Below are 121,896 nucleotides of genomic sequence, written 5' to 3'. Positions count from 1 at the left end.
CCATGCTGAGTTGCTATTTACTGACCTAGTGCTAGGATAACAAACAAGCCTTTTAATGGAAATGAGGACCAGAATATTAAGGCGAGACAAATCCTTGCTGAATTGTGCAAATTCGTTTATCCTCGCAGATTTCTGTTTCATTTAAATTCCTCTCCTTCACGAGCCGTGCCTCTGCATCTAGAGGCAGCCCGTGCTCTAGTCACGCTTTGCCCCATCAGCAGGCAGCCAGCTGATTCCCCGAGTAATCAATTTCGGCGAAGACCTCTCCGGATCCTGGGCGGCACCAGAGCAGCGCCACACCATCCTGACCCAGCTCGACACGTCCGTGCGCGGGGGAGGCGGCCGCCCCCCCGGGCGCTGGGTGGGTGGGCGGGCGGTGGCCCCCAGGGCTGGGGGGCGCGGCGGGGCGGGGGCTGCGCGGGGCGGCGGCGGCGGGAGCCGCTCTCCCGCCTCCTCGCACACGCTCGTCCTTCCCATCACCGGCGGCGGCATTCGGAGTTGCTCCCGCGGCGGCGAGGCGGAGGCACCTGCGTGGCGGTGGAGAGCAGCAGGGCGCAGGCTGCCCGCGATGCCGGCTTAGCGGCCAAGCATGGCGCGGCGGCTGCGGGCCGGCAGGTGCCGGGGCGGGCAGGGCGCCGCTCCCCCGACGGGACGGGCGCTGGCGCTGCTGCTGCCGCTGTGGCTGTGCGCGGCGGGCGGCGACTCGGCGCCGGTGTATAACCTCAGCCTGGCAGTGGACGAGGGGCTGCCGGCCGAGACGCTGGTGGGCGACATCCGCGCGGGACTGCCACCGGGCGCGGACCCGCCCGGGGGCTTCCTGCTGTCGGAGGGGAGCGGCGAGTCGGCGGTGCTGGCGGACTTCCACGTCCAGCCAGAGACGGGCATCATCCGCACGGCGCGGCGGCTGGACCGGGAGCGGCGGGCGCGCTACAGCTTCGCGGCGGCCACGCTGCGCGGCGAGGTGGTGCAGGTGGAGATCGCTGTCACTGACGTGAATGACCACCCGCCACGCTTCCCGAAGGACAGTCTGCAGCTCAACATCTCCGAGCTCAGCCCGCCCGGCACCGCTTTCCGCCTGCCGGCTGCCCGCGACCCCGACGCCGGCGGCTTCGGCACGCAGGGCTACGCGCTGCTGGAGGAGGGCGGCGCGGCGGGGGAGCCGCCGCTCTTCCAGCTGCGCTATGTGCGGCCGGAGCCGCTGGAGCTGGTTCTGCTGCGGAGGCTGGACCGCGAACGGGCGGACGTCCACCGACTGGTGGTAGAGGCGTGGGACGGCGGCAGCCCGCGGCGACGCGGCCGCCTGCGGGTGTCGGTGCGGGTGCTGGACGAGAACGACAACGCGCCCGCGTTCAGCCGCGGCGAGTACCGGGCGCGGCTCCGAGAGGACGCGCCGCCGGGCACCGCCGTCTGCCGCCTGCGGGCCACCGACCCCGACCTGGGCGCCAACGGCGAGGTGCGGTACGCCATCAATCGCCGGCAGAGCGACCCCGACGGCTACTTCGCGGTGGAGGAGCGCAGCGGCGTCCTGCGTCTCCGCCGCCCGCTGGACCGCGAGGCGCGGGCCCTGCACCGCCTGGTCGTGGAGGCGCGGGACGGCGGCGCCCAGCCCGAGGTCTCCAGCGTTCTCGTCTCTGTGGCCGTGCTGGACGTGAACGACAACCGGCCCTCCATCCGTTTGCTCTACCTCACCGAGACCGGCGGCCCGCGGATCTCCGAAGGGGCGCGGCCCGGCGACTACGTGGCCCGAGTCTCCGTCTCGGACGCCGACGAGAGCGGCGACGAGGAGGGCGCGGGAGGCGACGGCGGCGGCATCGGGCTGGCCCTGCTGGGCGGCGACGGCGCCTTCGCTTTGCGGGCGGCCGGGGCCGGCGTCTTCTTCCTCTGCGTGGCGGGGCCGCTGGACCGCGAGAGTCACGACCTGTACGAGCTGCGGCTGGTGGCCACGGACGGCGGCACGCCGCCGCTCTCCGCCGAGGAGCCGCTGCTGCTGCGCGTCGCCGACCTCAACGACGAGACGCCCGCGTTCCCGAAGGCACACTACCGCGCCGCCGTCTCGGAGGCCGCCTCCCCCGGCACCGCCGTGGTCCGCCTCAGCGCCTCCGACGCCGACGAGCCGGGCTCGCCCAACGCCGAGGTGCGGTACGCGCTGGAGGGCGACGCGGCCGCGCTGGCCCTGCTGCGCATCGACGCGCGGAGCGGCGCCGTCAGCACCCGAGCGCGCTTGGACCGGGAGCGGCAGGCGGCGCTGGAGCTGCGCGTGGTGGCGCGGGACGGCGGCGTCCCGCCGCGCGCCGCCGCGTGCCGCCTCAGCGTGCGCGTGGAGGACGCCAACGACAACGAGCCGCGCTTCGAGCGCGCCGTGTACCGCGCGCGCATGCCCGAGCACGCCGCGCGCGGCCGCCGCCTCCTCCAGGTGAGCTCCACACGGCCCCGCTCGGTCCGGCCCCGCTCGGTCCGGCACGGTCCGGCCCTGCACGGCTCGGCCTCCGGAGCCGCTACCCTGGAACGCTTGCGCTCTATGGCACCGGCGCTGCGCTCCAGCCCTGCCGGGAAGCAGGGAGCGCGGCAGGTGGAGCGCAGTTAGTCAGCGCGGCCGCCATGCTCACAAGCGCCCTGAGAAATGCGTCCCTTGTCCCGTAACACTTGCCGCGTGGGCAATGAGCACAGGAGCTCAGGTCTTCAAAGGGAGTCAAGTATCAGCTCTGGTTAAACCTCAGAGGGAGTTAAACCAGCTGTGATACTTCTGAGGACTTGAGATGGTCTTCAGAGAGCCGCTAGGACCCGTCCCCGAAGGCAGCCTGACCCAAACTGAGCCAGAGAGAAGGGCAAACAGTGTAGCACACAATTAAAATGCACTTCAGGGTCTTTGTGATGGTTCCCGAGCCTTCTGGTAACGTTGTAAATCAACTTACCCTACCTTTGCAGAAACTGATTAGTCCTAATAGAGAAAAAAGTTCTACTTGTTTGTAAAAACCCCATTTTATTCTTTGCAGGTGAGGTTGAATGGAGGCTTTGGAGGGTCAGAAGTCGACAGAGAGCCCTTTTGCTTTTAGCTTGGAAAAGCATTGTACAAAGGTATACAAAGAATGTATACCTTTGAGCTGAACAAAGCCTTTTCCATCAGAAGAAAATTCACAGCAGTTGGGCCTGTGAATGCTTCTGAGTTTGCACAGAACTTACATGAATTTGGGAAAAACCATTACTTAAAGAGGAGACCTAGGGAGAACTGCAATGTGTTTCCTCAATACATTGGATGAAAAATCAATCTGACTTTATCTTCAGGTGGCCTACTAAATTATTTTTCTTCTTTTCAAATCAGGAATCATTGGTGATATTTTGGGTCTGACAATAGCTGATTGGAACAAAAGGCATTTCCTTCTCTATATAATTTTTTTTTCTTTTTTCCAATTGTCCTCTGAGCTCAGAAAGTACACAATTTTTACAGCCCTAATACAATTTAATCTATAAAACCTTGGGCAGGTTGAGCTCATGGAGCTTTTCATTTGGTATCCCAAGCCATCACTGCCCTTTCTTTTTCTTTCAACACCATGAGGGGGGGAAAAAAAAAACCACAACCAAAAAACCCCCCCAGAACATCGTGCACCGGTGGCTCCAGGAAAGCCCAGAAGAAGAATAATAACGAAATTTTAGGAGGTGGCGATGTCCCGGGGAGGAGCGAGGGGCGGTGCGGCAGCCCCGGCCCGGGCGCTGGGCGCGGGCGTCCGTGGTGCTGAAAGGCAGCGGGGCCGGCGCCGTCGGGGAGCGCTGCCGCAGCCGGACACCGCGGCCGGGCTGGCGGATAGCGACTGTTTGCTTCTGAGTGAAGCGGGTAGAAGTCTCCCGAAGGGTTCCTGACTGTTTCAAAGAGAATAACCTGTAATCGTGGTTTTACAATTTTTTTTTTCCTTGAATATTTTGGTGCATTAATAGCACAGATTTTCTAGGGCCGCACATGGCATGCACTGTGATGTGATGGGTGTGGATATCACTTACGGTGCACTGAATTTTGGAAGTGTCACCATGCTGCCATAATCCTGTTTAGATAGTAGAAAGAAATAGTCGTGTCCTATGATGATTGAATCAGGGGTAATACAGCCAAACATGAATGAGAAGGAGGCATGAGAGACATGCACAGGAAGAGTAGCAGGTCTGCATCCTATGGCCTGCCAGGAAAGGAAGCTGGTTCTACTTGCAGCTTAATCCAGGATCATTGTAGTGATGTCCATTGTAGTGATGCTTAAACATGTCCACCTTTTACAATTATCCTTGTATCTTTTCCCCCAGGAAAGGAAACCTTCTGCTCAAAGACTGTGAGCAGGAGTCATGAAGCGGGCAGCTTTGTTTAACATTTGTTTTATATTTGAGTCCCAATCATGATACCTGGAAGTCTTCTAAGCCCTCTAGTCTTTTCCCTCTGCAAGCAGAGGGCATTACTGTAGTAGTTCATCAGTAACCTTTGCTTGGGGACCAGCTGGTGACAAACCATTGCCTTGTACACTGTTTGTCTAGAGCCTTCTACCTTAGTGCTTTGCTGTGCCTCTGCCCAGCCACTAAATACCTGCACAACTTATTCCCATATGTTCTTGACTACATGTGGATAACGGGGGATTTCTTTCCTTCTGGGAAATCTTGAACTTCTACTGTGATCATTCAAGTTATCTCCATTTCTCCCCTACTTTCCAGAGATGTAGCCCATAATAGAGGCTAGTCTTGTGAAATCGATCAACTTGCACGTAAGTCTGTATTAGTGTTTCCTCCTAGTCTGTAGGATTAACCATGTACTTAAAAGAAATGGTTTTCAACCACTTCTGAAAGTACTGCTTTGTTCCAGGCATATGTCTGGGCTTTTCCTTGTGAACAAAAGACTGTCTCTTCCAGTGCAAATTGACCAGTAAGGGAGAATCTGAATCCTGAAAAATAAATGGAATTTGTTTGCATTAATTAATATAAGAAAGAAATGTGGCAATGCAATTGTTGCATCCTCAGGCTAGATAACACAGGTGGAGATCAGAAATCTGAGCAGATAAATGGGAGAAAGTTAAATGAAGAAAAGGGAAAATCAGTGGAAAAGTAGTGGGTTATCAGACTTAAAATGTAGAGCAGATGTATGCAGTGAAAGACATAAGTAGAATTTTGAAGTCATTAACAGCATTTGTTTAACTTTGGCCTGTTTTTGGATACTGAACTTCTGGTTTGTTACCAGTTGTTATAGACACACCTTTGTTAAAATGTAAGCATTAGTGGCGGCATGCCTAAAAAAACGGTACAGGAAGGTAAAAGTGAACACAACCAGAAATAAATTGCAGATCAAGGCAATTTGCAGTAGCTAAAAGGGAAGCAGCAGAAGCACTCTTGGTGTCTTGTTATGTCTGCAGACATTTTAGTAATGCTTTGATTTTTGCAAATGGATCAACATCCTGGTTTCTTCTTATAGAGGTACTGCATGTTAATTTTGAGTGGCCACTGGCCTTAATCAGTTATTATAATGATCTTTCAGCACACGGATCTATTTTCCTGAAGATCTTCAGCATGGCCAAGAAATGGAATAAGATGGAGGAATGAGTGAGAACTTCTTGGGTGCTCTCCTGCCTTTCTTACTATACTTTCTCAAAGACCAATATGATTACAAATGTCCATTGACTGTTGAGTGATGGTGGTGATTATGTCCTATTTCTGCACTCTTTGGTGTGAGCTTGACATTTTTAGGTAGATTTAGCATCTGACGATGTGTAACTCTTTGATAACTGCACCTCTGTGGCCTAAGGGTAACGGAGTGTGACAAAGTGTCTCTCTTCTGAGCCATTCACTTATCCTTTGAATAAATTAAGAATTAAAGCTTTGTCATAGACCTGCCTTGATAACAGAGATTTAATTCTGATTACAAATTTTATTTTCAAACTTTTTTTGGTGATTGTAATGCTTCTCAATACTCATTGCTATGGTTCTCTTTAGCACAATATATCTCTGAATTATAATAATGTATTGCCAGATTTGTCAGGATTTCCTGTTTTCTAGCTGAAGTAAAGTATTGAAAGGCAATATTCTTTCTCTCTCTTTCTGTCTCCGAGCAGGCTGCAACTTTATCTGAATTAAGAGAAATCAGCACATCATGTTGGCAACAGTTTGCCTGTTTTTTACCTAGATGAGGTGGAAGCACCACATTGCCTTTCTTATCCTCCATGGACTCCTACATAAAAGAGTATTTCCCGTAAGGGCTTCTGCAAAGCTTAACGATTTGGTGATGGTGACAGCTGTCAGTTCAACTCAAATTTTGAACTTAATGAAGGTGTTTGTTTTGTGTTATACAGGATAGTACATTCTGTATATGTTTGGGGCTTGTAGGTTAAACTTGCTTCCACTGACAGAGTGCGCTGTGGCTTGTAGTGTGTAAAGGTGTGATGGTCATTCTCTAACAGTGCACATCCTTTTTATGAAAAGTCTAACAAGTTATGTACCTGTAATTGCATATTGAAGAGAACATTGTCATGAATTAGAAACAACCATGTCAGTAGCTTTTTAGTAAATTTATTTTCATTTATGGTGTATTAGAAAACTCATGTTTATTGGCTTTAGAGTCATCTCTGAAAGAGCAGAGGAAGAGAAAAAACATATGTTATCTGGCAAATGGTAGAGACTCACACACGTTCCAGTGTTATGACAACTTGCACTTTTCTGGTCCATTAAGGAGGCTGCTTCAACTTACTGGGGAGAGTTTCTCTATTCCTTTTATTTAAAAATAACAGACTTTCTGATGCTGAGATTGTGGGAGGTTTGTAAATACAATGAAATCAAAGAAAGATTTTGTTTAAGATCTTAAAACTAATCTAGGTATGCCAGGAATTATGGAATAATAAATCAGTGAGACTTTAGCAAATACTGTTTAAAGGTATAATATATGTAAGAAGGATGCACGCGGTTTGAGGATTTTTAAATGCTTAGTATATTTGAGAGTTGTTATTTGTACTTTCTTGAAATACACATTTCCAAGAGCTACTTGCAGAAAGAGAGGATTCTAAAAGGACATAATAACATGCACCTTCTCTAATTTTTCTCTGCCTTCTGCAAAATTAAAAAGAAAACTAAGAGGACAAAGAGGAAGGGAGGATACGTGAGAGATGGAGACTTAGAGACTGTAATCTGTCATTGAGACACTAAGCAGGTAGCACCAGCATTGGCTGCAGACCATATTTTCTTCCGTTTCTTTCCCTGAATGTTGAAACAAGGAGCTAAAAGAACAGTCCTTTCCCTCTTGGTTTTGGATCATTTAAGCCACACTGCAATTATGAAAGCAGAAATGAAGCCAGCAAAGAAGGTTCATGCAAATTCTAAAGAGTTATGAAATCCAACTCATCCCTGTTAGAAGTAAACCAGAAAGAAGCTAAAGACATCATGCTATGAATTCCGCTGCTTCTTGAGTTCTCCAGGTCTTATTTTCACTGTATTCAATTTAAAGTCAGTTGTAGAAAAGACAGATTTTGTTTGTTGACTTGAAATGCTACTGTGTTTTAAAACTAATACAGCTGACAACCGAGAGACCAAACCCCAGACTAAAATACGGTAACAGCAAAGAAATTTATCATCTAATCCAAAACTATAATGCAAAACTATTTATTTGTTCATCTAATTTTCTATTCTTATACTGAGTCTGAAAGCAGTTAACATGTCATCATTTATCTGTTAGATATGTAATTTTGTAGCAATTATTTCTTTCTAAATTCACAAGTATCCCTTCACTCTCCAGAAACTGTTCAGTAGATTCTCAGTATATTATCATAGCTTTGTGGATATAAGATTGGTTTTTGTGGCTATGCACAGCTTTTTGTGATCTATTAATATGTGGCTTTAGGAAGTGTGGGTGGTCTGGGCTCAAAGATAAATAGATGTTTCTTTGAATCTGTGCAGCAGTAGTAGATGGCCATGCTGAGTTAATTGCAGGAAGGAAGAAAAAAAAATCAGCCCCCAAAATATATTGTTTTAATCATTAGGTAACTTCAGGTGAGGTGGAATTCCCCAGATACTTGTGCTTAAGAATTCTCTTATGGTGGCCTTTTAGCATTTTAAAAAGAGAAAAACTGTTCCATTTAATAATTAAAGTGTTTGTAAGAATGAGACTGTTCCTTGATGCAAACCTTATCTGGCTCCGAATGGGTGCTTTGTAGATATAAGAAGTTCTGATCCTGGGAAATTGGAATTGGAAGCCTTTCACTTTGCTTCTCTTAGTTTGTGGTTACTTTTAAATGTGGCAAATGTTAAATTTTCAGTGTCTAACACCTGCAAAAAAACAGTTCTCCAAAAGTAATTGCCCCCCATCTGTGTAATAAATCTACAGCTGTTTGCTACCTTAATCCATGATTTTGAGAACATATGAAATATTGAAACATCAAAAACACATTGACATGGAAACATTTGGCTTTTATTTGGGAATTAAAAATTATGTTAAAATTTAAAAACATAAACATTTTAAAAGTTTTTGCAGTAAATTGCCTTTTTTTCCCAGTTCTCAGGAAAATCTTTGAATTGATGTCAGCAAACTGGGTCTGGAAAAAGGGAAGTTTTGAAAGCTAATGTGTGGCCAAGTCCAAAATTTTCTGCATACTCCAGTCTATAGCTGTGATAGTAAAACAAGCATATGTGATAAAGATATTCTTGTTGGAGAAATTAGATGTGTCCCTAACTATGGAAGAAGAGTAATGATATTAAAAAGTCTTAATCATAGACTTTATATTGCAAAGAGCTGTGTATTAAAATATTAGCTAATAGCCTACTCAGAGCACCAGTGGCAAAGACAGAGTTCTTGAATACCTTTGGCTGCTAAATTTTTAGATTTTTATGCAGCATAATGAATTACATTTCTGTTAAGTGTCCAGCAAGAGTTCATTTATAGCCATTGACATTCTGGAGTAATGGCCATGAAATACTTTTTTAGATGGAAGTCATCCCAGTTCAGAAACAGATGGATTTTGCTGGTGTTCACTTTTATACAAAGAATTGGCATCAGCAGTTGTCTTATAGTACACTAGAGCAAATTATTAAAAAGCTCTAAATGGATGGGTATGGTTGGTTCTGTCAGTTTATCAAATATTAATGGCATTTCATCTTCCTTACAGATTTTCATGAATTGCTGGATAAGCAGAATGCTTAGTCTTTCCTGGAAGGTTTTAAAGCATTGGGAAACAGATGAGTTAGGAAACCCTTAAATTCCTCCTTACTATGCAAGCAGATTGACACACAGCAGGATGAGCCTTTTAATTTTACTTCATGGCTCAGTTCATTCCTGAAAACAAACTTCTAGTTGCACGCTGAAAAAAAAAATTCAATGATTTCCAGAGCCTGCATGTTTATTTTAAATTTGTCTGAGCAATCTGTACTCCACATTGAGTGTCAAACTATTGTGAACACTTCTGTAGTGGGGAATGGGGCTCTCTGTCCAACTGATTGTTCAAATCCTGCTGCAGGTGTGAACAGCATGGAAGTGGAGATATCAGCTAACAAAACTCTTGGGGTAAAATATCACACAGTTCATTTGGGACAGGTGTTATATGCAGCAGTCATTATATGTATTTTACCAGACCAATAAATATCCCATCTAGCCCCATATCCTTCTTCCTAGAGAAACTAAAAGCATACACCCTGGATGAGTGCAAGAGCAGGACAACCGTGACATTTTTCCTCATGGATTCTTGGTGTTTGACCATTTTCAGCTTGAGGACATCCCAGGCAAGGTAGTTTCTGCACATTTGCAACCCCGAATGGATTTTTTTTTCTGTGAAAATTACCTAGCCCTCACCTCAGCATTTCCCAAGTATCATTGGCCCTAATATGCTGTGGTGATGGGTGTGTCAATCAGCTGCCTACTCCATAAGAAAGCAGCTTTTGTCTCAGCCTAGGGACAAAGAGAATGTTGGTCCAACTCCTTTTGATTTCACACATCTGCTGTATCACCTCTCCATTCATTTCCAGTACTCATTCATGTTAACTGCAAAAAGAAAAACAAAAAAAAAAGGCGTTTGGCCAACAGCTACTCTTTAACACCAAATGGTGAAACGTGCCACTGATGAAAATATAAAATTAAGCCTTGTTTACAAAGGAAATGTAGCAGAAGAAAGTTCACATGTTATAGAATTAATAGAAGATAGTGCTTTGCTCAGTCTATGAGAAAAGCATACTAATCTGAATAAAAAGGCACTTCTTTCAGGAGGAGTAATGGATTTTTTAAATGATGCTCATAAATCAAAGTTCATTCAATCAGTTCTAAGCTCTTGGAGACAAGAAGCTGTGCAAAATCGTTAATTTCATTGGCACTTAGGTGAAATAATTCTTCTCAGAATATTGAATTGCAAGGAATTTCTGTCATGCCTGAAGAGTGGTGGTGTATTTAGCATTGCAACAGAAGATGTGCAGCTACTACTCACCTCTTTGTACTGAACTACTCTCCTATATAAACTTGTGTATATAATTTTTATTAAATATAAATAATGTGCAGGTGATTATATAGCTGTATCCTTTCCAACACACACTTGACCAAATGTAGTAACTGTAAGGATTTATAGTAACTACTAGTGCACTCTAATGCAGAAGGGATGTTTGTAAGGACCTGTGTGCTGGCTGGATGTGCTCGGATATACAATCTCTGCTGACTCCTCTGGATAACTACCTGTTAAGTGTTTTTAGGATAGAGGCAGGAAATATGTACCGAAGTAGGTGGTTACTTGTTAAGTTGTGTTGTGTATGGAGTAAAATCATATTCCTCAGTTTATCCCATGAAATAGGATAAAGAAATTTTTAACTGGGCTTTCTTTAAGTGGGTGAACTTGGCAGTACAACCAAGTTCATACTACTTCATTGTAGCATCTGACAGGGAAAGTTGGCAGAACATTGTTTTAAAGGACAGACAATGCTTACGTGGCAATCCTTTTTTGTGCCTATTTCCTCACTTCCACAAGCTTCCCATTGATAACTTGGGTTACTCTAGATGGGTCAAATCTATGGGCTTTGAAATGCTTTGAAGTGCTTTGTTTAGAAGTGGGTTTTCATTCTATAACTGAAAGTACATTAGAGACGCAGCTCTAGGTTCTCTCTCTTCCTGTTCTCTGTAGTAAATGAAAACAAGCATTACATTTATGCCAGACTTTACTAGTTCAATTTCCTGTGGGATATGACTTAAAATAAAAATCAGGATAGTTGTGCCTATTTAGTTGTGCTCACAGGCTGCACTGCTTTCAGCATAAACTGTTGCAGTACTAACATTATTTGCTGTAATAAAAGCAAATGTACTAACTTCCAGCCCTGACAGATGTCTCAATCTCCTGCACTGACCTTGTGTAAAGTGCTTATGTCTCCCCTTCCCCCTCCTCGTCCCCAGCTACTTCCTTCATGCAGGGAATTAGTATGTCATGCCTATGTCTGCTCCACTTCCACTGACTTGTGCCTACATCTGGTACTGGGAAAGGGGCAACAGGAAGGGCAGTTTTTAGCTAATGTCTGGCTAAACATATGTGAGACAAACAACTTGTGTATCCTCTTTTTTTAACAGTTAAAAACAAACACATTTGGTTTAATGCAGTGTCCAAGGAACTGGATGTATCTTACCAATCAAAGAAACTGCTGGAGATGACTGCACTCTGCTTCTGGTGCATTACCTTCTACATGACCTTTTGTTTTCAGTTGCATAAACCTCCAATGAATAGAATTTTATTCTACATATTCAGTTTTTCCTGCTTTGAATTTTGAGCTCATGTCCAGACATATCAGAGTAATGATTTACCAAAGCCTTTTTTTCCATGTGTCCATCTCTATTGTGGCATTAATATTAAACCTATTATTTGCATGAAACTATTTTTTCATAAGCTGTCACAGATATATTGATATCTTCATCTTTGCTTCTTTACACCAGTAAGGTCACATATTAAACACTCTGCAGAGGAACGTAGTCACCTAATTATTTTTACTTAAGGTTATTTCATTAATCATTGGATAGGCTATTGCATTTTTATTAATTAGGTAATTTTATAGATACATTTCAGTTTGGTACTTTGATCACTATGATGCTTAATTGACATTTCTGTAGGATTAATGTGTGTTTACATGGACATGGACTCAATAAAGCATGTTTGTTATTCTCTTCTGAAGAGATTGTCAAGATGCTCCCAAATGGAAGAGAATAATCTCTTGGAGAAAGGGATTATCCCTCTGTTAATATTTAAGCCATCCATGGAACCATAAGTGCATGTGGTATAGATAGGGTTTTTGGTGTACTACTAGAAAATGCATTCATCTAATATACATGTATCAACTCAGAGTTTAAACTTTAGAATTTGCAGTTATATTCAGGGGAAGGGAAACAATAACCTTAAAGCACCAACTCAGTGCTTGCTCAGTACAGTACACAAAACTTAAAACCTGTTTTGTGTACTGTACTGCTGCTCATGAAGACATGCAGCAGAACCTGATTTACAGCATTTTGAGAAAATAAATCACTTTGGATGTTGTGGAGCATGCTGTGCTTACACTTGTAGTTTTTCTAGTGAGGCTCTAGTGAGGGGTAGCTGTTCAGCACCAGTAGTACCAAGGGTCACTTGGTGTTTGGAGCCCCATCAGGATCTAGTCTCCAGCTCATGGTGCAAAAGTAGGATGGGGCAAAAATTGCTCAAAATGAACACTGTCTATTGAATCAGACCACAAGATTTGATAATTATGGGTTTTAAAATAGACAAAACCTGGTGTTTCGTTCCTCTGCCATGGGCTTGTGTAGGTGCATAGTAATACTATACAACAACATCTCTCCAGTTGGTGGCTGGACAAGTTGAGAGAGACTGGGGAGAACTGGGAGCATCTTTTCAAAAAACTTTTCTTTTTCAAACGTACAAGGAGCTCAGGAACATATTCTGCAACGAAATCAGCCACAGCTTGTCCTTTGGGGGGATTTTCAAGTTCTCTGCATTTTTAAAATCCCAGTTAATTTAATGTGTGTCTTTGGCTTTCTAAGGGGAAGAGAGTGCTGTATGCATGCTCTGTAGAAGCAAGGGGATGAAACAGACTAATACTAAACAAATTAAATGTGACCTGCTTTCCCAGAGCCCAGAACCCCTTCTTAATGTAACACATTTCAAAACAATGTGTTGCTGTCTCTAGTAATAATAGAATAATTATTTTCCCCAAAAGAGTAATTTGAAAATTAAGTCACAAGTTAGAAAATTCTATCTCTTTTAGTTTTAGATTTGTATAACTTTAAAAGGATCTAAGAGAGAGCATTTCATTCTGGTTTTCAAAAGAAAGAAGAATGGCAATCTCCCATGTAATTGGTCCTTGTTTGTTTGTTTGCTCCCTTTTGTTACTATGAAAGTAAAATTCCATATCCTGGAATTTGTTTCTTTTCCTTTTTTAGCTGTCTTTGAAGTCGGTGTCTTTAGAAATAATTTTGGCAGGGGTACAGCTTTATAATGGTTTTGCTATGATACCAGACTTCTTTTGTGTTGTCTTTCCATTGATAAAAAACAAACCCTAGGTCTCTTATGTTTGTAATATTCAATTAAAGAAGTAATGTTTACATTTTCTCAAAACTAATCAAAATTTTGGGTTGGGTTTTTAAAATTCTATTTTAATATCCACTTGTGCCTGTATCTCAGGATGGGGGGAAAGACCTGACAGCTGAAACAGCCTTTTGGAAAGGCTAACTGCTTTTAATTTTCAGAAATGTTTGTCTGAAAGGAAGACCCTAGACTAGACCATATGTTACATTTCCAGTACCCTGTGATTGTGGGACACAAGTTATCCTTCAATTTCTAAACGTTCTTGAAATGCCATGTTCAGAAATCTCCAGGAAGCACAAATGTTTTCCATGTCTATTACCTCTTATTGGAGGCCATTTATAATGCACTTTTTGAGATTTTGATTTTATGCTATGCCATCATTCTTGCTAATTGCTTCTAATGGAAACCATGTTTTAGGCTTATGAGCGTGCACTAATCATGGTGATTTTTCTTAGAAAGTATGAATGAAAATTAGGAACATTGGTAGGGATTATCAGGTGCAAATCTCAGTACCCACCATCCCCAGAGGCTCCCAGTGACTACACCTCCCCTTGCCTACCCCACGTATCTGGGAAACATATCAGAACTGCTGTGCCTTTTGAAATGCATGGTCAGCAGGCGTTTTCATCAAGTCACTGGCTCTAGCCAGACCACTGGACCTTGTGGATATTCTCAGTTCAGTCAAAGAAAGAACAGAGATAATTTCTCCCAGGCTGAGCTGGGGAATCCTAGAGGAAAAGAAATTAAAAAATTATTATCTCTCTCTCTCTCTGTAACCATTGTTTATAGTTATGGCTCTCCACAGTGTGCTATTCACAGTTCACCAACAGTGTGAGATGCTTCTACTTTGGGACCAATCAAGTATCACCTGAGTGAGTCACTTTATAAAAGACCTGCTACTTTCATTAAAGAGAGCCTTCTGATCCACCTGAAGACTGGAGTCTTTCTTTCCATCCCTGGCTTAACAGCGTCAGGACCTTTCTGCTACATCATCTATATTCAGTGTTTTCCAAGTGGACAAGTTATTTGCAGAGGAATGTTATTACTTAAGTGGTAACATCTCACCTAATCAGTTTGCACTTATCCTTTTTTTAGGCTGGATCTCTTTAACTTATAGTCATCCATGTTTGTGGTTTTTTTCTTCAGTTTCCAATGAATAAATTCCCAGGTCACAGCAAGAGATATTAGCTTTTTGGTATGTAATTTCATATTTTGTCATTCTATATTTATTACTTCAGTCTTCTTGTTCTTCTGTACAAAGATCCTCTTGGTCTCCTACACTGATAGTGCTTTCTAGTTTCAGGAATTAATGAATGTTACTGAGTTGCTTATGTTCTGGTTTTTTTCTGGTTAATTAATAGATTTAACAAGCTGGTTATCAATACAACCAACATATTTGTTAATTCCCTTTTTTGAGACAACTTGTTTTGATTCCTTCTTTACCTAGTTTTATAAAACATAATTTTTTGACTAAAAGTTATGCTGTCTCTACTAAGTAGTATGTAAAGAAATGTGATTTCTGTTGGTGGCTTTATTAAATACAGATCAGCTTTCTTCCGTGCCTAGAAAAAATCTGTTATTGGAAAAATACTGAAGTACTTGACAAATGTTTTGTGTTCCTTTCTGTATTTATTCCTTGAAAGTTGTTCTAATAGTCTATTTAAGTCAGGCTGATAGGATTGTAGTTGCCACATTCAGTTTTTCTCCTTTTCTAGTAGTCCCTCCATTTGATATTTTTTAGAGAGATTGTTTTGTTAAGATCTAGAATAATTACAGCTGCAAGCTTGCAGTTTGATTTGTCTGTTTTATAATAATTCTATATTGGGTCCTCCTTCTTGGAATGCTGTTTGAATTTTACTTGTGAGGACCTGCTGTGTCCTCACTGTAGTTATGCTGGCCACAGTCACTGCTGATAGCAGAAGTGGAGAAGGTACTCCTTCCCCAATGGCCAATTAAAACGGCCAATTTTAACAGCATGCTCTCATTTCATCTCAGTACACACATTTCTCTTCATTTTCTTCTGTCCAGAAATACCTATATTTTTTAATATAAAAAAATATCACTTCAGTGTTTAACTGAAGTCCTAGGCTTTTCTCATATCCAGCCCTCTGGGGTTTTTTTGTCTCTTTTAACTGCTCATTTGAGCATTATGTATTTATCCCATAAACCTTGAGATACAGGGTAACTGTTGTTCATTCTTCCATTTAAATTAAACTTAAGTGATAATTAAGTGATGGTCTGAAACATTCAGGTGCAATGGCTTTGCTATTTTCATTGGCTTATGAGTCTCTGAGAAGTCAAAGCTTCTTATAAAGAAATGATTCATTCCTGTTGATATTCTTTCTCCAAGAGTATGGTAATTCTCTCTGTATATCTTCAAGTCTAACCCTAGGGCCAAGGAGACCTAGAGCAGATACTCAGCTTTACTCCATGGGATGCTGGGGGAAAGAATCCACCAAACAGCAGAATATCCTCTGTAGCATTAGCTCAACACTTTGCAGCTGTTAAAATCTCATCTTCTTGCTCGGAGGACTAACCATCTATGTTTCTCTTGGCTCATGGACTTGCACATGAATTCATTCTGGTTTCTTTCCTTTTTAATAACATACAGGTTAACTGGGGTTGCTGGTAGAGTTCCTCCTCTGGTGGGACATTTCCCTGGCTTATGTGTTAGGGATTTATTTCATTAGGCCATTCATTCTTTAAGGCCCTGGAATCTGAACCTCTGTGGGGTCTCTAAGCACCTTCTGGAGATACCATAAATCTTTCAAGTGACTGTTGGGATTCAGCCCAGCTCCTCTTGGCTTCTGCACTTTCCGGCTTTTCTTCATAACAAAGCTTTTCTGACATTTTGTTCTCACGTGAATTTATGTGTCTCCAACTAAGTAAGACCACCTTTTTGTGCTCTCTGAAAATGTCTGAGATTGCCTCCTATGTAGGCTTTTCTTTCAAAGCTTTTTAGGCTTATGTTTTATCTGCTCAGTGAATATTTCTTGCTTGGGTGTTCTCTGCTGTCTCCACTTCCTCCTTGTGGACAAGCAGGAGAAAACTCTTAACTAACTTTAATCCATCTCTCTCAACGAAGCAGTTGTTATTCCTAATGGCCAGTCATTCGGTCTGGTTCGAGTGGTATGGTTGGAAATAGTGTGTATGAGAGTCAATTAAAAAAAAACAATATTGGTAAAAAATTTTCCAAATGTCAGACAAAGTTAATGAGCTTTTTACAGGGAAGATTCCTGGACTGTCACAGTGAGTATGGATATTCTCATCATGCAGTACTAAAACTGCTTTTCTTAAGTGGAATTGTTAATGAAGCCGCCACAGAGCCTCAAGAGACAGACAGTCATCTGTCATATTCCTCACCCTGCTTTTAAAAATCCTCTAGAAAATTCAGGACCTCTGAATACTTAGAATATCTGTAATCCCTCTTCAAATTAATAGTCATTGAATTAAATAAAATACATCGGTGTAAGCAAGAGATAGGATCTCTGACTTGGAAGAATAAAAATCTCAGTTGTATTCCTCTTGAATCTGTGAAGTTCTTAAGCATGATGTAATTGTGGCTTTAATTCAGCCTACTTTTGTTTATAGCTTTGCTGTTTCACGTATGAAATGGGAGAAAAGATTACACAGGTAACTAAAGGTCTGATGGAAGATTTTAAAAACAGTTTTAAGATAATAGGAAGGAGGCAGACTAACAAATACTGAGATGATACTGGAATATTAAGCTGCCATCCATAGCAGCTGCAAAAAAAGAGGCATTGTGTCATTATCATGGTGGATAGCACCCTTTAATACCATATAAATCTAGAATAATTTTTTCTCTTTAGACATCTGAATGCTTTTTACCAAGTATACAGTACTAGGACCATTCAATAATCTTGCTACATTCTTTTTCAGCAATAAAGTTGTAGTGTTAATTCTTATCCTTTAAATTATAATAAAAATGGGATTCAATATAATACAGAACCGTAAGTTCATTTGGCTATTCTCATTTAAAATGTGAACTTTCAGAACACTTTTTTTGCATAGAACTCCTCTAGAATCATTCATCTCACTGGTTTAGTTCACATTCTCTTCATATGTACAGGCATTTCAGGCCTTGGAAACCATAATGTAGTACACAGATTTAGATTCTAGGAACATTGTGTGTATTTGTGACAATTGCAGGGGGATTTTATATCTTCAGGGGGTTACTAAGCTGCAAGTATATTGATCACATCTAGCTGCAGCATCAATGAATATGTATGATCTTTGTGTGATATATTATTCAAAACCTTAAAATACTAACATTGATTTGGTAGAACCATCTTTAATTTGCTCTTTCAGTCTGTGTTTTGGAGTAATTTGTCAATTTCCAGTAACTCCAGTACCATTAGTCAGAAGTTCTTTTAGGTGGATTTTTTTGATCGTCAATATGGCTTTGACATTTAGACCAGCAGCACAAAATAAGTAGTAGCAGGATTAGGCTGTTGTTATCTTCTCTGGTTCAAATCCCCAGAGATATGACTTCTCTTTGCTCTTTTATCACACTTACTCTGGTTCAGTGCTTTAGATCTTATCCTGCCTTTTCTGAGCTGAAAAATTAATACAGGCATTCACTTAGAATGATCCTGAAATTTGTTTCACTGCTTTTTTTCTATTTCCTATTAAATATGAAAATATGAATTTAACAAGGTGCTGCAGGCTGAACAAAACGTTGACATCCTTTGGAAATAAAGCATATTTTTGATCCTTAGGGAAGCAAAGAAGTTAATGTAAATTTTCTATCTCTCTTTTTTTTTCCTTTTTTTTCCCCCCTGATAGCTCAGTTGTTAATTCAGTCATAAAGTGACAGAGGCAGAAATCAAGCTCCCATTTTCCTTTATCTAAAAAGGGGTGTGTGATATGTGTAGGTGAAGGCTTTGCTTGTACATAAAAACCAGAGAAAACTCCATATATGTTTTCCACAATCACAGCTGCAGACCTGTGCTTGCAAAGGATTTCTAGTCTTGAAGGTGTTCTTAATCATTGTGATATTAATCTGGTGAGATGCTGTAGCATGCCAGGACGTTTCCCAGGAAACTGATTATAATAAATCCCAGATATGAAATTCATCTTGTGGAAATAAGACTTAAGAGAGGAAAACTTAAAGAGAAAGAAAAGTCCTGGACAGTAAAGCAAGGTCCTCTCTCATAAAGGAGAACTTACTGTGACATTTCAGTTCTTTTTGTGCTCTTGCTCTACCATGCTGTTAGTTTATTTCCCCCAGAGGTCTCTTTAATACTGAAAGCCTGACTTCATTATCTTGAATTAATTAGTTCAATGTAACATGGAAAACACTGAATATCAGTGATTGACTTTTGAGGGACCTGCAGGGAAGTTGTAGAAATGGGTATAAAAACACGAAAGTTTTCAGGAATGCTTCTGCAGCATCAGCTGCGAGGAAAGGCAATGATTTACTTCCAAGCCTAATGGCTTTGTCCAGGTGTTAACAATCTGAGGGGGGCAGTTTCAGCTGTGATCCCTGTAGTGGGGATATAACACTTCAGGCAGTTAATTTTCTAATAGGTTTAATTTCTGCAGGAGAGATTACTCATGTAGTCATTCCCATTCCCTAGAAATTTCACCTGTTCAGCATTTAATGAGCCCCTTGCCTTCACTCGCCACTTAGCAGACTATTCTATCGCTGACCTGTTTACTGTGTGTTAGTCTGTCCCTGGTTATGTGTTGTGAACAGGAAAAATGCATTACTGGACACAGTAAATGCAATACACTAAACCTGTGTTTTGCAATTTAAACCTCTGTAAGTGTAGATGGCATCCTGAATGTCCACTGATCACAAAGTTTTCCATTTTGGTAGTTGTATGTTAGGTGTTCGAAAGTCTCACTTGACTGTGTTTTCCTTTGAAAAATAGAGCCTTTCTGTGCACTCTGCTTAACTAGAGTTTATGCTCTTGTTTCCTGCAATAAGAAATTTATGGGTTTAAGAAGTTACAGTAGATGTCTTTGTTATCTTGTCTTTATTAATTTTGCTAGTATCTGAAAGGTGTTGTTAAGATACTGAGATGTGGTAAGGGCATGCCCAACTTAAAATTCCCCGCCTGAAGATCGTTAGAACAAGGTGTTACAGTTATCCTGCTACCAGATGAAAGTCATCAACTATTCTGCCACCAGCAAGCTTTGTTATTTGATTGGAAAGGCCCCTTTACATAGATATATACCAGGTTGTAAGCCTCCACAGTAAAAATTAGGGGTTTTTTAACATCTTAATGAAGGTAGTACATATATTGCCTTTTAAAAGTCTAGCGGATACTTTAAAAAATATCCTTAGTGAATTTTAGATATCAGGATTTTCTATGGGAGTTGTGCAAAACAGTGTACTGAATTTTCTTGGTGATGCTGATGCTTGTAATAAGGGGAGTTAAAAGTAATTAGCTGCCTTTCCTCTCTCTGGTTCAGCCGTAAACCATGTTCAGTCTTGTCTAAAGCTTTTGTCCTCTAAAGCCTCAGGTTCCTGAGGCTCTTCTGCAGTTGTGCTTTCAGGGAAGACTACATTAATGAGCAGCCTGAATGATAGTCGTTAAATCAGAATGGGAGGGAGGGTACTTTTCTCCCAGTCCTCTGCATTAACTACAGATCTCAGTTTGTTTCTTCTGTATTTTTAATTTTTTTTATCAGGGTGTCTAGTATGTCTACCCTAGATCTTGTGACTAGTTTGTTTTTCTGATTTGTAAATGAAGCTGTTTCATCTTCTTATATATGTCTTGTGTGGTATGTCTGGACAGGTACTTTCCTCCCAAATAAGTCACTTGTATAAAACAAATGAGTTTCCTGCACTGTGCTTTATCCTGTGAAACTCTTCATGTTGTGATCTGTAGCATAGTAAAGTGAGACATAACAGACCGTGAACACTGTATGTGATAGAAAATATTTTCCAAGTCTCCAAATAGACTTTATTTATTACACGGGGTTTCCAATTCCTCATGTAAAGCTTTTGTGTTATAATATTCATCAGTGCAATAGAGCATTACAAACTTTCATAGCATGAATGAGGATGGTGACTTCTTCTGTGCGCCAAAAAATTTCTCCTATAAAAAACATGCTTTTAATAATACAGCTGGCTTTTATGTTTGTCAGCAGTATTTGCATTTCCATGTTTTAGCAGTCAGGAACACTTTAGTAACATCAATGTGACAAATGCAGAACACTTAGTCCTCTCATGCTTTTTTTTGTGTTTGGCAGGGTTTCTCTTTTTCTAATTAAGTCAACAAAAGATGCAGTTTTGGTTTCTTTCTTGACTTTCTGTGTTGTGGTTGATAAATCTCAAATAGACTGACCATTATCCAAGATAGTGGTCAGTCTGTTTCATTCCTGTAGAGAACTGCTGACATGTTAGGAAACTTTTCCAAGCTTCAGAGATTAGATTATTAACTGCCAAGCTTCTCTGGTTCTGTCAATGTTGCTATTTTTTTCTATCAAGAGGTAAATTTTTCTCCTGTGTTTTTGGATGTGATGGGGAAAAAAAATAATTCTGTTTTCCAGCCTATTCCTGTCTTCAGCCCTTGAACATATCTAGTAGCTAGGACTTTACTGAGATGTTTAAGTACCTGTATTATGTGGTCGCCTGGCTTGTAAATATAATGAGGAAGACAAGATTTAACTTTATCTCTGAGTTTTGTCTGGGGTTTTCTACATAATAATTTTCTGTATTGTGAATTTTTTCTCTGTGTCTCTGTGATACTGTGAAGAGTATCACAACTTTGAACAAATTTTCTGATTCTCTGCAGTCCATCTTTAGATGCATCTATAAATGAGGAGCTGTCTGATTTCATTGTCTGAGTCCAGAGATGCTTAAGATAAGAATCAAGGCTTGAATTCTTTGATAGCTGTGTATTAGCAGGAATTAAAAACTTTAAGATTGTTTAGTTGAGAGTAGTTGTCAAATTTCCAGGTGTCTTTATTGCAGAAAAATTCCACTCTAGCTGTGTAGATAGCCTATGTATCTTTCAGATACAGTTCATTAAAAACAATCCTAAAACCAATTTAAAGCCATACATTTTATACCTTCAGGATGACTGTGGGCAGTATTTTATTACAGAATGAAATTTGCTTTTTTCCGGAGCACAGCAGCTGTAGTGTGTCCAAGTGCCTTCATCTGAGGAGTTCCAAAACCAACAGGTCAGCTCCTATTGTGAAAAAGAAACCAGCTGCCCACTTTCCTTTGTAAAACAGGATACTGACTCCTAACGGTGAAATCAGGGCTTAAAGGAGAGTGAGAAATTTAACAGCTGCTTTTAATTTCTCTTGAGAAGGCTCACATGCCTCCATGACTTGTGGTCATTGTCTTTAGGCAGCAAGAATCCCGACTGCTTGAAAATACTCTCATTCCTTCCGTTGCCTGGGTATGATTCTTTGTGCTGGGGTGATAACTCTTTCCATGGCTGTTTATCCTCAGCTTTGACTGTGGATGAGTAGGTGTGAGTAGACTTGTTCTCACAAGTAACTTTGTTCTGATGGCTGCATAACAAACACACAAAGGAAAGTCCACTGGGCAGAACTTGAAATAACCAGTAAAAAGTACATTTTTTTTCATGCTGGCACTATAAGCATGGCAGATGCAGTTACAGTAAAGGAGTTGTATGCATTACGTTCTGGGACAAAAGCAGGGAGTGTAGCTGCTGCTTCTTGGGAGTTGAGAGTTTTGGAACAGAGCTCTGGTGTTACCTCCTTATTCAGACTCTTGGATGGGAAGCTTGGCACTGCCAGATGATATATGCAAAGAAGTCATTAAAGTGCAAAACGAGGCACTACTGTGTGATATAAATGACTGGAAAAGGAGCCCATTAAGTCTAATTTATAAAACTTGTTAATGCATTGGGATTTGTTAGTGTGAGAAAAAAATTCTATTTTTCTTAAGCACATTGGATGTTACTGTAAAAATACTGTTTTCATAAACCCTCCTTGGGTGTTTTTCATTTAATACTTACATAACTGCCTAGCCTGTTGAAATGGCCATGTTGAAAAGGTGTGGTGAAGTATTTCCTTAATAAGTTTTAAGGTTTCCTCTTCAACTATGTTTGTATGGTTTTTAAAGTGAAAGGGTTTTTATGTTTGTCAACAAGAATATTTGAACTGAACAGATAGATTTGTATAAATAGGGTTGAAAATGTGAGAATGCTCTTCCACCTACCTATCATTTTGTCAGATCTCTTTCCTGTAATGGATGTCAGCAACATATTTTCTTTCAGCCCCAAATGATAGTAATTCTTTTGCTGTAGTTTCCCTCCAGTGATTGTGTTCTTTTCTTTCCCTCTCCTTGTTTATCTATCTGTGTTATCACCAAGTGGCCTTCTAACTCTCCAGAATTGGCAGAATTGTGCTTCTTAAAACCTTCATTCTTGCACTGTGGGACCTGACTGAACCACAGCTGAATATTCTTCCCACTGAACAGCTGCTTCAGTGTTCATTGCCTTGTTGAGAAGGGAAGTTCTGTAATCATCTGGAATAATTTCATTTTGTTCAAGGGAAGGATTTTGTTCAAGGACACATCTTACTCATTCAGAATCTAGCTGTGCTTTTAGCCGTGGTACTTGCAGGCCTAGTATTTGATCTCCTATTTAATGGGAGGGGAGTTAGTCAAAGGAAAATAAACTGGGAGATGTGCTGAGCAATTGTGACTGCTGAGCAACTGCTGTGCTGCTTTTCAGTCTGGTAGGAGCCCTTCCAGGATTTGAGGCCGTGGTGTGTTCAGTTATCTGCTCTGTTGCTGTCAAACTTGTGAGGCCTAAAGGTGGAAGAACTTGTGATCATTGTGGTGAAATCCAGCTGTGGAAGGAATGGACCAACCCACCCCCCAATTACCCCCCATCTCCTCACCCGCAGGTGTTCTGGCTTTCTGAGAGTTTGGGAAGGATGTTAAATTCAGATGAATACTAAATCAGTTAGCCTAATATTCTGTAGGGAGATTACATTTGACACAAAGGACACCTGAAAGGTGTTAGTGTTTTACAACAACTCTCCTTTTCCACTAGGACGATCTTAGGATTGCTAGGATTCAATCAGCGTCCACTACATATCCTACATCTTGGATACCTGTGTAATCATGGTCTTGTATGTCATAGTGGAGAGGGATGTTGGCAGTACATCAGCCATTATATTTCATTTTCCCCCAGTGGTTTTGGGGAGAGGAAGAGCAGGAACATTTGGATTATCTGAAAAGAGCTCTAAAACCAGCTCACCACAAGCCCAGTGACCCCTGCGAGGTGTTTTATGACAGTAACATCCTCAACTGGGCAGAGTCCCACTTTTTGGCAGCTCCTGAATAGACTTGGAGGCAATTCTTGTCAAAGAATTGTTAAAGACTTGTCAAATGTTTCACGTGGCTTCCTCAGGAACTGGGAGTTTGCAGACAGTAAGTAAATAAGGGAGTCAAATAAATTGATAGCCAAATATGGTGAGCTTCAAAGGAGATCCTTCTCAAAAGATTTTTGACAGGGAGTATGACATAACTGGAAAACAAGGGGGAAAAGTTAAATTTACCCTGATCTTAAAAATCCAGATTCTTAGGAAGAGCTTTGTAGCATGTAACAAATGAACAGTCTTACTTTTACACCGTCTTATTCTTCATGAATGGGACTGGGTATCTTGGACTTGTTACTGCTGCTTCATTTGTCACAGAACACACTGTGAAAGAAACTGTCCTTTTGGCAGCCAAGTGAAAAACAAAACAGCCCAAAACTGTACAGATAGTGAAACCTCTGTACTAAAAGTGGGTTCCTTTGTGGTTGGTGCCGATACACTCCAACAGGAACTTGTTGTCAGAGAGAGAAGAGGTTTCATTTTGCCAGGCCTGGCTGTTTGGGGCTTTTATGGGAACCAAATGTATGTTAAGGAAATATGTGAGAGTTTCCCACAAAATTAATAAAGTTTCATTAGACTTGTTGACATTAAGATGTCCAAATGCGGTTGTTCACATGACATTATCTGGTTGCACACAAAAGGACTGCTATGTGACCTTTCACATTTGATAAAAGTAGTATGTGATTGTGGACAGGTTAACCCAATAGACAAAATAATAATAGTTACTTTACTGAGTGTGTAAAGCTCAAAGAGGGAGAGTAGCTATGTTTAGCTATAACCCAGCCAAAGAAAATAAGGACCAAGACCTCAACAGTAGCTCAGATTTATGGGATTCTGATGCTCACTGAAAAAGGGGCTAGTATCAACTATATACCTAAAATTAAATTAAAACTATGTAGCTTAAAATTAATGCAACATTTGTAATTTTGCATCTATATTGTAAGTGTATTTGTGTTGTTAAGCATGTTAATGTGAGACAGCTGCTACAGCTTCATACAGAGACTATGTCCACATAATGATCTGCTTTTGCATGCACCAGAGAGAATCTAATATTATTCATGCTTTAAAGTGGTGTAGAAAAATCCTGTTTCACCTCAGAACTTTGTCTTGGCACTAAACAAGCAGGTTTTTCTGATTTCCACTGATTCAGATTTCAAAACTGTAAATCCTTGTTATCTGCAAAGCAGCAGAAACAGCTTACTTTCCCAACTGCTGTTGGTAACAGATGTGAAGATGAGAAGCTTTTAAAAATTGTCAGTGTGTCTGTTAGTGGCCCATAGATGAAGCCAGATGATCTTTGGAGTTAGCATTCCTCAAAGAATGCAGAGGAGCTGCATATAAAGTAAAACAGACAGTCATGGTACGTGCATGCTCACCACAGCATTTGTTAACTAAAGGCTGTGGCTTTCTACATTTGATCTTTTGAGTTATGTCATTTTCTGCTGTGTAGTTATTGATTTTTGCATTAATGAGTTTGATTTCATGGTGAGATCTCTCTGGCAGACCTGCTTATATTATAAGCAGGTATTAATTAAGGATTTAAATGTATTGTTAAGGTCTGCTGTAATATTACTTGCTTGGAGAGACTTTTTTTCACTGTATTTTGCAGCAAGAGACATTTCTCACTTCTGTCATGGAATTATCCCATTCACTGTTGACACACTGTCTTTGCTTTTGATTTCAGTTTCACAGTGGGAGACTTTATACTTAATGCATGAACAGTACAGTCTGTTTGATTCCAGAAATGTATCTCTTATTCCTTGTGGCATTCAATATTTTGGCGCTGGCAGCCTGACCTGTGGGCAGGGCTCTTTGTAGTGTTATCATTGATAGGAGCCGTCATGCTGGAAGCTCTGGGCTGTCATGAAGCTGCAGTCCACAAAACCTGATCAATCATTCAGTGCTTCCTATAATATGTCTTTATCCAGTTATTTCTTTTGCAAAATATTGCCAATATTTATTAGTAATTTATTTTTATTGTATTTGGGTACATTATCTCACTGTGCAAGTGTGAGATAAACACATGCCAGCATGACTTTGCTCATGGTTTATCACTGGCACTACTTGCCACAGAGTGTAACTATTTTCTATACTAGGTGTAAAATGAGCCCTAATAAAGGCCCAAAGTCTGCATTCATTTGCCTTTGATTGCCAAAGAGATGATGTTATAAGGCTAAAGGTAATATTTCTGAAATTTCCCAGTCCATGGCTATCATGTTAAAAAATAGTGTAGTTCTTTGCAAGGGGAAAGATTATTAAAGGAGGGCAAATATGCCATGACACAATTTGGTTTGAATTTTGTATTAAATCTATTTTTATTGATTTCATAATGAAGAAGAAAGAAGAAATTGTGTAAGGTTTTCTTTGTGAAAATTCTTAGTTTAAGAATTTTAAATCAAACACTGAAGATGTATTTCTGTAACTAAAGGAGTAATTTAGACTGGAGAGAAGTAGAGCAAATAGTTATTTTTCATCAGATTGTAGATTAGATGGCAGTACAGAAAGGAGATACTTGCAGGGTAGAAAGTAATGCTGAGAAAGATCTTTTTCTGCTTGCTGGCCTGCAAATAGGGGTTTTCTTTTGTCTGGAACCCACAGGTGATGACAGTGGGATTGGTTTCAAAATGTGTTGAGTGCCGTCATGGTCAGTTCAAACCAGTCCCTCAGGATTTCATGCAGTAATAGAGAATACTGCCTGTGCTGGGAAATTGATTTTGACATACATTTTGCAAATGCCTTTGCATGCTAATGTGGTGGTGTTATTAAAATCCTGACTTCCTTGTGCTACAGAACAGTTGGAATTCACAGCAATGTTGCCAGTTTTTAAAAATCTTTGTTGTAGAACCTGTAATTTTGGTTTGCCTATTTTACTTGCCTAGTATAACTTCATATTAATTTCATAGTGGAATTTCAGAAATGCTTTCCTGCCTTTTCTTAAAATTAGGGAAAAAAGCCCCTATCTGTAACTGCATTTTTTTCTCCTATTCTGTCTCATGGTTTTAGAAAGGATTTTATTATTTTTTTTTTCTTCAGATAGCTTCTACAGGTTTTTATCTGTTCTTTAGTTGGTCTCATCCTATCCTTCCTTTACCTTCTTTTATGTTATATACTTTAGGAGATATTGGCCGTATATTTACCAAACAAATATGAACTTGAATTTGCTCTTAGGATTTTAAGTTTGTGCGAAGCTGCACATCATCCTGGAAAAACTGTGACAAGAAAGAGCAATGCATAATGCTGGTATCACTGTCTTTACATGAAAGCTTATTCTTCTTCCCTTTAGTTGTTTTATTTCTTTACACATCAACAAAATTTGAATGGAATTTGTCCTTTTATTTGTTTAATTTACTCTGATATTTAAAGTTATCTTTCTAATGTAATTAGATTAGGTTCCTAAACTTACTTTTTCTCTTGAACTTTTTTTTTACTGATGGTGGGTTGATGTGGAGAAACCACAGTGACTTCAGAGAAAGTGATTTTTGGCTCTGAAATTATCTTGGAAATTGATGTTCTTTGCTATGAATGAGTGAGTTACTCTAGTTTGCTGGAAGTGGATCTTCAAGGAATCAGAAAGTAGACTATTCGCATTGTGGGCTCTGAAAAGCCAGATGCTGTAGCCAGTAGGGTGTTATTGTTGAGGGCAGCTTTAGCACAAAGGACTGTACCACCTGGTACTCATGATGTGTACCTGCTTCTTTCTCTTAAAGCTGGAGACCTGGATTTCTGTCATTGTCTCATTTTCCTGGAGTTTTGTGCTGAGTTTGCCCTCTGCTCCATTCCTACTTCTGTAATTGAATTTCTCAGCACTGTTTCACAGTACTCAGCCCATGAGTTGATATTGCCATAGCTTGTATTTATTATCACTAATTGTAGTAATCCAAATCTTGGTCTGTCTTGCAAAGTATGACTAAGCAGCTCCTGGTTTTGAAGCAGTCTGTAGCTTTTTAAATTGTGCCTATGGAAGATGCCTATAGAACCAAGTGGAAATTAAGTACTTCTTCACAGAAAAAAAATGGTGAATGATTTAGTAGAGGATCAGTTTGTGGTTCCAGCTTTTTGAACTTACAGCAGAAGTAGGCCAAATCCTGCAGTGGAGAAGGCTGCAGGAAATGACACCATGATTTTGGCATTGGACAAGTGATAGAATCAGAGGATGATGAGAAGGGTCTTTTAAGGGTTAAAATATGCATTACTCATGAATCTATCTCCTTTGACTTCACTGAAATACGTATATAATCAACTCCCATTCACTGTAATTGTGTGTTCCTAGCACAGTAACATAATAACATGCAAAAGGCACTTCCTTGCCTTAATGGCTTGGATTTCATATAATAGAGAAGTAGTAGTAGTGCATGTCGGAAGCAGTGCTTTATTTGCCTGAGATTTTCCCCTGATAATGACAATCTTTTGTGAGTAAAGAATACTATGCTACTTCTGGACAGTTTTCAGAGACAGAAAAGCCATTTTCAATTGCCATTATTGAGAGGAAAATAAATGTAAATCTCACTGTTCCATCTTATGGTGCCTTTGGAAATTGCCTCTGGCAGACGGAGAATGTATTGTAACTTGAAAGAAAGTTTTGCCCCACAGTGAGAATACAAAGTATCATTTCTGTTGTTTATTTTTTCTATAAATTTCTTTCCCTTGCTTACTTTTACTTGCTTTTTTTTGAGCATATTGCACAGCCTAGCATATAATTATTTTAATCAAGTAGTTGGTGAGAATCCGCCACTTTATAGTTCTGTTTAGTTCTGTTGCTGTCAAGAAGAAACAGTTTGTTTCTTCATTGTAGGCTGTTTACCTGTGTGTTAATGGTGAAATAGGTCTACCAAGAATTATTTAAGACAGCTCACTGTTCATGAGCTTTGGTTGCTACTGTTATGGTCACAGTATTCAATTATTTCTAGATGTACTTCCAATCCATTCTGCATTTGCTTCAAAACACACTCATTTTATGTCAGCCCACCTGTGCTCCCAGTGCATGCTACATGCATGACATTGCCAGATGTGTGTCCAGGCTGAGGCATTGGGTTACAGGTGTGAAAACAGCTCAAATGACAAAGTTGTGAATTGTGAGCATGGTGGCTATGTGGAGATCATATTTCTGTTTCCTGTCCCAAAAAACTGCATCTGCATTTTCAGTACCTGACTATTAAAGTGCTCTCCAAGTGTGCATGTGTAGAACTGGTGGGCCAGATGGAGTATGCTTACTTTGTGATAGAGCAGTTGCTTTCCCACCAAGCCCCATCACTCTTGTCAAAATTAATTCTTTCATAAACTTCTGAATTGTATTTTGTAACATCTTGTACAAAGAATCACATTGAAAAATATTACTCTCTTGCATTTAATTTTCCTGTGAAGACTACTTTTTTTCACATTTAGGTTTCACCACTTTGGAAAGTAGTTCTTTGATGGTAGCGCATGTGTATATTCATGATGATTTGTATTGATTGTTGTTTTTCCCCCCTTTGTGGAACTGCCTTTTTTGAAATGTCAAGTTTTGGTTTTTTTCAACTTTTTCATTTAAGACAGTGGATGTCCTCCACCTGTATGACCCTTTCCCTGCCATCACTTTTCTGCTGGAGTTTATTTGGGCTGCTCACTTTAGACTGCATGAGTTGTTCTGTAATTCCATAATGTCAGTTTTTATTCTTTAGCCTTTCTATGAGTTGATTTGCATCCTGCTCCATGCACCATTATTGCATCCTACCTTTCACTTAGCACACCAGAGGCTTCAAGTGCTACAGTAAATGGTGTATTTTCAAATTTGAAACAGCTGCCAATTAAGCAAGATCTATACTTTGTGGTGAAGTGAATCTAAATGTCAGAAGTTGTTGTGGAGGTGTGCCACAGTGGTGCCTGTTGATACCAGATCCAACAGTGATAAAGGCAGACCAACCAATTCCATCCTCCTTCTTGATGGAGGACTCTGGTACATTATTCAGGGTCAACTGAAAGTATCTCGGTTAGTCAGAGCATGGTGCTGATGACACCAAGGCCATGGCTATAATCCCATTCATTTAAGAGTTGGACTTGATTCTTGTGGGTTCTTCCCAACTCAGAATATTCTGTGATGGGTTAAGGTCACTCCTTTAAGAGATCACTTTGTGACTTTTCAACTTTCATGTCTAAGTGATCATTAGCAGCAATTAATTTTGAGTTGTTACCAATATTCCCACAGGCAAAAGGGACCTTACTGCGATCTGTAGTAGATCCTTATCTGTGGAAAAGGGTCTTTACTGGTACTGCTCCATCATTTTTCTAGAACAATGCTGGCTCCATACTTGTTAAGGAAATGGAATTTTTAGTGCTTTTTGATGGGACTCTGCAGATACATTAGCCAAGCATCCCAATACAAGCTGTGACTGATGTCAAGTGTTTCCTATTTCAGAAATGGGAAAGAGAAGAGAGAGACTGGTATTGTTTGTCTTGGCCAGAAAATGGGTAAAGGGACGCTAAGTAATGGAATTATGAAATAATTGAATATTTCAGTGTAGATATTAGGAGATTTTCACTCCTTGTCTAACAATAGAAAATACTTCATTACATTGAAAAGGCATAAATTAAAAAATTATGAGAACATTCTTCCTGGGAAGAAGATTTGTAGCCATGACTTGTCTTGGCAAGGGTTTGTGGGGTTTTTTTTGTTGTTGTTGTTTTTTTTTTTTTTTTTTGGAGAAAAGTTGTATATTTATGGATTTAACACAAGACAGTTCATTTTGAAGAGTTTAAAGAAATAATAAACCCCTGACCTTTGGTTATTAGCCTGTTTAACTATTATACTTACATTGAGCACTTCATGGTAGAGGGGAAGAGAGTAGTTTAGTTGACTGTGCAATTCTTGCATCTTGCTCTTCAGATCTTCAGACTCTGGCACTGACCATTGTCCAGTAACCAGGTCCTGCACTAAGGGCTCAGTTGCTCTGCTCCAGTCTGGAAGTTTTATATCTTTATAATGTTCCTTCAAAAGCTACAGCTTCACTTGGGAAGGAAGGGGAAAAAATGAGTTTGCAATATGGTGAGACGAACTAGGAAACAAGCTCTGATTCTGTGTAGTGGAATGAGATCTTGAAAATAAAACATGCTGGTGTATTTACAAGCAAAGTGGAAACCAGTGGTGCAAAGTGGAAAGAGCACACAGAAAGAGCCCAGATATTCCCATCTCTGTTCTGTGTTCTCTCCAGGGTCCCTTGTGTGGATGAAATACAATATTTCTGTTGTGAAACTTTAGTTGCTGTGATTCCCATTTCTGTTGTTTAGCCCGAGCCAGGTCTCAGCAAGAGACTGTTTAAAAAGTTACATTAAGAGACTGTTGCTATGTGTCTGCTGTATAGCTGCTGTTGAGGGAGAGCTGCCACTCTCTGAGGAGGTACGGGAAAGGACAGGACCAGGGCTAGGGATGAAATGACATGACAGTGGTCAGGGAAAACCAGTCACTTTTTTCTCCATATGGTGAAAAGTTCCAATGAAAGCAGCTGAGAATAACTAACATCATGGACAGGTACCAATAATATGCATGAAAGATGGAAACAATTGAAAGCAGAGTCTCATTATTCAGTAGTTTGCTATACTAATGTGTCTTTTTAGCTTCTTCAGAAAATGGGGTAACATTATACTGCAATGGAAATTAAAGGGCTACAAATTTAGCACATAGATGTGACAAAAACTGCAGGGATCCTTCTGGTTTAATCGGAATATCTGGTCTGTTTATAGTTTAAATACCATGGTTCAAATAGTCTCACCCATTAGTTTGAGAAGAAAGTAATGAGGAAATAGGGAATGGGTTGTCTAAAAGCAGCACATGTGATAAAGTGATTTAGTATTAGAGATATGCTGTCTGACTATTCAGGGAGGCCTCAATCCTCCCCAAAATTATGGATGTATTAATTCTGTATATACTAAGTTGGACATAAACTTCTTTTTGGAGTTGCTATGTTTCTAATTTTTGTTTCCGAAGAGAAAATACTGAATTTCTCTAGTTGCCAGGACGATCTCATGCTTCTGATTGCCGAAGTTGAAATTCATTCCAGTTAACCGTTTTGATAACTGAAGGGGCTGAAACAAAAATTTTCAGAACCAGTTTCCAGAACAGAGTATTTCCTTTCCTAGGAGAAAATAAAAGACTTTGGAGAATTCCGGAGCTGAGCAAATGGACCTAACCATCTGATTTTCATAATCTCCCACTTCAAAACAGCTGACTTCTGTGCAAGTATAGGAACAGTATAGGACTTCATTGTCCTGTTTGGAGGAGAATTCCTGGTCAAATGAAAGGGCTTGTGTCTGTATCACTGATGGGGCCAATTTATACCATCAGCTCCTCTCATTTCCTTCCCAGAACTTAATGCATTGGTTATTTTTATGAGTTAATAATTGCTGCTAGTACACAGTGTGCTTTCCTTAAATGTTACACTATGAAACTTAGTCACTTTCTGGGCTTGTGTATTTGCTTGAACTATTCCCTCATATGATGTTCCTGTACTTATGGGGTGTATTTTTGTAAAGGTCTTAAGGTTTGTCAGGTAGTGGACCATGCTATTTAAATGCTCTGAACTCGTGAACAAAGGATAACTGTAGAAATTGGAAATCTGTTATAATGGGGAAGTGGGGGCTGTCCACTTGTGCTGCAGGTTCATGACCCTTTCTCTTTAGCCCTGTTAGTTGGCTCAGGACTGTTCTGGCCTGGAAGCTTTAATAACTTTGCATTTCTGTGTAGTGTGTGCAGCTCAGTGGGACAGTCTGCTCCTGGGTTCCCATCTGATGGACATGCATTCCTCACTGTGGCAAATGAAATATTTGTTACTCAGTGCACAGTCTGGATGTGTATCCTGATTTGTGCACATATAACATACTGGTCTTGTGGCCACCATGTGGTTGGGTTTGTGTGTGGAGGCTGTATGAGCAGGCACTGATTGCAGATGGAAAAGTGCATCTCATGGTTTCATTCAGACATGTAGTCTGGTCTGAAAAAGGCATAGAGTACTTCTGGCTCCATAATTATTTTCATTATTGATGTGTATGACTCTAGTTTGCATGATAATGTGTTTCAGGTAAATTTTACTTCACCCAACAGAATTTCTGTTGTATGAGTAAGTGTAATTCTCGTAATACTTATCAGGACTTCTAGTTTGGGATTGGGAACTATTTTATGGTAAACTCAGTTTTAAATATTGAGAGTGTTTGAAAGCTCTGTCTTATGTTACATTTAGAGTGGTGGTGAGTTTGTCATGCTTCTGCATATCATTGTTCAAACATCATGGATCATAGGTGATACCCTTTAACTCTTTGGGAGTGGCTCTGCCACCTCCACATATTCAAAGCTGGGCCATCTGAATCATGTTTGTAAAATATACAGCTAACTTAAATTGAAGAAGTTTAGTTACATTTATTGGGCACTCAGTGGGTTTTGTATTTCAAACCAAATAAATTCCTAAAGGATTTTTTTTATTAGACATTATCCCAGATTTTGCTTCATGCAATTGAGATTAACATTTGCATGTTCTTTGACTTTTGTTTTTTCTGAGGATTGTTTCTTGTTACACATTGTCCTCTGATATCTTCTAAATTCTGTGAGTGTGAGGCTTGTTTAGAGCAAAAATAGCTAGAAATGTAGACAGGCAGTATTGGAAAGAGAGAAAACAACATTGGCATGTATATGAAATAATTGATCTAGAAGGAAGGAGAAGGGAAACCTCTCAATACTTTGTGTCAGGCTGCATTTTCCCACCAATTATTAGGTGATATATAAGATCCCTTGCTAATTTTTAGTCCACAATGAAGAAAATATGAAAATATTTTTTCTCAAGTGCTGTGAATACAATATTCAAGCTGTGAGTTTGGCCATGTCTTAAATTTTCCATAAAAGCAGAAATGAACTAAAAGAGCCCTCATCTGCTTACTTCCAAATATAAATTGGACATGATTTGTAAGACTAAAGTTACACAAAATGTGTGCTTTTATTAGAAGAGCATTTATTCTTCTTTTAACACTTAGGAACACAACATTTTGCAGGCCATATTTCTGAAAGCCAAGCTAGAAGATGTTTTAATACTGTGATTTTGGACATAAGCACATTAACAGATATTCAGAAGGAGTCAGGACAGAAGAGGCCAGCTTTCTGAAGGGATTCTGGAAGGCATTTCATTTTTGTTAATGTTTGGCAATCTGTTTAAATGAGCATTCAGATTCTAAGCATTAGACATGCAAAGTGATAGAAACCTTTGCCTTCATTTACTTATGTGTTCTGCAAAGCCTGTCTTGAAGTGATGTTTTTGAACCTCCCCGCAGTGATCAAAATAAAATGGGACAGATGATGATGATGATAATAATATTGCTGTTTATCTTACATTAGTACATTTGCTGTAGTCATTAAAAGCCTGATTTTTCATGGATGAAATAGAAATATCTGCTTTTCAATAATGTGTTGATGACTAGGTAAGTTAAACAAGTCCATTGTCATTTAACTCATTGACCTGGGTAGCAGTCTGAAAGGTAATTATCTGTAAAAATAGATTATGGGTAGTAGGAAGCCTATTGCTATTTGAAGAAACTAATGAACTGAAACAGCTGATGCCATGAGGAAAGAAAAATAATCTAACTTTGATCAACTTGCTTGTTCTGTGGGGTTTTTTTAAATGAGGACTCCTTCCTGATTTATGGAAAGGTGGTGACCAGTCAGCTTGCTGCTCTGGCAAACACCCATGTAAATTGCATGGAATACCCACAGCTGTAATACAGATGTGAGAGGGACTGGGTCTAGGTTGACCCTCTCTGACGTCTTCTCTGGACTTGAGCAAAACTGTACATTTTCTGTGGTAACCCAGCTAGGGGTTTTTGGACAGCTTTCTTCTCCAGTGACAGCAGGCCTCCAGCTGGCCTGCCATAGTACCCTTTCCCTGGTGTTAAAACACCACATCTACCCAAGAAGTGCAGCAACTTACATATGTATTTGTAAGGGGCAATTTAGGCAGCCCACACATAGTCTTTGCTTACTGTAAAGGTGCAATAACAAATCCTTTCAGGCTGACAGCAAAGTAAATTTGAGGTTTTAATCTTGGCTGCTCACTGATACTTGCTAATGTGACTCGGAAAAGAAAAAGGAAAAAAAAAATTCAGTAATCTGGCTGTATACCAATAAAAGTTTTTGGATTTCATTCTGTCTTCTTTTTCTTTAAATGGACCACTACTCTTAGTGATCTTGTTCACAACAAAGCTCCATAAATAGTTGTAGCAGTCCAGTCAGGAACATGGGTTGGAGCATTGTGGTTTGCAGGAAGGAATTAGCAGCTCAGACTGGTTTTGGGGCTTGGAAAATATTTGCACAAATGTGTGTAAGTGTTCAGATTTAGCCTCTCTTAAGACTGTGCCACGGCTTAAAGAGGTTTTAGGCTTTACCTGGACTGAACTTTTCCTACCACCTTCTTACCATTTGCCTCAGGTCAGTTGAATCAGGAACTGACTTAGCTGAAATCAGATGTTGCACCAATAACAAAGTTTTTATTATGAGCTTTTATTGGATTGGATTATTATTCTTGATCTGTCTCAAAAGCCATTTGCACAAAACTGTGCCAGAAGGAATGCAGCTGGGTGCAAGGTTGCCTTTCTGCTTACAAAGTTCTTTCTCTCCTTTGTAGCATCCTCCTGCAATTTTTCTATCACAGATATGAGTATAATCAAAAGATTCTGTCATTAGTGTTCTAAGATCACACGCATATTCTAAATTCAGGATACATACTTCAATTATTGAGTTAAATAATATATCATATTCCAGCTGTATAAGTATATACTTGTAACTATAAGTATAGTAATGATGTTAATTGATCTAAGCAAAAAAAAATGGAATTATTCTAACAATTTTTTATTACTCCTATAATACATACTACTAGTCATAAGTTACATTATTTATTTGCTTTTTTTACTAAGTTGCAGTAAATAAGATAGGGCAACTTAGTAAAAAAAGCAAATCAATAGAATTTGAGAACCTTGAGTTTTGCTTTCTAAAACAACTTACTTAATGTAATTCTAAAATCATCCCACCACTAAAAGACATGCTCCACTGTACAATTATTAAAATAGCATATTCAGTATGAATAGTTATTTGTGAGATAGGTACTCTCAATTATAAAGCCCATCGCTCCTTGTTTTATGCAATTAGCACAGAATAGGGAAATTTTTGTACTCTGTTGTTCCTTGGCAGAGGTATTCAGTCTTGGTGCTCTATAGCTTACTAATGAATAAAAATGGATTTGTACTTAGACCCTGCATAGCAAGGTTTTAGCATGTTATAAAATCTAAAATTATACCAGAGTATGTGAACGGAATTAACAAGTGGATGGAGCCGCTTTCACTGAAAAGAAGGGGGTTTGATTTTGGATGATTTAAATAAGTCATGCAAATATTTGCTTATTCCTTTAGTCATGCAAATATTTGCTTGTTCCTGTTAATTCCTTTTTCTTTCCTCAGAAATACATTATCTTTTAATTTCTGTTCTTTCAGTTTTTATAGATGGTAAAATAAATTATTTTCTTTTTTGATTATATTTGCACAATAAGAAGGAAGGCAGTGTAGACCAAACAGGCTGATGGAGTCGATAGTCCTTTTAGCAGACATTTTCAGTACTGAAACTCAAGCTTTCTACTCCCAAAATGACATTTTAACCCCATATGATAAGTAGGCATTTAGCAGTACAGCTGCTTGCTATGAATTCAGACATTGACAATTGTATTTTGTAGTGGTCCAATCCAATCAGTGTAATAAGAGTGATAAGGTCAGCCATTCCAGGTTGGACCTGCCTCCCATACCTCTGGATTGTGGCTCACCTCAATGGGATCTAGCTGCTTGTAGCTAGAAGGCTTGGTAGCAAAACTTAAGGCGTGTCAGGAACTTAAGGCATTAAACTGGAGTGAATCAGGCTGTGGCTAGCATCAGAGCAGGATTTGCAGATTACAATACAGACTGAAATGCCTAGTTCTTCCTGGATCTGGACTTCACTTGCTGAATAGTGTCTGCTGTTCAGAATGAAAGAGTGATGCTGTGATGTACTTAGGCTGTTTTCTCCTCCAGTGATTTTAATTTTTCTTGCTTCCTGTAGACTAACTGAAAGAAGTAAATCAAAGATCTGTCAATATTTTTTATTGGCAGGTTTGTTCACAGTCATCAGTTAGATACACAGAAAAGCAGAGGAAGCAAAAAACTAAGATCTCATAATTGTTCATCATGTAAATTAAGTTTCTTTTCATTTGTTTGTTGTGGGGAAGATAGAGAATGTTGTAAAAAATGGTGTATTACAAAGAAGGTAAAATTAGTGTGATCTTTTATGAGAGATTCATATGTGAAGCCGGGTTAGTTTTACTTTATTTTAAAACCATGTAGTTAATTGGAATTCCTGTACAACTCATGGGGGCACAAACAGTAAAAAAGAAAAAAGAACCAAACAGATGTAGTTGTTTGAAAAGCCAAAACAAAAGCCTTATCAAAATTAAGAAATGTTATGTTCAGTTGAGGTTACAGTGAATACCCCATTTTACATGCTGTCCTTGAGCAGAGAGGATGCCTGGCCTCTGTCTCTGCTTGCATTTAGGTTTTTCTCTTTTCACTTGAAAGGCTGTTGAGAATTATTGAATGTTTTGATGGGACTTGCTTCTTATTAGCGCCTTCATAAAACTGATGGCAATTTCTGGAGTGAATCAGAAATTGGCTGGAGGAATCAGCATCAGCTTCAGTACAGGTTAGCAAGGTTGTGTCTGTGCAGTGCTTATTGTCAGTTGTGGTAGTCTCCATCCTAGAGCAGACCAAAAGAATGCAGAAAAACTAACGTTAGTTAAGTGCATTGACCTGACCATCACAGTGAAGCTTTCTTTGTATCAGAGCAAGGATGAGGACTAAGGATTTTCTTATTTCTTGGGGATTTTTTGAGTATCTGGTACCTGTGGTTGTTAACAGAGTAAGCATCAATGCCACTTAAATTAGCAGCTTAGATTTCAGTTGTTATTTTGATTTGTGGCTTTCCAGATGCAGCCCAGTTTGAGAATGAAGAATGGGGCTTTTTCTGCTGTCAGTGCAATTGTCAAGGACCAGCTGTTTAGGCCTCAGGCAAATAATTCCTTTTCTTGAAGTCAAGGCTCATGCTTTTAGGACTTCAAGTGGATCTGCAGCTTTATTCCCATTTCCATATGTTAAACCTGCTGCACTAGGGAGCAGGCTAATCGTGGGTGCTGAGGCAGATAAATAAAATTCCAAAGTAATGTATTTATTACACTCTTTAGGTTTGGTGTCAGCATTATTGTCTGTGCTGCCTCAGGCAGCTGTGAGGTAGAGATCATTGCTTTGTATTTGATATGCTATTTTCTCACTAACCAGGGTTGTAAGTCAGAGCACTGGCTTGGAGACATTTGATGATGTGTGATTGTGACAGCACGCATGCTAATCTATCGTACAGATACACGCAAGTAACTTGAAAAATGTCTTCTACCATAACTTCACTGCTAATATTTCTATGGTCACATGTTGCTGACAGCATGCCACCAACTCAGACTGCTCCTCTCCTTCCCTGTGGTCATGGACCTGGCATGAAGGTCTGGTAGAGCAGTTGCTTCCGCAGTAGTTAACCATTCTGATGGTGCTTGTACTGCCTATGTGAGGAACTAAAACACTTCTCTGGTGAGGGTTTGCCATCAGGTATTGCTGTACTGCCTGGAACAGGCCTGCTGTCCTTCAGTATGTCAAGTGTAAGGAGGCCAGATTTTGTGCTGTTGATGACTGCAGGATAGAGCCATCCTTGCACCATTCATTGGCAACTGAACTCTATCACTGAACCTTTCTTTTCAGCTCCCTGGTAGTTTCCACTTTCTTTTTTTTTTTTTTTCTTTTTCTAGTTTAGGAGTAGTTTTCACCATTTTTTTAGTCTTGTCTTACAGTTGGATGATGAATATTGTGGAGTACACAGTCATAGAATCACTGAGTCTAAAATCATGTTCAACTTTTGACCAAACACTACCATATCAAATAAACCATAGCACTAAGTGCCACATCCAGTCATCTCTCAAACACTTCCAGGGATGGTGACTCCAATGCTTCCCTGGGCAGCCTGTTTCATTCCTTAACTACCCCTTCAGTAAAGAAATTGATTTCCAACCTGAACCTCCCCTGGTGCAACTTGAGGCTATGTCCCTTGTTCTGTCACTTGTTACCTGAGAGAAGAGGCCAACCCTCACCTGGCTACAGTCTCCTTTCAGGCAGTTGTAGAGAACAGTAAGGTCGCCCCTGAACCTCCTTTTCTCCAGGCTAAACCCCCCCAGATCCCTCAGTTGTACATCATATAATTTATTTACTTCTAGACCCTTCACCAGCTCTCTTTCCCCTCTCTGGACATTCTCCAGCACCTCAATGTCCTTCCTGTAGTGAGGGGCCCAGAAATGGACACAGTACTTGAGGTGTGGCCTCACCAGTGCTAAGTACAGGAGACAGTCACTGCCCTGGTCCTGCTGGCCATGCACTTCCTGATACAGGCCAGGACACCACTGGCCCCTTTGGCCATAAAGAGAGATCAGGTTAGTCAAGCAGAAGCTGTCTTTCTTAAACCTATGCTGGCTGAGCTGGATCCCCTGGTTGTCCTCAGTAGTGTAATATGCTTTTATTTACCCTTTATTCTGGTTTTCTGTAAAACTGGCTGCTGGCAATTAGCTTGCTTTTTATTATATAAGTAGAACTAAGACAATTAAACATACTTTTTGTGCAAAAAATAAATGCACAAAATCTGTCTTATGCTCTGACATTGAGTCCACCAAACAGATTTTAACAGCTAAGAAATCTGTATCGTGTTTAACTGAAATCAAGTGAAGTAAACTTGACAGAATATGTGGTATGGGAAAATTCTTATGCTGTGAAGAATTGATTTAATATTTATTAGTCTCATTTAATTGCTATCACAGATGACCATGGTGATGGCTTATTTGACTGAATGGCCTGGTCTTTCCAGTGGTCTGGTCTATCTGAAAGATGTAAAATTAATCCTGGCCACTCACATGTGAAATTCAACATTGCCAATCAGTCATCTTTAAGGCTGCATACTCTGAGTCCTAAAAATTATTTTTTATATAGGTTCTGAATCTTTGATCTGCAGGTAATAGGTTTATCTTTTCTGTTGTGGTTTTGTGTGCAGGAGACACTTCCCCCCCTTTGCATAAAATGTAAAATATTTGCTCTGCTTTTCAAAATATGTTCATTTGTTAGGAAATAATATCTAGGCATCAAAATAAAGAAAGGTAACTATAACCACAGGACTTTAATTTGTTGAGGATAAAAATGATTGGAAATTTTAAAAAACAAAAATAACTGGAGTTTTCTCTTAAAATGACTTTGTGTTTAAAGCAATGTAGAATTTAGTAGCAGATCTATTTCTTGTTTATCTATAATCTTGTTTACTATTAGTTTATTGGTAACACAATTCAATGCCTGTTAAATATGGGGACATTGCCCATTGCTATGAGTTGTCATCATTCCACTGAAGTGAATGAAAGCAGCTGAAGATCTGCCAAATATTTGCTTTCTCTAAGCTCTGAAGTCTCTACTTTCTCAGCATAGTGGTAAAAATAGTTTTGTTCCCTCTTATTTAAGTGAACTGCCAGCAATTGTTTTTTCTGTTTAAACCTAGACATGTGTTACAGGGTTGAAGTGCACATATGGATGAGGAAATTAGGGTAGTTACCCCTAAAATCACAGATTCTTTGAGATCATCCCCTCTTTTCATATGCAAATATAAGATTATTTCTGCCCTTCCAGCACTGATGAATTTTATTTGTTTGTCTTTTTACACCCTTTAGTATCTACCACTTGACACCATTTATTTTCCTCTTGCACTGGTCTGTCTGAACATCATACCGGTGGGTCAGATTTTTTACTTGATCTGCACAACATTTCTTTAGGTCCCCCTCTTTTCTCCTCCTGAGACGATATCTGAAGTCTAACCCCTTTATTGGTAGTGTCAACAGGACAAAACAAACTGTTTTTTTCTCTGACAGATTTTTAGTCTAGATATTGTACAAGCTGACCAAAGGATGTAGGCTACAGGAAGCATGACTGATGGGAGAAGTCCAGCCAGGAGCTATCCATACAATGACTCGTGTTGGCTTTAAAAAATGTTTCTTGGGGAAATACTTTGTTCTGAAGTTACTCGAAAGTTTACACTCCTTAAAAACTTGGATGTTCAACTTACTGCATTGAAAACAAATTTAGTGAAAGGAGAAAGACCTTGGGAGCATAACCCTTCCTTTTCTTCCCCTTTATTTTTTTCCAAGATTCCAATCTTGTATTAGGCTTGTCAGAGGTATTACATATTTGGTACTCTCTTGCCTCCCACTTCTTCAGGGCACATAAATCCATTCAACTCTATCACCTTTGGGATATTGATAACATACAACTCTCTTGATCAGTCCACTGTGAAAATTCCTTCTGCTGCCTTCATTTCCTCCTGTTTGGGCTGCTGTAATTCACAGCTTTTGGGCAGTTAACTGCTGCAATACTCTGTAGGATTGGTACTCACAGTAGGCTATCACAAGCCAACATGTTTCAGACAGTGACTACTGTGTGCTTTAATTCCTAAAATCTTCAACAACGTGGTCACTTAATTGTGTCAAAAAACTTGAATTTGTCAGCATGTTTTCATTGAATTCCTCCTTCTAAATCAGCTTGCATTTTGTTGATGCAAAATAAAGACCCATTAAAGGGTCTTTTTTCAGCCTCAATGATTCTATGATCCTGGTTAATAGCTTCCCTGACCTCAAGTGTAGTGCCATTCAGTGTCAGATCTCTCTGCTGCAGGAAATTTTTCATTTGCTTTTAATTCCAGATCTTCCCTCTTCAGATCAAAGGTTCCATGGTGAATGATTAAAAAAAGGACTACTAAGTGGGTAGAAATTGATTGGATGTGAGGTACTTGAACAGGGAGAAAGATTATATTTTTCTCAGAAAATGGATGCCACTGAGTTCAGCTGCCTGAAAGATGATTATAGTAATTTAAGTTGATCACAATTAGACCTTTAAATTTGCATAGCCTTGAACTGAAGCATTTTTATTTAAATTCATCACTCATTATGCCTTTACATGTACTGTTCAAAGTCTGAGGACTGCATAATTTACAACAAAGAAAACAAGTCACTGAACGTAATGAGCTAAACTTCTAACAATCCCCTCAAATTTCACCTGCAATTAATCACTCATGCTCAGTTGCAGGCAAAAATGTTAGCATTTACACATGTAACTGCATGTAGGCACAGTCAGACAGAACCTTTCAGTACTGTCACTCCTGTTGGATTTCAGGCAAAAGAAATAAATTGAAATATTTTTCTTATAAGGGCCAAGTGACTTATAGTTCCATAACATTAGGGTAGTAGATTAATAAGAGTGCACTAGATGTATGTTCTGTTCTTCTTTTTATGACAGGAATAACAAAGTATAAGGCTGGAGAAATGTGCATGTTGTAGGCTTGATTTACATACAGCTGTAAAGCATTTTTAGGACTGGATATTTGTTTAGCTATGCATGATTGTGAGTTTTGCCTTTAAATTGCCTAGAACGAGTGGTTGGACCCAGGTCAGGAGTGGCCATGGGTTGCAGACTGCTGCAGCTGTGGGATGCAAACTTGCAAGGGTGTGAAAAGGGCATGAAGAGGGCTCTGTGAGCACAGGGCTCCCCAGAAGGAGATTTTTTTTGGTGTCAACTCTGGTATGATGGCCTTTGGTATTGTGAAAAACCTTCCTATGGGATGAAGAATGTTATGGAGCATGTGGTGCAGTCACAGTGATACTTCTGAAATACAAAAAATTTCGAGTTTCCATAGAGAAGTGGAAATGCAAGCAAAAACCAAACCACAACAAGCAAAAAATAATAATTGAAATAACACATGTATCTTTTCGGCTGTCACTTTAAAATTCTGATTACTTGTCTAGAGTAAGTTTTAACTTTATGATTTGAATTGGCACTTTTTATGTGGTTTCCCTTTCCCCACTTCCATGCTTTCCAGGCTTCCCAAGACATGTTTTGTTCATTTGGTTTTAATTCAGTCCCAGCTAAGTATCTTAGTGCCAAAACAATTCCTATGTGGGCAAAGAAGGGAGTTTCTGATGCAGTCACTGACTGGTCTTTATGGCCACATTTGTTCTGGTAGGAGCAGCAGCCAAAGACTGTTCTGGATCCCATGGCCAAATGACCTGGCACAGCTTGTGTCCATGCAACTAAATTAATTTATATCACCCAAACAGGGTGATCTAATCCAAACTTACTTCTAGGACTACTCCCTGGCCTGGACTGTTTCTTTTGAAACTCTACCTGAAACTGTGCCAGATGGTTTTCTGTACAGGCAGGCACGTGCAGACCTTCGCCTCTGCCCTGGCTGTGGTTGATGACTGTGAGTCTCACATTATCAGCATGCGTCAGGTGCAGACACTGACTGGCACAGGTCTCTGTGGCCTTCCACCAATTCTTACTCTTGGGCTTTGTGATACTAAAGTTTCCAAAGCTCTCTTAAGGTCTTCTCTGTTAATGCCTCTGTTAAGGCATTGTGCTTGTACAGACAGGCTGATGGAAAACCATGGAAATTACCATTTTTAAAGAAAAAGTAGAAAATTAATCCAATTGTGAAGGAGAAATTATTTGTGTCTGCAATAATGGCAAATTAGAGAACTGAAAATACTGGCTTTATTAATGCATGCATATTTTCGTCAATTATTTTCTACCAAAATGTTTCTAAATTTAAGTGAAAACTATCACAATGCAATGTGCCAGAGAAGAGCCAAACTCAGCACAAAACACCTGTTATCAAAGATCTTAAGGGAATAAAATTGAAGGAGCAATGTACAAAACTTTTGTGTTTATCAAATACATTTTAAATCAACCCACCTGTGGGTCAAAAAACATGAGTGCCACCAAGCCCTCTTTCAAGTGAAAACTAAATTAAGATCGGAGAAGTTGTTTATAGAATACATTAGGTAAGGATGTCCTGCAGCACTTTTCTGATCCACATGTGACATAAGAGCTTTCTGATTTTTCGTAAGAGCTACCTCAACTGGTAAAAATAACATACCAAAGTTATAAAAATAACATAATAAATGGAAGATAGTTTAAGGTATAGCCTCTGGACATGGCTGAAGAGCATGGCTTTTCCATTCACGGGAAAGGAAGAGGATTGATATTTACACTGTCAGGGACAGAGATGTTTCCAAACTGCTGGCAGCCAGCTTATGTAGCAGAACATGTTTGTATTTATTCTCTGTACACACATTTGCTTTTACAACACAAACAGGTTCAAAAATCACAGACACTTTGTTTTAATGAGTAATAGTTTCACTGGCTTCATTTTTATCTCTGTTGTCTCCTTGCAGGTCAAAGCAACAGATGCAGATGCTGACCAGTTTGGAGAAATTGAGTATTCTCTTTACGATGGATTTAATTTTTATGAAAAATCCAAAGCTTTCCAGATTGACCCACATACTGGTCAGATCTTTGTGTCTCAAGACATTGACAGAGAAGGAGATCCAACCACTTATGATCTCTTAGTAAAAGCTACAGATGGGGTAAGTTTCACCTTTCTACACTGCCAGATTCATGAATGCATTTGCAAATCTGGATGTCTGGTATACTTTTAAATGAGAATGTAGCAACTGTGTAAAATTTGCATGAATTTGAACAAAATGTCTTGTCCTTAAAGAGAGCAGAAAATTATATTCATGAACTGTGAATTTCTACACAAACTGATACAATTGGCTGGGAGATACCCAGTGACTCCCAAATAAAGTTTGGAAAAATGTTTCTAGGATGTTAGTCCTTGCTAATTTTCTTCTTATTGGAACCAATGGACTCCAAGTTACTTCTGCTCCCTGCTTTCAAGACCACTGCAGCAGTAATAAGACAGTACCATGGCCTAGAACTGCATGGCTACTGTGGGTGACAGTGACTTTCCTGGGTAAGTTCCTTGTCCTTTCTAGCTGGCTGATGCCATTGCTGCAGCTGTGGCTGGGTGCAGCCTCCCTGCACCTGCATGTCTGGAAGTTTTCCCACTTTTCAAGATCTGGTGCTTGGAAGTGATCATTCATGGTACAGCAAGGGCAGGGTAGTTGTGTGTGCCTGAAATGGTCCATAGCAGATCCTGGCAAGGAGGGTGAGGAGACATTTGCTGCAGTGTGAACATATTGAGATGTCTGGGGATGGACACCTTGCCCACCTGATGCCATGTAACAAAACATTTTGCTAGTAAGCTCCAAAAAATAATGGAAGAAAACTATTAATCATATTTTCATTACAAAATATTCTTTTTGTGATTTGCAGTCTGAGGTTGTTTTCTTTGTAAGGCCCAGTTCGTACTTGTCTTTACCTTCTTCAGCTTAATAGTGAATTGTGAAGAAGCTGAAGAAAGGTTATTAGTTGCCTTCAAATGCTAAAATTACATAAGGACACTTTTTGAAATGTTATTCAGGTCACATATTGCAGAATAATTTGTCCTGAAAAACATTCAAATGAAATTATTTCAGGCTATGCAGTTTTTATTTCTTACTTTGAATATTAAAATTGCATTTAAGATAATGTCCTAAGTGTATCTAATATAACTTTTTAAAAATGCAGTTGTGTTAGAGGTGTTGTATTTTTCATTCAAAATGCCTGTAGGTTTTTTTTAATTGTACTCTGAAGAAACTTAGTGAACTAGGATTTCTGTACCCATGAGTAGATTAACTTAAATAGCTGCAGTTGATGGTTGTATTAATTATTTGATTTTGAGAATGTAGCCATCTGTTTTGTTGAATTCAGATATTTGTGTAATAGTTAAACAATGCTTTTTCTTTAGCTGTCACAATTCAGGGCTCATTTCAGAGGCTACAGAAATATTCTTTATTAATAGTGCCTTTAGCAGTGTGCTTTTTCTTCCTCATAGATTTCTTTAGAGCAGAAAAAAATTACATAAATATATTGGTATGTTTGTTTCCACTCATCTGATTTGAATATCTAATAACTTGACCCTGCTAATTGCAAGGGGTTTGGACTAGAAAACCTTTGAAAGGTCTCTTCCTACTCAAACCATTCTATGATTTTAATATAAGGATATAAGAGTGGGTTTTTCCAGGACATTGTCTGTAATGTCTATAGCAGAGGTAGTTCTATCTGACCATTTTGGAATTTCGCTTGTGTGTGATTTCTGCCTTCAATATTTATACTTGAATATATCCAAAAAAAACTTTGAAGAGTAAAGCAGTCTGTATTGAAATGCATAACAACAGAAAATTAGGCATTCTGCTATACATCATAATTTTATTTTTTCCTATCATTCATGTGTTTTGAAGCTGTATAAATGTTCAGGACACATACACATGTCTGGAATATCAAGATAAATCATTGATAAAGGGTATGTGAGAGCTGAACAATGGTAGTGAAATTCTGTAAATTTCTAAGATATTCAGTCAGGTACAGAAAATGATTTTGAAAATCTTAAAGAAAATATGTTTGCATGAAGAAAAACTTGATGCCTTAATTTTTTTAGTTAAATTACTGCTCTATTGATAAATCTTACCTTAAATTAAAGGAATATAGGCAATGCTTTGAAACTTAGGGTATTTAATTTTTAATTGCTCTGTAATTTATCTTTATTTATGGACCTTCTGTTTTCAGAACTTCAGTAATGGGGAGAAAGGTTCAGTTTTATATTGCCTTGTTTTTGACAGGTAAGGCTTGATCTTTTTACTTGAAGTCAGCACTTTGTAGAAGTTTGCCTACCTGACACTTAAATACTAAAGCACGTAAACTCAACATCAGCTTTTCAAAGTTTTAGTGCACCTGAACTTGTGTTGACCAACTCTCTACCTTTAAAGCAGAATTGTAGTAGGATATTTGTCTTATTTCCTGACATTCTGCTGCTGATTTTGATGGATTAAAGATGTTAGGTATGGGGCTCATGTAGAGGCTGTGATCAGGGGAGAAATGTGCACAGAAAAGAGAGGAAGGATGAAAGGTCACCTGTGACAAAGAAGGGTAGAGAGATGAAAAGGAAAGAAAATAACACAGTTAATTAGAAATGAGAAGAAAAATAAAGTATTTTCCAGGTGGTGTGCAGTTTATCTTACAGCAAAACTATCAGTTTCCTCCACCTGTTCCTGGCTACTCCATTACATGGCTTTAGAACTTGTCAGTCATGTCTCTAATGCATTGTGTAGAAAATGTAAGGAGTGAACTTGAATTGCACACAAGAGCCCATGGAGAGGCAGGTGGAAAACAGCTTCTGTTCAACTGGTTTTAAATAAACATCCTGTGAGAGCTTGTGGGAGTACTCTCATTGATTAAGCCAAGATGAAAGGAAGTATCCTTGTCTCTCCTGTATGGAATGGTAGGTGTCTTCAGTGTTTCAGCTGCTTCATCATCACTGCAAAGGGTTCAGTACACCATCAGCAGGGTATTAGTGACTCTCTTACTGCCTTTCTGCATAGAGAAACTTTGTCTCTTGCTTTTTGGTAATCCCCCCTGCCTATCCAATATTATTTTGCTTTTACATTGGCTTTTGAAATAATTGGAGACATTTCTCCACTTGAACAGCATTACTTCAAGATGACATATCCCTTAGGTTTACCAAAAAACAAAGCCTTTATGTCAGAGATTCTGTATCTAACAGTTCAGTTTGGAACAAAAATTTGATAGCATGCTTCACTGGCAAAAACTTTGGAGGCTGTGATGAAAGTCTTGATAGAGTTTTAAGCATTTTACAGCACCAAAATAAAGAAATACAGCTGCTCAAAACAGCATCATTTCTACTTATTAAGACAAAAAGTTTCCCCTGCCCAAGGCAGGATATTTCATTTTTTTTAAGACATGATAAAGAGGTCTACTAGCTTTAGCTATTCACACACATTTGATCCTTCTGAAGTAAGGAAAACATTAATTGTTGTTATTTTCACTTGATGGTAGTTGATGTCCCCTTTTTCTTCCACGAGAGACACAACCCTCAGGGCTCTGACAGAGAAGTCATTGTAATTGTGACTTTGTTGCACCAGAGAGTACAACAATAGTGAAAAACACTCAAACATTTGAGATAAGGGATTTTAAAATCAGCTGTGGCTTTCTGCTGCTTGTTAACATGTTTTGGCAAGTGTAATTTTCTGTCAGTAATAGATCTTGTATAAGTCAGTCTTCATGTTTTGGAAGATACATGTTTTGCTTGCTTCTGAGCAGATGAAGTATATCCACATCATTAGAAATAGGAGTTTTAGTTCCTTCTCTATTGGAATGATACTTTTTTTCAGATGTCAGAGCAAGAATTGGGCCATAATCAGTTAATATCATTAAGTTATTAAGTAAATGTCATGCTTAGCATGTGAAAGTATACACTGCTTCTTCAGGAAAAGAAGATCCTGTCTCCATCATAAATATTGGTCAATTTTCTTAGAGAATAGAAATTTCCCTGTATACTTAAAGTTAATAAATTTCAAAAGACTTTTCAGTCTTTACATAACTCTGTTGCACAAATACAAATTGGCTGAAAAATGGGGTTTGGGGATTTTTCATGTCTGTTTAGCAATAATGAAGCTTGAAAGAAACAGCTTAACACAAGCTCTTGTAAGTTTGGTTTCATGCTGTTCCAACCATCTTTTTTAGATGCTTTTTATTCTTGACCTCCTTTCTTCCCTGGTCCTCTTCCCTTAAAAATACTTCTGATTTGTCTTCTAAAGTACCTGAAAGCTGTGGACACGGGGAGCATATTCTGACAGTGAGCAGAGCACATTCCCTCCCCTTCCCCTTCCTTCCCTTTTTAGCTTCCTGTGCATCCCTTCCATCATGGAAATCAAGGTACTGGGGAAGGGGCTTGCCCTGAAGTGGGGGTGTTGGCACTGGGGTCCCTGCCATCTCCATTTCTCCATATTGGCATGGGGTTTCATGGCAGTCCCAGTAATTTGCAGGCTGATTACTGTCCTTCAGAGTTCTGGTTTCCCAGCAAGAGTCCTGGTTGCTGGCTGCCTGTGCAGCAGCATGAGCTCTGGAAGCACACCATGCCTTATTTTCTTCAGAAGCACACTAGGAGGATGTGGGATAGATCTCCTTGTTTGTGGGTGAAACACAGACACATGATGCATAATTTATCATCTTAATCATCTTAATTTTTCACTTACTTGAGCCTTTATGGGAATATCACTTCACCCAATAGAGGTAACATTTACAACACAGAAGAAAAAAAACCACATCAGGATAAAGCAAAAAATCACTATGAAAATATGAAAGTAAATGCTGATAGTATTTTTTTTTTCAAAAATTAGTCAGAACCTATGGACACACTAAGCAAACACTCCAAAAATAGTTTTGTGGGAGATTGTTATATGGCAGGGTAAATCTAAAGGAGTCATATCCAGTCTGAATCCTTGGGTAGTTTAATGAAGGTCAGGTTTAAAACTAATTGATGTGAACAATTTGATTGCAGAATTAGGCAACACAGTTAGTTTTGGGTTGGTGTGGTTTTCTCTGTATCACAGCTACTGTGACTGCAAAATGAAGTTTGCCCTAGCTCAGCATTTTTTATGTGCATGCATGAACATCTGATCTGTGCCAGCAGTTTCTCAAAGTGACTGCTACAAGCACAGCATGCTCAGTGGACTTTGAAGAGCTCAGGATTCTTCCTCCATCTGTATTTTAATGTACCACATAAAGCACGTGCAGGCTGTACATGCCTGTGCTGCTTTGTGCTTCTGAGCATGCCAGCGCCCCAGAATTCACTGTTATCTCTGCCTCGGTGGACCTGCTTTCTTTTAGAAATGCTTATTCTTCCTGTGGCTACAAAATAGTCTTGGAAACATGAGCCCCTCCAAACTCACGGAGGGAGTCCTCTGAGAAGTAAATTACCACTAGTTTCACTCAGGTGCCTGTAGGGTCTACACTTCGATACTCAGAGAACTGTCAGATTGTCACAAAATTCAGTGCTTTTTCATAGTAAATCAGTATTTTTTTGAAGCATAGTGTGATAAGCCAGCTTGTAGTTGTTCCTTTCTTCTCTAGTTTTACACCAGAGCAAGGCTAAATGTGGTCCCATGTGGTATTTTAGTGGGCTTTTGCAGGACAACTGTCAGTAAATTGAGCATAGGCATTGTAGACAGCAGCCTGACAGGTCAGCTTTTGGCTGTCCTGCACTGCTTTTAGTTTGTATCCCTGGTTGAAAAAGCCTCATATTCACCATTATGATGGTCATGCTTTTACATCTGAAAGTTTCATAGAGAGAAGTTATTCCTGCTTTACTGGAGCACCACAGTCATCTGAGGGCATGTCTTCCTGGAGCATAAAGCCCTGACTTTTATCTGTGAAGGAATAAGTGGAGTGTTGGAGATGTAAGCAGAAGCATGTGAGGTTAGACTAGCAAAGTTTTTGATGTGTGGCGCTCATTAGCGTTAACAAAACTGACTTTGTGTTCAGGCCTCGCCATTGTAGAGAAGCTGAATTTCTTTATGCACTCCATCAGCCCTCGGTGTTGTGCTGAGCACATAGCTTACTTCTGTGCAGTGTTTTGGGTATTGCAGATACTGTAATTTACTTTTAATGGACATTTTCATTGATCAATATTGTTGCAGCATGCTCCATTTCGTAATGATGGACTGAAGCCAGCTGTGTACCATCCTATTTTTAAAATGATCTTGTTTTTTGGGTTTTTTTTTCTTATTTATCCAACAGGGTGGTCTGAGTGCCCAAGCTTTTGTTCGCATCGAGATAGAAGATATTAATGACCATCAGCCTGTTTTTGAACAAGACGCCTATGTGACAAGTATCAGCAGTCACACACAGCCAGGAACAGAAATCATCAATGTTGCTGCCACAGACAGAGATTCAGGAATATTTGGCATTGTCACATATCAACTGGTCCCAGGAGAATTTTCTTCTTTTTTCACAGTGGATACATCCACAGGTACTGTATGTGTCTGTGATTCAGAAAGGTTAAAATTATACGGAATATGTATTCTCCTTGATTATGCTTTTTGTATTTGGAGTCATGTCAAACAAGTGGAACTTAGATTCTGATGGAAAATAATTCTAGAAGTAGATGGAAGATTTAGGTTTAATGTGAAACCTTTGCATTCAGTGGAATAAGCAGAAAAATGGAAAACATAGTACATGCCAGCACAATGAAGGACGAGCAGCATGCCACTTATCCACTATTTTCAGCCCTAAATCTATTGATCATTGTATGAAATAATAAAATATTACATTTTTACAAAAATATCTGCATATCTGAAATTCTTAGGGCTTACTCTTGAAAAGCAATAAAACACCCTTTAGGATGTTCCTCCTTTCATTTCTTTTCTGTTCTAATCTTCCTCTGTACTGTGCTAAGGTCTCATTCTGCTCAGTCTTACAAGGCATATTTGCCTCCCTGTTTGACTCATTGTTTAGCTTTCTAACTGTGCTTTTCAATAAGTGATTGACTAAACTGAAATTGCCATTTTTCTTGAGGGCCAGCCCTTGCATGTGAATGTATCCTGATCAACAGATGGCCATGGCACAGATTATTTTATAAGTTTAAGATCTTTTTAGGCTGTGATACATGTGTATATATATTAGGTCTTTGGCATTCAAAATCTCTCAAGGTTCTATTCTTTCTAAATGGTGTCTGTTTTTACACAGTTCCCAAAACATTCTGATGAACAGAAGAAACTAATCTTCTTAGGAAGTTAGGCTGCTTGTCTTGGCTATTTCAGAATTTATTTAACTGTGGACTTTTAACTACCTGTCAAGTCAGGTTCTCAGGAGCATAACTGATGTCAAAAATACGTAGGTCAGTCAATAATTAGGGAGCTGGATCTCCACAGGCATTTAACTGGTCATTTTAAAACTGTCCCATCAGGCTTGTTGAAGAGAGCCCCTGTGGATCACATTAGCAGCACCGGCTTTGCAGCATCCCTCTGTTGAAAGAAAGCCTTTTGAAAGGTTTCTTCCTTGGATTGTGACCTTTTGGCCTCCCTTTCCAGTTTGGCACTTTGTATAGGAAAAATGTCATGCTTAATGATGAAGACTCTATAAGCTTGTAAGTTACTATTACCTCATGGATCTATCATGGTATTTTATCAAAGGCAGACCAAATTCAGGGTGAAGTTGCTTGAGGTCATTATTGCTGACATTTCATGATGAGAAAAGCTCTTAGGTCAGACACTATTCCCAGCATTATAGTGCTTGGAATCTGATTGCACTTAATCAGATCTCCTGGGTAATTCCCAAGGTCAGACTGTGTCTAATTTTAACCTATTAATATTAATGCTGTGGGCTTTTTTTCTGAATACATTTTTTCCATTTATATTCTTCCACATCTATTGAAAATAGGGCTTATTCTCAGTCACTGGTGAGGTGAATAATTTTTAAACTATAGGAAAAAATAAGCATTTTAAACAAAAAAAGCCCAACCTCCCCCTTCTCCCCCGCCCCCCAAATGCGCAAAAAAACCCCAAAACATTAAAATTTCCAATATGTCACACAGAAGTTTTGCCATCTTTGAGCTTGAAAACCTGTTCAGTATTCAGAGAGAGATGAAACAAGTGTCTCACTGTTAGGGCACAGAGATTTTGAGCTCTTCCTTCTTATTTCTTGTTACAACAGAGACGTTTTCCAGTGCTCATTGTGCTAAAGCTGTCTTCATATGCTCTGATTTATGGGCTAGTTTAGCTGTGCCTCTCTGAAGGTTATGTGAGGGACTTCATCTAGTTAGCTGGGCAGCATTTTGTGGACAGAGGGCAACAGACAAATATGTGAAAGAATAGGTATTCTCCAGGAGATGGATGCTCAAACCAGAAAGCCAAAGGAGATGTTATTACAGTTTGGTCTCTGATTTTCTGATCTTATGGATGTGCTGTTTCTCTTGTGTTCTGCATTTTTTCCAATTTACAGTATGGCATATTCTGTTTTATCTGCTCTTCTCATTATTAGAGGACCTAAACAAAAGGACAATGATGGTGTTGGAGAATCCTGTGGATTTGGCTGCCCGATAAGTTTTATTTTTTAATTTTTTTTTTTCTTGCTGATAGAGAATTTAGGAAGGAGAAATGTAAGTCAGTGCATTAGTAATTTTGTCTTATTACTTTGTCTTACTGACTGCTTTATTATAGCCCTTAATATTTTATGTGGACAGAGGTATTTTCAGTATTATGAAAATAGTGGCAAATGGTGTGTCACATTACACTATGATACATTAAAATAATATGCAAGATGATGCTGTTGTTCATGACATATGTAATTTTTCTTTTTTTTTTTTTGCAATTTCTCTTTTTCTTGCCATGAAAATTTCTCACTGTAATTTTCTTCAGGGGTGTTTGTTGAGTGCTGCACTTAGAATACACTCACTAAAAATGGCCTTTTCAATTTTTAGAAGATAAATGGATAAAACAGTAAAATAACAATTGAAACCCAAATTCTTCATTGCTATGTCTTGCTTCTGGCTCTTGTTTGTTAAATCTCTTAGTTTTTCTTCAAGCTGTGTTCAGAATGTCCTACCAGCTGGTTAACTCCTCACTATATAGAATATAACAATACTGTTTGTGATACATAGTTATTATGAGGTTGAGGCACATCCAGGCTCTTTGAAGGGGCTCCATCTTTTGTTTCAAGCACTGGGACATGTGGATGTTGTAAATAGATAAATTCAGCGGGAGTGGGAAGGAACATCCTTTCATTGACCAGACATTCCACTGCATTCTTTTTCAATTCTAAACAAGATTTTATTAGTTATATTTGTTTGCTATTTTAGCTTTTAGACACTGCATTTATTGTTTGTGATATGCTCTTGTCCTCATAAATAACATTTATTGTGTTTCCATTTTTGAAAAAGTTGAAGTGTTTTTCATTTGATTGATGATAGACTTTCCACAAGAAAAACCACTTTAAGAACTGTGTAACTAGAAAAATGTATGGATACGAAACTGTAAACCAGCTCCTCTGCTGGTTCGTGACTCTTGCTATCGTTTGTTTCTAGTGTTGGTATAAACAACATCTTGGTTTCATTATGTTGTCTTTTGTAGATATCTGATCCATGCATGATCCATGAACAGTACTCGTGAATTGATTAGAACAGGGCAAGTTGAAGAGCTCTTCTGGCTGAGGAACTGTTTGAGCTATGTTTGTTTATTTTCCCATTGTTACCTAACAAGCTATCTGAAAGAGAGTGTATTTATAGTTATGGCTGAGCTGGTAATTAAAAATGTAAGTCACAGGATGCAATCATAAATGTGGCAGAAAACCTATGCAGTGCTTGACTTTAGGATTAACAACAGAATTAGTTAACTTCCTTTACAATGACAGCATTAATACTTACCTTCACCTAAGGGCATGTAATGCATTTTTCCATTGATCTTAGTGATGTCCTTTTCGAGAGATGGGTAAAAAGATGGTTATCATCATCATCATTGTTCTGGTTCAGAGAACTTGTTTCAAACTGACAAAATTGTAGTCCTTGAATATTATTCTGGACCAGTGTGACTTCATGTGTCAGTCTTCAGGTAAACAGTCTGTTCATAGTCATAAAACAAATTCCTTAGCTAGTCCTTGTGTGCAGAGAAAACTTCCATGGAAGCTAAGCAAAAGGCAGCAGCCATGGTTTGTCTTCATATGAATGTATTTGGTATTTAAAACGAGCATGAAAACCATGTAGAGAAAGTATAATTCACTCATTGTATGTTACAGCAGTATAAGCATATAATTTAGCTTCTGTTTCTTTCAATTCTATAAGATATTTAGGCTTGTGTTTCTGTGATTCCTACATAAATTAGATGCCTACAACAAAAGCTATGACCTTCCTTTTGTGTATTTTATTGAGAATGTGTCTGTAAATATGGCTGATAGATGGGCTGGATCCATCCATCCATCCTGGGCTGAATGCCAGGTGCCCACCAAAGTCACTGTATTACTCCCCTTCTCTAAGTTGTGCAGGGGGAGAAAATTATGACAAAAGACTTGTGGGTCAAGAAAAGTGCAGGGAGAAATCTCTCAGCAATTACTGTCACTGGCAAAAGAGACTCAATTTGAGGAAATGACTTTTATTGCCAATCAAATCGGAGGAGGGTAATGAGAAATAGAAACTACATTGTAAAAGACATTCCCCCCCACCCCTCCCTTCTCCTGCACTTAACTTCAGTCCCAATTTTCTCTATGTCCTCTGGCCCTGGCAGTACAGGAGGATGGGGAGTGGCAGCTGTGTAGTTCATCACATCAGGTTGTCTCTGCTGTTCCTTCCTCCTCACACTCTTCCGTTCCAGCACAGGTCATTTCAGCAGGGTCCAGTCCTTCAGGAGGAGAATGATTCAGTGTGGGTTTCCTGTGGGGTCACAAGTCCTGCCAGCAAACCTGCACCAGTATGAGCTTCCCATGGGGCCACAGTCTTCTTTGGGCATCCATCTGCTCCAGTGAGGATGGGCTGAGGGTGGATCTCTGCTCCCCTGTGGACCTCCATAGGCTGCAGGGGGACAGCTGCCTCACCATGCTCTGCACCACAGAAACCACTCCTGTAGCCCCCACATGGCTAAATTCTTGCCACATAAACACAGGGCACTGAGATACTTGGAGATGTCTCCATTTTTGTTATAATACTTTCTGTTACTTATTTATATCAAAAAACACATTTTGAGGAGAGCAGACAAGCCTTGTTGTGAGAGCTGGTTAGTAGTTGAACATTCAAAAAACATTAAAACATAACATTAAAAAGATTCAGCACAGAAGTACAGCTCCTGCAAAAGGAACATTCTTCTGTGGAAATTTTGACTTTAAGACGCTCCCTTTAAGATGCACTCTGATTTCTTTTTAGCAAAGGGCATCATGTGACTAAAATGTCCTGTAAAAGATTTAGAGCAGTCCAGGAGCTTAGTCTGTTGTCAAAGAATAAAAGGATGGATACACCTAAAGATCATGCAATTTTAAGAATATAAGAAGTACCTTATCCAGAAGCCAAATTCAATTCTAGCATCTTGTCACTTTAACATTGCCGAGTAATGGATACAAGAGGAGCAGTGTAGAGCTAGTACAGAGCAGTGCCTCACTGGTATATATTTCTTGTGGCAGTGTGTATTTTAGTGCTGTACTACTTTAATTACTACACTATGGAACCATATGTAAATGCAATTTAATGGCAAACTAACTTACAATAAGCTTTGATTTGGTTCAGAGTAGATTCATTCCAGTTAAGGATGCTGAAAAATTTAGTTTATTTTTAAAATAGAACTGTTTTTTAACAGCTGCATCTTCAGAAATTTTCATTGCTTTATTTCTATTGCAATACAGGTTGAAAAGTAATGTTGAAATACCAACATTTATTTTTATGGGGGAAAAAACCCCAAAACTTTGCTTAACTCCATGTATTATACAGTGTTTAATATATAGCAGATTATACTAGGCATCAAAGTAAAATGGGGATGCACCCTTTCTAAAGAAAACAAGGCACATATTTATGATGATTGATGATGTTTTTGTATAGTATTGTAGGAAAAAAACCCTTTATTTTTAAACTACTTTTGGCATTTTCCTACAGCATGTAGTACATTTGCTAAACATATGAAGAGCTTTGCATAAATAACATTTAAAATTAGGAGTGCTTTATTTTGGAACATTTTGAGGCCACTTCTTTTTTTAAACTGAAGTTTCTTCAATTACTGTCTTTCTGATCTGTCATATGATATTGACAGTGTATTTGGAATGCTGCAACTCAGTGGAATATGTCTGAGACATTGGTTTAGCATAGTAAGTTTTCACCTTTGAAGAACTTTGTTTGGTTTAAATCAAACAGGAAAAATTAGTGGTCTCAGCTAAGTTATTTGTGGGCATTTACTTTCACTTGGGTCTCACCTAATGAGAAATTTAACATAAAGAATGGAAAAATAGTATGTTGTCATAAAAGCACATGCTGTAGTAAGTGTAAGGGTGCAGATTTTGGCCCTGAAAGAAAGTTGTGTAGCAGAACAGCATGGAAAAATATCCATACTGTTAACTCCTAATGTATCTCTTTTTTTTTCTTTTATGTATAAAATCCAATAGAATGGGATTTTATACATAATATATATATAAAATTTATGTTTCCAAACCATCTACAAAGAGAAATATTCCTACAACCTTTGTGCCAAAAACTCAACCGTGCCATAGTGGCGTGTACGTGAGATGATTGTGCATGAAGGAATGCAAAGTATTAACAAAAATACTCTAGCCCACCCTCCTATGTCCTAGTTAAGCCAATGTCAGACCTCAGAACATAAGAATCCACCAAAAGAGGCAAAGAGTAAACTTCCTTGGCATTGCACAGATGATGTAGGTTGATTAAAAAAAAAAGCTGAAAAGGAAAAAGTTTTGCCCAAACCTCCCATTTTAGAGAAGGTGAATAGTGTGATATTTATACAGTGAAATTCAGACAAGCAACCCTTTTCTTTGCTAGAGACTGCATGGGTCTTAGAGTACAGAATATGTTTGTGTTCTCAGTTAACTTAAAGAAAAGAAGAAAGTGTCAGGTCAAAACAAGGGAGCAGACAGCTGTGGTACCATGTTAGAATAAATGTAGCAGGGAAGTGTGTGCAGCAGAAAATCAGTCCATATAAATGAAGGGCAGGATCTGGAGTGTTTTGTAGTGCTCTTAATATAAGAATAGAGTAAATACATCTTCTTTAGCTTATAGCAGGCTTCATTCTGTGTCTGTCCTGATATCTTTTTCTACAGTACCTTCAAAGAAATACCATCCCTGGTTACCATGGCAGTCGAGTTACCAGGTTGTGCACTGAGCTATTTTTGGATCTAGGGGCTGGCAGCTTGATTGAAAAAGTCCTTTACTGACAAGGTCCTTGATTAAATAAAGGTTTTTGAAAAACTTTGATAAGCTAAGCAAGGAAAGGTGACCTGTTGCGAAGGTGTGGCAGGGCTGGAGCTGTGCAGATTGTGGGGGGAGGTTTCTGCCTTTGTCTTTGAAAATACTGCAATTCACCAGGCCAAAGTCCTGCCTTCTTTCTGGTGTAACCTTTGATTTCTGGATGGATTTGTGTTTGTGTGAGAGTGTTTGCTTTGTACACAGTCAGACAGCAAACACACTCTGAGTTACTATTAGGTCAGATTGAAGGAAATAAACCAGGGCAGAACAAAGGAAATCTCCTTCTAACACTGTATTGTATCTCTTCACTTGTATGTTCTACTGAAAAAGTAGAATTTCCAGAAGGTGTTGTTTGTTTGTGGTTTTTTAAAGGAATAATCATTTAAACATGTAATAAAAAAAAAATGGAGTTAGGAGGCACCTGATCTTCTAAGCTGGCTAACTGTAGTCTCTAGGGACATAAAATTTTGCATCCCAAGACTTTGTTTAAAAAGCCCTTTTGTAAAAGAAAACAGCCTAGATGATACAAAACCATTCTAGTACTAAACTCATGCCTTCTTTTCCTCGATATTAGAGGCTGATGCTCAGATGGGTATTCTGTTTGTGACTAATGGAACTGCTGTAATTAGAAATTCATGTTTTTTCTGTTGTTGAATATTTCTTTGCTCACTAAAACTCTCTGTAACCTATAGTATTTGAAATAGTAGTGTCATGCTTCTGGTGGAGCTGTAGTGTTAAAACTGCTCTTGTTAGTTTGTAAGTATTGGTTTGTCATGTGCAGACTCCATGACCAGACCTTCATGTGCTAAGCAAACTCTTGCAATTAAACACAGTATGTTTGTAAAGTATTGGTTGTAAACACTAAGTTCTTTTATATCTATTTCCCTTTCTAAGAGGAAAACTATGAATTGAGCACAAGAATTTGCTGCAATGGGGCCAGTGTTGAAAGCATCTGCAGTGCTGTAAAATACAAATGCAGCTAGAATATTGGTATGGGTTCAATCAGTCATTTACTACAAAAACATTCAAACACTGAATATTTTCAAACTGAAGAAGTTCTCCTCTTTGCTGAAATGCAAACCAGCATTTGTGCCATTAAAAGTAAGCTTTTTAAAGACTTTTCATGTGAGGTGAAGCTACATGTATTACAGTAGGTAGATTGTAAATAACAATTTAATTCCTTCCTTCCCCTGGCCGTTATTAAACCAGCTGTTTAATGTATTTGGCAGAGTGTTGCTATGGTTACCATCAAGAATGCAGCTTCACTAAAAAAGGTGCATTTTAAGTACAGGTGAGATGCTAAAGCTGGAACCAGTATGCAGTGCCAAGATGACAGCATAGGCAATGAGTTGGACAAATTTAAATAGAAATGTCAAGCAGAAACACAATCATTCTTCCTTTAAAAAAATGCTAATTTTAATGTTAATGCAAAAGGCACACCTCCTAACTGCATTGATCTTCTGGAGGATCACCCTCTCTGTGCTCATATTGAAGTTTTTTCTGACACGTAAAAAGCAAAGTTGTGCAGGCACCCCTGCACTGGGAAGCTGCTGAGTTAGGGTGGCTGCTCTGGGCAGATCAGTGGGTCAGCTCTGACCTGCACAGTAGTGGACAGCAGGTCCACTGGCCAGCTTTGAAGGTGAACTGGGGTGAGGAACCATGTGGACCTTTTGACCATCTGCTTGTTGTCTGAGCTCTGTCAGGTGATGCCAGCTGCCTCATCCTAGGTTATTTGTTGAAAAAATAGTGCCATCATTTAAAGTTTGTTGGGGTGTTTGGTTTCAAGGGCCTAGGTAACACCACTGGTAACTGTTGATTTGATCCCTCTTGCCATGTTCTAAAGTTGTGGATTTTTTTATTTCATGAACACTGAATATAATATATTATAATAGAATAGAATATTATATTAGAAGCCATTTATGCATACCTATGCAATCCAGACTTTGTTACTGATGTTAGTGCATCCTGATTTTTGTCTTTGCAGCACTTGACCAAATGTGGAAAACATTTGGTTTACCTACAAATGCCTATGAATGTAGGGCTGATTTTTGTTTTGCTTATGAGAGAACCCTGTGCAAAGCCTATTTTCAAAGTGCTCTGATGGAGATGTGTGTGGAAATCCTATTGGATTTACCAGTATGATTTTTTCCCATACAAAAAGTTCTTTTGGTGAGTGAGCCTACTTTGGTTCTGGATGCTATTGTAAGATTAGGACTGATCACAGGATCATGAATATGATAAAAAAATGTATTTTAAAGAATCATTACATGTGGATTCCTGTCTCGGGCCTTCAACTGTTGAGAAACAGCAGTTAACCCCCTCATGGAATAGGGTGCAACTCCACAAAAGTAAGAACAACAAAATCCCATGAGAAATTTTGCCATTGCTAGAGGATGGTGGGTGGCAGAGAGTCCTGTCCTTCATTAGTGCATTTGCACTTTCTGGGCAAATAGGCACAAAGTGAAGAGCAAGACTTCTTGGAAGTTCCTGCCCTACCATGTACAGTGAGTGAGGAAGTACGAAGCAGGTGAAAGAGCTGGCAGTCATTCCATGATTTTGCCTTCAATAGTACTAGTTTTCCCCATACATTGAGTGCTCCAAACCATGGTAAGGATTTCTGCTAGCCCCTGAGCACAGATTGTTCTGCAGAAAAACATCTGTGAATTCCAGCATGGCTGTGCTGACCTGCCTTGGAGCAGAGCTGTTCCCAGACCACAACCTGCAGTGGCAGTTGCTAGCATGCATCCAGCATTGCAGGTTCTGCCTGCAATCTGTATCCAGGTCACATCCAGGCAGCAGGCAGTCTGTATGTCATACTTTTGATTTATAAGGGCTGGGATCTGCAATCAGTTACGCCCATGTGGATCTAGTAAAAAAAAATGAGATTGCCAAGGTGTGAATGAGGCTGGGTGTTAATGCTTCTTGCAGTGTGTAATTATAGGATTGTTCACCTGTGAAGCAGAATTGATTCTAGCTCTCTCTCATGCAGAATAAGGAATTAACCAGGGATAAAATCTTCAAAGCACTGAAGTGATATAAATATTAATTTGAAAAATGGATATTTAATGTTATTAAAGGCAGCAGATAGGACTATTCATTTATATGGTGAGCCAAGCTGTAAGAAACATGTCACTTTTCTTGAAGTTGACCCACTCTTTGTGGTCTTTTTGTTTTATCAAAGCTCCCAATAGGGAGCTTTGGTAAAACATTCCTTGCAGAGGAGCTGTCTCATTATTCCCTGTTCATTGTCAATGTTTATAGAAACTGTTTTTCATAATGGAAGAACATATTCTGTACTAAAGCAACCTGATTGTCTTTTAAGTTATGTGAAGCCTTGAATTACAGGCTGCAAATGATTGTGGCAATAACAATAATAAACTCTAATCTTAATTACAAAATGGGGAAGAAAGGAAAACCACAGTTCATGTTCAGCCAGTCACTTAGTGAGACATGCCTCTGAGTTTGACACACTGAACCTGTGACTTTGACAGTTCCTGCTCCTTGAAATTTCCTCTGTGTTTCTGCCTTTGCAGTGTAGTACTCGGACACCTCCTGCACTGTGCTGCAGCAGATGGAATGCCCTCAGCCAGCCTGCTCTCAGGTGTGCTGGCAGCTGCTTTTGGCCCAAGTGGTCTTGACTGTCCATTTCAGTCACAGTCTGCTGTTTTACCTAATCATAGAGAAAGTGAAATCCCAGATGCTGCTTCCTTCTTTCCTGTTATGTGGTGCCATAATAGAGCCTAATGAGGCATGTTCTCCAACATATGGCTGAACTATCTCAAATGTCTCTATAGATTATGTATCACCAGATGCAAAGCTAATGCCCCATCCTACAAATGCTGAAAGAAACAGAATGTACACAGTTAAAAGTCAAAATGAGTTATTAAATTTCTGCATACTGCAGTTTTTGAGGTTGGAGGAAACCATATGGAAAACACATCCTTTTTACTTGGATTCTGCCCTTGTTCTTGTGATATCCCTGGTTGTGCAAGAGAGAGCTGAGTTGGTGAGATGTACTTGACTATTCCCCTTTTTCCCTATGACACAGCAAAAGAATGAAGAAAGAAAACGAAATCTTTTATTAATTTACTTTTTGCTTTCTGTAAGTTAACTGGCATGGAGTGTACTGCAATGTGTCTAGGTCAGCAGAGAAGGAGCTTTGGTTCTGAAATATTTCTGTTCAACAGGCCTTCAGAGCTCCTGCAGTGGAGCTCTGTTTGCTCCACCCTTTGCTAAAGGATGTTTTGAAGTCTTTAGTTACTACTCTGAGAGTAAGACTTGCAGTTTGATGCTTTTCTGTAGAAGTTTTCCAGTTCCCACATATCTCTTGAGGTATCTAAAATGAGACTGACATATTTATATCCTTGTCAATAGAAAAATATCCAGTTGGAAAATTAGTAACATACAGTCCATTTGATTGGTTTAAATTAATTGGGCAGAAATTATGTTAAAAATCTATGTGTATATGTTTATCCTCTGGAGAAAAATATTTAAACCTCTTTTTCCTTCAAGCTATAATTGCTCAGGTTACCTCAAGAAATACCAGAAGTCTATGTCCTTGAAGGACTACTTTGTTGAGCTGCTGAAGTAATCATAAAACTCAACCATCAGAAGAAAAAATATTTTGAAAAGCCAAAATAAGGTTGTTTATTAGAATTGCATTAGGTGTTAGCAAAAGAGCTGGATCAGTACTGAACCCTGAATCTATCTGTATGTATCACTGTTGAGTTTTTAGTGTGGTTTGACACACTGGAATAAGCTTCCCTTTTTGTTAGTGAAAAGCATTTTCCCTTGATCCTGAAGACCCTTTTGCTGCATTTTAAGCATGTCAAGACACAGCTTATTATAATGTCCTAGCAATATATTTGGAAAGTATACTGCATGCACATTTGAATATTTTTAAGAATTTTGTGTCTTTTCCATTATTCTGCTTAAAAATGGATTGTAGAAAATTCACCCTAAATTCTGAGGAGATCTATTCTTATTGAATCACCCGTGGATTCTTCTAAGGCACTTTGAGATAAACTCTAGTTTTAGTCTGTCTAACCACTAAATGTCCAACTTGAATGGCAGACATCATCCCTACTAAACTTGTCTTGACAGCCAGGAAATTATAAAGGTAGCCCAAAGTTTAAAGGTTTGGTTTCACTGAACTGCCAGAGGTTCTGTGTCTTCACCAGCTTCTATAAAAAAAATAGGTGATTTCTTAAAAATATCTGTAGGTATGTAAAAGGATGTCCCTTTTACATACCTACAGATGTAAGAGGGACATCCAACAATGTTCATTGAATTACTTGAGTTTACTGCATTTTTACTACTTACCACACTGTGATTCTAGGATTTAGTCTATATTTAGTTAAACACACTCATTGCTAGGAAAAATCTTCCTGCATTTGGTCATTCTTTCATTTCATTTTCATGTTGAAAAATTTACTTCACAAATAGATTATCCTGAGAAATGTACTTCCAAAGTGCTATATTTTGGGACTGAACATGGTATTTTCTTTTCAAATAATTATTTCAAAAAGTTTATATAAAATGTAATTGTTAGCAGCTTGCAAATTCAATGGACCTTAGAAGTCACTGTTAATGGGTATTTTGACAGAAACTTGTGATCAGACTGCAGGTGATTGCTTTCCAGATACTTTCCACAGAGCCCCTGGCTCCTAAAATTTATATTTTGGGGTTTTGACTCCATTTGTGTGTATGTTTTATTTCATGAGTTACTTAAGCAGAATGTCTCTACAGCCTGTTTGAAATAACATTAACTTTACCATATGCAGAGATAAATTAATCTTCTGAAACAATACTTGTTTTCCACCCTGATGCATTTCCAAATTGGTATAGACTAGTAGTAGCAGCAGTAAAATTTAGCACTGTTAAAGATTTAACTGAATCTAAAATTTGATTTTCTAAAATGTTTCTAAATTAGAATTATGGACACTGTGTTTTGAAACAGAACTTGCTGTCTTTCAGTGGCTCGGTGAATGATAAAGATCACATTTCAGTTTGAAAAGAACTTGGCTCTCAAAAATTGAATTGGGAGTGCTGATTTTTTTTCCACATGGTCTGACCTTCTCTTAGAGTAGCAATTTTGACCACCTGCTGAATTTTATCTTACATCTCTCTTAAGTGCTATTTTATTTTTGCGTACTTTCAGGAATTATTTACCTGACTTCAGCTCTTGGCCACCTGGCACATTCTGCATTCTTCCTGACTGTTTCTGCACGGGATGGGGGTGGCCTTCCCTCTGCCAGCAATGCAGCTGTCACAGTAAACATCCTTCAGACTGTTTTGGTCCCTGCCATATTTGAGAGATCCCGGTATAGCTTTTCTGTTCCAGAAGATGCACCTGAAGACAGCGTGATTGGCACTGTAAAGGCCAGGGAGCCTCCAAGTGAGTCATTCTCAGTCAGAGATTGTTGTATTTTTGTTGTGACCATTAACTGGAAATAGCTGTAGATTTTTTTTTCTCATAAACCTCTGTGTTATTCATTCAGTCTATCAAGCATTAAATAGACTTTACCTTTGGTATTTACGGCTGCAGTTGTAATGGCTGGTTTATCAGGATGTTCTTTAGAACACTTGGAGATTTATGGTACTCTCCTTGGTGGTCCATAGAGATTGGCAATGGCCTCCATTTTCTTTGTGATGGATTTCTATAATTGTAAATGAGGAGATAGGAAGCATGTTGTGAAAGTTTAAGCAAGTGTGACAGTCTGGCTCATGTTAAAGCATTAGCAATGCAGGGCAAATCTCAGAGCAATACTTAAAATCAGGGAGTATTCAGAAGTTTCAGAGGATCTGTAAGAAGCGCTCCTGGCCACCCCTCAAAAAACCAAACCAAAACCAACCGACCAAACAAAACCCCACATTGTCTCAAATTAAGTGGAGAAGTCCAGATGAATGTTTGCAGGACCTCTGGAAAATATATTTAATCCATCTGGTTTTGATAGCATTTGTAAATGGAAATGGATTAGCTCCTGACAGTCCTTGGTCATAAAGAGTCCTGTCCTGAGCACTGCACATATTTGGTTCCTATGCAGAGCAGTGGGATCTGTGAATCCACATAATAGCCTGATGATGCATCTGTAAATGTAAGGTGGTAGATGGCAAGGTTTCATGCAAGCTTGATTAGTCAGATCCTCCCATTTCCTTCTTTTGGGAAGAACTGTCCTCAGGGTGGAGATAGCACCTGCTGCATGGCCTTGGTAGAAAGCCTGAATCTTTATACAGCTTGTGCTTTAGGTAGCATCTGATGTAGAAATGTTACAGCAATGGTCACCCATGAACAGTAAGTTTATTAAAATACATTTTTTTTCAGGGAATTGCCACCTGTTTCATTCCTTGCTATAATGAATGCCTGTGTGTAGTGAAATTGCTCCCACAAGACTAATTTATAGGCATGTTTTTTCTGTATTTTAGATCAGGGAGAAACAAGAGGCTATTATGTGATTTTCTCTATAGAGTTTTATAATACCAGTGTGATGAAAATCAAAGAGTGCAAAGTGGACAAACTGTATAGATTCATATTTTACTGAATGGCTCCGGGGATGGGAAGAAGGAAGCATAAAAAGCGCAAGAATGTCAAACATCTGTGTAGCTTACATTTATTCCATTGAATTTAACAGCATGCATTCTCCCCAGATGTTCTTGCCAATGTTTATGTTATCACTTACATTATTTTTTTGTTACACTTTTTGCTGTTTTTTCCATTTCTAGATTCACTAGAAGCAGTTTCTTACAGAATTTGCTCCGGTGATCCTCATGGGAAGTTCTCTATCGACCCCCAGTTTGGCATTATCCGCACCAAGAAACAGCTTGACCATGAAGCTCAGTCTGTTGTGGTGCTCACTGTTCAGTCACAGCTGGGTGACTCCCCCATCTACAGCAGCGCTCAAGTCAACATATCTGTGACAGACATCAATGACAACCCTCCAGTGTTTCTTACCAAATCAGATAGGGTAACCATCTCACATACCCAGCCTCCTGGCACTGCTGTCTACATTGCTCATGCAGTTGACAAAGACAGTGGCCTAAATGGGGCAGTCAAATACAGTATTGCAAGCAAGCAGTCAGATGCATTTAGCATTGATCCAAGTCTCGGGGTGATAAACCTTACCAGGACAGTGGTGGCGGAAAAGCAGCAGGAATATACTCTACACATAGCAGCTGAAGACTGTGGAAGTCCTCCTCTGACTTCTTTGCTGATGTTGACAGTGGTTATTGAAGAGCAGAAGATGGGCCCTATTTTGGTCTTCCAAAGCTTGGTGTATCAAGTAGAAGTCAGTGAAGCTACCTCTCCAGGTGCCCAAATTCTTCAGGTTCAAGCCCACTCACTTGATCCACACAGTGTTATCTCCAATCTGACGTATTCCTTAGCGCCTAGCACTGATTCTGTTGCATTTGGAATCAGCTCTGATACTGGCTGGATTTATCTTCGGAAACATTTGAACTATGAATGCACACAGATGCTGAGTTTTAGAGCCTTGGTCAGCACATCTGAGGATGAAAACCTTAGGCAAAATGCAAGTACATCTATAATAGTTAATGTCCTGGATGAAAATGATCATTCTCCCATGTTTATGCATGAGAACTACTTCTTTGAAATTGAGGAAAATCCAATTCCCAGTGGTGTGGTTGGCACCATTACAGCTGTTGACAAAGACTCAGGAAGAAATGGACAGCTTTCCTATTTCCTCTTGTCTGATGGAAAGTATTTCAAGATGAATTCCAACACAGGTAGCATTTTATGATTTGTAATCTGCTTAATATTGCTTTTGGAAAGCAGCCTTCCCTAAGGGTATGGAAGTAAAGTATTAAGCTTCCAGGAACTGCTGTGAATCTTTTGGGTTGATATATGAATATTTTAACTCAGAGTGTCACAATTTGGGGAATGAAATAAACCCAATATATTTTCATGAAGAATGGACTGGCCCTTAGTATTTTTATTTTTTTTCATGACTTTGTTCAGATCACTTGGTCATAAGTTTTGGTGTTTGGCTGAAACAAATTAAAAGGGAAAGTTTTAAGTTATAGCTTCAATAGTTCATATGAGAAAAATTTTGCCTGAGATCAAGTAGAGTTGAAAAGTACAAATCAGCCATAAGTAACTATAAAAGTACTTATGAAGTTAGCAAAGTGATTTAAAATACTTTTGAATGCTTCTGTAACTGACATCAAAACAGAGTTCATGTTGTACATGGCATCAAAGAAGTTAAATCGGCTGTGAGAAATTTTTCACAGCATAGGGTGTACTCTGCAGTGAATCTCAAATGCCTCAAATAATAAGGGTTATGTCTACACAGTTAAACACCAGAGACCAGAGCATGGGGAGCCTAAAGGAAGGGAATCCTTCAAGGGATACAGGCACCGTAAATAATCCAGTTTAGCAAAATGCTACGTAGGAAGTGATGATCTGCGGTTTAAAATTCCTATTTCCAGATGTCCAGTCCCCATGGGGAGTAAAAAGGCTTTCTCAGAATTTCTCTGTATGAATCTCAAAATAAAAGCAGCTTTTGAGTACACTTATGGAACTTTACAAGCAAACAGAATACTACGAGTTAACCAAGAAGGTTTTAAAAACCAGGTGGTTACCTGTGTGATAAGCTTTGGTCAACCACAAATCTCCAGCTATATTGGGTATGGCTAAGCAGACAGGGAGAATCTTGGTAGGATTTATTTGCTGGGTTTACCAGAATGTATGGGAGATATAAGGGTTTATGATTGATGTACATAATTAATAAAGGCCCCTTGTCAGCAGTTAAACCCCTGTGCTCATGTGCTATCTGTCCTGGAGTGTGGTGAAGGCCAGATGGATTTCTTGGAAAGTCAGCACTTTGGTTCATACTGTTTTATACATTTGCTCTGGGGCACCCAGTGTACAGTTCAGCATGTCAATAGGGCACTAAAGTACGTATGCAAAACTGTGATTGACAGAATGTTTCTGCAGCATGGGATTTGGAAAGCTGTGGTTTTCATGTCAGTGATCAGGTGTATCAGTGGGCACGTATCACTATTTCACATTAAATGAAATGCATAATTGCACACACTAAGATGAGTGCTAGCACACAGTAAACACCTAACTCCATTTCTCCCCCCTTTTCCTTGGCCATTAGGTGAAATCATAAACTGGGCGGCGCTGGACCGCGAGGAGCAGGCGCACCACGAGCTGCGGGTGCTGGTGACGGACGCGGGGCGGCCCCGGCGCAGTGCCACGGCTGCCGTGCGCATCGCCGTGCGCGACCGCAACGACCACGCGCCGCGCTTCCCGCAGGGGGCGCTGCGCCGACAGGTGGGGCGGGGCACCGTGCAGCGCCGCCCTGTGGCTGCACCGCGCACTGCAGGCCCTTCCAAACCGGGGCGCTGCATACGGCCAGATCTAAAGGATTGCACGAGAGTAACTCTGTTCATGTCTGCAGTGGAATCCCTTTTGGTTTCCGACCTCCGAGCTTGCCATAGTAAAGATGCTCGAGTTAGTGCTCTATGCAGACTGCGATAGAGGGTTGCTAGAACTCTGTTGTTTATCTATCCTCTGAAACACTCATTGCACACTCTGAATGTTACTGAAATGGAAAATAATAGCAGCTAAACTTTGGTTTTATGGCAAGGGATTTGTTTTTAGACTGGCTTTATCCATGTATAATTGCAAATCATTTATGAACTGCTTGGTGACAGGTTTTGGAAGGGCAGCCGTCAGGGACACTTGTTGCCACCATCTTTGCAAAAGACTTCGATTCTGGAAACAACGGTGTTGTATTATATTCAATAGAATCAGGTAAGAATTTCAAGGGTTAATTAATACAAAAAGGTACATGAAAATAACTAGCATTTTAGAAAAGCCATGTATCATACAAGATGTTATGTTTATTTTGTGTCAGGTAGAATAAAGCTGCCATTGTAAATAGGACCATGCCTTTGTACTAGGACCAGCACCACCATGTGTCTTACAAAGTATTTAAGGAAGTGCAAGCAGCTGCCTTTCCTCCTGTTGCTCTCTGCCCCATCTTTCATGTGGTTTGGTTGCTTCTGTGGCTGGCCAGAGAGTGTTCAAACATCTCTTAGGAAGGACTAGGACCATGATCTTTTACTGTACAGTTTAGTATTTCAGTCAGTTTAACATCTTAAAGGAAAAATTATCTCCCTTTTCCCACGACCAGTTGAAAATTTTCCTGCTAAAATAACAGTTTGTGACAGTCTGAGACCGGGATCAGAGGGATGAGCAGATAATCTGGGCAAACAATGAGGTTTGTGGGTTTTAGTTCAGGTTTCACCCTTTGTTTAGCAGTGTGTTAACCTGACGTAGCGTGGCCCCTTAAAAGCACTTCTCTTTTGTTTCCCCCATAATTCCTACATCTAATAGTTCATTTCTGGGGTAAGTGGTAGGATTTGGTTTTGTTTGCAATAAAATTAATAACAGAGCAGTCCCAAGTTAGAACATGAGTGGGACTGGGGCATTAATACTAGTAGGAGACATAGATGTGATGTCTGGATTTGCTGCATACCACTTGCTATGCTGAACTCCATCTATAACCAGGGAGGAAAACAGGTCTGTTCCTCCTGCTTTTCTTCACTATTGCTTCAAAACAGTAAGAGTTCCCAGGAACAGGATTATATCTTTTTTGTTTGGTTTCTATTCCATTCTACCAGTTCTGTTCTATTCTACCAGTAATCAATACTTTTTAAGCTTGGGATTTGTAATCTATGGTAATTAGCATGTAAATCTTACAGTTTCAACAGAGCAAGAAAGCATGATTCCCTTAATTTGGCTATAAATGACTGCCTATTCCAGAGGGAATTGGATAGTGTCTTAGACTTGTGCATTGTGAGTAAAAATATTTTGTGCAAAAAAGTTTCTCTTTGTGAAAAAGGGAATGAGTAGTGTGCAACCCTTCGTTTGAAGAGTGATGGCCAGGCAATACAGTAAGTGTTTTTCAGGGGTCTCTACCTGTTCATGTATCTAACTATATCCCCTTCCTTCAAACAGCACATTGGATTTTCTTACTGGCTTCACTGTAGAGCCCCCAGAGGGGAGTAAATAAGAGTTCAAATTATGAAAATGACTAGCAACACAAAATATGACTGGTCTTGCAAAAGCCGTCTCTGGAAAGAACAAAAACATAAAAACAGCGGCAAACTCACCCCTATCTCCCCCCATTTTAAATGCAAAAAAACCACTAAAAATCCCTCCCAGCCTTGGAGCGAGATATTTTCCTGATAAACAAATCCAGAAACAGCTGAGCTTCTCTGATACTAATTTTTGTTTTTTGTTGGCTCACAGCCTTTAACATCTGGTCTTCTGTTTCATGGTGAAGTTTTTGCCTGGTTTATATTTAAAATAGTATTTTCTTGTTCTGGGACACTGTTCAGTACTTAAATATGAAGAAGAAACATGATCTGATTTACAGCCATATTTGTTAAACAGAGAGACAGCAGGTTAATTGGAGAACTCCATGCAGACCAGTGCTCTATTCTTCAGTGGTGGGGCTGCCACAAGATGGAGAGCTGCAGTTGTCAGTGTCAGCTGTTAAGCTTTTAAATGTTGCTGGGTAATTTTTAATATTTTTGAGATATTAAAGAAATTTCAAAATAGGGGCAATATATTAAGCTATGTAGGAATGTTAATGACAGATGCCAACAAAATACAGAGGGCAAATCTGTAAAAGAATTATGAGGTTTACACACCACATGAATTTTAGGTTGCAGGGAAGTGTTTCCTTCAAAATGCCCCTTCCTCTTCCTAGAAAATCAGAGCAAACCATCCTTTAAAAATGTATATGCATGGAAGTGGGTGGTCACATGACCCTACTTAAATGTCTATGCTATCACTAATTCAGAGGGAGTTGATCCCAGCTGTGCTTATTCCTTAGTGATGCTGGCAGTAGGAAAATGATTTGCCTGGTCTTCTTTATGACTGTCAATGGGATATAGTATAGCATTTATAACAGAAATTAGTATTTATAGGGCATCTGGAACTACTGCTTTGTGTGTTAAGTCTAGCATTGACAGAGGCTTCTACAGTTATATTTGGAGCAATTATGTGAATGCAACATTAGCCCTTGACTACATGAGTGCCAAGAGAAGCCTAATTACACTGCTAACATGCACAAATTGGCAAGTGCTGTCCATGTGTCTGTGAAGAAGTCCTTGTTCTCCAGAATGACTTACAAGCAGTGTGCAGGGAGTATTTATAGACTTGCAGAGGGCTACATTTCTGCACAAGCCCTCACCATGTTCAGGTTCTTTGGGAGCTATGGCCTTGCCTTCCTCTTTTCTGTTAAAGGAAACACATTTCCATCATCTCAGAGGAGAAGGACATGGTCAGGGCACTAAGTATTTTAACACCTAGGAAAGAAATAGTTGTTTAGGAAATTAGGTAAAAATACATAGCTGACTATCACTGTGTGCTGAGGTCACTAATCTCTGAGAAATCTCTAGTGCTATTTTCTGTCTGCTTTCTGGGCCATTTTGCCTAAATGCCAGTTTCTGTAAGGCCTGAATGTTCAGCCAGCCAAAGTGCACAGTAACACGTTACTTGGTGTTTCTCAGGGCACCATTGTTTTTTTCTTTTTGGTTCTAAGCTACAATTTCTCAGATCATCTTTGAGAGCACAGAGCTGAAAGAGTGTCTGAGTTTTGGAGAACCTCATGTAAATGAAAGTCTGGCCAACAGTTGGACAAGACAGAGGTGAAAAATTTAATTGTAAAAACATATGTATTTATTGGCAGGTTACTTTTTAAGCTCAAGAAGAGACTGGGGCCATTGGAGTCTAGTTTTTGAGAGATTCAATTTTTTCCTGTTCCATGCTTCATCTGCTCTTTCCAGATTCCTTATTTCTTATCCATTTCTCCTATATTTTCTTCCTTTTCTCCTCAAATACAAATGGATATATTTAGGGTGTTTGATTTGAGCAGCAGTTGTCTAGTTTAGGTGACTTATGGAGATGAGAGCTAAGGAAATATTTCTGGAAGTGCAGTGAGCATGAGCTTTTAGACCAATGACTGACATGCTGTGTAGGTGTTAAACTTTTTTCTCAGTGTAATAGTTTTTTTCTGAATTTCAATCAAATGGCTACACTTGGAATACATGTAAAAAATAAATTTTGGTATTTTTATCAATCAATTGATAAAAATACTAAAAAAAAAAAAGACATGGGGCATTTCAGTTTTGACTGTCTTTAGTGTGTGGCATCAGATGAAAAATGAAAACGTGAAGCACTTACAGAATGGAAGTCCCAAGGGGTTTTTCTTTTATACAATGTCTCTTTCCAATATTTTCAGACTTTTTTGCCACCAAAATATGCACATAATTATTTCATGCAATATTTGAATTTTAGTGTAACTGTGTGTGTAGATTTTGGCAAAATACTGAAAATATATGCATGCAATTCCCATTGTGTTCTGTTTCTCGTATTTCCTGTGACTTTTGCTTATCTGGGATTTTGTGTCATTAAACATTATATAGAACAAAATAGCAGATCTGTGACTGTAGACATATTGTTGGGACCTACACGAGGAAAGTAAACCAAAAGCTATTTATGAAAAGAGTAGTATAGCATTAATATTTTGAAACTACCATGAAAAATGAAAAATGCAAGACTGTCTCATTCAATATAATTGTCTTTATATATTGTTTCCTTTTGTTGGCAATTTCCTTGTTAATATTCCAGACAGCAAGACTCAACTCAGAAAGGGCTGATGGAGAATTAGAAAGCTATATTCATGCAAAAACCAGCAGAACAATATTGAAAAAAAACTCCTATTTGTTGGTTGTGAAAACCCAGTTTTCGAATTAGCTTGCTAAATGTTTTTTTCTTCAAATGTTACAGGTGCAAATATTTTACAGTTGCAGATTATATAATTGGATACAAAAGTGAACATCTCTATGTGCAGTTAACTAATTTGAGTGTGCAGATTTGGAGAACGTAAACAGCTTCATGCTCATTGAGGTGCCTATGGAAATATAGTTGTTTATGCGTGTTTTGTGCGCTCCATCTGCACTGAATTTATTTTTACCACAGTCGCTCACTGTAATAGTGGCTGTTATGCTGCATGACTTTATTTAACCCACTAGCCCACCTTATTAACAATTCACATAAAAGAAAGCTGTTTGGATAGTATTCTAAGAGAGAAGCACTTATAATAATAGTGATTTTCTCAGTTTCTGGTGATGTATACAGAGTAGTAGATACTTTCCCATTTTACTACAATTTAAAAGTAATTTGTATTCTATTTCTTAAACATGGGGGAGCTATGTATCAGTCTCTTTATCCAGGGGAGGTTTAGATTGGGTATTAGGAAAAATTTCCTAATGGGTGGCAAGCATTGGAACTGGCTGCCCAGGGAGGTGGTGGAGTCATCATCCCCAGAGGTATTTAAAATACATGTAGACATGGTACTTAGGGACAGGGTTTTGGGAATTTGGCAGCTGGGTTAAAGGTTCCACTTGATGATCTTAAGGATCTTTTCTTCAACTTAAACAATTCTCTAATTTTAAGTCATGAAGAACTATTTATTAATCTGTGATAAAATTATTCTTTGCAGCTCTCAAATAAATGATGTGGCTGCTTTAATTAAAAGCCACTTATTATTAGAGTGCCACCAGTCCTTGATGAAAATATGAGCATAATTTCCAATATTCACACGTTGCTCTGCAACAGCTGACTGTAAGATTGGAGCTACCCCCAACTGGCTGCTGGTACAGAGCACAGGGAGGGCAGGTGGCATGGCTGCAGTCACAGTGTATCGTAGGGGTCAACAGTGCCCTTTGCTGGCCCCGTAATCTGTGACTCACAGGACATACTTGACCCATGCCACTTTGGAGACTAAGACTTAATTCTTTCTCTGGCTCTGTCTGCCAAGGTTAGAAATAGGAGGACCTGCCAAGGTTAGAAATAGGAGTCCTGGGCTATCTGTCACCCTCCCGATGCACACACCATTGGTGTGAGTAAAGCTGGTACAAAACTGGGCTGTTGCTTTAGTACTCTATTGGGGTTTCTCTCCATATTTTTCTAAATCCACACTAAGTGGTTTATAATAACTACGTACTTAATGAATGAAGAGGAGGTCAACCAAACAAGCCAGAGAGATCCAAATAAATACAGCAGGTTCCTTTCCTCTGGGTCCTGTTCTTTTTCACTGTTCATTCAGTACTATGGAGGCAAGCTGTTACTGATTTGCAATAACACATATCCATTTTTACCCCACAGGAGATGATATAGGATACTTCCAGATTGATGCTGTCAGTGGAGAGTTAAGAACAACCCAGCCTCTGTCACATGCTGAGAGATCTGACTACAGAATGATGGTGATAGCCAAGGACCAGGGGATGCCTTCACTTCAAGGACGTGCCGCTGTTTACATCCAGGTACTTATTTATGTTGTACAGATAGAACAATTATGTTGAATTCTTAGTTTCTTTGAAGGATAAAACCAACTTTGGAAGAAGGTTGGGAAATAAACTGAAAAAAGGAAGTTGTTCAAAATTGTAAGCACCTTGTCTCGTGGCAATTTTCCTTAGCATTTTTTCTGTTGAGGGAGGAAATGAGAGGGTAGACTCATTTTGATTTGTTAAGAATGCACAACAGCATTCTGGATCATATTGCAAATAGATGATGCTTGTGCTTTAGGAGATCATTGGAAACACTGGGAAAGAGGAGGAAAATATCCAGGTAAGCAGAAAAATATCAAGTAGGACTGAAAGTGGGGAAGAGAGTAGACTTATTTGTTTTCTCCACCAAATTGCTCTCTTTTCTAAATTTGGTCTCTATAACCTAGTATAAGGATATCTTATTTATTTTTGCTGATTTATAAAGGGCTGCTCTTCATGGGAGTGTGAAATGCAGCATGTGCTCATTCCATAGCCAGCCACCTACTGTTCATCGAGCTACAGTGGGGCTGCTTTGTTCAGGCCGCCTGTGCACTCCTCTGTCAGAGGCTGAATGTTATTGAGGCTACTATTTTCAAGTCACCCTAAAGATGGTTAATTTTGGATATCTTGTAGCGTCAGTCGGGGCAAGGCAAATGCTGTTCCCACAGTTGGAGTTAAAGGACTCCCCTCCCTGAGCAAGGGGAGAAACTTCGGGTGATGAACTGACTGTAACCCCCCATTCCCTGTCTCCCTGCACCCCTGGAGGAGGAGGGAGGGGTGGGGGGAAGGTGTGTTTTTAAGCTCTTATTGTACTTCTCATCCTGCTCTGATGTTGTTTGCAATAAGTTCGGTTAATATCTCTGTTGCTAGTCTGTTTTGGCCGTGATGGTATTTGCTGAGTGATCTCTCCTGATCCTTATCTCAGCTCATGAACTTTCATTATGTTTCCTGTCCCCTGTCCAGGGGCAGAGAGGAGTGAGAAAGCAGCTTTGCTGGTACCTGGCATCCAGCCAGGGTCAGCCCACTACACATTACAATATTCATAATAACAGTGGGAAAATATTGCAGTCTTTGTGTTTTGGTTGCAGGTGATCCCACTTCCCAATGGGAGATCTGGCTTCTTTCAGAACTTCAAGCACTTTGTCATACCTGAAAATTTTAAGCCCGCACAAGTGGTGGATTCTCTGAAGGCATCGAGTAACCATCTAGCACTTAACAGGAAACTACATTTCAGTATTGCTAAAGATGATAATGTTCATTTTGAAATAGACAGCTTGACAGGAGACCTTTATCTTTCCAAGGAGCTTGACTATGAAACAGATTCACACTTCCTTTTGCAAGTTATTATAAAGGATTATAATCACCCCCCTCAAAATAGCACTGTCTTCCTAAGTATTGATGTAGAAGATAAGAATGATCATTCTCCACATTTTCAAGACGACATTGTAGTGATTGGCATAGAAGAAAATGTACCCATTGGCACTCTGGTTTACACATTCAATGCAAAGGATGGAGATGGCGGTTTTCTGAACAGCAAAATAGAGTATTCCTTAGAAATAAGTAATGCAGGTGAAAATCCATTTCTTATTCACCCTTTGTATGGCACCTTGACCACAGCTTCTCCACTGGACAGGGAGATTACTCGTTCTGTGATCTTGACGGTGTTTGCAGAAGACCAGGCAATAAATCTGACTGATCGTCATCTGGATTCCCTGGCTGTCAAAATTGTTATTTTAGATATCAATGACAACAGTCCCAGTTTTGTGTCTTTGCCTCTTTCCTATGTCATGGAGGATGTGGAGGTGGGCTTCCTTGTACACCACGTAGTTGCAAAGGATCCTGATGAGGGAAGAAATGGACAAGTTACATACCACATTCTTTCAGGCAATGAAAACAAAGCATTTGTACTGGATAAAATCACAGGTACCGTGACTTCTCTTCTCTGGGGTTTCTTGTGTTGTGATTCTCACAGTAACATTTGAGAGAGCATACCATGCAATAGTGAAATGCCACATTTGTGTGGCGCTCTGCCCAGCTGACTTCTTGTCCTCAGGAGTTATTGCCTTGGGCAGAGCACCACACAAGCAGGGCAGAGCAGAGCACAGTCGTTAAGCACTGTGAGACTCAGCTCAAAAATTTTGGCGTAACACTGTTACTGTGTTGTGTAGGTGTACTGGGTCTGTACTGTAGGTGTACTGTATCTTTCAATAGTGTATTGAGGAAGGTGGGAAGAAAATGCAAGCAGTGAAAGATTTTATTCTGATTTTGGCATGATGCATACTTAAAGCATGTGCACACATGTATGATATGGTAGGTACACATGAGGAAAGGCAAAGTTGAGATCAGGGAGTCTGCATTACACTGTGGGTGGAATATGTTCAGTGAAGGCTCAAAGTGCTGATGAATTTCATTCTTAAACTCTCTGAAATTCTCTGATTTCTAACTATTATACTATGTTCTCACAAATGCTAATATCACCTTAATTGCTGTAATATTTTCTGGTTCTTATTCTGATTTTGAATCTATTAGGTGATGCAGCTGACACTGATTTGTGGAGCTCCTAACTGCATAACTTATGTGCAAAAAAAGACAAATATTTAAGTTAAATATAGTTAAAAAGTTAAGCCCAAAGTTAAATAAAAAGCAATCTCTGAAATTCACTTGAATTTTCCATGAATCCCAATACTGCCAAAGGCAGTATTTCTGGGCCAATTAGCACTGTAGAGGGAATTGAAGGTAATGAATGACTGCAAAGTCCAGAAGCCTTTCAGCAGTGGCAGGTGATGTTACATTGAAGCTGTGAGTGCTGAAACAACTGGGATCCTAACCTGGACCAGGGTACTTTTTTAAAACCTTTTTTCTTTAAACTAGGTCTCTTAACTACAGCCCAGTTTCTAGACCGCGAGGTTCAGGAGTGCTACAGTTTGACAGTCATGGCTCTTGATGACGGCAGCCCAGCTCTCTCTGCCACACAAGTTCTAACCATCATTGTTCTTGATGTGAATGATGAGACCCCGAGATTCCTGAAGCAACTTTATGAGACTGCAGTTCATGAAAACCGAGATCCAGGGGAGTTTGTCGTAAGAGTGGAGGCTGTGGACCGAGATGCAGGTAATTTTTGTCCTTTTGCTTGTAATTTACTTGTGGACAATAGTAGACCAATCCAATCTTGATGCCTTGTGTGTACAGCTGTTGTGCTTTTCCCAAGGTAATGTATGTCTTTTGGGTTTCCAAATATGAGTTTTGGTTCAGACTCTCAATCTTTGATTAGAGCTTTGAGCTATTCTGACTTAGACTTTGGGGTAGCTTCATCTCTGATGGTTATATTAAATGTAAAATGTGCTCTTGTCTGACACAGCATATTGTAGGTTTCACATGAAGAAAGCCAGCGTTCTCTGGTTATAAACCAGCGAACGATATTAAATTCAAAGTTAACATCTGAAAATTTTGTCTCTCCCAATCAGATCACTAGTCAAGAGTCCTGATTTTGTAACAGAGCCGGCAAATGTGCGCTTATCTTTTCTGACCAGAGAGGGGCACTGTCATCCAAGATTTTCAAGCTGGTAGAGCTGTGAAGGGATAGTGGAAGCTGCTCCGGGTTTTAGAGAGGATTTTACATGCTAAAGAGTGTTAATGCATTGCTTTTCACAAATACACAGAATGGAGAAATAAGATGTGGGGATGGTTCATCTCAGAATCACATGTAAGGACTAAACCTGAAGAGTCTGCTAAGCAGCAAAAAATTCCCTCCAGTTCTTCAACTACCTGCTCTTTTGAACTGTCTAAAATGCATAGCATATGATGCTACAGTTAGTCTGTGTGCTGAAGCACTTATACAAGGTCTGTGTGATAAATCATAAGATCTGGAAAGAGAGTTAAATATTACAATACTGCCATCTTTGGCCCAAAGGTAGTTTCAGCTCTGTGAATGACTTCAGTTTACTGTGGGTTCACTTTCTGTACTTTCTTTAGAATTATGTAAGACTGTGCTATCTTAAAAACAGATAATGGAACTTGTTAGCAAAATAATCTTATGTATTCAGTAAGATTTGTAATTTTAATGTAGAGCAGATATTGATTACAAAAGGCTGATGTGGGCTTAGTAGAGGTATTATATAGAAAAGACATTTCCCCACAAGTATGTAAAGTATTAGGAATTAGGAGTATGTAGGTATCCCTGTCTGTTATGATCTCCATAACAGCTGAGCTGTACTGCAGTCTGCCTCTGTATCTCACTCTTCCAAATATTTTCTTTCTTTTGTGGATCACGAAAAAGGTGATAGTTTAAGAAAGGTTTGGAAGATAAAGAAGACAACTGAGAATTTGCTTGAATTCTTCTCCTTCCTTTTCCATCCCTTATATTTTTTTCACATCTTGTGGAAAATACAGCAGAAAGGAACTTTCCAGAGCAGTTAGTGAGAAGGAGTCGGGGTGGCTTGGCAGGGTGGAGAGGAAGGGCATTCCAAGTGTACTGGGTGGCACAGTGTGTGCCTGCCTGTGCAGACACTTTGGGCTGGAGCACTGTTGTGGCTCATGGTTCCTTCCTGCTAGTTTTTTAAAGTACATTTTCCAGTAACCAGAGTCCTTCTGTTGGGTCTTTTTCTTATATTTGCATGATTTGGCCCCATGTTGTGGGTGTGTCATACTATTGTTTCAAATTAATATTGGAGTGATGTTCACAATGTAAGAAAATTTGATTTATATAGGAGTCATTTAAATATAATGCTACTCACTTTTCTTACATTTTTGGATCACGGTTTTGGAATAAAGTTACTCCTGTCATGGTGTCCTCTTTTTTGTTTTTCCATCTTTTGTTTTATTTTTATACACTCTTTGAATTGCAGTTCACATCCCATTAATATTTGCATAGTCTCAGTGGAGGACTTTCTCCCATCACAATTTTTTGTTTCATATGTTCCCTGAGTGACCACTGGGAGGAACCAGTCATTATCAACTTTTTGTTTTATTTTCCTTTCTACTTCATTCTCTGTGACTGGAAAGGGGTCTTTTTAGGGGGATAGTAAAACTTCTGACTTTGGAATGGTTTTCTTTCACATGAATATCCTTGAAAACTTTTATTCAGCTACCTCGCTCCTGCATGTTATAACACCTGCTCTTACTGCATCTCTATGTGCCTCACTTTGGGAACCTTTAGGGAGCCCTCCATGCCCTCACCCCTACCCAGCTGATATCTGACAATATGCTACAGATGTAAAAAAACTCAACATCAGTAAATGCAAGTGTAGAAGATGTTAACATTGGAAAATGTGCATGTTGGAAAAATACACATGACAAAGCAAAGATACCAGCAGCATATTTAAGATAGGTCAGGGTTTTTTCTTGAGGTAGGTCTTTGCAAAAGACTAAACTAGCAAACCAAACTAGCATTCGGCAAGGTCTCCTATTAAGCTGATGTACGCCTCTGTGGTTCAATTATGTCTGAAGCCTTAGGAAAAAAACCTTGAAAGGTTAATAGGAACCATTGACTTTGAGTTATGAGACACATCTTACTGGCATCCATTAGACTTTATTGTAAAGTCCTATAGAGATGAGACTTGAATCTGGATTTGGGGCAGGGGGACATTTTTTATTTCAGTTTGTAATTTCAGCTCCTCAAGTATGACCAGTGCTACTGAATAATTAACCTGCAGGTTGGATTGAGTGCAAATGTGCTAGCTGCTGTGCTGTGGTGTGTGCATGTGCAGAGTCAGCATACTCCTCTTCTGGGCAGGGTGTGCAGCTTCTTCCTAATGCTACTTTACACTCCTAGCAGTTGGATATGGGAAAGGAGTCTGTAAATGCTTGGCAAATAAATGTAATTAAGATGTCACATATCTGTGTTCTTAAGGGTTAAAAGTTTTAACTTCAGCATTGTGTGAATAGTCAACTTGGATGGCACCCATTTTTTTTCAGCCCTGGTTGTGAATAGTGTCCATTGTGGAATCTGCTGGAGAAGGAACTGCGTTGAAGCAGCTTAAATGCAGGAGGCAAGAAGCTAATACTATCAGACCTGCAGCTTTGTGTCTCTTTTTTTACATCTGTAGCATATTGGTGATAAAGGATAGATAAATGCAGGCAGAACTGTGAATAGCTTTTAAAATTTAGTTGAATGTTATCTGATATGGGCAGATCAGATAAATATAACCTGAGACTTTGAAGACATTCACCTTCACTGTCCTCACTGATGTGATTTTTCTTTCTTCTTCTGTAAAGCTGAAAGGATTTCTGTAAGCCATTTTTCCTCCTGCTGTGTATTGTATACATCCCTCCCTTGGCTTCCTTTAGGTGCAAATGCATTCACGGTAATAATTCTCTTAATCAAATTTCAGTAGCACTGTCAACCTCTTAACAAAGCTATTCAAAGGCAAATGAAGAGTACTATGTTAAAAACTGTAGACTCTGTTTCTTCTCTCACATGGGTGTTTCTCCATCAACTCCAGTGCAGATTGTCTTGTGCTTGACTGCAGCAGATGAGAACAGACAGGCAGGCACTGTTTGCAAATGACTAGAAGTGTCGTGTAATTTTTCGGGCATATCAACTGTCCCTGCCCTACTCAAGGACTAATTCTTGGTGGGAAAAACACAGAATGGTTGACTGGAATGTAAGAAAATTAGAAAAAAAAAAGGGCACAATAGTGAAATCCTTCAGGTATAATGTAAGATTAAACTCAATAAAGGTAATAATATAGGTGTGATGGAGATGACATTATACTTGTGAGGATATTTCAACTACAAGAAATCTGAAAGGAATTATTTTACAACCATAATAGGTAAGAATGTTGAGTCTCATTTCCTGTTCAACTAAGGTGGGCAACTTTGAAAGAAAGGTTTCTAAAACCTTTAAAAGTTTTAGCCTATTTCCTAGAGAAAGCTAGGAAGGCTAACATCCCTGCACTATATACAACTGGTAGCTCTGTTGGAAGGAACTGTATGGAATTGTCATTCAGAAGAACCTGGAGGGGAAAGAAAGAGACAAATAAGTAGACCTGAATGTGAGGATAGTTGCCGTGTTTTACTAAGATTTCCATTCTGTTTTAAAGGGCTGAATTCCTTGCTTCAGTATGAAATCTTACCAGGAGCTGGTTATGAGAAATTCAAGATGAACTCGGACAGTGGAGAACTTGTAACAGCTGCATCGCTGGACAGAGAAACCCAGGAGGTTTTCAGTATTAAAGGTAGCAGTGTGAAGTATCTATGAATGCCTCTAGAGTGGGAAGTGAGAGTGAGTGAGGTGTTACTATCAGCATTACTTTTTTCCTGCCTTCTGAATTAGATGCATGTGGTAAGATTTTCCAGTACAGAAGAGCATATGCTTTTTGCATAGCACAAATAACTCTCCTACTCTGATATTAAAGAACATCTATTGTTGCAATCACAACCACTGAACGAAAATTGCTTTCTTTTTATTGATCTTAGTTTTGGTTCGGGACAGTGGAACTCCATCGCTGTCAAGCACAGTGACAGTAATCTGCACAGTGCTGGATGAAAATGATCACTCTCCCACATTTCTTCTTCCTCCCTCTGAGATCTTTATTCCAGAGAACCAACAGCTTTCTGTTGTTTACATTATCCGGGCTGTAGATATGGATGCTGGCAATAATGGAGCTCTAAGATACAAAATAACTGGTAAGTTATATTCCATCATTTTGTTAGTATAAAGCAGGGAAATATTTAAACAGCCGCATCTTAGTTTTAAGCTAGTCTTGAATTTACCAGGCCTCCTGAGCTCCCATCTTGTCCACATGCTTCTTTTATGTGGAATAGAAAAGGGATCTTTCACGATTTTGTCAGCACTAATAAGCACTTCCCAGGCATACTTTCATTCTGCATTTTGGATTTGAAATAGTGCAGAACAGAGAAACAAAAAAAAAGCCCCACCAAATGCGGGAACAAGGCATTAATCATGAAGGCATAATTTTTGTACTTTTTGTTACAGTTGTAGAAGTCTGAATGTAAATATTCCCTTGAAAATATATCCAAGAATTAATTGAAATTTATTTATTTAATGCTATTTATTAAATTTTATTTCATGAGAACTTCTTTCACCCAGCAATTAGTAATGTCATACTTGGCTTCCATCTTGCCAAACTCTTCCTGTGTCCACTATGCCAATGTAAGCTCCACAGCTGTTCAAAGCCTACTGTAGTATCTTTGGACAAGTACAAGTTTGCTGTGCTTACTTTGGTTTGTGGCTCTCAGCAATAGCTCAAATGTAGGCAGAGAGCTACTGCGGTAAAAACCAACACATTTTTCTTTGAAGAAACAGTTATGAATTCCTTTGTTTTCTTGGTTTTAATGTTGTGATTTCTATGACATTTAATTTAGTTACCCTTGGTCTGTCTGCATGTTATAAAGTATGTAAGCCATTCACTGTTACTAAAAATGCTGACTTTTCAGTTGACTGCTTCATATTTATTCCCAGTGCTCCTGAATCATGACCTTGCCCAACTCTTGAATTCCAAGAGATCGGTTTGTAGAAGAGAACTAGGAGCAAGCAATTACAATTGTCAGCAATGCTTTATAGATTTGTGGAATTTGTAACTAAGGCTGGGAAGAGGTCATTTCATGGAGCAGCATAGATGCATGAGCTTTTGTAAGGTGGGCTGGTTTGGGAAAAATGATATGCATCTGGCCAAAAGGCCAGTCTGTAAATTGTTATGGCAATCTGCATTTGCTATCATTGCCACTCACTGATTTAAATGAAGTACAGATTTTAATTTCTATGAGAAATAAAATATGTGAAAGGCACATGAGCACTCCAGCTGTATGAGCATTGGACCTTGTTATTGCAATTAGTATAGAGTATTCACAGGGGGGTCTTCTTTGAAAGTAGTTGTTTGTGATCATTTAATTTTTTATGTATTTGAAAGGTGGAAATGTTGGCGAATACTTCACACTAAATAACACATCAGGCAAGCTGCTGGTCACTCGTAGCTTAGACAGAGAAGACATCAGCAATTTCACTCTTGTAATTGAGTGCCATGACCTAGGCAGTCCCTCGAGAAGCTCCACTGCACAGCTCTATCTAACAGTCTTGGATGAAAATGACCACAGCCCGTTGTTTGCGAAGACCCACTATCAAATCTCTGTGACAGAAGACCTGGAGGAAGGCTCAGCCATCCTGGACCTCTCTGCTTCTGATGAAGATGCTGGCCTGAATGGTGAAGTTATGTACTCCCTTATTGATGGCACCTATGGAGCATTTGCCATCGATAGTGTCACGGGATCCATCGTTACTACAAAGGCACTGGACAGAGAGACCAAGTCCCAGTACACTTTTAGGGCTGTGGCAAGTGACTGTAGCACCCATTTCCCAAGGAGCACCACTGTCAGTGTTGTGGTGCACGTTTATGATGTCAATGACAATGGTCCTGTTTTTTTGCAGAATCCTATCAGGGTCTTTGTGCCTGCTGAAACTGCTGTGAATGAGACAGTAGCCACTGTGAGAGCAGAGGATGTGGATCTGGGATTAAATGGAGCTGTTGTTTTTAATTTGATGATGGCAGAAACTGTATTTCAGGTCGATGTGAAGACAGGTGACATCATTCTTCGGGAGCCCTTGGCTTCCAAGGACTTCAGTACCCAGCTGCTAGTGACAGCTTCAGATCAAGGCAGCACACCTCGAACAGCCACAGCTGTGGTCATTATCTTTACAGAAGAGCAAGAGGAGGTGATCTCATTCAGCCGCAGCCTGTACGAAGCAAGTGTGCCTGAGAACAGTGCAGCAGGTGGGCATGAAATCCCTCTTCTTGTAATCACCAATCTCCCCTCCTTTTGGAATAGAAATTGTAATGAATAATATTGGGAAACCTTTTTTTTTTACATGCAGCAGGGAAAAGTTAATGTGGATGTAGCCAATACCTGTTTGCCCCTTTCAAATGCACCAGCATGAAAAAGATGCAATGGAGGAGGCATTGTCTAATCATCAGTGGGTTCATTCATTTAGCAAAATTACTTTAATGATGGGTGGACAGCATTTACTTCTTCACTAGGCAGTGCACACAAGCTCAGATGAGTTGAGTGTTGGGAACCAGTTGCAACCTTCATTTCTTGTTTTCACAAAACCCTTCACAAACTGTAGTAGCTTTCATAAATACCTTACTGAAGTTTTAGGCTTTGCAGAAGAAGGAGAAAGGGGAGTAGGATGGGTAGAGAAGGTCGGAGGCCATTGGTACATGGTCACTTGGACATGCTTCTACAGTGTCTCTCTAGGTAGAGACTGCACTATGGAATGCCACCAATAGACCAACCAGCTTCAGTCACAAGGTGCTTACAGATTTATTTGGATTTTTTCTGGATATTGATGAGAATTACTGCTCTACTTTTTATCATTCAAAGAACATTAATAGGTATCCCTCCAGCCAATTAGATGTGGTATCTTCTCCTGCATCAGGGATTGGTTCTGTCCTGATGAGGGGCAGAAATGAATGGCTTTCACATATTTCTGTCCACAAATCTCACTATTTATTTGGCCAGATGTATTTAAAGATCTAACTTGCACTATATTCTCAATTAAAACAGCTCATAAGGTTCACCTTGAACAAGTAATTTCTCTTTTAGAATTCAAACTTCCCTCAGTAAAACAAAGGCAGTATTCCCTTATATCCTAAGGGTTTTGTGAGACTAGTGGATTCCTAGATCATGAGTAACAGCCTGTATATTGGATTATGAATCAGTAAATAAGAAATGTGTTAGTAATTTTGGAAAACCAATCAATATTCTTGGATGATTGCAAACAGAAGAGAGATTGAAGGGTGAAGATGGCTGTTGCAGTAATTAGTGCTGTGGTTATTCAGCCATTCCTTCCCCTGTGCTTGTTTGGGACTACAAGCCAAATTTTTGAATTTAACAAAAGAAAATAAAGATCAGAGCTTTATGGCAATAGATAAACTGCTCTGATCCTAGATTTTTTAATGTGTAGATGTGTTCCTGGGTCAGGCTAAAAAGCCAGCCTGAAATTACAGAAATGCCCCAAGGAACTGTGGTATCAGAATGCCATTGTGTACTCCCATTCAATCTATAGAAATATAATTAAGATTCAATTTAAGTTGTTTTGATTAAAGGAAATTTAGCAAAGCTTCAGGGTAAACAGGCGGGTTTGATCACAAAATGTTAGTTTGTGTTTAATAATACTTCTATTTGCTAAGAAGATCAAATTCTTCCAAGAATATAAGAGATTTTACCAAATACTAGTACTGTTTTTCTCTGTTTATACTATTTTCCTTTTTTCATAAGCATAAATAAATGTCAAATATTTTACATTTCAGTGGGGAAGAAAAGCATGATTGTAATTAAAACTCTCATAGAAGTTAGCTTATAGGATAAATGTGATCCTGGGACCCCTACAAATGTGAATAGTACCAGTGTATTCAGTCCAGGGAAGATTTACATTACATACAGATTATTTGTAGAACTGGTATTAATAAATGTGGCTTCTCTTCATAATTTTATTTCTGCCTTAACTGATGGAGAGGAAAAACGCTATGTTTATTTTAAAAAGAATAAAAAATATGAATAATATAAAAAACAAAAAACCAAAGCCAAGGGTCCTTAGTTTTAATTTAGTCTAAACCCATCAAATGGGCAAGTACCTCAGGAACTGGTCCTTGTGGTCACATTTTCTTTAAGTGTTTAACCTCCAAGTTTAATGACCTTTAGAAAACCCCACTTTTCTATTTTTTTTTGTTTAATATTGAATATTTAATGTCTTTAAATATTATAAACTGTTCTACTGCAGGCACTTAGAAGCTAATCAATAAATAATCAAGTGACTGTGCTCTTCAGAGAGTAAAAAACCTTTATTGTTTACCTAGCCTTTAGTTGAATGGTTGTTTGCATAACACTTGGAGACTGATTCACCAGTAAAATTTCTCGATTCCTCTATTTTCTTTTTCTATTAGATATCAAATGTGTATCTCCTCATTCTTTAAGTCAAAGAATCACAGAATGGGTGAGGTTGGGTTAGGGTTAGGGACCAAAGGGGTCATCTGATATCACCTCCCTGCTCAAGCAAGGTCATGGCACAGAATTGTGTCCAGACAGTTCTTGAATCATTATCTCCATGCTCAGCTTTTCATTTCATGGCAATTAAGAGGTCTGAAGAAATAATGGCAAGGATGAACACAGGTTAGATGGCAGAGGACAGTGAAAAGAGACTACTTTAATGAGGACTGAAGAAAGAAGAAAATGCTGCAGTGACACAGCAGCTCTGTGTGGTGCTGGTGTTAGGATATACATAAAAAGCCCCATATATATAAAAAACATATATGCCCTAACAAAGAATTCAGAAAGTGTTTTGGAGCTGATTTGGCCAGGTAGGCAAATGTTCACTCTGCTGTGTTTTGATTTTGAGTCTGCAGGTATAATGGTGGGATCTTGGCTGTATAAAGCAGTTTGAGATAATTCCATATGCAGTCAGACTATATGTGATTAAACTGAAAAAAACCCTGGATTTACATATTTTACATCACTCTTCATGTCTTTCAATAGTTTTTACTAATTCAGAGGTCAATTGCCTAGCATTTCAAGCTGATCTGACTGCTTTTGCTTTGAGCCTGATCTCCCTGCTGCCTTGCTCTATCATCAGTGCTGAATGTGTTTTGCAGGGAGAAAGCTCCCTTTCCCTGATTTTTCTCTGTTAAGAGCTACATGTTGTGACCTCTTCTTGAGGCAATGTCTGAAGTGTGTGTGATTGGAATGGCAAATTCCTGCAGATGGACATTTTCTATTACTCTTTATCTGTATAGGTTCTATTTATGTCACAGCTGACCTCACACTTCGGTCATATTTTTTTTGACAATGAACTGTAAAAATTCACTGTTTGGAGGAATAATTTTCTGTGAAGGGTATCAGAACAAGAGATTTGTACTCTGCTAAAAAGAAGTTGTAAACAATTCTATCTGCTTGAAAAATGTGGAGCTTAAAGATTAGGATATAAGGACTCAGAAAAAGAGTTTATTAACCTAACCTCTGAAAAACAAGGATTCAAGTAGAAATGCTGCTGCTTCCTTTATTTCTGGTAGTATTTCTTCTTAAACACACAAGCAAACAAAAAGATGCAGAGAGTGTTAAAAGATAAAGAGGGATATTGTTCAGACCTTGGGGTTTTTTTTATCTCTAACTCTGCTCTGAGGATGGTGTGAATGATTGATTGTCCTTGCAGCTTTCTGTAGTAAACCAAAGTTGCTTGGCAATGAAAATTCAGCATACAGCCCCTCATTTTAGTTCCTAAAGAACTCTAGGTCAGCATTCATACATGTCTCTTTACATATTGAACAGATAGATGTTGATTCCAGAGCTTTTCTAGTAAATATCTAACAAGTATATTGACAAGTACAGAAAATCACATGTCAAAATTGGCATACTTTTTCTTTTGGCAGATAGATTTTGAGAGCAAATAGTAAACCCTTAATAGAAAAATTCTGGTTTCTAAAACATAATATGTAACTGCTGGAATGAAAAAGGTATCATATTGTTGTAATGGCAACATTTCCTCTCATTTTTTATACTAAAGTCTTTTCCTGTGGCATCCAGGACACTGACTATCACCTTTGTGATATAATAACTAGTTGCCTCTATTGCTGTTTGAAAGACTTAAGTTGCCTCATTCTATCACAGCTGCATAGAAGCAATTACAATTTAATTAAATAATTTAAAACATTAAAATCAATGGCCATATATGCTAGACAATTTTATAAGTCACTTGAAAAGAATAATTATTTGGAGATTGTGATAATGCCTTTTGAACTTACTGTATTTTTGTTAAATGTAATGGATCTGAGCAGGATAATTTATTTTCCCTTTCATTTTATTCCAAATGGGACTTCAGTTTCATGTCTCCTGCATTCTATATTAAATTATTGGTCTTTTCATGGAATTTGGATTCTGTGTGAATTGACACATAGTTACGCACATAGTTTCATCTTTTCTTTCTCTTTGTCAAAAGGTGACTAATTAAAATTCTGAAGGATATTTCATTTAAGGTACTGTTCGAAAACCCAAATTGAATCCTGATAAATGGAGACAAAAAAATACACTCTTTCTGGTCATTTGTGGGTGACATGATGCACCAAAAACCAAAAAAAAAACTAGATATGACTTCAGGTAAGAGAGAAGTCAAATGATTCCTGTGAATTTGCAATTAGGAAAAGTTAAATCTCATAATTTTATTTAGGCAGGTAAAGTTGTTATCAGACGTGTAATTTACTGAGGAAGGAGGGATAGTCAGTGCTTTGTCTGTGAATTTGTAATATAGGAAAAAATCATGGAGAATTATTCTTACTGTTTACTAAACTAATGAATGAGCACCTAACCTAGTGTGTAGTTGTGTATCTGCTATTTATATCAATACTATGAAATTAGAAAAAAACCTTCTTGTTTAACATGACAAAAATGTCTTATTGCTTCCATAGGTACATCCCTTCTAACAGTAGAAGCCTATGAACACAAATTTACAGGAGAAGACATAAAATACAGCATCTTCAGTGATCAGGAAATATTCTCCATACACCCTGTTACAGGTACATTTTATAGTTTTTTTCAAGTGTCTATGTGTATTTTGGAGCATTAGCAAGTTCCTACCACAAGAACAAGGGCTAGATATCTTAAGAGTACTCCCTAGTAATAGTTCTGTTTCAATGACCAGGTCATTAATAAATCCAGGCACTGTCGTAAACTTGAGGTAAAAAGAAATTGATCACCACTATACCTGTTTAAAACACTCAGTTTTGATTTCCTATTGATCACCAGGTGTTGGGAGTTGATAAACTACCATTTTGTGATTCAAACTGAGATTCCAGCTTGTTTCTCATCATACAGTTTCCCAAAAACTCAATAAACAAAATCCTTCAAAACACTTCTAAAGTAGAAGCATTAGCACTTTTAATGCTCTTTGTTTCAGGCAAACATCAACACATTTTAAAGTCAAGTCTGGTTTGGTTTTTTTTTTTGTGATTGTACTTGTGTTCTGCAGCAGTTCTGCTTTCACCTGCTCTTCTGCCAGGAATTCAGGTGCAGGAGGGTTAGGTGTTCCCCATGTACATTTATATTTTCTCCTCTAAGGCTTCTAAGAGAGCACAGCTACTCAGGTTACCTCTCAGCTCCTAAACATGCAATATGTTTGCTTGCTGAATCGCTGCAGTCTCTCTTTTTGGGATGGCATATAGACTGTAAGCAGTTTTCCTCAGAAACAGTGTAAATATTTGTATCCTTAATAAATAGCTTTATCCCTGAGTTTCTGAAGACTTTAACCTCTGATTATCGTGATGTCTCCAGGCAACAAATGGCATACCACTAGAATAATTTTTTTAGATGAGGGGTGCTTGAAGTGCATACTTTTGATTTTCAAGTCCTTCTTATTTCACTGAAATAAAACTAGCGAGATTGACCTTTAAGAACATCTTAGACCCAGATAGGTTTTTTTACTGAGGAAGTGAATCTTATCCAATATCACCTTAAAAAAAAAGAAAATTCAAATGGTATTTTCTCTTTTTTTATCAAGCTGGGCCGAAAAATGGTTATGTGATGCTTTGAAGGGTCTCATAAGCACTGTCTTCACAAACAGGAGTGGAATTTCTATAGCAGTGAATGTCACAAGCCTTCTTTTGAGACATTTGATCCATTGTGGTTTCTTCTGTTTCCTTTCCTCTGAAGCCTCTCTTGTGTTTCTTAGAAAAAAATTAATTGAAGTTCAGCCTTTAAGGACTTTTGAAGAGCAGTGCTTACATTAGCACAATTTTGACGCCAGTACTGCTCTACCACTTGCTTCTACAGCAGATTTTGAGCCGTACCAAAATTTTGCCCTGTCTGTAATTCTTGTTCTGAGTAGCCAAAGCTCTGCTCTACTTGCCTTTCCTGGCTTAACCTAATGTTAATTAACCACACTTTGGAGAAGACTCTATACCATTTTCAAATTTTTTATTATGCTGTAGAATTGTAGAAAGAGTCGGAGGTGACTCAAAGACATGAACTAGTCTGTCCCTCCAATGCAGGAGGGAAATCAATTATGCCAAAATATGACAGAAATTTGTACTGTCCTTAAAAACCATCAGGGACAGTGATTCTGCAAACCCTCTCAAAAGTCTGCAAAAGTCTTGGCAATTGGAAAATTTTTTTTCATATTTATCTGAATGTTTGCTGAAAAGTTTTAAACTTATTCCTTCGTAATCTAGTAAGAGTAGACATAAGACAAAGGCAACCCCTCTGTTATTTGCATATTTGAAGATTGTTACCCTGTTTTTTCTTCAAGTGAACTTCTGAAGAATGAGCAACTCTGTTTCTTCACATATTCCTCCTAGGTGGTGTACCTCAGACTTGATTATTTGTTTCAGTCTTCACTCGAGCCTTTCAGTTTGCTCTCTGTCATCTGGAAATATATTTCTTCTGCCGCTGTCTGTTTTCTTTTCTCTTTATACAGAATGTGATATTTTAAAGTGTTGTGCTGAAAATAAAACACCTTTGAAATATTTATGTTCAAGATGCAGGTCCATAAACAATATTTAATATTTGCTTATCCTAGAAAATAAAAATTAAAAAGCACTAGTTTGAGGAGCCACAGTTGGTACATTCTTATGATAGCCCAAGTTTGGGATAACAAGATTCATGACATCATTACTGAAAAGTCCATGCAAAACTGAATTTGAATGAAAATTAATATACAAATCAAGTATGTTTCATGCTTAGATGTAATGGAAAATTATGAGTAAGTTCCTAGAATATTGAAACAATGTCTGTGGATTTCCAAGCACATTTCATGTTTAATGTGGAGCTGGCCAGTTGTGCTTGTCATCTCAATAAGTCTCATTCTTTATTTTTGATGGAGTAACAGCTCATGGGAAGGGGGCTCGCTGCATCAGAAGGAGTGAGTGTTTTGCCTGTGTGTCAGGCAGATACAGAAATTGCTACAGCTGTTGCCTGATGTGGATTTTGGTGGAGGGGAAGATGTGGCCACTGTCAGATGAAGGACGAAAGTCTCTTCTGACATGGCTGTCTCACTGTCATGTGCTGAGGAGGAAACATCATGCAGACACTGTGTCTCTATTCCTCTGCTAGTAAATTGGCTTAGTTTTTAGAAATTGCCAGTGTAGTTGGTGGCTGGTGAAAACTTAGCTATCCAGGATTTATTCAGTACCTAGCATGTTGGGGTGGTTGTAGGTAGAAAAAGGACACAATGGCAAGCTTGCTGTAATTCTGGCATGTGTTCAATGGAGGTGAGTATATATGTTTGGAATTTCATAACTGCATTTGTACATGATTTTTCCCGAATGAATATGTCACATCTTGAGATTTTTTTTCTTGTAATAAACCAGGCACAATCACAGTAAAAGAGCCCAAGTACCTTGATTATGAAGATAAGTGTAAAATACATCTTACAGTTATGGCTGAAAATAGCTTCAATTCAGTGTTCTGTGGAGTGACAGTTTTGATTCAAGATGTGAATGACAATACACCTAAATTTGAGCAAAGCTATTACAAAGCGTCAATATGGGAAGGCCAGAGTCCTAAAACAGACATCATACAGGTAAGTGAAAGTATATCTTCCCAAGCACAGTGCTGTTGTTCAAAAGAAGTTTGGCTGATTTGTTCATGACTACAATCCTGTTAGCACTGTCCTGGACCATTCTGTCTTAAAAACTGGGAGTAGGGCTCTTGGTGTTGCTACTAGTCTCCTTGGATATCTAAAATATTACATGATTCTTTCTTCTAGACCATGTTTCAGATCAGATAATTCATTCAGGTCTGTTGAGCTGAAAGAGAATTCTGTTTCTTCTGGGCAACTTTGCGCCTGGAATTTGAATTCTCTTTTTAAAAGAATTCTGTTTCTATCTTCAAGAAATTGAAAAACACCATTCAAATATGTGGTTCTGGTTACAATATAGGCTGGGTCTTGTAATAATGCCTCCACTGAAAGGACTATAGCAATAAAAAGAATACTTTCTACTCATCAGACTAGTAGAGTCAAACCCCAGTGTTCAATTTAAAATCTGATGCCTAAAGAGCAGCTTGTCTTAATTTAAATGTGCAAACACTTCTTCCTCTGAATGGGTCCATTCTCCCAAAATGTTTCCAGCTGGCTGTGTTAGAGCAAAAGAAGACATCAGTTGGACTAGAAGAACACATAATTTCCTCAGTACATGTTCTTGCATTGCAAGTCAGGTCACGGTGAGGGTCATGTTAGGTACTAAAGATATTCCCTCTCTAGAGAATAAATAAATGAAAAGCTACAAATGCCTCCAGGGCAAAGTGATTAGAAACTGATGGACATTCTATTTAGAGAAACATATGTCCAGGAATGGAGAAAAATCAAAAGGCATTCAAGCCAGATGTGTAATCAGAATTTTATGACAGAATACATTCTATTATGTTTCCTTTATTCAATCTGACTGGTTGCCTCTGCCATGTTTTGGATCCCAGACTCATTATAATGCTTGTTCAGCAACAAAAAAATACAAAGATGACTCTTCAAAAAGTAAGAGGACTCTTTGAGAAACCTGTCACTGCTGCTGAATGTTCCTTATTCTGTTGGCAAATCTTTACAGATTGCCTCTGCCCTTTTTACATTTTCTGGTTGGTATTTTTAAAAGGTAATTCTCAAACTATTCCAGGAAATCTCTGAAAACATAGTAGTTTAATTATTTTATCCTTTGTCTGTTTTTGTAGCAGCAATACTTTAAAGGTCAGTCCTGTACCACTGAGAAAGTGCATTTTTATGTGCTCAACAGGGAGAGCATTTTAACAGCAACCTAATAGTAAAATGATTGCATTCAGCCCTAATGCTTTATGTAGCTGAATTTCAAATTACTCATTCATGTGCAGCCCATTGCAGTTCATGAACAGATTTTGTGACCTTACACAACACTCAAGCTGGGGACAAAGATGATTTATTTAAATACGTGCAGTTGAAAGTAATCAGAAATATCTGACTGTAGTATAAGGGTTTTCCTTCTGAAATCATGTTCTACTGTTTTTAATTAAGCCTCAGGTTTGCTCACAAACAGGTATTTGCAACTGACCTTGACAGTGGGCTGAATGGAGAAACTGAATACTCAATTGTATCTGGTAATGAAAATGCAACATTTCTGATTGATTCAGCGCGAGGAATTCTAGCAACTAATACAGGCCTAGATTATGAAAACACTTCATCTTACAGGTTTGTATTTAAGGTTCTCATAAAAAGGTATTTTTTGTCTAGTCTAACTTGAGAATATTAATGTTACATATTTCATAGTTTCCTGTTGATATCCATTACCCACAGAACCTGGGTGTAAGCCAGACAGCACTGAGAAAGCTCTAAAGCTGCCCATTTGTACTATAGATTCTTGTGTAGTTCCAAATTTAGAGAAATAATATGGTCTAGTTTAGTCAATGACAACACATATTGATATAAGTGTGATTGTTCACTATACGAACAATGATATTTCCTGAATTTTAGTTTATTAATAACTGTACAGCCATTCCCTCTCTGGAAATGTACTTTATAAAGACACAGTGAAAACACTCAAATCAAATCCAAGAAACAGGGATACATTCTCATTTTTATTTGGTAGATGGTTCAAAGTTTCTACTCAATAATGTGATAAAGACTCTTTTTAAACTGTTTCTATCTATAACCTGTCTTCCACTAAGTATGAATTTTTTCCAGTTTTTCTGAAACTCTGAATAAATATGACCAAGTGGACATGACAATTTTTCTTTATGGGTCATGCCATAGTTGGAATTAGAAAGCAAATAAATAATGCCTTGAAGAGAAAATATGACTATGAAAATTCATTAATAGACCCATTTTAAGTATTGCAGTCTCCACAAGAAGTAGTATTTCTGTGTATGTGTCAGTAGAAATTACTCTTTTTTTCCCATCTGGTTGTGGTATCAGTTAAAATATTTGCATGTTTTCCCGTCCTGTGGGACCTCAAAGTTTTAAACATCCAATAAGAATTCTTATGAATGAGAATAACTTGTAGAAAACCACATCCAAGAATATTGATAAAGTATGTGGGGTTTTTTTTAATTTCAGGCTTATTTGATAATTATGTCCCCAAAATACTTTGTTTTAACTTTATACACAGGACACTTCATTTGGAGGGTTTTATTCAGTTTTTCGCTCAATCAAGAACGTCAATTCTGATTTTTAAAAACTTAAATAATACATTTTATTTGTAACTAGTACTTTAAAAGATCACCTGGAATAAGTCCTTCAAATTAGGGATGTTTACTGTTGGTGAAATGTTGAACATGAGAGCATAATAATTCTCATATCTCATGGAAGCCTGATTTATTTCCGTATCTATGTTAAAATTCTAGACTTTCAGTTTGACAGTTTGTTCAGGGAATCTGTGGCTTCATATTCCTTCTCTATAAAACAAGTTATTAATCTGGACATTGTTAGGTGAAAAGTGAATAGCAAAAGAAGCTTTCAAAACTATTTCCTGTTCGATGTCAAAATGTTACTGTGTTTTTTTTTTCCAATTTGCAAGGAGTTGTTTATATATCTGAATTGAACATTTTCATCCCCAGAAGTTCTAAGTCCCTTACAACAGGGTTTATAATGAAAGTGTTGACAGAACCTTAATTTTAATGCCTTGGCTAAAATGTTTTTATGAGAGGCTTTTTTTCCTGAAACCTTAGAAAGTGATTATTTTTAGTAAAATATTTCCATATGCATACCTTACCAATATTCATTCTAGAAAAAATACACTTTCTATATGGAATTATGCATGGTCACTGATTGAATACTAGCTTGCAATTTAAGTTATCTTCTGTTGGATCAGAAACCACAAGGATACCCAGAGTAGAGCTGGTGTGGTCAAGGAATGGAAATGCTGTAAGCCACAGCTAGAGTTACAGCCTTGGTATTCCATATTGTCAAGTGAACATTTAGGAAGTAAAATATCTATTTGACAGTTTTTAACTGTTACTTAGAAGAAAGATGGAGAAACAAAGTGTTTAGGAGATCTTCAGGGAGGCAAAAATAAAAATGAGGTGCAACATGAAAATAGTTGTTACTTCATAGAACATTTAACTGAGATGTTCAGCTTTAGCCTGTATATCCTTTAGCCTAGCTTGTTTTTTCCTTTTTAAGATCACCTGTTGAGTTAGATTTAATTTTGAATTAGTTTCTGGAATCTTCCCCACTGGGAAGTGGTAAGGACTTCCAAATAATCTCAGTTACATTTGCTTTTTATTGTTCAGAAGCTGCTTCCTACAAAGAGTAAACCTTTTATCCATGTTTATCATGTTGCTGCTCACCATTTTCTTTGCTACATTGTTTGTGGAAATGTTGTTTACAGAATTTACAGCCTATCTTTATGCAGATGTGAAATGGAAGTTTAAAGTCAAAACTCTTCTAATCTGATAGCAAGATTATGATCCCACTAAAATCAGTGGAACCCTGCCATTGTTAAATGGTGCACATATTCAGGGTTTTTACTTTATCACTTGCATTTATAATGTAATAGAAGGACTGCTCTGTGTCTGGTATTCAGGCATTCTGGCTGATTACTATTTTGGATGTTTTTGTGCTTTCCAATTTCCACATCACTTTTGTCCCTTTATAAACAATGAAGATAGTCAGGTTCCTGCAAATGATAATTTAGTACTAAGGTTTTAATTCCTGCTCTGAATTACCAACAGGAGAACCGTGTCTTATTTGAAAGAGTTGTTTAACCACTTAGATTTGATATTAAACTGGATTCAATGAGTACAGACAAGCGCTTCCTTTTCTTTGTATGATTTTACCATTCTTTAGACATGTAGAATCTCCAGGACATTTTTTCCTGCAAAACCAAAAATTAAAACTGTGCACAGTTAACCTTACAGAAAGGAAGATGGAATTTAAGAGCCGCAGTGAGGAACAGAAATGGCTATTGTTTTTGGGTTTAAAACTTCCCCTGCTTATAATAGTGGTGGATAATTCAGTGATTTCTGTTCAACAGTGACGATTAGTGTCTCCTTTAATTGTAGGTTGGTTGTACAAGCTGCTGATAAAGGAAACCCCAGACTCTCTGCTACAACTATTGTCAGGATACAAGTGTTGGATGTTAATGACAACGCTCCAGTTGTCCAACCACTAGGTGAAGTGGAGGTCCCAGAAAGTAAGTGTGAAAGTACAGCTAAGTTTCTTTCCTAATTCCTAAGGCTAGGAGTTCTCAGATAATGATTTAGTGCTTTTGGTGATTTGTGTAACCAAACAACTATAAAAATTATAATGGATAGTATTAAAGCTGAAATATCAAAACAAATTTTGATCTGCTTTTATTCTCAGAGTCATTATTTTTAATCTTTATACATTGTGAATAGTTTGGAATAAAACCATGGGCTATTTAGGAGGAAAAAGTCTGCAGAAATACAACTTTAATCTGTTCATTTTCAGTATTGTACTCTTCATATGTCTTTGATTTCTGCTCTTCTCCAACAAAAATGTTTGGCGTTAAAACCAGCATTGCTAGAAATGAGACATTTTGAATTTCACTGTGATGAGAGAAATATCTTTTATAAATTTGAATGAAATGTTACTCAAACTCTATAGCTAAGTCCAGTTGATGATCATTAAGAGAAGGACTCGGGACCTCCTGAGTTGTCAACCCACCATGCATCTTGTGTCTTGTGTGACATTAGCTCAACATCTACACAGCTTGAGTCCCGGGCCTGTAATTTTCAAATACAGGCATCTTACATGTGAATGCATTAAGAGACACAGCAGAAAAATTATAAACACGAGTCCTCCTGTTACCAAAAGATATCAAGTTTGTCTTTTCTGATATATTTTAGTCTTTCCTAAGTTTACCTGCCACTGGTAATGACAAGTACAGAATTCATAAATTCACAGCAGCTGTAAACTACAGGTTACTTAATTAGTATTTTGTATTCCATTTAAGGGCTTGCTTTAGGAAATGGCACAGTATTTTCGAGGCTTCATGCCCAAGGCATGCAAATGAGAAATGGTTTAGCTTCTGTTAGTTCCAGGCTTTGTGAAATGATCGCTAATAGGTTCAGTTTACAATCTCTGGTACTGTCAAATTGGTCCATGACAAAAGCTCTCTGTATCTACTTTCTCAATCTCGTAGGATAATACCTTGATCTCTTCATACTTTTGTGCCATGTCTGTGTAGGTCTGTCTGAAGGCCTTGTTTCTCTCTAGTGGCCTTCTCCTCATTTGGAAAAGCTCCAGAATTGCATTTGCTGGTTCTACACAGATCAGGGTCTCTAATGCCTCAGTTAAATATTCTTGTGGCATTGTTCAGTAAATACTTGTCATATAAGTGCTCGTGGAAAACCATATAAGTTCCTGCTGGTGGTGAAGAAACTGTTATGACTACACTGGATCTGGGAAAGTCTAAAAAAAACCCAAATTAAAATTGGGATATAGTACATACCTTTGAAGAAATACACTACTGTTTCTATAGCTTTTCTGGCTTTTGTGATTATTGTAAAACACAAAGTTTAAATACATCAAAAGCTATACACAAAGATTTAATATTACAAAATAGGCAAAATCTTCAGAAATTGTAATATTATCTTTTAACTCTGACTTATTCTCAAAATTATTGTTTCAGATGCTCTGCCTGGTTTTATAGTGACTCAAGTGTCAGCAAGTGATGCAGACTCCAGGCCAGCACTTCAGTTTGGTTTTATTTCTGATAATAGTCCTGAAATGAAATTTGCCATCGATCAACACACTGGTGTCATCATAGTGGCGGAACCATTAGATTTTGAAGAAACTGCTGTGTATACGCTGCATATCATAGTTTCAGATTCTGTTCATCAAACAGAAGCAGAACTCACCATCCTTGTTTTGGACATCAATGATAACCCTCCAGTGTTTACTCAAGATTTTTATCAGGTGGGAACACAGCAAATGAACAATCAGCATGTGGTATCTTTCCATATAGGATGATAAATAGTAGGTGTGCTGTTCATATTTGTCTTTGAGTGCATGTGAGCACAGAGAAGAAAGGTCTCTGCAAACTATTACTGAGCAGAAACAGAGCAGAGCTCTTCCAGGGACTTCCAGCCCCTTCCTAAGAATTCTGCTAAAAGGACTGAAGAAACTGCTCAATTCCAATGTTTCTGGTTTCTGTCTTCAGAAGGCAGTTGGTGTGAATGCTAGCTCATAAACCATGCATTCATCACTAGGAGTTACTGGATACAATCCAATCCAGTTTGGGGAGCAGGGTCCAGTGTTCAGAACTTCTTACTTCTGAGAGAGTGCTAAACAAGTCGGTACCTTTATACTGGCCTGATTACTATGACATGGATTTCTTTGTTTTCAGTTACACAGCTCCACAGAGGTGTAGCAATTGCCCTTGTGGTAGATGATGCACATAAAATTTGCAATGTGTAATGCTGCCTTATGGCTATGACAGTCACCTAGGGAGTGAAGGATATGAGTTTTGACCTCCCCAACATCCCTTGAGACTGAAGAGGGTGCAGAGCTCTGCTTTTGGACTCCTGGACAAGCATTTGAACTGGTACTGTTGTAGAAGTGAAGTTGTCCAACAGTGAAAGCAAATCTTTTTGTGACTATAGGCAGCTGTGGGCCATAAAGAAAAGTGGAGATTAAAGAAAGTGGAACATATATAAAATGGAATCATTGAGTCGTAGAATAGTTTGGGATGCATGGCATCTACAAACGTTATCTAGTCCAAGTGCCTGACTGCTTCAGGGCTGACCAAAAGCTAAAGCATATTGTAAGGGCATTGGCCAAAAGCCTCTTAAACATGGAGAGGCTTGAGGCATTGACCAGCTCTTGAGGAAACCTGTTCCTGTGCTTGACCACCCTCTATGTAAAGAAATGTTTCAGCCTCAAGAAGAGGAGGATCAGTCTCACCAATCTGTTTAAATATTAGCTTGGGCAAGTAAAGATGGGCAAACCAAAGTCTTCTCTGTTGAAGCACAGGAGGCATGGGCACAAATGGATGTACAAGAAGTGAGCATCAGGAAACTTTTTTTTTTCCTTCAAACTCTAACAGTGACTAAGCATTGGCACAGGTTGTCCAAGAGGGTTGTGGCATCTCTATCTCTGGAGATATTCAAAACTCAGCAGTATGTAGTTGTGGGCACCCTGTTTTAGGTGACCCTACTCTGACCAAGGATTACACCTTGTAGGTACCCAACAGCCCCAGCCATTCTGCAATTCTGTGAACTGAGATGTTTGACTTGGTGCTTTTGTGTGTGGTAGATGTCCTCAGAGCCAAAAATATGAGGCACCACAGAAGACATGGTTTTAATAATGCTCCATTTGTAAGTCTCAGACAGTTTTAGTAAAGAAATAAGTCTAAACATTTGGCCTAGTAAAGGATTTTGTACCTCTGAGCATTTGCAGGCACAGTAGTTTAGTCACTTAGATACCTCTGGGACAAACTGTAGACACCTGTGAAACTTTTGGGTGCCTGTAAATTTACAAATTTACAGAATTTGTAAATTTCCCCCTAAAAATCATAAATCCACATTCTGGCAAAAATGCTTTATTAATACTCAAGTGATTTTTAGACCTTTCTTTTCTTCCATCCTCATATGTGTCTGATTTTGGAGATTAGCTTATGCAAGTACTTGCCTGTGCCAGAGGTTTTTTTTTTGTAGATTGGAGCAGATATTGTAGGGAGCATTATTAATTGATTCAAAACAGTGTAGCTTTATTTACTATTTTAATGTAAACTACTGAACTTCTCTTTCCACAGTCCTGATATTTTGATGTGTTGCTTGGCAAGTAAGATACACTGCTTCTTTTTGGTTGATGATATGTGTAATTCCCTATTCATCATCCTGTATTTTTACCCTTTTATTGTTCCTTCAAATGTTTTCGTATTTATGCTCCTCACATGTAGCTTAATATACATATGTGGTTATTATATACATATAATCTCTCTGTTTAAATTACTTAAACTAACACTTCAAGTTATGACAGAGGTAGCTGCTATAGCATACTGTTAGTTTGAAATTAGATTTATAAGGTGGAAGGAAACTTTGGTCACAAAAGTGCTGTATCTGGACTTGAAATAATGAAAATTCTTAAAAAGGGAATGGATTTTCTTGGTGTCCTAGAAGAAAGAAAAAGGAAGCATTTTGAAAAGTCAAATTCTAGGAATAATCTAGTGGTGATTAAGTGGCCTAGTGCTGGAGTTTTCAGGGTGCACATGTTGGCTTTTTTAGCATTCAGTCACATATTCCAGACAGAGTCTGCAGACTGTATTCCATGTATGGAAATGAAGGGGGTTTTGAAAGCAAAGGGAAAAGCCTTTGGTTTCAATCCATAAGTGTACTCTTGAAAAAAGTGATTCATTTCTTTTCTGAACTTGCTGTCATAATGAACTATGGATTTTACTACTGTGTAAAGCTTACTATGAATTTTGGCCATATTGAAGGCATAGTTTTCCATATCTCAACTCTTTCTGATTTTGTCCCAGAAGTAAATGGGTAGGTAAAACTTCTTCCAAAGCTGGGAATTGTGTGGGTTTTACTGATAAGTTCAAAGAAAGGCAAAATTTTTAATATCTGAAATCTTTTATTAAGCTCTATTTTTGCTTTATTTGTCAGGTGAACTTGCCAGAGCTCATTTCTATGAATGCCACTGTTCTGACACTCTCTGCCATAGATAGGGATACTGAACATAATGGAATGATTTCCTACAAAATCCTTTCTTCCTGTGAGGGATTTTCCATTGATCACAAGAATGGTGAGTCTATGGTTTATTATTTCAGCTTTTTAAGTATAAATCAAAGAGTCCTATTGCTTTCTCACCTGTTGCCAATGATTACTTGAGTTCTGGAAATTTGTGATGGCCAAAGTTCATCATGTTTTTGCTAAATTTGCCACTATCAGTGCGGAACTATCACATCAAAGACTGGGGTTCTCAGTTTGTCCCCAAACCATGCATATTTTTTCTGGTCTAAATGCAGTATGTGTATTTGATACTGCATTACTGAGGGGAGGTTTTGCCTTCACAGCATTAGCTATGATGTCTTAGAATCATCAAATAGTTTGGACATGATCTTTAATGGTTGGGTAGTTCAACCCCCCTGCAATGAGCAGAGACATCTTCAAATAGGTCAGGTTGCTCGGTGTCCTGTCCAACCTGACCTTGAATGTTTCTGGGGATGAGGCATCTACCACCTTTCTGGGCAATTTCTTCCAGTGTTTCACCACCCTCATTGAAAAAAATTGTTCTTCATATCTGATGTGAATTTACCCTCTTTTGGTTGAAAACCATTATCTCTTGTCCTATCATAAAAGGCTTTACTAAAATGTCTGTCCCCATCCTTATAAACCCCCTTTAGGGCCAAAATAAGGTCTCCCTGGAGCCCTCTCTGGGCTGAGCTATCTCAGCGTTTTCTCAGGAGAGGAGCTCCAGTCCTCTGATCATTTTTATGGCTCTCCTCTGGACATCCTCCAACAGGTGTATGTGTTTTCATTGCTGAGAACTCCATATCTGGATGCAGCACTCCAGTTGGACTCTAACAAGAGCAGAGGGATTGAATCATGTCCTCCTCCCTGCTGCCCGCACTGCTTATGGTGCAGCCCAGGATACAATTGGCTTTCTGGGTTGTAAGTGCACATTGTTGGGTCATGTCTAGTTTTCCATCTACTGGTACCTCCAAGTCCTTGTCCACATGGCTGCTCTCAATCCCTTCCTCCCCTGCCTCCTGTCAATATCAAAAGTTGCCCTGATTCATGTGCAGGACCTTGCATTCATCTTTGTTAATCTTCATGAGGTTCATGAACCCACTCCCACAGCTTGTCCAGGTCCACCTGGATGGCATCCCATCCCTCAGGCTGTCAGCTGCAGCACTCAGCTTGGTGTCATCTGCAAACTTGCTGAGGGTGCAATCTATCCCACTGTCTGTGTCACAGGTATTAAACAGTGCTGGTCCCAGACCCCTGGGGGATGCCACTTGTCACTGATGTTCATCCAAACATTGACTCACTGCTCTTCAGATGCAAGAGAGTGATTTTGTTGTCTACAGCCATTACGGCTGGGTCATTTTCAAATATGACTCTTTGGAATCAGCTTTTGGAATCACATTTATTTGCCTGTGAAGTGTGGGCTTTTGTTAATTCTGTTTTATTTTCAGGTTCACTGTTTTTCACGGAACCAGTTATGCAGCTGAAAAATATTTCCATTATTCATCTCCTGATAGAAGCCACAGATGGTGGCAGTCCCCCTCTGAGTGCAGTTACATCCTTAGAGGTGCACATAGAAGATGTCAATAACTGTGCCCCTCGCTTCACAAAGGCTCTGTACAATCTCAGCTTGAGTGAGGATGCCTCAGCTGGAGAAAGTGTCCTCCTGTTCTCAGCCATCGACTGCGACTGGACGCGTGACAACACATTTGTTGAATACTCTATTATTGGTGGCAATGCTGAGAATTTATTCTCTGTAGAAACAAGTGTCATGGGGTTGGAAACATCCTACAAACTTGTCGGCAGTCTTGTTTTGAGCAGTGCTCTTGACAGGGAAACAGCTGCTTCTCACCAGTTGGTTCTCCTTGCCTCTGATCGTGGAACACCTTCCTTGAATTCAACTGCTACGGTGCTAATAACTGTGCTGGATGTTAATGATAACTCTCCGGTATTTAGCAGCCCAGAGTATCATGTTCATGTCAAAGAAAGTATCCCCATAGGCAGTCGCATCACTGAAATTTCAGCAAAAGACTGTGATGCAGGCACTAATGCAGAGATCACTTATGCTATCATCTCTGGAAATGACAGGGGGCATTTTTGCTTGGATGCTAGAACAGGATCTGTAAATTTGACGAAAACGCTGGATTATGAGGATACCATGAAATTCACTTTGGTTATCCAAGCCACAGATGGAGGAACTGATGTAAAAAATATGGCTTTTGCTGTTATTCTTGTTAGCGTCCTAGATGACAATGATTATGCCCCACTTTTTTTGTTTCCCAGTTTGAGCTGCACTGTCAGTGAAAATCTGCCTACCTTTTCTTTTGTGTGTGCTGTTTGTGCATTGGATTTTGATAAAGGCTCCTATGGGCACCTTACCTACTCCATTCAGTCTTCATGTTTGACTCATCGTGAAGCTGCTAGAGACCATGACATGTTCTTCATTGATCCTTTAACAGGAGATATTCATACAAAGCAAATGTTTGACTATGAAAGTCAAAATAGGTACTGTCTCATAATCCAAGCAAAAGACAAAGGTGATTCACTGGCTACCACTACAGTTCAGGTAGATATTGAGGGGAGGGATGAATTTGATCCAGTGTTTACACAAGAACATTATTTCTTTAATCTTCCTGAGAAGAATGAAGCAGGCCAGTTGATTGGTAGAGTGACAGCATCAGACAGTGATGGTGGACTGGACGGAGTTGTTCATTACTCCCTTCTAAAACCTTCTCCGTTCTTTTCTGTGAATCAAACCAGTGGCAATATTTATTTGACTCAGACTGTTCACAGAAGGAAAAATGGCATCAAAAGGAATGATGATACTCTGAAATTGTTGGTAAGAGCTCATAGCCCCAAAATTGTGTCAAGGTTCACAGCATGCACTGTTTTTGTCAATGTTTCCAACTCTCCTGAGAGTGATCCCACAGTGTCAGCACACAGCCTGACAGTGAGTGTTTCCATCTCCCTGATGGTGTTTCTGCTGCTTGCCATCAGTCTTATCACACTTACTCTGAGACTTAAGCAGAAAGATCTGATGAATGCTTGTGTGAAAAGAAACCCAGTATCCTCCTCAACTGCTGATGTGAATTCAAAAAGAGAAGATGAGGACTGCCAGAAAATCCAAAGTACCGAGAGCAGTATGCTTCCCATGGGTGCTATAGCAAAATGGCTGAGCCTAGCAGGACTCGGAGAGGGGAAGGATGATGATGTCTCCTGCAGGCATTCAGACTCCAGTGGCCATGGTTCTGCTGAAGGGGAGACTGCAGAGGACGAGGAAATCAAACGGATCTGTGAGTGTCCTTGCAGAAAAAGCATTGGCTCAGCCCTGAGCGAGCATGGCTCGCAGATGCCAGATTCAGGGATCCCAAGACAGTCTGATCAGTTCTCCTATCATTCTGGAGAAACAGATGTCACAGCTACCATGCAAAGCATGGAGAATGTGCAGACTGTTAAAGGAGAAAGCAGAGAGGAAGCCTGTGACACAGCCTATGCACACAAAATCTTGCCTCAAACACTTACAGAAATTGGAATAAAAGAGGAAGGCATGATGGCAGACCTCTCAAGAGACTATGTCCTGATGCCAGATAGGAAAGACTCTGGGTATGATTTGCTTGCAACTGCTGACACCTCAGATGAGGATCTCAGAGGTGTTTATAACTGGGATTATGTGCTCAGCTGTGAACCCAGATTTCAACCTCTTGCCTCAGTGTTTAATGATATTGCAGAACTGAAAGATGAAAATGCTCACATTCACAGTTTCTCTCAGGAGAATAAATCTCTTGTTTTCCCTCCTCCCTTGATAACATCAGTAGCACAGCCTGGCATAAGGACAGTGCCACCAAGAATGCCAAATATAACATCAGGGCAAGCTTTGAATAAATACCCTTATTCTCCCATTATCCATTATCATGGATACCCTCCACCAACCATGACCCCCAGATTTTCTCCTACTCTCTCTTTACTAACCATGCAGACACCTTCTGCTTCTCCAGTAGTTTCTAATGGGAAAATGATAGGAACATGTCTTATTGATCCAAGCTACGAACTTGCAACAGAAGAAGAAATTCAGGTCTAGGTTATTAACTGACAGTATTTTATGGTAAAAAATATGGCTTAAAATGTATTTTGTTACTTTTTAACAGAAAAATATGCTTGTCAGAGCTGCATCACCTGTATTCTTTCTGTTTTCATGAGCCTAAAAAGTTAAAATATAAAGTAGGCAGAAATCTGGTAACTATACCTCTTGTTCTTCCCAGAAGACACTGTGAGAGCATGAGGTTTGTCTTTCAGTTCACAACTGTGGTTTCTATGTAAAACACACAGCCAAGTGCCTGATAACCAATTTGACCAATTCTGCCATTTTTCTTATAAAATACATTAATACCAAATAAATGGAAGTAATTATTTATTGTGGAAAGTATTTGTTAGCATACTGGTGGTTTCTGACTGATTCTGTGGTGCTGTTAGAGGAGAGTACTGGAGGGATGTGTAAGTACAGCAGGTGTGGGGGTGGATGAAGGATAAGACTTGGGTTCCTACTGAGCTCTTTCTCCTGTGTTAACCCAGGTTTCCCACATCTCAGCCTCTGCGTCCCAACAGTCTGTTTGGCCTGGTGTGGTTTCATCATCTGCAATGGCTCCTCAGTGGGCTTTCTCAGCTATCTTTGTGCTGTGGAACCCACTCAGCAGGTTCTGTGCACCTTTTGTTTATCTACTGGTTTAAAGCCAGCAAGTTACAATAATCTGAATAATGGATGACCTTTGGAAAACAGAATAATCAATGATAAGATTGATTAAATTCAACCATCTTCTCTATTGCTAGTTATGAAGTAGATACCTATTGTCTTTTAGTAGCATTACAGAGGGTGCCCTGGGGCTCAGGCAGCTGTAAGAGCAGACAGTGTTATAGTTCTGAAGGTTGGGTACGCCTCCACCCTGGTCTTCGGTTCTGTGCTGGACCAAAGATCTCTGCAAGACCAGATAATCTGGCCTTGTTTGTTGTATGTATCATACACATGGCATTTTGTGTACGTATGTATATCCAGACACATACACATGCTGTATATGCTTGTATATTGATCAATAAAATACACAGACAATACATCTAGAATAACTGGTTTTTCTTCAATGTATGTTTCAAAGTCCTTTGCATCACACGTAGAAATGTGTACTTGGTACCTAGGAGTCTGCTACTACAAGTTGGATGTATACAGAGTTATATATTGAACAGGTCATACCAGGTGGAGGGAAAGCATGCAGTGTGGTTAGGCTGAGTGATTTTGTGGGATCAGTAGCATGTGTGCAGTGGCTGCTTTTCCTCAAGAATGCATGTCAACAATTGCAGCCTATGGGCTCATAACCAGTCTTTGAATAAGATCCTATTTCTGAGGCTACACTGACATTGTACATCTTGCACATGCAACAGGATCCATGATGCTATGTGTCTTTTAAAGTTGACATTCCTTCTTTGAACTGCCATAGAGCTGGAAATGAGACTTAGCTTAGCAATTCATTGGGACAGACAAATTTTACTAAGAAAGAAGATGGGATGGTAAGTTTTGTAGTCAGACAAAAAACTGTGCCAGGGAGAAGAAAGAAAAATGAGGAATTCATTCCCAGTTCATATCTAAGCACAGAGATTCAGTTAAAGGACATAATTTCAGAATGAATGTTATTCTCTGCTGTTAACACTCTGTCTGTTGGCATTATGTTGTATACAGCCTGATTGGCTTTAACTTATACGTCTGAAGTTGTAAAGTAATTTCTAATACACTGAAAGGTCTTCTTTGGGTGTTGACTTCTGCTCAGGTATAGTATCAGAAGGCACGCAGAGCTACCTTTTCTGTGAAGTCAACAACTTCCCTAATTTGATTTTAGTTTCAGATGGTCATGGACAAGTGGCAGCTATTGCTCTGGTGAGCAATGATCACATGCCATTCTTCGAGACGAGTCACCTTTTCAGCATGGGATCAGTGGAAGAATGAATGTTTTGCACAACAGAATTGTTTCATCCTTCACATTGATGGATTTGAAGCAGGGTAACAAAGCCTTCATTTCATGGATACAGTCTCAGCTAATGGATGAGTAGCTTTTTCTTTGCTAATATGGCTCTTACAAATGTTCTAATGCTATTAGCACTAGAAATCATTAGAAAGGATCACTAATCATATTTAGGGCAATATTTGGACCTCACCTTGTTAATGAGTGCCCACCTCCTAGAGTTCTTGAAAAACAAGAAATTGTTTCTGTTTGTGCATTTTTAGCTCCTTCAAATTCAGCTTGGTTTTGATCCCTTTCTAAGAAGATTAGATATGATTTGCATCCTATTTAACAAGCGCACGATATAAACAATGAATACTTTGTGCTCCATTTAAGTATTACAGCAATATTTTCCTTGTTTCATAAGTATTTATTGGTTTTCTTTTTTATCAAATGGGAAGCAACACTTAGCTAATGTATTGTTGTGTCATATATCTCAAGCTCAAAAACTTAAACGTTGAAACAAGTGCCTGCCATAAATCGTGCACAGTTCTTCTAACCTTACTGGTTTTTTTTCCCCTAAGTAAACAGTATAACTTTTATAATTTACCATGACTTTAATATTAGCTTGCCTTGAAGAGGCTGTGTTACTTTGCAATTCTGCACACCAGTTTTAGCACTTTGGAGAAGGTACTGAACTTGTTAGTGGAAAATCATATTAAGCTCAAAAAGCATAAGCTATAAAATAAAAGACAGTTGTCTCTTCTGGAATTTTGGCTGCCTGCCTTCTGGATTTGCTTGTTGGCAGCCTTGAAAACACTGGTGTAAATCACTACCAAATGGATATAAAAATTCCATCTACCGGTAGTAATTGTTATATTGACGTTCAAGCAGATTTCTGTGCAAAGGGAAAAAAACCTTCATATTTTCGGGGAACCCATTATTTACAGATTATAACATTGTAGGCCTGTTTTCTAAAACGATACTAAAACCACCAGTTACCTACACAAGTCCATATTTGTTTTGTACTTTATCTTCAGCTAACGACAAATATTATTCCTAAAGCAGTTTTAGGTAAAAATAGTTGTGATAAAAATGAACCCTTGTTGCAAAGTCTATTGCACTGACAGTTCCTAGTATTATTTACATTTGGTAGCCATCCATCCTCTGTGGTGCTTGTCACTTCTATAACAGACATGTAGCTTCCTGAAAACTATATTTAACTGTTCTCTTTGGGACAGCTATAAACTGCAAAAAAGCTGCCCTGACCAAAAAAAAAAAAAAACCCCAAAAAAAACCAAAACAAACAAACAAAAAAAAAAAACCACCAAAAAAAAAAAAAAAACAAAACCAAAACTAGAACATCAGCTAGTACCAGACTAGCAATTGTGCCCATATAGCTTTATACTTCTCCAGCACAAAGACCAGTTGGCAATCCAGTTAGCCACCATAGGCACGGGTGAGGCCAGTGGGATTAGACCTCCTCCCAATGACAATGCCTACATTGCTCCCTGAAAACCAGCCCTCTGGGGGTGAAGAACACAGAGCAATTGAATCCTTGCAGGAATGGAATTGCAGTGGTTGGCTGCAAATGGAAGGGGGTGTTCCCTAAAATCTTGTAAAAACACTAATTGGAATAGGAGGCAGTTGTGACTTTGTAATTGAATATACTGTGGTGGGAGGTTTATATTTAGGATTTGGCTTGCTTGGCAAGTGAAATCGCTTTGCAGCTTCTTGCTCTTAATGTCTGTCACAACAGAACCGACTCACCATGGCAATGTGTGGCTCAGTTGCCTGTAGATGATCTGGTTGCAATAAATAAAGTGTTGCAGAATCAAATTGAGTGTAGTTTTGGGTGCCTCATGGTTGCTAGTTCTGTTAGCTGTTTGCTAGCACGTATGGAAAGCCTAATGTATATTCAGTCTGTGCATGGATTTGTATGTTCAGAACTCATTCAAAAAGCTGCAGTCTGACACCAAAATCCTCTTGGTGGCTTTGAAAATTCCTCCATAAATACATACAACATTTAAAAACACTGGAAAAAATGTGGATGCCTAAGCAAAAGAAAAGGGGCCTTATAGAAGGGGAAAAATGAAGATCTAAAACTTTCTGGTTAAGACTTACACTTTACATTGCTGCTAGGGCTATTCTTCATAAAACATCAGATGTTTTTCTTCTGTAATGTGTAAAAAGTAATAGAAGAGCATCTGTAAGAAATATCGAGAGGCAGCAGGGTAGGCTAGAATTACAAAATTATTCTGTTTCTTGACACTTATGAGTTATTTGAGCAATGAAGAAAGTACCAAATCCTTTAGCTCATAAAATAATCACAAAAATCACAATTGCTGCCTTGTTACTATATAAATGTTTAACTGACCCTAATAAGTCCTGTACTGGATGAAGTATTAGGAGCCAAACCATATGCCTGAAAATGCAAATGTCATAGTAAAGGACTGGAGGAATCTATCATAGTTTTCAAAACTGCAAATGAAAATCTCATTACAATTAGAAAACTCAGATTTCTTGACTATCATGTTTAAAATAAGGTATTTCTGCCCTACAAACCACACTGAAAACTGTCAGTCACATCTGTGTAGCCTTATCCTCTTGAAAGTAGTCATGTTTTACACTTCTTTTGAAAGTTAGTATTTACATAATGCTGGTCACCTTCCCTAGAACTTCATGTTGATTGTCTATGAAAAGCTCTCAGAAAACTCAGAAAGTGGAAGTTAAGCTGCTGGTTGTGAGAGCTCTTCAGCTGCCATTAACTGTGGTATGGAAGTGGCATTTCAGACTGGCTGGGGCTAGATGGTGCCTACTCACTAGCTCGACCTGGGAGAATGCCTGGCTGTTGCCTGTATCCACCTCCATCATTTTGTTGGAAACTTTCAAATGGGAAACTCAATAGAGATTCCAAAATGGTGTTACTGGTGCCATAACCAGAAGAAAAGAGTAGCAAGTCAAACTTGTTTCCGTTGACCTCTGAAAGTTCTGTCTCAAGCCCCATCTTGCTGCAGACTCTCTTTCTAGCATCTCCCTTTTAACAAACTGTAGGTTCTATTTCATTTCAAAGTTGTTGGTTTTTTTTAAATGCTGGGTTCTGATCCAACATCCCAAGACTTCTTCCACTGATTTAAGGGGAACTTGAATAAAAAATGCACTTAGAAGAAATGGGCAACATATGTCTTGCTGATGCTCCTGCAAGAGTCTTTCAGTGGAGAGCTGGCTCCCCAGTGTGCAGGGCTGTAAACCCACAAGAGGGAGCATTAAGAGAAGAGAAATTGAGAGCCTAGAAAACAGTAGAACCAGCCATGGGCCAGGGGGCTGGGATTTGGAGTGGAGGTTCCTCTGTTCTTCCAGGTGATTGATGCAAACCTTGTGTTATATGCTTATTTTGGAGTGACTTTTAGAGAAATCTGGGAAGGTCTGTAAGGGAAAGGTCATTTACTGTTTCCCTATTCTTCTTTTGTGTAAACTACAGTTGGCTGCCTGATTTGCTACTGCTTTTACTGAATGCACAAAATAATTACACCTTCAGACAAAGATTTCTTTACTTTTCTTCTCTACTTGCCTACCTGAGATCAAGTACAGGGTTGAATTAGTCTTCAAAATTATCCTAGTAACTATTAAGGTAAACAGGAAGGATTTAGGAATTGTTGAGTGGTCTTTGGGGATTTATCTGGGTTTTGGGAGATTTTGTGGCATTGGTTTTTTTATTGTGTTTTTTGAGAGATGCACATGTTTTTTCAGTTTAGGCTGAAATCTACAGCTTTTGAACTTTGAAATCTGTCTTCTGCCACACGAATGGAGCATCTTGTGCCATTGGCTGATCATATGTTCACTGGGTAGAGATTGGTAAATTTCAGCAGCCTGCTCTTTTCTCTAGCAATAGAATTGCAGTAAACTGTATTTAATTTTGTTGCTGAATGTCATAAACTCTCGGCTTGATCACTGATATGTTTGAACTCCCCACTTTTCCTTCAGATTTTTTCCATATGTAGCTAAAATGTTTCACTGTTCACCATTTTCAACCCTCACATACTTCTTTTAACTTACTTTCAATAACTGAAAATTGGGCATTCTGATCCCTAAGCACTTAAGGTGTGGAGCCGAGTTGTGAGTATTTCCTGTTAAAAGAATGTGGTGTGTTCTATCATTATAATTAGAGATAAATGCAGGTTTAGTAACACAAGCCGCCTCTTACCAATAGTTTTTGTGTGTGGTTTAATGAAATCTTCTGTGATTTGCAGAGTTAAATAGTGAAATTTATAGCACGGACACAAAAAGCAACAAGGAGATTTGATTACTGCAACTAGTGCAAAGGTAAAATGATGAAGCAAGGAGGACATCTTGGTAACCAAATTTTAAAATATGACAGTGAGTACCAGGCCTATCCAGTTCACCCACATGCTTGAGACCTTGACTCCTTAGGAATATCTTGTGTTAATACTGCAGGGTAATACTTTGGGGAGTGCTGGCCTGCTTGTCCTTTGTTACTGGTCTTTATTTTGTAGCAATGATAATTCTCACATTTATAAACAAAAGTGCCTGATACTGTATCCCATGGCAGAATTAATGATGCCTTATGGAACAATGGGAACTGAAACAACACCAGCAAACCCGTCACTTACTGAGCTTGTAGTTTACAAAAACTTGCCTAAAATAAATAATAAAAAGACAGATTTTGGGGTGTTCTTCCTAAGAGAGAAATTAATTATGAATCTGAGCCAAATCTTTCAAGTGACTGCTGATTACATTCTTTTGCAATGTATATATATTTGTTTACTGGGTGACTCTCCTCAGCAGAGATGTTGTAAGTGTCAGCAATGGAGAGATGAAGGTTTATGATAAGGAAGAGAAGATGGGATAAACTGGAGTTGAATGGAAGAGCAAAGATACATAACAGACATAGAGTATATCTCTGGTAGTGAGGACTCCCTGCTAGAGAACTGAGGACTTGACAGCTCAGCTGTTTTGGAAATTAATGTTGTGCTCCCTGCCAGGAACAGAATTAGAATTTCATGTTAAAGACCTGACACAGAAATAATCTCTGAGAAACAAAAAAACCTTCTTTGCTCATTTGCAGTCTCCTGACAAAAGACACTATCTGCTGAGTCTCTCAAGGATAGTGATGAAAAGCTGGGGCATCAGGACCTTGCAGTCTAGATGACTGTCCTGCTTCCAGCCAGGACAAGGTTAACTTCGGCAGTAGCCAGGAGGGGCCATGGCCTATTCCATACCACCTCATGTCATTGCTGAGGGCAGGGAAGGGGAAATCTCTGCTGGGGAACAGGAGTTCCTTGCATTTGAGGGGAGCAATCCATTATTCTCGATTGTCAGGTGGTTTTTATCCTTGTGAATGGTTTCTTATGCCCTCTGTCACTACTATTGTTACTGTTACTGTTCATTTTCTTGTCTTATTGCTCTTTCCAGTAAATTGTTCTTATCCCGACCTTTGATTTTTGCCTTTAGTTCCTCCAATTCTCCTCACCATCCCAACACAGGAGTGAGGGTGGAGAGGGGGAGCAGGCAGCAGTGTGGGAGCACTAAACTGGAGAACACCATTCCTAAAGCATGACAGTGACCTTCAGCAGAGTCAGCCAAGTAGAGGGAAAGAATAAGGGAAGACAATGTGGAGAAGGTCACACATATAATCTCTCAAGCCTGGTTGAGTTAAATAGAAGAGAAAAATCAGGTGAGGAGGTGGGATGAGTTCCAATTGTAATTATTCCAGTTCAAAAAATGCGCACTGTCCAGGCAGAGCAGGTTTTGGTTGGTTACAGAGCCTGCTGTAGCCTCTAAGGTTGGCTTAGGCACAAGTATATATGTATACATAGGATTTTCTGTAACTGTACTGCTGGGGTGTTTTCTGTAATAATATATATGGCTTGTAAACAGATACTGCTAATTATATAGAGCTAACACACTCATTCACAAAGTTATTGACAAAAGGTGATCTGTATTGAAAACTTTACTGCAGAAAACGAGCTTGTATCTGTAACCAAAAGTTACGTTGGTTAAAATTAAAAGCCTGTTCCAAAGAAAGGAAGGAATAAGTGTGTAACTAGGAATTAAGACTACACAACATTATCTACCTAACAAAGTGATTACCTCTGAATGGGCCGATTTGAATATCTGAAGCAGTTCTGCCACATTCTTTGCTCCAGCTAACAGACTCAGCTACTGAACAGAAAGTTCAGTAGCTCAAGTGGAACATCACACTGACATAGCTACGCTACCCACAAAGGCTTTGATCGTATTCCCTACTGTGTCGTATAAGCTAAATTCTAGGATTACTGACTTCAAAGAACAAACTTTCATAAATATAGAGGTGAAGGCTTTGGGACACAGCAGTCTGAATGCTCGAGAGGTTTAGAATTGTATCAAGCCAAAGATGTGAACATTAGCTGGAACTATCTGGATAGCAAAGATTATTCAGGGCAAAAAAACCCCATAGGGTATGGACTATCCAGTAAGAAGTGCTTATGTTTAAAAGGGGACAAAGTGTAAGGATTGCAAAAAGTCAGTGAATAGGTTCGAGAATATTACTGCAAGCCAAAGGCTTTTCGCTCATAAAAAGAAAGAAAATAAGTCGGAACCCTGAAAATCAAGGTAAAGGTTAAAAATAATCTCCTCTACCTAAAGTGAAGGCATTTTTAACCTTAATTTGCTGTGAAGCTGCTGGTACTGATGATCATGAGATTAATGACAGGACAAAGGTAATAATAAGGGCAGGGAAGGAAAAGAGATAACCCCTAAGGTGAAGAAAATGTACTCTAATAGAGGGGAAATAGTAGTTCTTGACCTAAGGCTGAAATAGGGTATGTGGGTGCAGAGCTGGCTTGCCCAACAGCATGGTATGGTAAGGCATGAAATGGTGTGGCTTTTCACCAAGGAAAGGATAAAAGTGTGCCTCTGGAAGTCATTATGGAGTCCCCCTAGCAAAGAAAGAGAAAATAAAAGGATTCACCCAGCTCTCCAACAGTTACCTCCACTGGAATGGAATCAGCTTTGGGGAAAAACCAGGATAAACAGATGCAATACTATTGTGCATGAATTTCAGGGCAGATCATGTGCCCAAACGCTGCACTCTTTGAGAAAATAGCTAAATACATAAATTCAATGGAATTCATGTATTTGAGATTCAGAAAGACATTTGACACAGTGCCAAGTAAGAGTTAATTCTAGAACTGCAACATGATACATTTATTGCAGAGTATATTGGCAGGGAAAAATGAGTTGGAGCGAGGTCATTGGTAGAGACAGAGAGATTTTTCTGGACTGCTTAATATTTTCCAATTGAGTCAGCAACAGAAACAAGGCTGATTGAAACAGAGTTTGGTCAGTTTAAAAAAGGGAATTTGGAATAATTTCATATGTGAATTGGCCAAATTTCATCCACCAACTATTGGATCATATAATATATTTTTCTGCTTTAGGTTAAGGAGCACCTGATGTGATTGCTCATTGTGACTGTATCTATTTTAATATCTTTAACCTTTTCTACTGTCACACCATATGTCATTTTCTCTAATCCTTGAGAAATTTTACTGGCTGTCATCAGAACCTACATTTTCAACACCCTGAAATATATTTAATTCAGTTGTTATTCCAGTGTCCTTAAATACTGAAAATAATTGCAACTTTACATTTGTAGACCAATTTTTATTTGATTGTTGTATGCAAAATACCCCAGCCTCTGACTCAGCCATATTCATCCTGTTATGTGTTATCTGACCTTCGTAACATCACCATTCCTTCACTTACCAATGGACTGGACAATGCTTATCATCCATAGTAATGTTGGAGGTCCTTCATGTTCTTCCTTCAGAAAAACAAGCTAGAAAGAAGTATTGAACACTTCTAAATTAACAGCACTTCACACACACTTGTAGTTGAAGAAAGAATTTACCTTTATTTGTGCAGAGAATGAAAATAATATCATTTGAAAAGGTTGCATAAAACATGAATGCAAGCACAAAAGAGAATGTGCATATTGGCATGGGCTTCAGTACTCTTCAGGGCACCATAACTCACAGAGCTCTGTTTAATCCATTAGGCTATCTAGAACTGCCATTTCTTGATGAGAGTTTGGGACCAATTGAGTTGGTTTTTTTTTTCAAAATTTGGCCAGGGATTCAAATATTTAAAAATATTTTGGTTGAATTCTCATCAAGATATTTTGAAATGTAATAGAGATGTTCACATTTAATAAATAATGGATGAAAATTCAAAGGCAGGCACATTTTACTTAAGCTTCCAGTTTCACAAATCTGCCTGTTTCCTTGCCTCTCTTTCTCTCCCCACCCCCCCAACAATATCTCTTCCTGCCAAAAATTATTTTGGGAATTGAAGTAAAACCAGAGAGCTGTAGTCAGATTGCTGAAAGCATATTTTGCTATCAAACGTTGCATTACTGAATCATCTCAGTCCGTTTTAGAGATGTGAAAGTACAGAAGATAGGTGTTTGGGATAGATATAAAAATTGTAACATTTTTGGAATGTGGTCTGAGAAAGTTTTGCAGTGTGCATTTGGAAAGATTCAGTATTTCTGAGTGAAGATACTGTGGGTGAGTTATGTAGGTCATCTCCAAGAAGCCACGCATTTCACACCACATCTCTGTAGATGCCTGATATTTTACAGCAGCTTATTCGTAAAATATTTTAGTAAGTTTTAAAATTTTATTGTTTCTATTTCTGTCTCTGCCTGTAAAGCCAAGCTCCATTAATACTACAATTCCAGCTATAAAGAATTCTGTGAGAGGAAAGCAACTTATAAATAATGCATTTAGAAACCTCTAAAAAGGATCGTCAGAACTTTTGGCACTTGTTAAAGCAGAATATCTCATGATCAGTGACAGACAGATTTTTATTTTTTTTTTAACCATAGACAGGTAGGAAGAGCTTCCTATTTTCTCTAATTAAACTAAATATTTTGTTTGCAGTTCATTAGGTTTATCAGTAGTTTTTATTCTGAGCAGGCTAATTCCATGGATGAGATTCATAGTTTATTTTGAGGAGAGAAGAGTCAACGAGGGGAAGGCATCATCCTGCTCACAGGACTGGTGTCTGAGTCCTCTGTGCATCCAAAACTACCACAGCTGGATCCCAAGTTCCTATCTGCTGATAGTCTGCAGAGCATCATCTCTAGCTCAAGGGATGAGTCAATCACCAGGTTTTATGTATTGTAATTGTATTATTGTATATGGAAATCTAGGAGGAACTGACTCAAGTTCAACAGTAGTACCTCCTCCCCAGGAACTTTCTGAGCAGGCTTTGTTATTTTAAATGGATTGCTGGTGGTTTAATCAGTTCTTTTTCCCTGTGGATGTTCCTCCTGCTCTGAGTGCTCAATTCAAATGCAATACGATGTCCTTTCTCGAATGGACTTCAAGGCAGGAGCCTGTTTCTGTCAGGGGACACAGGAGAGAGAAGTCCCACTGCTTTTCTTCTCTCTAATGTCTTTTTCTCTTCTAGACATCACCCACAAGGTTTCTATCTTTTCAGTTCCTGCAAGTGTAAGACTGTAACTTAGCCATTTGGGAATGATTCCTTTGAAACCAGTTCTTCCCCAGGGCATCAGTGGGAATTCTCACCCAGGACAGATCTCTTAAATATGTGGAAGAGTGCTCACACATGTGAAAAATCACATCATTTTATGCTTCCTGATGCATTAAATCTAACACTTTATGACTTTCACAAAACTTACTACTCAGAAACCAAATTTAGGAGTCAGAAACAACTTTAATGAATAGGCTGTAAAAGATGTAGAGTCCCAATAAGATAAGAGATAGGAGTCTTTCTGTCAGAGCAAAACTTTCCAGTGGTTGAAAAGTCTATGAAAACATGTGCTTAAATCCTGTGCAGCTTCACATTTAGATCTAGATGTTGCTCAATGTAGCTTGAAGAATTTCAAGAATTCCTGGCTGATTTTCACCAAAGGAAAAACAAATCTTTGACTTCTTTTGTCTCCTTCTCTTTCTTATATTGTAGACATCCTGAATGCTTTTCTTTTTTTCATCTTGCGTAGCATTTCAAATCTTTTGAAGCATTTCGAATTCTTTTCTCTGTTGCATTCCCATAAAAGTTAAACGTCTCCTGTCATTTGCACAAGGTATAGGCAAAAGAGAATAAAATTCAATACAACATTCAAGTAATAACTTTGTTTGACAGTGGCTGCTGTCAACAAATCTGGTGATCTTGAAGGGGAAAGCTGGACACTGGACAAAGAGATAAAAAAGGAAGTGAACTGAACACTTTCCCGAATTCTGTGGTTGTTAGATGGCTTGGCACAAGCAACAGGTTTCTTTTTTTGGTGAAGTTCCTGAATTGCAGTTCAAGAGTTTTAAGCCAAGTCCTGCAATTTCTGTCTTTGGAATGTGCTTTGTTCTCTGGTGGGCTCCTGAGGTGATGCACCCACTGCTAGGATGGACTTTAAAGTTGTAATCCAGTCTTTGTGGGATCAAAGGCAACCCATCAAAATGAAACTCTTGAGGATAAGTTCCTTGTTCTGCATCTTGCCACTTGCACTCCTGCCCACTGTAAAACCATTTACCACATGATCAAAGTCTTTCCATGGCAAGTGACAAAAATTGAAAAGTGGGATTGAGAGCCTATAAAAGAAAAGGTAATTTAGGGTTTTTAACAGAAAAAACTTTATTATGTTGCCAAAGAATTTAAAAATTACTCTTCTTGGGTCTGACTTGGTTCTTGACTGCCTGTGCTGAGATGCTTTGGAGTATTCCAGTTGGTCCTTCACTGGTTATTAGAGGTTGATTAACGCAGCAGTAAAATATCTTTGATGTTTTGGAAAGAGCATCTAAGTTGCTTATTTTGTATTAGATACCTTTCACACTTCAGTCTTGAATACTGCTAAAATTAGTACTGAAAAGAATTCTGTGTTTTCAAAGAAATAGGAATTGTCATGGATTTTTTTTTCCTTTGGTTTTATGTAGCAGGTTTTATTCAGTTATAGCTGCAAATTTGCAAATGGATTGAACTTGTAAAGCAGTGAAAACCTAAGGTTTTACAGAATTGAGGACTTCTTTTTCTTCATATCTAATGCTTCCCTGGTCACCCATGATAGTGTTTTCAATATTGAAAGTGATTCTAGCATCATTTTTCTGCATAACTTCCTATGTGATTGTACCTGGCCAACCTTGTTTCTTCACTTCATTTTCCCAAAGGGCTCAGAGAAAGTTGTGTGCTTTGATGGATGACAAAATAGATAAATATATTAAAATGATAAGCTCTTAACAACAACAATAAAAAGACAAATATACAAAAGGGGTAAATCTTATAAATAACTCCTAGAGTTCTGTGTTTCAGTATTGCCTGGTGGATAATGGCATTTCCCAGTGGTGCATAAGTTCAAGGTAATAGTCTGTCTCATAGTCTGTCAATAGTCTTTCTGTATCATCCAAATGCTTTAAAGACTTTAAGAACAGGTAAAAGACAGCAGTAATTTTCAGATTAGTCAGAATGGTGTTATTTTTTTTATCCTTGTATTTATAAATTCTGCCAAGAAAGAGTTTCTGCTGTAATTAGTTGTCCAAGGAAATGATTCCCAGAGGAGGAATCTTATTTTAAAGTGTTAAAAATTGACATGGAGTAAATTGCTTAATAAGAATTTCTTTGAAGATAAATGCCAGAATTGAAACCTTTCTGACATTGTGGGGACCGTTTATTCTTGTAAACAAAGAGGTGCAGATGAGTGTTGTGCAGGGATATTGAGATATTTTAGAAGAACTCTCAGAAAATGTGGCTGGATGAAGCTGAGGCTGATTTTTGTTTGTTCCTTTACTGGTTGTGGCCTTATGTGATTTCTTATATTGTTTCAAGCACAAGGAAACTTTTAAAACAATCGGATGTGGCCACCATTGAAAGAAATATTCACTCCAAAAGCAGAGTGGGAGGTTCAAGTAGCCTAGCTAAGTCACTGCCTTATCAATTTTCTAAGCATTTGGTCTTGCCAAGGTTCTTGCCTATGCTGAATTATTTACTCAGTCAGTGAACTCCTTACTGAGGCAACAGGTACTTCTAGACATGAGCCCTGAGCAATCAGCTTTTAATTTTTTTGATTCTCTGAAGAGTCATGCTCAGACGGCCTGGCTGTCATCACTGTCCCAAGGAATGCACAGAATACAGCAGGAATCTCAGATAGCCTCTGTTGACCCAGAACTCCTGATGTTCCATGGCTGTAAAAGAGTAAAAGCTCTCATCCAAGAACTAAGAGTTATGAGGTAAGAGTCCCAGCTACCAACATTTTTATCTCAGGGACATCCCTGACTGCCTGGTGACCACTGGTTTTTCTGAGGGAGAACTCTCCCATCTTCAAAGCTGAGCTGATGCAAGGATTTTATTAAAACAGGGAAGAGTAAGAAGCAGATTTTTTTTCAAACTCAGTAAAGCTCTTAGAAAAGGTAGTTGGTTTATTGATTCTTCCCTTTCATCTGTGCTACCCTATTCTTACATCTGAGCACTTGGCCCTCACACCTGGTGGAGTTTGGAAGAAACTTAAGGGCTGGATTAGCTCAGATCTCCATACCCATAAGAGAGAATTATTTCTTCTGCAGGGTGACTTCAGTGGATGTCAGGCTCTGCAACAGCACAGAGATCTTTTTGAAATCAGGGCATGTTCTCACTCACCCTTTCAGTGCGTCCACCTGCGGACAACATCTTAGCACGCTGTTTGTGAAAAGCCACAACTTTGCTAAATTAAAGCAAATTACTTTCAAAGCATGCAAGGGCACTAATTTTCATTGATTACTCACTCAGTCATGGCCAAGTTTCAAATTTCATCTGTTTTTACTGTAGTTCTTCTGGAAAAAATTTGGTTAGAATCACTCTCCCATAACCTAAAAATGGTTGCAGGGATTTTGCTTTGACTGTAAGGGGATAAAAAACCCTCTCTTTAGGCATGGAAAACTTCAGCCTGAACAATGAGTGATTCAGAAGACTGTGGTTGTGGGGAAAAATGGACTTTTAATTGGCTTCATTTTGCTTATGAAACCATTTGGCCCCTACTAAGCGGCTATTCTAACAATAAATTTGCTTACCAATGATACATAGTCTCTTCTGAACTAAGGTATCAATAGCAACAACTATGTGCTATAGGCCTATATATATATCAGCTTGTGTTTGTATGCAAACTTGAAAAATGTTCGGCAAAAATTTGTGGAAGAAAACCCTTCCCAGAGACCTTCATAGAAAGACATTGTTCTGGCTCAGGAAATCCTCCAGCCACAAGTGGCTGGAACTTGGGAACATATTCTGAAAAAAACTAGATTTTCTGGGTTAGATGGAGCTTTGATCCAGTTCACTCAGACTTGGGTGAACAAAACAACAGTAGCGTGAAGAGAAGCTTCCTGTGAGAAGATTGAATGTTTACTGCTTTGTCCTAAGTTCCATGGAACAAAAACCCAGACTTCACCCTCCTGCCGTGGCTGCTGTCATTGCAAATATCCTGAGAGCTTTTAGCACCCCACTTTGGAGTTAGACAGACATGCTGAGTCTGTTCTTGATGAGCTCCTGCACAGGATGGCGGGAGAAAGGTCTTGTCTTTTTGTGGCTTGGTGAAGATGAGGAGTTGTTACGTGGGTTTGCAGCTGGCTTTGCTTTTAAATGATTCAAACTGGTTAATCCAGCTGGGTCAGCCCCAGTGGATGAAGCTAAGCAGAAAGGCTTAGCACTGAAGTTCCTGCTAGGGAAATACTGGAGGTGACAGATGGAAGAGGCAAGCAGGTGATGCTCTTATTCTGACTGGTCATGCAATGCTTTCCACTGACATAGTCAAATAGATTAACCCACAGGTCTCAATAATGAGTTTGTAAAGAGCTACATGAGAAGGGGCTGGTTTTTAAATGTGGTAGTCCCTCACACCATGGGGAACTCATACATGTAAGTATTAAGTCAATGTTGATATTGAGACAACTGGAGTCACCTCTGTGGGCTTGTCAGCCTGGCTGAACAAAAATGTTGGAAATGTGACTCAAGAGGGAATTAAACAGCAATAAAATACCTAATGTCAGTTCACAGAGGTGAGATTGTGATAAGGGAAAAGATAGTTTACAATATAGTTCGGTAGAAAATTTGTGTTTTTGCATGTATTGTATAGTTTACAATATAATTCATGAAGTAAATTCACAGCCTCATCAAAACCTGTCATGAGCTTGTGAATTTATTTGCTAATGATTGCTGTAATGATACAAGGTGTCTGGTATTGTTTTCCCTGGCTGTTTTAGTTTTGACATAAGAAGAGTGTAAAACCCCTATGATCTGTAGTCCATGAAATTAACAGGATCAGATCTTGGATCTGTGCAGTTTCTTAGCTTTTAACAATGGCCCAAAGAGTAGAGTTGCAGTTTAACCAAGAGACCAGTGAATGAAAAGCCCCCAAGGGAAGTTTTATGGCAGAAAGGGGTCAATCAGATACTTTTGGTCCTGGTGTGGCACTCTGTCCTGGTGCAATGTTGGCCACATTTGTCATAGTACTCTGCAGTCCAAGGAGAGAGCTGGAATCATGGTGGCTAATGGGTTAACTCAGGCTGCCTGTTCAATTGTCTAAGTAAATGTGAGCTGAGCCTTCAGCCTTGCATCTATGATCAAGGAGACCTTACGTGGTGTGGGGACTTTCTCATGTTTGTACTTTGCAGAGAGACTCCTGTGCCAAGTCCGTCCTTTTCTAGCACTTGTCATTCAAGAAAATGTTGCATATTGGTTGGGTTTAGAGTTGAGGCATGACAGTGATAACAGTACTGATAAGTGACACTCATTTCCTTCTGCTGAACTTATCCTGCTGAGCACCAAATAAATCTAGATCCAGTCAAATGAGAAAGGTCTCTAAACTGCTGACTGGGGCCTTTTCCTTCCAAGGAACTGCTTACTGTAAAACACTGAAGTGTTAGAAGGAGACAATAGCACAAGCACTTTTCACAGGGGAGAGGCTGCCTCTGCTGGCAGGAGAAGTGGAGCCAAGAGGGCTTTAAGAGGAGTAACTTTCTGTGTGCTACATTTAATGAAATAAAAGCTCCAGACACAGCAGACAGTCCCATGTAGGTAAAAATAGACCCACCTGTGCACCCAGGTTTGGAGCATAGTGCCCATGCAGATCATAAGCTCCCTGAGCATTTTGACCATTGCTACCTTCCCTATGAACTCTTTCCTTATGGATCAGAAGGGTTAGGGAGTATGAATGCTGTACAGCAGCAAGTCTCACTAGGAAGGCATTTCTAAATTTCAGTAA

At 39.0% G+C, this 121,896-nt stretch overlaps 1 protein-coding gene across 1 annotated transcript; it reads left to right on the top strand.

Annotated features, from left to right (window-relative positions):
- Positions 1-589: 589 nt before the first annotated feature.
- DCHS2 (dachsous cadherin-related 2) lies at positions 590-105,423 on the top strand. The gene is made up of 20 exons (XM_050974070.1): positions 590-2,413; positions 44,243-44,434; positions 50,547-50,778; positions 63,851-64,087; positions 65,413-66,432; positions 67,809-67,984; positions 68,368-68,467; positions 73,898-74,055; positions 75,147-75,981; positions 76,930-77,169; positions 81,099-81,233; positions 81,475-81,684; positions 82,929-83,786; positions 88,470-88,577; positions 91,341-91,576; positions 93,054-93,205; positions 96,016-96,146; positions 97,608-97,894; positions 100,588-100,726; positions 102,123-105,423. Exons 1-20 carry the CDS (start codon positions 590-592, stop codon positions 104,747-104,749), a joined length of 9,897 nt encoding a protein of 3,298 aa, XP_050830027.1. The 3' UTR covers positions 104,750-105,423.
- The last annotated feature ends 16,473 nt before the right edge of the window (positions 105,424-121,896 follow it).

The sequence above is a fragment of the Serinus canaria genome, chromosome 4 (genome assembly GCF_022539315.1).
Source record: "Serinus canaria isolate serCan28SL12 chromosome 4, serCan2020, whole genome shotgun sequence".
Taxonomy (NCBI): Eukaryota; Metazoa; Chordata; class Aves; order Passeriformes; family Fringillidae; genus Serinus; species Serinus canaria.
The sequence above is the reverse complement of the archived record's forward strand: the minus strand, read 5'-3'. Positions and strand labels throughout refer to the sequence as shown.

Coding starts and splice junctions, on each gene's coding strand:
- DCHS2 (XM_050974070.1), top strand. CDS start 590: ATGGCGCGGCGGCTGCGGGCCGGCAGGTGCCGGGGCGGGCAGGGCGCC. Junction 66,433..67,808: donor CAAGATGAATTCCAACACAG/GTAGCATTTTAT, acceptor CTTGGCCATTAG/GTGAAATCATAAACTGGGCG. Junction 96,147..97,607: donor TGAAGTGGAGGTCCCAGAAA/GTAAGTGTGAAA, acceptor TTATTGTTTCAG/ATGCTCTGCCTGGTTTTATA.